At 45.6% G+C, this 142,059-nt stretch overlaps 5 protein-coding genes and 1 long non-coding RNA gene across 13 annotated transcripts; 3 read left to right on the top strand and 3 right to left on the bottom strand.

Moving 5' to 3' along the window:
• Positions 1–16,430: 16,430 nt before the first annotated feature.
• Positions 16,431–24,792, top strand: LOC309527319 (uncharacterized protein). The gene is made up of 5 exons (XM_082214061.1): positions 16,431–17,076; positions 18,207–18,312; positions 18,778–18,860; positions 19,658–19,784; positions 22,250–24,792. The coding sequence occupies exons 1-5, from the start codon at positions 16,687–16,689 to the stop codon at positions 23,515–23,517; spliced, it is 1,974 nt and encodes a 657-aa protein (XP_082070187.1). The 5' UTR covers positions 16,431–16,686; the 3' UTR covers positions 23,518–24,792.
• A 2,849-nt stretch (positions 24,793–27,641) lies between these two features.
• LOC309527284 (vomeronasal type-2 receptor 26-like) lies at positions 27,642–42,436 on the bottom strand. 4 transcript variants are annotated; one of them, XM_082213986.1, is made up of 5 exons: positions 41,137–42,436; positions 37,083–37,755; positions 33,727–33,954; positions 32,051–32,177; positions 27,642–29,956 (listed from the first exon to the last, which is right to left on the bottom strand). In XM_082213986.1, exons 1-5 carry the CDS (start codon positions 41,346–41,348, stop codon positions 29,055–29,057), a joined length of 2,142 nt encoding a protein of 713 aa, XP_082070112.1. In that variant the 5' UTR covers positions 41,349–42,436; the 3' UTR covers positions 27,642–29,054. The 4 variants fall into 4 exon arrangements, with proteins under 4 accessions (XP_082070112.1, XP_082070111.1, XP_082070113.1 ...); XM_082213985.1 differs by lacking the exon at positions 41,137–42,436 and adding an exon at positions 38,718–39,726 and having other exon boundaries at positions 37,083–37,877; XM_082213987.1 differs by lacking the exon at positions 41,137–42,436 and adding an exon at positions 38,818–38,898 and having other exon boundaries at positions 37,083–37,801.
• An 851-nt stretch (positions 42,437–43,287) lies between these two features.
• On the bottom strand, positions 43,288–49,251 carry LOC309527382 (uncharacterized protein). 5 transcript variants are annotated; one of them, XM_082214199.1, is made up of 3 exons: positions 48,975–49,251; positions 46,878–46,960; positions 43,288–45,582 (listed from the first exon to the last, which is right to left on the bottom strand). In XM_082214199.1, exons 2-3 carry the CDS (start codon positions 46,909–46,911, stop codon positions 44,126–44,128), a joined length of 1,491 nt encoding a protein of 496 aa, XP_082070325.1. In that variant the 5' UTR covers positions 46,912–46,960; positions 48,975–49,251; the 3' UTR covers positions 43,288–44,125. The 5 variants fall into 5 exon arrangements, with proteins under 5 accessions (XP_082070325.1, XP_082070323.1, XP_082070326.1 ...); XM_082214197.1 differs by having other exon boundaries at positions 46,878–46,999; positions 48,975–49,250; XM_082214200.1 differs by lacking the exon at positions 48,975–49,251 and adding an exon at positions 48,766–48,903.
• A 104-nt stretch (positions 49,252–49,355) lies between these two features.
• On the top strand, positions 49,356–54,091 carry LOC309527407 (uncharacterized protein). The gene is made up of 3 exons (XM_082214256.1): positions 49,356–49,397; positions 51,371–51,534; positions 52,846–54,091. The coding sequence occupies exons 2-3, from the start codon at positions 51,402–51,404 to the stop codon at positions 53,907–53,909; spliced, it is 1,197 nt and encodes a 398-aa protein (XP_082070382.1). The 5' UTR covers positions 49,356–49,397; positions 51,371–51,401; the 3' UTR covers positions 53,910–54,091.
• Positions 54,092–57,326: 3,235 nt separating this feature from the next.
• LOC309527450 lies at positions 57,327–73,117 on the top strand. The gene is made up of 4 exons (XR_014217229.1): positions 57,327–58,261; positions 58,592–60,909; positions 61,786–61,856; positions 73,005–73,117. It is a non-coding gene; the product is annotated as an uncharacterized lncRNA (long non-coding RNA).
• LOC309527258 (alpha-2-macroglobulin-like) lies at positions 65,687–121,931 on the bottom strand. Its single transcript, XM_082213911.1, has 36 exons — positions 121,773–121,931; positions 120,419–120,602; positions 118,940–119,105; positions 116,882–116,934; positions 115,294–115,314; positions 112,579–112,747; positions 111,954–112,038; positions 109,902–110,049; positions 108,810–108,924; positions 106,173–106,282; positions 105,673–105,834; positions 104,348–104,572; positions 101,827–101,890; positions 100,298–100,440; positions 99,595–99,744; positions 98,072–98,245; positions 96,876–96,945; positions 95,637–95,796; positions 93,137–93,422; positions 90,312–90,435; positions 88,076–88,185; positions 86,642–86,693; positions 85,759–85,845; positions 84,070–84,246; positions 82,417–82,501; positions 78,365–78,521; positions 77,273–77,347; positions 74,825–74,990; positions 74,185–74,417; positions 73,030–73,248; positions 71,344–71,471; positions 70,573–70,663; positions 67,799–67,867; positions 67,544–67,646; positions 66,392–66,433; positions 65,687–65,987 (listed from the first exon to the last, which is right to left on the bottom strand). Exons 1-36 carry the CDS (start codon positions 121,862–121,864, stop codon positions 65,962–65,964), a joined length of 4,521 nt encoding a protein of 1,506 aa, XP_082070037.1. The 5' UTR covers positions 121,865–121,931; the 3' UTR covers positions 65,687–65,961.
• Positions 121,932–142,059: the final 20,128 nt, after the last annotated feature.

Raw genomic sequence — 142,059 nt, 5'->3', positions numbered from 1 at the left:
TAACTTATATACATTTGAAGAGGGTTAGAACAGATATTTGAGCTCCCTTCCAACTCTTTGAAAAGTTTCCCAGCAAATGTTTTTTAAAAGGCTAAATCTGTCTTGGGACACCCTAGGTCAGGCATAGACAAACTCGGCCCTCCAGATGTTTTGGGACTACAACTCCCATCATCCCTAGCTAACAGGACCAGTGGTCAGGGATGATGGGAACTGTAGTCTCAAAACATCTGGAGGGCCGAGTTTGCCTATACCTGACCTAGGTTGTCTAGCTTTTGCTGGTGAGGGGCAGGTTCTACTTCTTTTCTCCAGGATTACTCTAAAAATAGTAAGAAGGGGATTCAGTTTTACTTTCCTAAAGCCCAGAGGATACGGAACAACAATACTTCATTGATTGCAAGGGACAATCCAGCACATGTTGGGGAGGATTCTGGGGAGAAATGCTAGAGAAATGCCTCTCTGAAAAGAATGAAGTCTATTGTAATTTTATGTAAAGGGAGTTTATTTAGTAAAGACTTTGAATTTCAGGGTAGGGGGTAGAGAAGGGCAGGACACAAGATCCAAGACTTTAATAAACATCAAAAAGTGGTTTAATTTTACATGCTTGAGCAGAGCCTTGGTTTTCAGCACATGTGCAGAGTCCATTACAGAAAAGATGGTTTCATGGAGCATTCGTCTGTTATGAAGCAAAGATTGCTCAGATGAAACATGGTGGTATCACAGCTCCATAAGGTGACAGTTTCTAGACACAGCAAAAAGTCCAGAACTGGACACAGGACTCCTGATGTGGTCTCGTTTTGTTCAGTCTTTTAAGGTAATTCATTTTTTTCTTTTTTAAAATTTTTTTAATTTAATTTTTTAAATTTTTATTAAGTACAAATTAGAAAACATACATATTTACAACAAAAGAAAATACAAAAGAAAAAGAAAATACATATAGCCAAGGGGGGAAAAATTAGAGAATATTTTGTCTCTTTTCATATTTACAATTATTTATACCTCTGTAAAATGCTATTCACAATAAAGGGGTGAAATGAAAGATAAGATATCAGAAAAAAGAAAAAAAGAACAAAGAAAAAATAAAGAAGTAAAAGAAAAAGATCATAGGTGAAAAAATTTTAAAGTAGATAAGTACTCACAATACATAGCCGTTTCCCATCTATATTTATATTCAATTGTATAATTTCATCTTGTCCTTATCTACCTTAAATAAAGTGTGTGGGTTTTTTTAAAAAAATACTTCCACCGTTTACCTCACACGTTTTTAATAATCTGTTCATCAGATCCTCTGTTCTTCATATTTTCCCTTTGGATTTCCTTAATGTCTCACTTTGCATTTTTTATATTACGCACAAGATTATTCTAAACACAACCAGATTTTTGTAGTCGAGCCCTGGTTTTGTAAATAAACATTTAAGAACTCCCATTGCTTCATAACCATAGTTTTGGATTTTCTCCTTATTATGGTAGGTAGTAAGGTAATTCAAACACATCTCTCATATAGGAAGATCTAGTAGAAATAAAAAAATTCCTTCCAGTAGCACCTTAAAGACCAACTAAGTTAGTTCTTGGTATGAGCTTTCGTGTCCATGCACACTTCTTCAGATACACACTGTTTTATTTTGACTATGGCAGACCAACACGGCTACCTATCTGTAACTAGTAGAAATACCTACTGTTGAGTGAATGCACATTTTAGCAGTGCCCAGTTAGCAGGCTGTTAAGATCATAGGCTGATCCACAGAAACTTGCTGTAAGCAAGACCACTTCACATAAACAAGCAAACTATGGGTCAATTTGGGGCTCAGTCCACTTCTGGAGATTTTCTCCACCCTCCCTCATATTGACAAGGATTTGACAAAGATCAATCTCTTCCAGCTTCTTCCTGGCACTTAATGCTTCTAGGTTAACCAAAGTGCCACAATTCCCCTGAAAACAAACTTTCACTTCCTTACCTAACCAGATAAGTCATGGCTTTGCTCTTCATGATCAAATCCAGTTCCCCTTTGTCTACCGGATGGTCCCAAAGGAAGTAACCCAGTACGTGGGGATTATCAATCTGCTCCTGCATTTTGGATGGACGTGGATCGGAATATTTGCTCCAGACAACGACGCTGGAGAAAGCTTCATGAATGCCTTCACACCTCCGATGATCCGCAATGGGATTTGTGTTGCCTTTGTGGAAAGAATACTACAAAAGACTCTAGTGGAAAAGTACTTATGGCATGAGCTACCTGCCATGTGGCAACAAGTCAGTGTGTTTGTTTATTGTGGGGGCTCTGATTATGAATTAGGCCCGATCATTGTGTTGCAACGGAAGCTAGCTAGGAGGAAAGTTTGGATCACTACAGTTTTTAGGAACACGAACATCATTTTCTCTTACGATACCGATTCCTTCATGCAAATCCATGGTTCTTTGTCCTTAGTAAGGAAGGCCAGAAAGGGGGCAAAGCATGACTTCTATGAGGTATGGTCCAGTGAAACAAACGAGTTTTGGGATAATTCTTTCCGTTGTTCATGTTCAGAGGATGTGCTGTCAACTGAAGTATGGACAAGATGCACAGAGAAGGAGAAACTGGAGGTTCTCTCCCAAGAGGAGATCGAAAGAGTTGTGTCTCAAGACAATTACATTACTTACAACAGTGTCCAGGCTGTGGCACTTGCCTTAAACTTGGCATATTCCTCCAGATCCAAACAGACGCTGATGGCGGGTAGGACAAACAGTTTGGGACTTCAAAAGCTGCAGCCATGGCAGGTATTCCCCTTTCCTTTTGCAACAGCACTGCAAATTGCAATCTGTTGTCCCATATGCAAAATGTAGGGTTGCCATGTTCCCAGAAGTGAAAATCTGGACAGATATAGTTGGGCTTTTTGAAGGAACATCTCCCCCTCCCCCCTAAAAAAAATCATTTTGGGGGTTTCCTTTGATTTTTTCAGAATTTTTTTATATACAGTGGTGCCCTGCAAGACGAATGCCTCGCAAGACGGAAAACTCGCTAGACGAAAGAGTTTTCCGTTTTGGAGGTGCTTCGCAAAACGAATCTCCTATGGGCTTGCTGCACAAGACGACAATGTCTTGCGAGTTCCTGCTGGTTTTTTTTCCTTCCCCCCCCTTTTTCTAAGCCGCTAAGCCCCTTATCAGCTGATCCGATCAGCAGATAAGCCGCTAAAAGCAGCTAAAAGCCTCTAATAACGCTAATAGCGCTAATCTGCTAGTCCTTCAATGGGCTTGCTTCGCAAGACAAAAAAACCTCTAGACGAAGAGAATCACAGAACGGATTCTTTTCGTCTTGCGAGGCACCACTGTATGTAAACTTGCCATATGTCCAGGTTTTCCCAGACATTTTGCTGATTCAGCAAAAATCCGCCTGAATGCCATTTTTCTGAGTCATTCCCGGATGTGTCAGGGAAAACCTGGAGATATGGCAGCCCTAGCAAAATGTTTGCTCGTTGCTGAGGCAAATTCAGTTTGTAAGTCTCCTGTTGCAGGTCAAGCATTTAGCTTGCACTGGTGACACCAGAAGACGCTCACCTCTCTGTTCAGTTGTCTTCCCTGGTGTCCTAAGAGATCCAAATTTCTTAAGTGAAATTAATGTTTACCCTCTGACTCTCCTGGGTCCCACGCCATAGGCTTTCCGCATTGACGGAAAGGTGCCTCTACACATAATTCTCACATTTCTTCTCTCTAACAAGATACTTATTAATTTACAAAATTTATATACTGCTTACTAACTAGAACAAAAAAGGAATACAGCAAACACACCCACCAAATATCAACAAGCAGGGAGTTCCAAAGGACAGGGGTTCCCACACGAAACCACAATGTGATAGTTCTGCAGATCTAAGCTCCTTTGAGTCCAGAAGTGCAGTGGCCCAATTCATAGGCGATTAGACAGCAAAATGAGCAGGGCTGAGATATTCAATAGGCTTCCAGTGTGGTGAGAGCCAGTGAGGTGTAGAGCCAGTGTGGTGTAGTGGTTAAGAGCGGTAGACACGTAATCTGGTGAACCGGGTTCGCTTCCCCGCTCCTCCACATGCAGCTGCTGGGTGACCTTGGGCCAGTCACACTTCTGTGAAGTCTCTCAGCCCCACTCACCTCACAGAGTGTTTGTTGTGGGAGAGGGAGGGAAAGGAGAATGTTAGCCACTTTGAGACTCCTTCGGGTAGTGATAAAGCAGGATATCAAATCCAAACTCTTCCTCCTCCTCCTCCTCTTCTTCTTCCTCCATATTTTTTTTTTCATTCCAGCTTCATCCCTACTTAAGAAAAGCCCAGTCGTTTAACACCACCAAGGGTGGACTGCATCTGGATGAGAATGGGGAGCTGGCAGCCGACTATGACATTGTGAACTGGGTGCTGTTTCCCAATGGGTCTCGCAGCAGAGTGAAAGTCGGGAGTGTAGAGACACAGGCATCCTCACATTTAAAGTTCACCATTAACCCGGAAGCCATTGTGTGGCCCTTGTGGTTTAATGAGGTAGAGCATATTATCATCTGTGTCATTATTATTATTATTATTATTATTATTATTATTATTATTATTATTATTAATTCCATTTGCTTTGGAAGGAGGGTCAAGTTCACACCAAACACCTGAAAGCTGAAGCTCAAACAGCATACAGGTGTGGGGTGGGGGACAATTATCTTCCTGGGGACCCAGTTCACTCCCAGACCCCTAACACTTTTTCTTGATGCACCTTCTCCGGATGGCTAGACCGTGCCTCGTTCCAGATGTTCCAACAGCTGTAGCCCTGGATACGTCAAGGTGGCTCAAGAAGGACGGCCGGTTTGCTGTTATTCTTGTGTTCGTTGTGCAGAAGGGACATTCTCCATTTTGGAAGGTGGGTGATCTCAGGAGAAAAGGAAATTCATTGGGAGAACATAAACAGGGCAAGCTTCACTCAGGCACATACTATGAAGACCCTAAAGACATTTTTCAGAATATGGACCCTTGCTTGGCTTCTGTAATGTTTTTTTTTAAAAAAAATTATACTTTGCAGGTATACAATTCACTAATTTAACAGTCATTTTGACATTTCATAACCTGACTTCCTTCCCCCTCTTTCTGCGGTTCCTTAAATTTATTTTTAATATCTTCTGCATATCCAAATTAACTTAATTTGCTCATTTATCCATCTTCTTTAAGTATATACTCTTATGAAACTGCAGACTGTTACAATAATCATACCAATGTTCTTATCTGTAAATATTCAGTAAACCATTTCCATTCTTTTATATAAAAAAAGTTTGTTATCTTGAATTCTTATTCTTCCAGTAAGTTTCTCCATTTCTGCATATTCCATACGTTTTTGTATTCCATTCTTCCTTTGCTGGGACTTCTGCTTCTTCCCATTTGGGGGCAAGTAGCATTCTCAGCTGCTGTTGTAGCATACATAAATAAGTTTCTTTACAGTTTCTCGCTTGGACTACTGCAATGCACTCTACGTGGGGCTACCTTTGAAGGTGATCCGGAAACTACAACTAATCCAGAATGCGGCAGCCAGACTGGTGACTGGGAGCGGCTGCCGAGACCACATAACACCGGTCTTGAAAGACCTACATTGGCTCCCAGTACATTTCTGAGCACAATTCAAAGTGCTGGTGCTGATCTTTAAAGCCCTAAAAGGCCTCGGTCCTGTATACCTGAAGGAGCGTCTCCACCCCCATTGTTCTGCCCGGACACTGAGGTCCAGCGCCGAGGGCCTTCTGGCGGTTCCCTCGCTGCGAGAAGCCAAGTTACAGGGAACCAGGCAGAGGGCCTTCTTGGTGGTGGCACCCGCCTTGTGGAACACCCTCCCACAGATGTCAAAGAGAAAAACAACCACCAAACCTTTAGAAGATATTGAAGGCAGCCCTGTTTAGGGAAGCTTTTAATGTTTAATAGGTTATTGTATTTTAGTGTTCTGTTGGAAGCCGCCCAGAGTGGCTGGGGAAACCCAGCCAGATGGGCAGGGTATAAATAAATTACTACTACTACTACTACTACTACTACTACTACTACTACAGTTAAGCGAGATGAGCACCGCAACCCCAGTCGCCTTTGACTAGACTTAACTGTCTAGGGGTCCTTTACCTTTTACCTTTACAGTTTAGGTAGTTCTGGCCCTATAATTCCCAAAAGAAAACCTTCTGGGTTTTTTTTTAACAAAGGTTGTTTTAAACATCCTTTTCATTTCATTATATATCATTTCCCGGTAGGCGTTAACCTTACTACAAGACCACCATTGGCTTCTGTAATGTTAAGCCCCATAACTCATCATCTCTCAAACGGTGGGCTTCACACTGCAGCCTTTCCTCTGGCTATGTTCCGTTTGCCTATCAGATGAACGAACACCAGGCACTAGAAGCTCCCTGTACTCACTCCCAAGGTATCCCAAGGTATCCTTGGGAAAGGAAGCTGGTTGTTGTGGTTAGAGTATTGGACTAGGAGCTGGGAGAGACTGGGGTTCAAATCCCCACTCTACAATGAAACTCATTGGGTGACCCTGGGATAACACTGCCTCTTAGCCTAACCCTCAAAGGGTTGTTGTGGAGTGACATGGAGATAAATGTGGGGTGTAAATTAAATAAATGGGAAAAAATAAATTAAGGAACGACACAGTGCAAACTCCCAAGGAATTCCAGGTATCTGCTATCAGCTCACTTATCCCAATGGCTTATGGTTGGTTCATAGAACACCAATGTTCTAAGTTAAGAATATAAGTTCTTAAATCATAAACTTGTCTTATAAATGACCTTCATTGGCTATCTGAAGTCTGATTCCTGCTTACAGGGGCTAATGACCAGATCTTCCTAGCAAATACAAGGATAAGAGTTTCTATAGCTGTTAGGTTCAGGATGTTACCTATTTCATCAGATCACATATGGGATGGGAGATGCACTGAGGTTAAACATAGCTCATGAGGGATGCAAAATTAAACTTTTGTCAGCTGTGCTGATCCATGAAGATAAAGCATATAAAAAATCCAGACTAGCACCCATAATTACAAGCTTCATGATAGCTAGAGATCTGCATTGGCTCCCAGTACGTTTCCGAGCACAATTCAAAGTGTTGGTGCTGACCTTTAAAGCCCTAAACGGCCTCGGTCCTGTATACCTGAAGGAGCGTCTCCACCCCCATCGTTCAGCCCGGACACTGAGATCCAGCGCCGAGGGCCTTCTGGCGGTTCCCTCATTGCAAGAAGTAAGGTTACAGGGAACCAAACAGAGGGCCTTCTTGGTAGTGGCGCCTGCCCTGTGGAACGCCCTCCCAGCAGATGTCAAGGCAATAAACAACTATTTTACTTTTAAAAGACAACTGAAGGCAGCCCTCTTTAGGGAAGTTTTTAATGTCTGATGTTATACTGTTTTTAATATTCAGTTGGAAGCCGCCCAGAGTGGCTGGGGAAACCCAGCCAGATGGGCGGGGTATAAATAAATTATTATTATTATTATTATTATTATTATTATTATTATTATTGCTACCAAAGCATCTCCTCTTCCCTTCAGATGCAGACCACTGCTCAAAATGCCCAGGAGATCATCATCCAAACAAGGACCAAGAAAAATGTATCCCCAAGGCTACCAGTTTCCTATCCTATGAAGACCATTTGGGGATCGTCTTGGCTTCTATTTCCCTCTTCTTGTCCTTCTCAACAGGCATCATCTTAGGAACCTTCATTAAATACAAAGAAACTCCTATTGTCAAAGCCAACAACCGGGACCTCTCCTTCATCCTCCTCATCTCCCTCCTGCTTTCCTTTTTATCCTCCTTCCTCTTCATTGGGCGGCCAAGAAGAGCAACCTGCCTTCTCCGACAAACAGCCTTCAGCATCATCTTCTCAGCTGCTGTCTCTTCTGTTTTGGCAAAAACCATCACTGTGGTGCTGGCCTTCCTGGCCACAAAGCCAGGGAACAAGGTGAGGAGATGGCTGGGGAAAAGTCTGGCCAACTCCATTGTCATTTCCTGTTCCAGTGTCCAAGTTCTCATCTGTACCATCTGGCTGGGCATGTCTCCCCCTTTCCCAGAGTCTGACATGCACTCCCAGCCCCGAGAGATCATCCTGCAGTGCAATGAAGGGTCTGTTGCCATGTTTTACAGTGCCCTGGGCTACATGGGCTTCCTGGCAGCCATCTGCTTCGTGGTGGCTTTTTTAGCCAGGAAGCTGCCTGGGGCCTTCAATGAGGCCAAGCTGATCACCTTCAGCATGCTGGTCTTCTGCAGTATTTGGGTGTCCTTTGTGCCCACCTACCTGAGCACCAAGGGGAAATACATGGTAGCCGTTCAGGTCTTCTCCATCTTGGCCTCCAGTGCTGGGCTTCTGGGCTGCATCTTCATCCCCAAGTGCTACATTATTGTACTGAGGCCTGATCTGAATAGAAAGGCACACCTCACAACAAAAACAAAAAATGGTACCTGAACGTCGAACTATTATTTTCAGTTTTGGCAAGAGATGCCCAGCACACCAGTAATGAAACCCATATATTTGCTTTCACAATGTAGCTTCTTAGATTTAAATCTCCTCCTTTCACATAAATCACGAATGACTTTGCTTTGATGTTTTTTACATATTGCTTTATCATAGCCTGATTCCCACAGTTCCACATTTCCTCTAATGTGTAGCTGCCTTCGAAAGCACAATTAAAAATACTAGTTTTTGCAGGCTTGGTGTACTGAACCATGCACAAAAAATGGAAATCAGAAGAAATACCAACATTGAAAGATTGGCAACATAATTTTTTTGAAATGATTGAATTAGCAAAAACGACGGCAACAATTAGAATGCAATCTAATCAAAATCTCAAACAGGAATGGAAATGTGTAGAAGAATATATGACCAAAAGATACTCCAACAATAATTTACTGAGATGCATACAGTGGTACCTCTAGATGTGAACGGGATCCATTCAGGAGCCCCATTTTCATCTAGAAGCAAACCTAACCAGCGATGGCATGTCTGCGCACACGCACGTCATTTTTTGCCGCTTCTGCACATGCGCGAGATGTCATTTTGAGCGCATGCACAAGCGGCGAAACCTGGAAGTAGTGCACTCCGTTATTTCCGGGTTGCCGCAGAGCGCAACTCGAACACGCTCATCCCGAAGCACATTCAACCTAAGGTATGACTGTAGACTGATTTCACAAAGTTAATCTAAGCAGATATATAAGACTGAATGTTTAATTATTAAGATACAAAAATACAATCTCAATAATAAAGTTATAAAATAATAACAAGGAAATCACGCACGGGTGGAGGGAAGACACAGGACAAGAAATAAGAAATGGATAAATGTTGGTACATAATGAAATGTGAAAATGTGAATTTACGAATATAATGTATATGTATCATTATGTAAAGATTTCATATATGTATTGCAACATTAATAATAATTTTTTTAAAAGCTTTGTATTAAAAAATAATAAGAATAAAAATAAAAATACTAGTTTTTGCATGCTTGGCGTACTGAACCATGTTATTGGATCAAGTCTCACTCGCTGGATCATCACCTTCAATAGGCTTGCACGTTCCAATGACCCTTGTGAGCAAAGGCGTCCGATATCTTGTACTCCCAGCAGAGTCACCCAAGTTAGTAAGGTCAAAGGGGAGGAGCTACACAAAGAATGATCCAAGAAGTCCTCAACGGCAGAACAGGTGGAAGACAACAAGTGGCATGTTACAAAGGCTGTGAAGGCGGATGAAGACTGCAGCAGATAAGAATCTACTGGCCGATCAGAACAGAGCCTTACTGCAAAGACTGTGCGTTGGTCAGCATGCACTGATCTACACACATAAAGTTAATTCACGCACAGGCGTCTTCCAAAAACCCATCCCAAACCCCAGAAGTTATTTGCATTTATTTGTTACATTTGTATCACAGTATCGCAGCATTGTAGAGTTCCAACTAGTGTAACCCCGTGCAATGCAGGAATATAGGAGAAGGCACTTCTATCTATTTTGTATTGTAATAAAAAAATTAAGGTCTTATATACAGTGGTACCTCGGGTTACATGCGCTTCAGGTTACATACGCTTCAGGTTACAGACTCCGCTAACCCAGAAATAGTACCTCAGGTTAAGAACTTTGCTTCAGGATGAGAACAGAAATTGTGCTCTGGCGGTGCGTCAGCAGCAGGAGGCCCCATTAGCTAAAGTGGTGCTTCAGGTTAAGAACAGTTTCAGGTTAAGTACGGACCTCCGGAACAAATTAAGTACTTAACCCGAGGTACCACTATAAAAGAAATGTTCATAAATGTACCAACCAAACACGTACATGTGGACCACATGTCTGGAGCAGCACAGGAAGACCGCCTTGAAACCATTTTGACTCCCAAACTGACCAAATGTTTTCTCTGCAGGGAGGGAGGGGGTCAGGGAACCTTCCCATTGTCTCAGGAATTGGGAAATCACCATCTCAAAGAAATGGCCAGACTACCAGGAAAGGCAATCAGATTTTATCATTATCAGATAACCTGGCAGACAGGAAAAACAACGTTCAAATTTCTGTTGTAGACCACCTTTTCTGTGATGTAGGTACGGTGTTTGTGGGGGGTGGTCTTGGGTTACACCCCTTCTGTGATGTATGTATGATGTTTCTGGGGGTGGTCTTGAGCTTCAGGGCAGGGAATTTAAAAATGTTTATATAAGGGCAGGCACACCTTGGTTCTGGGTCCTCCTCCGCTCTCCTGCGTGTGAGGGGAGCACCCTGTTGCAACAGTTCAATAAAGATCAAGCTTACTAGCTGCTTTGCTTCTCAATATTCTCTGGTTGGCCTCTGTTATTTTCTCCTACCAATAGGGAACCCACGTAAGGACTCTATACCGGTTCTTGGACACCCCATTAGGGGAAAAGGGCAGTTTTGTTTACAACAGTATCCCCTTTCCCACTTTTTTTTTTAAAAAAATGTGTGCCTCTCCCTTAAGAACCAGATCTCAGATCATTTGAACTCCACCCATGGTTCTATGGAAACCTTGCATCTGGTTATTGGGTGTGTGTGTGTGCAATTTGCAAAATATCTGACATGGAATCGGTGTGTGTGTGTGTGTGTGTGTGTGCCTGCCTCTTGGGGGACACCTGGCTTGAGAGCAGTACATGTGAAAAGGATCTAGGAGTCTTGGTTGACCACAAACTTGACATGAGCCAACAGTGTGACGCGGCAGCTAAAAAAGCCAATGCAATTCTGGGCCTCATCAATAGGAGTATAGCATCTAGATCAAGGGAAGTAATAGTGCCACTGTATTCTGCTCTGGTCAGACCTCACCTGGAGTACTGTGTCCAGTTCTGGGCACCACAATTCAAGGAGGACACTGACAAACTGGAACGTGTCCAGAGGAGGGCAACCAAAATGGTCAAAGGCCTGGAAACGATGCCTTATGAGGAACGGCTAAGGGAGCTGGGCATGTTTAGCCTGGAGAAGAGGAGGTTAAGGGGTGATATGATAGCCATGTTCAAATATATAAAAGGATGTCATATAGAGGAGGGAGAAAGGTTGTTTTCTGCTGCTCCAGAGAAGCGGACACGGAGCAATGGAGCCAAACTACAAGAAAGAAGATTCCACCTAAACATTAGGAAGCACTTCCTGACAGTAAGAGCTGTTTGACAGTGGAATTTGCTGCCAAGGAGTGTGGTGGAGTCTCCTACTTTGGAGGTCTTTAAGCAGAGGCTTGACAACCATATGTCAGGAGTGCTCTGATGAGGTTTCCTGCTTGGCAGGGGGTTGGACTCGATGGCCCTTGTGGTCTCTTCCAACTCTAGGATTCTATGATTCTTTACTCTTTTTTTACACCAAAACATAGCTGTCAGCTTTTCCCTTTTCTTGCAAGGAATCCTATTCGGAATAAGGGAATTTCCCTTTTTTAAAAAAGGGAAAAGTTGACAGCTATGCCCCAAAAGCAAACCCCTATCTCCTCCTTGCAATATTGCTCCTCCCCAATATTGCACCAGCCTCAACCGCCCACCCTTTTTGGCCAGGCGACCCCACGAGACCGAGAACTATGGTGCTGATAATGTCAAGGTTGCAGGTTCGATCCCCGTATGGGACAGCCGCATAGTCCTGCTTTGATCCTCAGGACACCCCAAAAATACTACAATTCTATGTTCTATTCTGTGATTTCCCCCTCAGCCCCCTTCCACAGCTTTTTGAATATCCTTCCTCTCTAGGAAACTGAGCTCAAGTCCACTGGAGGACCACCGAGTGCCCCCCTTTCCCTTGCAAAATTGCCTTCAATTAAGCCGCGCTCCTTATTTGCATTGCTGCAAAATGCAAACCACCTCCAACGACACTTCAGGTTCCCTTTCGACCGCGGCCATAGAGCTACGGCTGCAAATACAGCCGATCTCCCCCTACCCACCCACCCCCACACACACACTTGGGGGGGGGATGGCAGTGGAGGTCGGGCGTTTGAATGGGAACCGGAAGTGAACTCGGCACCTCGCTGCCCTTTCCTATCTCTACGACCCCGTAACGAATGCACGTGGGAATGCACGGCCTTCTCGTAAGTCCCCCGCCCAGGTGAGGAGCTGGAGAGAATTCGGGTTTGCAAAAATGGAATAGGGAACGGGGGTGGGGTGGGGGGGGGCGAGAATACTACGCCCGGGGTTGCATTCTTTGCATTGCACCACCCTTTGCAATTGCAAGCCAGGCCGGGTCTGAAGGGGGGAGGCATCTCAGTTTTTGCAAAAATTAGAAGCTGCGGGGATTCGGGTGGGTGCAAGGGGGAGACAGCGGTGCACCAGAATCCGGGGGGAGAGAGAGCGAATTTTGCTTTTAGGTACGTCAAGAGATGCCAGGGAGGGGCTCCTTTGGTTGCTAAAGACCCCGGATTCCTTCCCCCCCCCCCGGCTATCCTGCTGGGTTGAACTGCCTGCCTCCCAGCCACGTAAGACGAGGTTGCTGGATCGGGCCAATGGCCCACCTAAGTCCCGCATCCTGTTATCACAGCGGCTGGTCATTATGATGGGAAACCCGCAAGCAGGATGCAAGCACCAGAGAGCAGCCCGACTCCTGCAGTTTCCAGCAACTCAGAAGCATTTCTGCTTCCAGCTGTGCAGGCAGAGCATAGTCGTCATGGCTAGTACATACTGTTGGGTGCAGAATAATTTTGCCCAGCTTGAATCTTAAGCTAAACAGGCCAGTGGTTTGCTTTGAAAAATATGTTCCTATGTAATCTGAGAAGCCAGAGCATCTTGTTTTGCATGCACAAGGTCCCTGGTTCAATCCCCGACTTCTCCAGTTGTTGTTGTTTAGTCATTTAGTCGTGTCTGACTCTTCGTGACCCCCTGGACCAGAGCACGCCAGGCACTCCTGTCTTCCACTGCCTCCCGCAGTTTGGTCACACTCATGCTGGTAGCTTCAAGAACACTGTGCAACCATCTCGTCCTCTGCCGTCCCCTTCTCCTTGTGCCCTCCATCTTTCCCAACATCAGGGTCTTTTCCAGGGAGTCTTCTCTTCTCATGAGGTGGCCAAAGTATTGGAGTCTCAGCTTCAGGATCTGTCCTTCCAGTGAGCACTCAGGGCTGATTTCCTTAAGAATGGAGAGGTTTGATCTTCTTGCAGTCCATGGGACTCTCAAGAGTCTCCTCCAGCACCATAATTCAAAAGCATCAATTCTTCGGCGATCAGCCTTCTTATGGTCCAGCTCTCACTTCCATACATCACTACTGGGAGAACCCTAGCTTTAACTATACAGACCTTTGTTGGCAAGGTGATGTCTCTGCTTTTTAAGATGCTGTCTAGGTTTGTCATCACTTTTCTCCCAAGAAGCAGGTGTCTTTTAATTTCGGTAGGTCTGCAAATGCCCCCTACCTGTCTGGAACTCTGCAGAGCCACTGCAAGTCAGAGTAAGTCATATGGTGGACCAATGATCTGTCTTGGCATAAGGTCACTTCTGGTGTTCCAAGGTTTGCCGTCTTTATATTTCTGCCAAGGAGGAACCTGCGCCATAGAATCAGAGTTTGAAGGGACCCTGAGGATCGTATAGTTAAACACCCTGCGGTGCAGGAATAATAATAATAAGAATTTATTATTTATACCCCACTCACCTCGCTGGGTTTCCCCAGCCACTCTGGGAGGCTCCCAACAAAAGATTAAAAACACAATAAAAGATCAAACATTAAAAACTTCCCTAAACAGGGCTGCCTTCAGATGTCTTCTAAAAGTCAGATAGTTGTTTATCTCCTTGATATCTGATGGGACGGCGTTCCACAGGGCAGGCGCCACTACGAAGAAGACCCTCATCCTGGTTCTCTGTAACATCACTTCTCACAGAGAGGGAACCAGCAGAAGGCCCTCGGAGCTGGACCACAGTATCGGGGCTGAACGATGGGGTTGAGGGCCGAGGCCGTTTAGGGCTTTAAGGTAAGGTTACCAGATTCTTTTCAAAGAATCCGGGGACACTTTTCAACTTCAGTGGATTATGTATGGGGACTGATTTGTAAATCTGGTGACGTCTGGTAACCTTACTTTAAAGGTCAGCACCAAAACTTCGAATTGTGCTGCAAACGTACTGGGAGCCAATGTAGGTCTTTCAGGACTGATGTGATATGGTCTCGGCAACCATTCCCAATCACCAGTCTAGCTGCCGCATTCTGTATTAGTTGTAGCTATCCTATAGGGATCGTACCTGCAGCCTGGGCATTTCCACCACCGCGCTTTAACAAATTGAGCCCTCCAGGCTTAGGGCTTGGGATGGGCATCAGCCGGGGTTTATAGCTTTCCAATATCGGGAGAGGCCATTTCTTCTTTGCCCCAGAACCCCAGGTGTGCGACCCGATGCCTCTAGCACTTTGCGGAGGCTTCTTCAGCCTGTGCAACCTTCATCTGCATCTACACAGGGAACTGTAGTTTGTGCTGTGAATTGTAGTGCTGTGAGGAAGAAACTACAGTTGGCTCCCTCTTTAACATAGTTGTTTAATTAAGTTTAACTACTTATTGCATTTGGCCTTTGGGTAGGGTTCCAAGCTGCAGCGTACAGGCTTTGATGTTTATATAAATATCTGGATTTTACAAAGCAGTAACGATCTATCCTTGACCGAAGTGAACAGACATTTTAAGGGGGTCCTGCGGAAGTGTGCAGCAGCTGTGAAAATGGTGAATTAGGAAAGAAATTAAAAATAAAACTGCCAATATCATAATGCCCATTATACAAATCTATGGTGTGGCCATATTTGGAATACAGCGGTACCTCGGGTTACAGACGCTTCAGGTTACAGACTCTGCTAATGCAGAAATAGTACCTCGGGTTAAGAACTTTGCTTCAGGATGAGAACAGAAATCGTGTGGTGGCGGCGCGGCGGCAGCGGGAGGCCCCATTAGCTAAAGTGGTACCTCAGGTTAAGAACAGTTTCAGGTGGAAGAACAGACCTCCGGAACAAATTAAGTTCTTAACCCAAGGTACCACTGTACTGTGTATGTTCCTCACCGCAAAAAAAAAGGGTATTGAAGGGGTTCAGAAAAGGTCAACCAGAAGTATAGCATTTTCTACAGTAGAAGAAGAGTTTGGATTTGATATCCCACTTTATCACTACCCGAAGGAGTCTCAAAGCGGCTAACATTCTCCTTTCCCTTCCTCCCCCACAACAAACACTCTGTGAAGTGAGTAGGGCTGAGAGACTTCAAAGAAGTGTGACTGGCCCAAGGTCACCCAGCAGCTGCATGTGGAGGAGCGGAGACGCGAACCCGGTTCACCAGGTTACGAGACTACCGCTCTTAACCACTACACCACGCTGGCTCTCAAGTCCAGAGACATCTACAAAGACAAAAGTAGATTTTCCAGGGTTTTCCACTGTTCGGCTAGTCAAATCCTAGCTGCAGCTACCATCCATGTCAGAAAGTGTTTTAGAACGACAAGCTTTCATAGTAGGCCTGTTGAAGTCAATGGACACGACAGACTTTTGTTTACTGATTTCAGTAGGACTGATTTGAGTAGGACTTGGTTGAAACAACTCAGAATGGCCATCTTTTCTTGGCTGTCTCTGATTCTTAAGGTCTCATCTCATTTCACTTTTCCCCACAGGTGAAGCTCTGGTAGATTGCAGGGAACACCCAGTTTTTTGCTCCGAAAGCCTCTTCTTGAAACAAGAAAGACGTATTAGCCTTTGGGTGGCTAAGCCGGGCGGCCGCCACTCAATTCAATAGCACCTGCGGACCAAAGTGGCCTTAGACCAGGGGTCTGCAACCCGCGGCTCCGGAGCCGCATGTGGCTCTTTTACACCTTTGCCACGGCTCCGGGACGGATACTAGCCAGGGGAGGAGGCGCATTGTGCGCCCCGACACTCCCCACTGTGGTGGGCGCTGTACTGGCTGTGACGTCGCATGGGGGGCGGTGCATGCGTTAGTCACGCACCGTCCCGACGTCACCTTCCCGCCCGCCCGCTACATTGTAAGGGGCATGTACACTGGTCACTGCATTGAAAGGGGGCATGTACGCTGGTAACTGTTTTGAAGGGGAGTGAAGAACACACACACACACACAAAAGGTAACTTGTTAATTTAACGTTTATTTCTATGAGGAGGAGTAATTCTGAGGGGTCAAACAAATAAATAATAAAAAAGTGACAAAAAAGTTATTTTTATAATGACGAGTTTTGCGGCTCCCAGTTTTTTTTCCCCTTCGGAAACGGGTCCAAGTGGCTCTTTTTGTCTTAAAGGTTGCAGACCCCTGCCTTAGACCAACTCGGAGCAAAGAGACCCTTCCTTTGAGTACAAATTGGAGATGGAAGAGGATGATTCAGCTGGGACCAAAGTCCAAAGAGACCGCCTGGCCGGAGGCAGTGGAGCCTTCTGGGGGAAAACAGTGTGCAAGCTCCTGAGCGAGGCCTACAGCAGCTCAGATGAACAGCAATGGCACTTTCGCCAGTTCTGCTACCAGGAAGCCGAGGGGCCCCGGGAGGTTTGCAGCCGACTCCACCATCTCTGCCGTCAGTGGCTGAAGCCAGAGAGACGCACCAAGGCTCAGATCCTGGACCTGGTGGTCCTGGAGCAGTTCCTGGCTGTCCTCCCCCCGGAGATGGAGAACTGGGTGAGGGAGTGCGGAGCGGAGACCTGTTCCCAGGCGGTGGCCCTGGCCGAAGGTTTCCTCATGAGCCAGGAGGCGGAGCAACGGGTGAGCCACAGCAACAGTTTTATTATGCGCTGCCCATCGACTGGGTTGCCGCAGTCACTCTGGGCGGCTTCCGGCAAAATATAAAAACACAATAAAACACCAAACACAAAAAACAGGTCTGCCTTCAGTCTTCTAAAAGTCATATAGTTGTTTTATCTCCTTGACTTCTGATGGGAAGGGGCCACCACCTTATCTGGAATTGGTTTTCACTCTTAACATTGTTGGGGAATATGGTTAGGTAAAGGTAAAGGGACCCCTGACCATTAGGTCAAGTCGCGGACGACTTTGGGGTTGCGACGCTCATCTTGCTTTACTGGCCGAGGGAGCCAACGTACAGCTTCCGGGTCATGTGGCCAGCATGACTAAGCCGCTTCTGGCGAACCAGAGCAGCGCACGGAAACACCGTTTACCTTCCTGCTAGAGCGGTACCTATTTATCTACTTGCACTTGGACGTGCTTTCGAACTGCTAGGTTGGCAGGAGCAGGGACCGAGCAACGGGAGCTCACCCTGGCGCAGGGATTCAAACCGCCGACCTTCTGATCGGCAAGCCCTAGGCTCAGCGGTTTAGACCACCAGCACCACCCACCTCCCATAACATTGTTAGGTTCCTCTTAAACTAGTTCCTGCAAGCCTTGCAGTCAAGCTGTACCCTTACATACGTGAGACTCGCCTTACCGATAATGGGTCCAGCAGAATTTCTACCTCAGAAGGCACTACACAGGGGAATTTAGGTCTGGGGACATAAAGCACCCCTGACCAGATACTTCATTCAGCCTTCTCTGGAAGGACATCTCGGAAGACCAGTCCCAAGTAGAGAGAGTGCTGTTGCTCTTGGGTCATCTGTGCATTGTGAGACCAGGAGGCTGGACTAGACGGGCCATTGGCCTGACCCAGCAGCCGCTTGTATTTTTAGGAATCCACCCCTTTCCCCTCCTCCATTGTCCTCTACTTCCTTTGCTACTTCTTGTTGTTTCACCTGAAGGCAGCTGTTTAGGGAAGCTTTTAATGTTTGACGGACTATTGTATTTTAATATTTTGTTGGAAGCAGCCCAGAGTGGCTGCGGAATCCCAGCCAGATGGGTGGGGTATAAATAAATTATTATTATTATTATTATTATTTTGGATTCAGGAGCTGTTAGCGGGAGGAGCCACGGAGGGAGAGGGAGCTGCAACGGGCAGCAGACCTGGGCTGTTACCATTTAACTGCGCACCGCCAGTTGCTGAAACCTTATTGGGTAAGAACAAATGCAAAATATTATTTCCACTTGGTCGCTCTTTAGTCTCTCTGAAATTGTGAGTGGATTGATGTAATTCGTTTACCCAAAAAATTAAATATTGCATATAAAGCCTCATGCCACATAATTAAAAACAAAACCTTATTTGCTGATGAATAGCTTTTGTGCTATAATGTATCTGAAACAGAAAACTATCTTTGGAAGGATTTTTCCTCCAAAAGCATTCAAATTTTTTTAAAATCCTATTTACAGGATGTTATAGCCAATGTTCATCTCTTATTATTAATTCTTCTTTGCTTTGTTATTTTTATTTTCTTTATCTTTTCTCTTTTATATTTTTGTGCTTAATTTTGCTGTAACTGTTTGTAATGTATATGTAAGATGATATTTTAAATCAAATCAATTTTTAAAAAATCATTGATTTTTATCCACCCTGCCTCCCTGCTTCTTTTGTCTCCCTCGCAGGTGGCAGAACCACCATGGAGATGTCAATTAGGCCTTCTTATTGTGATGGAGTGGAAACAGTTCCTTCACAGTCACTTGATCAGGTAGGAGATGGAATCACCAGAGAACTGAGCCAGGCACAACTCAGGCGACTCCTCTGCAGCTCTCCGTGGTCCTGAAAGAACCTGCCTTCCCCCATCACTTGTGTTTAAGATGCCCCCCCCCCCCCATCTTGAAGGCTCTGAACACCACAAGGAAAGCTCTGGGTTTTGCAGCAGAGCCTCCAGTTTCTGCAGTCTTTTTTCTTCTCTTTTTTCGGATTGCTGCCTTAGCTGTGCATAGTAACTGTTTTTAAGGACCATGAATAATCACAGTTTAGAGGTCCCAGGCCCTAAGGAAGTCAGATTATTTTCCACCAGGGCCAGGGCCTTCTCAGTGATGGCTCCGACCTGGTGGAATGCTCTGTCCCATGAGACCAGGGCCCTGCAGGATTTAACTTCCTTCCACAGGGCCTGTAAGACGGAGGTTTTCTGTCTCGCTTTCAAATTGAACTTAGCCTAGTCTTTTATTCCCCTTCCTTCCCTCCCCCTTCCTTTTTTATAAAGATTACCCGCTCTAGGATCCCACAGCTAATTCTCTCCGGTCTCCTCGCTGGCCCAAATAGGACTAATTTAGCCAGCTAGCCCTGGTGATCATCTAATGTTTATTGGATGGATTTCTCCCTTAAATTGAATTCTGAATTCTGAATTTATTGTGATTCACATTTTATACTGTATTTTGTTGCATCAATTAAGTGTTTTAGATTTGTTGTTAGCCGCCCTGAGCCCAGTTTTCTGAACCAGGAAGGGCGGGGTATAAACAAAAATTTATTATTATTATTATTATTTATTTATTTTTCCAGGACCCAGTTCCCTTTGAGGCGGTGGCTGTGCATTTTACAGAGGAGGAGTGGGCTCTGTTGGATCCAGGCCAGAGAGCTCTGCACAGAGAAGTCATGGAGGAGAACTACTGGAACCTGGCTTCTCTGGGTAAGGTTCCCTCTTTGGCCTTGCATGATAGGTCCGGGATGCAGGAATTGCTGCAGCTCTTCATCTATATTTATGCCCATCTGTCCAGGAAAGCTCATAACTCAACAGTAGCCATTGCCAGTCAGTTTAGAGAGCACTGAGCGGGACTGACCAATGGTCAGGGAAAAAACAATGCTGTCCCGGCTTGTAAAGACTGCGGAGAAAATAGTTGGGTGCACTCTTCCCACCTTGGATCAAATCTATGCTGCCAGGTGCCATAAGAAAGCTGCAGAGATAGTGCAGGATAGTGCGCACCCCGGAAATGATCTCTTTCAGCTTCTGCCTTCTGGAAGAAGGTACAGGGTTATAAAGACTAGGACTAGCCGTCTGGGAAAGTTTCTATCCAAATGCGATTTTGGTTTTAAATGCAGTGTAAGGTGGTCTCTAGGGGAGTATATAGGGACGCGGGTGGCGCTGTAGGTTAAACCACAGAGCCTAGGACTTGCCGATCAGAAGGTTGGCGGTTCGAATCCCCGCAACGGGGTGAGCTCCCGTTGCTCGGTCCCTGCTCCTGCCAACCTAGCAGTTCGAAAGCACGTCAAAGTGCAAGTAGATAAATACTTCCGGCGGGAAGGTAAACGGCATTTCCGTGCACTGCTCTGGTTCGCCATAAGCAGCTTAGTCATGCTGACCACATGACCCGGAAGCTGTACGCCAGGTCCCTCGGCCAGTAAAGCGAGATGAGCGCCGCAACCCCAGAGTCGGCCACGACTGGACCTAATGGTCCCTTTACTTATGGGAGTATATTGTATTTAATTATGGGGTATCAGAGTTTTTAGGGGGCTAACCAGGCTGAGATAGCAGGCTTGTTGGTTTTTGAATGTCTGATGTAGATTTTTTCAATTTCGTTCTGTATGGGACAATGACAATAAAGATTATTGTATTGTATTGTATCGTCTGACCAGGTGTGCATAAATAAGGTAGCTTTCCTAGCTCAGTGGAAAAGTATCTGCTCTCAGGATCCCTGTTTAGATCCCCAGCATCAAGCCTGGATAGCTCAGTTGGTTAGAGCGTGGTGCTGATAACACCAAGGTTGGAGGTTTGATTCCCATATAGGGCAGCTGCATATTCCTGCGTTGGAGGGGGGGTTGGACTTCCAACTCTGATTCTATGACTATCTCAAAGTAGGTGTGAGAATACCCAGCAGTGTTCCTCATACTTTCTCTATGCACTTCAATTTCCGGTTAATGCTAGTCAACAGGGACTACTTAATAGTTCATTTCATATCACTTTTAATTTGTGCCCTGCTTTTCTGTACAGTGGTACCTTGGGTTACAGATGCTTCAGGTTACAGACTCCGCTAACCCAGAAATAATTACCTGGGGTTAAGAACTTTGCTTCAGGATGAGAACAGAAATTGTGGTCCAGAAATCGGGCTCTGGCGGCGTGGCGGCAGCAGGAGGCCCCATTAGCTAAAGTGGTGCTTCAGGTTAAGAACAGTTTCAGGTTAAGAATGGACCTCCGGAACAAATTAAGTTCTTAACCCGAGGTACCACCATATTACTATATCCAAGGTGGCTTACAAGCAGACAACAAAACAGACAGAGAACATCACACATGTAATAACAATCTGCTCTGATACCAAAAAAAGCCACAATAACTTTGAAATGAACAACTTATATCGAATAAAGCGATATTCAATCACCCATTAGACTGTAACAGTAAACAGCGAAGTTAAATATCAGCAAATAATAATTAAACAGTTTACACTTATCAATTACTATAAGATAAAAATTCCTTCCAGTAGGTGCTACTGGAAGGAATTTTTTTTAAAAAATTCCGACTACGGCAGACCAACATGGCTACCTACGTGTAACAACAATTACAATAAAGAATTGCTAAACTATAATCAATGAAAATAATGGCAAGTCAGTGCATAAAATACCTCAAAATATACAACACCGTGTAAAAGGATCAAATTGAGAAACAAGGACACACAACTTATGAAATTATTTTTTAATATCCCTGAACTCCTCTCTTGTCAGCTGCTTCTGCTGTGCTCAAAGTCATGGCCTAGGGCTAGAGGGTGGGGACAAGGCAGTGGGGGGGGGGGAACCATTGCCTGATGGACAGCAGAAAGCTTAATACACTCATACCTTGGTACTTGAACAGCTTAGCTCCCAAACAAATCGGCTACCGAACACCCCAAACCCGAAAGTAAGTGTTCTGGTTTGCAAACGTTTTTTGGAAGCTGAACTTCTGATGCAGTTTCCATTTGAGTGCAGGAAGCTCCTGCAGCCAATCGGAAGCCGTGCCTTGGTTTTAGAATGGTTTTGGGAGTCGACCGGACTCCCGGAACGGATTAAGTTCAAGAACCAAGGTACCACTCTATATGGTTCTTGTATTCACTTAATATATTGCTTCTTGTATTCTCTGATCTGAGAATCTGTTCCACCCTGATCAGGCCCCCTTCTTTGTTATTTCAGGTTATGGAAGTTGGAGCGAGAAGGAGCCTGAACAGCAGAGGAGGAAACCTGAGACAAGACAGAAGTTGAGGGAAAAATCTTTCATCTCTGAAGACGCAGACGTGTGTGAAATCCCAAAGCTAAAAGATGAATGCGACACAGCGAAAAACACAAGGAACACCTCCCCTCAACACGCAACGATTGCAAGCGAGATACTGAGTCTTAGCGCATCTCAAAGAGTGCAAATAGCGGAGCAGCCATACAAATGCTCAGTGTGCGGGAAGAGCTTCAGTCAGAGCAGCCGCCTTACTGATCATCAGAGAATCCACACAGGGGAGAAACCATTTAAATGTTTCTCCCCTGAAAAGGGTTTCTGCGACAGCGAGGACCTTCTTTATCATCAAACATTCCAAACCGACGAGAAGCCGTATAGATGTTTGGAGTGTGGAAAGAGCTTCAAACGGAAGACGCACGTCACAGACCATCAGAGGACCCACACGGGAGAAAAACCGTTTTCGTGCTCAGAGTGCGGGAAGAGCTTCAGTCATAGCACCGGCCTTACTTATCACCGAAGAACCCACACGGGCGAGAAACCATACAAATGCTCGGAGTGCGGGAAGAACTTCAATTGTAGCCAAACCCTTGCTTTGCACCACAGAATCCACACTGGGGAGAAACCGTACAAATGTCCCGAGTGCGGGAAGAGCTTCAGCCAGAAGATACACGTGATAAATCATCAAAGAACCCACACGGGCGAAAAACCATTTACATGCTCTGAGTGTGGAAAGAGCTTCACCTACAGCACCGGTCTTACCCACCATCAAAGAACCCACACAGGCGAGAGACCCTATAAATGCTCTGAGTGTGGGAAAAGCTTCAGTTGCAGCCAAACCCTCGCTATACATCTCAGAATCCACACCGGAGAGAAACCGTACAAATGCCCAGAGTGCGGGAAAAGCTTCAGCCAGAAGATTCACGTTACGAGCCACCAAAGAACCCACACGGGAGAGAAGCCATATGAATGTTCCAAGTGTGGCAAGAGTTTCAGTCAGTGGACAACCCTTACTAGACATGAAAGAATACACACAGGGGAGAAACCATACAAATGTTCAGAGTGTGAGAGGACCTTCAGTCACAGCAATAGCCTTACTTATCATCAGAGAACCCACAACGAAGTGAAACCGTCCGTTGCTCTGGTTGCTTTTGCCTCTGGCCCCATGACACCCCTGCCGGAAGGCTGCCCTGGAGGGGATATGACCCTCTGGCTGGAAAACATGTCCCACCCCTGACGCAAATGCTCAAAACATGTGGAAGGATCTCCACTCAAGAGCACCGGTTTCTTGTACCATAGAATCCACTGAAGTGTAGAAGCCATTTGAAAACCGGATGGGAATGGTTATTTCCCAAAGTAAAGAATTCGCTACAGAAGGATGCTTTGGATGCTAGAAGTGTTTGCAGTTGAGAAAGGACTTGAGAGGGGTGCCCAAATTTCATTTCAGATGATTCACATCCGAACAACATCCTATACATATATATATATATATAAATATGCCATCATCCTCTAGCATCTTCTTCCCTCTAGAAGAGTCCCAGGAGAGAGGGAGGGAGGAGAAGACCTCAGGACCAGCTTCTTCTGCGTTTGATGGACCCCAGGGAAGGATCCTGGTGACTTACAGTGGTACCTCGGGTTAAGAACTTAATTCGTTCTGGAGGTCCGTTCTTAACCTGAATCTGTTCTTAGCCTGAAGCACCACTTTAGCTAATGGGGCCTCCCACTGCCGCCTCGCTGCCGCCACACAATTTCTGCTCTCATCCTGAAGCTCTTAACCCAAGGTACTATTTCTGGGTTAGCGGAGTCTGTAACCTGAGGTACCACTGTATATTGTTTGCTGTGGGTTTTCTTTTTTTAAATGTAATTTGATGTTATTTGTAAACTGCCTTGCATACAGAGAGATATGGCGTATAAATAACTGTAGTAATAAGTGAATTAGACTAGAGCCTTTTCCTAACTAAACAGGCCCTGCTAAACGACAAAGAATCTACACATGCAAATTCCCTAAAATGTCGGAATATTTCGTCATAGCATCAAAGTTTATTGGTGGACGGAATGCATCTGGGTGGTAAGCGAAGGGCAGTTTACGCAGAGAAGAAGAGCAGGATTGAAACTGAATAAATAATTTGTGGACAGGCTCTCTCGAGGTTACCTCTGTTGAATAAACTTAATCACCTGTTGTGAATGGAGCCCTTCCACCACAAGGATAATCCGTCCTGGGCAAAGAAAAGAAACTTTGTCAATCTACGGACTGTCATTGAGTTGACTCCCACCCAACAGTGTTTGAACTTCTAACACATTGTTTTGCTCGGGGCACTCCTGGCATTTTTTGTATACCTGTTTGCAGATAAATACAGAGCATGGAGAAAGATCAGATGAGCATCTGGTCCAATGGACAATTGCGACAACACCAGACCCAGCAAAGCTGCTCCTCTTGTGAGAAACTGTGTTTTGTGTTCTAGTCTCCAGCTATGTTTTGGTTTGGCGAAGATTCTTTCAGCTGTCGAAAGCTTACTGACTGCAGGGACTGCAGCTGTTGTTGGTGAGCCCTCCAGTTGTATAGGGAGAAACAGGCCTCTTCAATATACACCCTTTGGAGAACATAATAGTAGGTTGTGGTTTGACTCATGTATGTATGCATTCTTGGAGATGGGGCCAAATGCTTAAAATTGGTATATGCTCATTCTGTGTATATAGGAAAGTTGAAGATTTTACTTAGAAGGTAACAGTGAGGCCAATACTTAAAATCCAGGGCCACGTAGCAAATTTTGGTGCTGCCTTCCATCATATATATATATATATATGTATTTATAAATCGAGGGCTCATCTCGTTCGCTGGAGAAATCCTTTGTATCCATCTGTATACCTAAAGATCCTCACTGTGGAAACAGAATAATGAAATAAGTTACTGAAACCTCTCATGTCAGTAAGCAGTGCTCTTCAGCCTTTGATGACAACTCCCATCATCTCTGACCATTGGCCAAGATAGCTGGGGATGGTGGGAGTCGTAGCATCTCGGGACCCAAGCTTGAAAAGGGATTGGGGCAATAGGGCTTGCAACATGGAAGGCAAACTCTAGAACCACTTCTGGGGATGAGGGAAGGTTTTGGTCTGAGCCCCAGGTCTCATCAACACCATATATTGGCACATGATATACGCTGGTGGTATATACACATGATATATACGTGGGTGGCGCTGTGGGTTAAACCACAGAGCCTAGGACTTGCCGATCAGAAGGTTGGCGGTTCGAATCCCCACGACGGGGTGAGCTCCCGTTGCTCGGTCCCTGCTCCTGCCAACCTAGCAGTTTGAAAGCACTTCAAAGTGCAAGTAGATTAATAGGTATCTCTCCAGAAGGAAGGTAAACGGCATTTCCGTGCGCTGCTCTGGTTCGCCAGAAGTGGCTTAGTCATGCTGGCCACATGACCCAGAAGCTGTACGCCGGCTCCCTTAGCCAGTAAAGCGAGATGAGCGCCGCAACCCCAGAGTCAGCCACGACTGGACCTTATGGTCAGGGGTCCCTTTACCTTTACCTGTACAGTGGTGGTTCCCAATTAGAGAAGTGCGGTGGACCCCCTGTTTTTCAAAAGCCAAGCCACAGACCTCCTGCTTTTAAAAATGTTGGTATTTTTGTGGTAGTTTTCGTTATGTGAATGGTGCCACCATACCCTCCAACATTTCCCCATGCAAAACTGGGGTGTACATCTTCCAACCAGGCACTTGATCTTGGATTGGGGACGGACAGACACGATTTTGGGTTGGTTACGCAGACCAGCAATTGGGAGCCACACATATACACTATACATGATCTCAATTATTCTTGAACGGTTTGAACTGTTGTTTTTAACTTGTTTTAAAATGGTATTATCGTGGTTTTATTATTTTTGTAAACCACATTGAGGGGTTCTTTTTAAATGTTAATGAAATAAAGACACATTTAAAGCACATTTATTCCACTTCAACAGCCATGTTCTCCCCCCAAGAATCTTGGCTACTGTCGTTGTCCCCTCCCAGAGCTACAATTCCCGGTACCCATAACAAACTAAACTTCCCAGGATTCTTTGGGGAAAGTTCTGTGCTTTAAATCTTCACTATGGATGTGACTGCAGTTTACCTTTGGGCTTCTAATAAATGAGGTTAGCCTGATTTGGGCAGCTATACTTTGCAACAGACTGTAGAAACTGGCCCAGGAGGGGGTGAAGGTTGTTGAGAAAAGAAGCCCAGAGGAACAAATAGAGCTGTCCCTGCCCCTACTCACAGGGCAAGTTCATGTCTTTTTGCTCTGTATGTGGATCTATGGGTTCCACTGCCTGATGTGTGCAGGTGTGGCTGTATGAAAATAAAGAAATAGTAGTTACCACTACTTGTGTGTATGACTCCCTGGTGCGCTTGCCAAGGAGGGCACTGGACTTCATTTCTTATTAACCGTAACAATAGGGAGGGCCTTGCTGTTGGCATACAACCAAGGAAGCGGGGGCAATTGGCAGGTCCCCAGCTGGCTGCATCCCACCGGCCAGTGTACTGGATGAACTCCAGTCCTTGGTGCCGCATGAATCAGCAACCCGAACTTCAAAAGCTAGGGCACGCTCTAATCAGCAGAGATAACGCTACGCAACAGAAGTGCCGGGAGAGTATGTGTGAGCATTTTACAAGCAGTTTATTCAGCATCAGGACAAAAGGAAAACATGTCTGACCCCTTTCATGTCCAAAGCAAGCCGGCATAAGCAATAGCTATACACAAACGGAAGTTCCCAGCAAGCTGTGCTGGAGTGTAAACAGACATGTGACACACAACAGTCTCATGCCTGCCCCTTAAGGTGGAACGGAATATCCCAACACCTGCCGCTTCCTTTTTGCTGCTTCCCTGACTCTGGAATTAATATCTTAGTCAAGCTTGGGGTGTCAGTGGTGCCCCTGTTGAAGAGCAAATATGGAAGGCCAAAGCTAAGATGTGTTGGGAAGGGGGGGGGATGAACAATTGATGGGGGGGGTTTATTATCCACTCAATGTACTGATCACCTGACACATTAAAAATATACAGTGGTGCCTCGCAAGACGAAAAGAATCCATTCTGTGATTCTCTTCGTGTAGCGGTTTTTTCGTCTTGCGAAGCAAGCCCATTGAAGGATTAGTGGCTTTTAGCAGCTTATCTGCTGATTGGGTCAGCTGATAAGCAGCTTAGCGGCTTAGAAAAAGGGGGGAAGGGAAAAAAACCAACAGGAACTCGCAAGACATTGTCGTCTTGCGAAGCAAGCCCATAGGAAATTCGTTTTGCGAAGCACCTCCAAAACGGAAAACTCTTTCGTCTAGTGAGTTTTCCGTCTTGCGAGGCATTCATCTTGCGGGGCACCACTGTATATCCAAGTGACTTACAGAATTTGAAAGCATAAGATCTGAAAAGCATTACAATAAAAAAGTAACGTGAAGCCCAGAAAGAGCAACAAAAATACCATAAGTAGACAAATCATCCTAATCCACCAAATACAGAAAAGTCTTGCCAGGCACTAAAATGGTGCCAGGTGGACTTTACTGGGAGCATTCTGCAAGTGGGGAGCCACAACCGAAAAGGCCCTGTGGCTTGTCGCAAACCTCCCTCAGCAGAAGCAACTGAAGGACAAACTCATGCAACTACTGAAAGGTCCTGGTAGGTGCAAGTAATCCAGACCATGAAGAGAGGATCGCGGCATCCGATGAGACTCACCCATGAAGGCCTCACAAATATTTGGGTGGAATGATTATTCACAATTCATTTAGGTAATTTGACTGATGGTCAACAGAATGCTGCAGTTTTCTGGGTTCTAGCCAGCCAGCCAGCCAGAAAACTGGATGGTTAAATAGTGCTGTAGGTTTATAGCATAGATAGGTCCTCAGTATGGTTTAATTTTCTTCAGTAGGCGTTTCACTGGCCACAACCTTGGACAACTTCTGTTTTGTAATTTTTATATATGTTTGCAAGCAGAGTTGTTCATGTCCCAATAATCACTTTCATTTGGTTGTCATGAGGGGTGTTGGGCTTTTTGTCTCCTGCATTTGGCCAACTCCAGCAGCATCCTGCACCTTACAAGGTTTCTGTGTTCTCTTGTGATCTGGGCATCAGCGCAACCTGATGCCTGCATCTGCCCCAGCTGCAACAAAACACGTCTCTCCTGTATTGGTCTCCACAGCCACAGCAGGCGCTGTAACTCTCCAATGGTTTGGCTTCACTCCCGTTGCCCATTGCCTTTACTCACAAGGCAAGTGGGTTGGGGGGGTTTTGCTACTGGGCTGGATATTAATCATCAAAATTTAAGAGGATAGCTACTTCTGGTTAAATTATTGCTGAAGATAAAAAGAAACAGGATACGGTTAATTTGGTATATCTGAAATTTCAGGTGTTTTAAGCTAATGTGCAACTCATTGAAATTAATGAGTGTGACTAAGTTACATCTGTTAATTTCAATGAGTAAACTCTGAGTAAAGCTTAATTTAATATCACCAGATTATCTCTCTTCTTTTTGCTATACAATAGATAGATAGATAGATAGATAGATAGATAGATAGATAGACAGACAGACAGACAGACAGACAGACAGACAGACAGTATGGCTTCAGAAGGAAATTAAGCAAATAGTCACTGCTAGTCATGATAACTATGTTCTACAGAAGCAGTATGTCTGACTATCCATGCTGGTTCTCAATGTGAATATCATTTTGGCATCTTTATCTGTTTATCTTTCTTGAAACAAAGATTCAATGACAGTTCATTTAAAGAAAAAAAATACAAAATCAGATGCCTTATTTCATTTTTGTGGTCAGATGCTCCTTCGTGTTCAGATCAGGTCTCAGTATAATAATATAGCACTTGGGAATGAAGATGCAGCCCAGAAGCCCAGCACTGGAGGCCAAGATAGAGAAGACCTGAACGGCTACCATGTATTTCCCCTTGGAGCTCAGGTAGGTGGGCACAAAGGACACCCAAATACTGCAGAAGACCAGCATGCTGAAGGTGATCAGCTTGGCCTCATTGAAGGCCCCTGGCAGCTTCCTGGCTAGGAAAGCCACCGTGAAGCAGATGGCAGCCAGGAAACCCATGTAGCCAAGGACAGTGTAGAACATGGCAACAGATCCTTCATTACACTGCAGGGTGATCTCTCGGGGCTGGGAGTGCATGTCAGACTCCGGGAAAGGGGGAGACATGCCCAGCCAGATGGTGCAGATGAGAACTTGGACACCGGAACAGGAAATGACAACAGCGTTGGCCAGACTCTTCCCCAGCCATCTCCTCACCTTGTTCCCTGGCTTTGTGGCCAGAAAGGCCAGCACCACAGTGATGGTTTTAGCCAACACAGAAGAGACGGCAACCGAGAAGATGATGCTGAAGGCTGTTTGTCGGAGAAGACAGGTTGCTCTTCTTGGCCGGCCGATGAAGAGGAAGGAGGACAAAAAGGAAAGCAGGAGGGAGATGAGGAGAATGTAGGAGAGGTCCCGGTTGTTGGCTTTGACAATAGGAGTTTCTTTGTACTTAATGAAGATTCCTAAAATAAATCCTGTGGTAAAGGTCAAGTGTATTGCAACAGAAGCCAAGAAAATCCCCAAATATTTGTTAAAGGATAGGAAGGTGATAATCTTGGGCACACATTGATCTTGATCCTTGTTTGGATACTGATCTTCTGAACATTCAGTGCAGTGGTTTGCATCTGAAAAGAGCAAGAGTGACTTCATTATCCCCAACACATACTTTATGTACACATCAGTTATCAATCTCTCTCTCTTTCAGAGCATGTCTAATAAAGATGTCTGTTGCTAAGGAAACTGTTGCTGGGGAAGACCTTTTCCTGGGACAAAGCTTGTTGCTAGGTGAAAAATTATACAAGGATCATTTCAAGTCTATTTTTAGACAACACTAACAGCACGTGCTGGTTCTTCTATTTGGGGAGGGAGCACTGGCTACCAATTATTTCCCAGGCTTAATTCAAAGTGCATGTTTTGACCTATAAAGCCTTAAACGGCTCAGGACCACAATACCTCAAGGACTGCCTCTTTCCATATGAACCTACCCTATCATCATCTGAGGCCCTCCTTCGTGTGCCTCCTCCTTGAGAGGTCCGTAGGTAGCAACACGAGAACAGGGCCTTCTCTGCAGTGGCTCCCCATCTGTGGAATGCTCTCCTCAGGGAGATTCGCCTGGTGCCTTCATGATACACCTTTAGGGGCCAGGCAAAAACATTCCTCTTTAACCAGGCCTTTGCCTGACCCGATCTACATGCCCACGTACCTACGGGACCGCCTCTCCTGGTATGCCCCACGGAGGACCTGAAGGTCCACAAATGACAACATTTTGGAGGTCCCAAGTCGCAAGGTGGTTAGATTGGTCTCAACTAGAGCCAGGGCCTTTTCAGTATTGGCCCTGACTTGGTGGAACGCTCTGTCACAAGAGACCAGGGCCCTGCGGGACTTGACATCTTTCCGCAGGACCTGCAAGACAGAGCTGTTCCGCCTGGCCTTTGGTTTGGACTCAGTCTGACCCTTATGTTTCCCCCCCCCCTTTTATGGTTTTGATGAGGCTGCATTTTAAATTGCATTTTAACCTGTATTTTAAATTGTTTTTTCCCCCTATTATGTTTTTACTGTAATTTTACTGTTGTTAGCCGCCCTGAGCCTGGCTCTGGCCGGGGAGGGCGGGGTATTTATTATTATTATTATTATTATTATTATTATTATTATTATTATTATCATCATCATTATCATTATTATCATTATTATCATTATCATACCCTTTTTTGAATGCTGCCTCTTTTGGGGCTGGGGGGGTTTGTTGGTTTGTTGTTTTGATTTGATGTGTGTGGTCTTTTGTGTGAACTGCCCTGAGACCTTCGGGTATAGGGCAGCATAGAAATTAAATAATAAAATAATAAAAACTACACAAGGATCATTTCAAGTCTGTTTTTAGACAACACTGGCAGTTAGCACATGCTGGTTCTGCTTATTTGGGGAGTGAGGGCCATAGTTCAGTGGCCTGGTATCCACTCTGCATGAAGAAAGGCCCCAATTCAGTCCTCAGCGTCTCCACACGTGGCTTGGAGAGCAGTTGTCAGTCAGTACGCAGCAAGATGGGCCAATGATCTGATATACTGGAAGGCAGCTTTTTACATACGTTTTCCTCTGCAATCCCCCCTTACCTTCCATATATATATATATATATATACACACACACACACACACACACACACAATTTCAACATAACAAATTATCAAAACATTATTTCCCCCCTTTCCCCCCCTCCCCAACAAACCCTTCCTCCTCCCCCCAAGACTTCCCTCAGCTCCTCTCTGATTTCTCAACTCATGTTGTTCTCTGCATATTGTAAAATTGTATGCATCCTTGTATTATCTATCTAATTTGTTGACCCTCACTAAATTTGTGAATGTTTATTCAAAACGTGCCAAGGAGTCCAGTTCATTTTGTTGTCTTTTTAAGTAATTTGTAAAAAGTTCTTGTCCTACAATCCCGAACAAAAATGCTTCTGGTTGTTGTTTTTTTACAAATGCCATTTAAAACATTTTCTTCAACTCATTATATATCATTTCCCAATTTTTTTAAAATTTTTTTTATTTCTATGCATTCCCACCACATATGGTAAAAGGTCCCTTCCTTTTCTTCACATTTCCAACATATATTTGATCCTGTTTCATACATTTTTGCTATCTGTACTGGTGTTACATACCATCTATACATCATTTTCATGTAGTTTTCTTTCAAAAGAGAACAATCTGTAAATAATCCCCTCTTACCTTCTTGAGCGGAGATGGTCCCTTCAGGACACAGAGCACACGCATAGCAGCAAAGTGGCTTCCCTTCTTGAATCACTTTGACGTACCCAGGAGGGCAGCTTCTGCTGCACCTTGAAGGGGGCAGCGGCTGACCATAAAGAGAAGGAACATCGAGGGGGAAATGTTTGGGGTGTGTTGGAAAGCTACAAAACTGAGTCGGAGACTTGGAAACCAAACAGTCACCCCTCTGCTTCCAGGCCTGCTTTCATGAGCAAATGGCGGTGACTCGTCCTTTCTTTAACCATGTCTATTTAGCACCATCCCCAGAATCGTTGATAGGTAACATTTAGCCCTATGGGTCCCCCTTCCTTAATCCTGTATTATTTTATTCACATAATATGCATTCTTTACAACAAACAACTCCAAAATAAACAGACAACTCCAAAATAAAAGCCTATGCAAAACAATACCGTAAGTCTCGTGTTTTCATTTACACTGATCTCCTCTCTGATACCTTTACTTGATATTTCTTCCTGCTTTCCTTATAGAATCTTTATAAAAAATTAAATCTCTTAAATCCTATACCTGTCTTTAACAATTTCAATTAATCCCTTCACCTCCCTCCCCCACAGCCCAGTACTTCCCTCCACCCCTGTGTGATCTTCTTTGCCTACTATTATTTTTGTTATTGTTGCGTTATTCACTTTATTTGTTATTCCATCCTTAATATATTATTATTCTATGTCCTTGCACCTTTTAGCTAAAACTAAGTTGTTTTTTTAATTGTTTAACCACATCAGTTAACAAACATGGATACATATGCTATAATGTTATTGTTTTAGTTAAATAAATTGTTTCAAGGAAATGATTATTTTTCCTCCTTCCAATAAATTACAGCAGAATGTTGTCCAAATACAAACAGTTAACTTATTAAACTTCACAATAATTTCATAACTGTCTATGTATTTCTAATAGTATAACCAAATCAGTAATTTTTTATATAACTGTATAAACTACTCTGAAAATTTATTATTCCAAAAATGAAACCTTCATCTGGTTGTAAATATTAAGATTATACCAACAAGAATGAGTTTTTCTGTAAAAAAAAAAAAAAAGATTTAAATCAAGTGTTACTGACTAGTGATTTAAATCATGATTTAGATCAATTTGATTTAAATCAAATCCACCCTGCAACAGGGCATAAAACCCAGTATTTTGTAGAACATTGGTGGAGGGTGTCAGTAGCATAATGTTGCCATCAATGTACCTATAATGTGTCTAAGGATGAGACAAGCCCTGATCTTTACTTCTGTAGAGTGAGAGTGTCACAAGGTGTCCTTGCAAATAAGAGACAGTGTTCTGATGGCATTTAGTACATGTGGTTAAGGGGCAAAGAAACCTTCCCAAACATATTTTATACAGTACAGTGGTACCTCAGGTTACATACGCTTCAGGTTACATAAGCTTCAGGTTACACGCTCCGCTAACCCAGAAATAGTGCTTCAGGTTAAGAACTTTGCTTCAGGATAAGAACAGAAATCGGGCTCCAGGATCGCGGCGGCAACAGGAGGCGCCATTAGCTAAAGTGGTGCTTCAGGTTAAGAACAGTTTCAGGTTAAGAACGGACCTCCAGAACAAATTAAGTAACCCGAGGTACCACTGTAATCTATATTTCTAAATTCTATGGCTTTCCTCACCCGGTTAAGCCCCCTCAACCACATGGCCGCATCTTCATCAACGCTGAAACTTTTGTCTGGGAATGCCTGTCGCTCTAGACTCCCAATTCTCTGTGAAGCTACTGAAGTATTGGGCCACACAACCCAGTTCAAAATATCGAAATTGACTGACAGTTCCCCTTCTCCATCCAAATACACTCCATCCACGGAAGTATTGTAAGATCCAAAGCTTCTCAAAAAATGGTGAAACTAGAATGACAGAGAGGAGTGAGTGTCCTATCCTTCTGGAATTGTACTCCATCTTTAGTTTTGCTTATAGGCATCTATTAAAACAACAACCCACGGTCCATTTTTGAATCCCTACATTCTGCATTGGCATTTTGGGAAAGGCTGACATTCAAATCAATGGCACCTATGGGTGTTTACTAATACTTCCTATGATGCCCATTAAATATCTCTGTAAATATCCCCACAAAAGTTTACACAAGACTCTTCCTGTTTGTACAGGCCAGGCCTCTCTTGTGCAGAACATTAATGCTTAAACTTGCCAACACTTCATTGGGTGCCAAGAGTGGACACTGTCAGGGACCGTGCTGAGGGCTGCACTGAAGAGGAATGGTGGGAGCCTCCCCCCCCCCCCGCTCCTGATCAGGATTCCAAATGTTCCCAGGAGCAGGAGGACAGTATAGATTTGAAACAGTGGTTTGCAGAGGGACATAGTTCAGAAGGCACAAGCTGGGAAGTACTGGATGGGGAATAGCTAGAAGGAGAAGCTGGTTGGACAGTGTTCTCGAAGCTACAAACATGAGCCTGACCAAACTGCGGAAGACAGGAGTGCCTGGCGTGCTCTGGTCCATGGGGTCACGAAGAGTCGGACACGACTAAACGACTAAACAACAACAAGGAGGAGAAGCACTGGGAGAGAGAGAGTTAACAGGATCACTTTCTCTAGAAAGCGTTCATTCACTCAGCCCAAGGTCAAGAAGAGCTGATAAGGTGGCAGCACAGTGGTTGAGGGATCAGGTTACAAGAAGTGGTAGTGACATGGGTGACTAGGGAGGAAGTGGGTGGAACCCTTAATTGGGAGCACCTTCATTCCTAGGAAAGGGATTCTTTGTTCTCTTGCTGTGATCATTACAGCTTCTAACTGGTAAGAAGACTCCTCTCCCTTTGTTCTGCTTATCTACTGCCAAAGTGGGGAGGAAGTCAATTCCCTGAAGCCTGACAGACACGCAGCTTCCCTTATATTATGAACAGAGGAAAGGTGTAAAGAGCCTTTGCCTATGAGTGAGCATGGTGGTGATGTGACATAGGTATCATTCTCCACAATGATGAGGTAATTGATAGGGCATACCCAAAGGGCAGGACTATAGTTACGCAGAGGGAGGTTTGGTTGAACATTAGGAGGTGAACATTAGGAGGAGCTTAAGAGAGAGGTCTGAAAGATTATTACTCTCTCATAGCAGAGTTAGCACATGGTGATAGCTGCAAGCATATTAAAACATGGTTAGATTTACATCTGCCCCCATCCACCTTTAAACAAATCCCCACACAAAAACCTAGAATAGAATAAATCACAGAGACTTGGCTTTGCAATTAGGTGGATATTTTACTCCTAGGGTTTCTTGAAGCTACAAGAAATGACTACTGGCAGTAAAATGAAGATGAGAAATGTTCCAAACAACTAAAAGGAAAGCACTTTGTTTCCTGCCAGATGGGTGGGGTATAAATAATAAATTTATTATTCATTATTATTCCTTACAAACGGATCATGCAATACTTGGGTTAGCAAAGATGCGGGCTATAAAATCTCATTTTAGAGAGATTCCATCCATTTACAGGTAGCCATGTCCACATGGCTCCTTCTTGACCCAGGAAGCACAAAGACAAAAGAGACTGAGAAAGGGGGAAGCAGAGTCTGCTGAGAGCCTGAAAAGCCACACTCACTCTGCTAACGGGCTGAGAGCCCAGGTTAGCTCTGTCATGCACACAAGTGTGAGCCAGTAAAGACTCTCCTCCCTGAAAGAGAGGGGAGTGGTTGTGGGCGGGAGCCCGAACACCGCTCCTAGCAGGGGGCGTTGCCCCCTGCCTCCAGCTCACCTGGCTGGCGCTCACGCCCCCCCGGTGGCCGCCCAACCAGGTGCCATGGGGGGGCGTGTCCAGCAGCCTTTATGCTGCAGTGCCAGCCTCTCCCCGGCCTCATTTCTCTTTGTCGTCCTGTGCGAGTCACCCACCCTCCACTCCCTTTGAGTTAGGGCTTAGGTCATTGGCCTTGCTATGGACCTTAGGTTGGTCGCCCCGGTTGCCCGGGGGGCCTGGTAGGAGTTTTTCCATTTGGCATTAGGCTTTTTGGTTTTTTCGCCTACCTCGTAGCAATCGTCACAACTTTCTGGTGGTATTGGTGGGTAGGTTAGGCATTGGAATAATGTGTTGTGGTGTGTCGAAGTGCTAGGTGTGGCCATCGCCTATGCCTTCAATTTCTAGGGGTATTCCGGTAAAGGAATCTGGCGGTCGTGTATTCCGTCCAAAGCCTGCTTGGCGGGAGGCCATGGCACGACCCGCGGTGACATCAGGGGTGAGCCTATAGTTGGATTAGCATCAACAGGTGATGAACCCCTGGTGAATAAACCCACTTGTTTCACGATCCAATGCCTAAGCCAATACCTTTTCATTGCTGTAATCAATAAAGCTGTGGCCTTTTCTAGCCCATTAACCTTATATCACGTGTCCCTGTGTCTTCATTTTACTTCGCGGGGGTCGGGTCCTCGAACCACAACTGTATATTACAACTGCTGGCTCTCCCTGTTACGATATGGATACAACGCAGCTGCAGACTGGCAGCTTGGTGAAAACATCACATGATGTAACTAGCTGTGGGAAAGAATCTTCCCGGAAGTTCACAGGCTACTCAAAGCTGTGTTCTGTGTGTAATATGAGACCTTCCTGTTGCGTATGTAAAGGAAGTCTTTGCCACTTGCTTGAAGGAGACTGAACTAAATGGATGTGTTTATTGTAGAGCTGTAATGTCAGAAATAAACAAGATGTAAAGGACTTTCTGACTATTCTTCTTTCCCCTGCGAAGGGGGAGAAGGGGGTGTGTATTTTCCACACTGGGAAATGTCGCTTATCAAGGTCTGCCTGGACTGTCTGGGATTGCAGCCAGAGTAGATCAACTGGTAAACAGTCCGGGAGTCTGGGAGAGTTGCCAGATTCTCCTGAGGTCTTCAAGGTGAGACTCAACTGTGGGGAATGCTCTCAATCTGAGTTTCCTCCAAAGTGCAAGAGGCATACAACCTCCTCCCAACACTATGATCCCAAACTCCATAGTTCCATATTGGAGCTATTTTATTGTTTTCAGTGGAGATAAAAGGGCATACCTGCCATGCTTGCAGCTTCTGAAGTCCCACCTTGCTTCCTTCAACCAACATCACCCACTTGAATCTGGATGAGTATGCAGCATTTAAGGCATGCGCCAGGGCATGGATACTCCTGTAAGCATTGTAGTTGTCTTGGGAGAGAGCTGGTGCGAGCATATCCAGGGGCAATTTCTGTTCACATCTTTCCCGTTCTTTCACAGACAACACATGCTTCTTAAAGAAACAATGGAACGCCTTCTTCAAGTAAGGAGTGACGTGACTCAGCTTGAAATTGTCATGTTTTGGAATATACTTTGTCTGGATTAAGAAGGAAAAAAACCAATGGCTGTGCTGGAAGAGAAACTTGCTGTCAGACAATGTGGAGGTGAGGTCCCACAAAGCTGTTGTGATCCAAACCTTCCCGTCAATAGGCTGTATAAACAGTTTGAGTATTATATTTATGAGGTATATCCCATTGTAGAAAGAGCGGATTTCTGCATAATAAACAAATACGTTGACTTCTTTCCATGGGAGAGCTGAATCAAGGGTCATTGACAAGTCAGGCATAATCAGTTCTGGGAATCTCTGTGAGACGGCAACACAAATATCATTTGAGGCAAGTATAGGTGTCAAGGCACTCAGGAACTTTTCTCCGTTGTCATTTTCTGGGGCAAAGAGACTGACCCACGTCCATCTGAAATGCAGCAGCAACTTGACAATCCCTGTGTATTGGTATTCATCTTTTGGGAGCATCCGGTAGAAAAAAGGGAACTGAGTTTTATCATTGCGGTCATGGGAGACAAAACTGTAACTAACCTGGTAAGGAACGTAAGAGATGAATGTTTCGCTTTGTTTTCAGGGCCAAGCTCAGAAACCTGTTGAGCTAAACTTACTAATAAACTGAAGAGTGCATGTGATCAGGGTGAATGAATACTTAATATTCATATACCTGAAGTATACCTGAAGGAGCGTCTCCACCTCCATCGTTCTGCCTGGACACTGAGGTCCAGCGCCGAGGGCCTTCTGGCGGTTTCCTCGCTACGAGAAGCCAAGTTACAGGGAACCAGGAAGGGGGCCTTCTCAGTAGTGGCGCCCACCCTGTGGAATGCCCTCCCACCAGATGTCAAAGAGAAAAATAACTACCAAACTTTTAGAAGACATCTGAAGGCAGCCCTGTTTAGGGAAGCTTTTAATATTTAATAGGTTATTGTATTTTAGTGTTCTGTTGGAAGCCGCCCAGAGTGGCTGGGGAAACCTAGCCAGATGGGCAGGGTATAAATATTATTATTATTATTGTTATTGTTATTGTTATTACACTGCAAGGATAAGAAGGCAAGATCATCACATCAGACAAAGTGTGGCTGTTTTCTCCCTTGTCCACATATTATCATTTTGGATTTACTCTCATTAGTCCACACTGGTGCATATTTGAGTTGATAAAGAAGAGTTAGCAACTCCTGTACCTCAATATTGTGAGGGGAGGGAAATTCAACACAACCTATAAACTGCTAAAATACTATAACACACACACACAGAGAGAGAGAGAGAGAGAGAGAGAGAGAGAGAGAGAGAGAGAAAGCGCTAGAGAGGTGAGCAGAAGTTTTATCTCCTTTACAGCCAAGGGCCTTTTAAAGCAAAATGTAACACAATTCACACCTGTGGAATTTTGTAGATGCCCAGCATGTTTGAAATATGGACAGATAGCTCAGAGTCAGCCCCTTCAAGGACAGCCAGCAGGTCATTCTGCCTTCCACACCTGTAGTTTGGAATATTTGCATTCCCAGTAGATAATAGGTCTGCCATGGCATCGTATGTGATTCTTGCATTGTAATAGTTCTCAAAGATGTTGTAACCCAGGGTGATGTTGGGCAAGATCCTGGGATCCTGGTTGATCTCATGAATGGCAAAAAGGAATGCCAGATTGTCGAGTAAATTTGTTTCCCGTCTTCTGCAAGGAAGAATACACGGCATCATAGTATCACCCTCTATTTAACGAAACTATTCCTTATTCTGCAACTTGAAGGGTATTTCCAGGTGATTGGAAACCTCTTTAGATTAATCTTAGAATGATGCTCACACTCCATCAGAGTCAGAAGCCCTATAGCTTTATATTGGTACGTAACGCCCTTCAATACTGCTTGTGACTGGTAACGTTTTGGGGGTACACATACTGTTTCCATTCCAGTCGCTGCGTGTCCTGTCACTTCCTGCTGAAACCCTGTAACGTCCTTGCCGCAAATCGTGCGTGTGTGTGTTGTGTTATTATTTAATCTCACATTTGATGTGCTATATAGTGCAAGGGTGCCCATCGAGATAATAATAATAAATATTAAAGATATGCAATCACTTGAAAGAATCAGTTAGGCCTAGGATTAAATTGGGATTAAATAAATAAATAAGAAAATGTACGATAAGAAAAGTTGGGAAATAGGACTATGACTGTGATATGCTTTTATGAAATAATGATATTGGAAACTGCTACATATAATTGATAAGAAACACAGATGGAAGAGATTTGAGTAAGTCAAGTAATATGTTTATGAAGATGGATTTTGATTAATTAATTAAGTTTTTGTTTATGTGGTGATTTGATGTATTTTATGTTATATGTTCTTTTTTCTTTTTCCGTTTCATTCTTTTTCCTTTATTATTGTTGGTTCTTTCTTCTGTTTGTGTATGGAAAATAATAAATATTATTGTAAAAAAGAGATAATAATAATATTGATGATGATGATGATTTATTTATTTATACCCCGCCCATCTGGCTGGGTTTCCCCAGCTGCTCTGGGCGGCTCCCAATAGAATATTAAAAACACGATAAATACATCAAACATTAAAAATTTCCCTAAACAGGGATGCCTTCAGATGTCTTCTAAAAGTCAGATAGTTGTTTACTTCCTTGATATCTGATGGGAGGGCGTTCCACAGGGCGGGCGCCACCACCGAGAAGGCCCTCTGCCTGGTTCCCTGTAACATCACCTCTTGCAATGAGGGAACTGCCAGAAGGCCCTCAGAGCTGGACCTCAGTGTCCAGGCAGAACGGTGAGGGTGGAGACGCTCCTTCAGGTATGATGACAATAACGCAACATCATTAAAGGTAAAGGGACCCCTGACCATTAGGTCCAGTCGTGACCAACTCTGGAGTCGTGGCGCTCATCTCGCTTTACTGGCCGAGGGAGCCGGCATACGGCTTCCGGGTCATGTGGTCAGCATGACTAAGCCACTTCTGGCGAACCAGAGCAGCGCACAGAAACACTGTTTACCTTCTCGCCGGACCAGTACTAATTTATCTACTTGCACTCTGATGTGCTTTCGAACTGCTAGGTTGGCAGGAGCAGGGACCGAGCAACGGGAGCTCACCACGTCACGGAGATTCGAACTGCTGACCTTCTGATCAACAAGCCCTTAGGCTCTGTGGTTTAATCCCACACAACATCATTAGAGAAGCACTAATACTGTATCAGTGACATGTTGCAGAATGCACCCATTTGGAGGGACCCTCAGTGGCAAGGCAAAAGTTTTTCCATGCAGGTGCCAGGCTGCGTCCACAGCACTTCCACTTAAAAAGAACTGGGTGGAAGGCGATGTAAAAGATTACAACTGTAGGAGACCCCAAACAGTTTCTGCCAGTGAGAGTAGACTGTCACAGGTGATATAGACCAAGGACTCTTACCTGGTAGAAGGCAGTCCCTACAGCTGCAATCAAGACAGACTCAGGAATATTTTACTGGGCAGTTACATGCAGTTTAACTAAAGACAAACCACTTTAGTCTGTCTTGGATTACATTGTTTGAAAGCCAGAAGCGTTGTTGTTGTTTTTTACTCCTTTATATTAAAATTATCCTGGGGGCGGGGAATAGTCTAATTCTTTTTTTAATCTGTTATCATAGTATACTGTTCAAATAAACCTTGCCAGCTGAAAAAAGCATGGTTGGAACTAGATGATGATGTCTGTGAGTGTTTAGAATCATACCTGGTTGGCAAATCAGGGGGAACATCGGGAGAAGCTTGGATTTATCAGGGACACCTGTCAGGAAATAGCCATGCTCCCTTCCATCACTGCATTGTTACTTACATTTTAATGTGGATCACAGGAGTCTGGGAGAAATTGCTTGGCTGGACAATAGGATTGACCGTAGATGTGATCCCGCCGATGAGGTGGTCACCTGCTCTGTGATAATTCAAAGGATCGTATTGATCTGTCACTAAATTCAATGGGCATTTTACCTGCAGCATCCCACAGGCTACACAGGGGAGCAGGAGCAGGAGCAATATTGGGGTGGGCATGTTTGCTACAATCACCCACCTCTCTTTGTCCTGTTCTCTACGAAGAAGTCAAAAGAGATTCAATTCAGATGGAGCCTAGCCGGTGCTTCTGATATTAAATCTGATATTAAACTGCAGTGGCAGCATCCCTGCCTGCCTCAAACCCCAGCCTAAGTTCTTGGAGGTACAGGATATATTTATGCACCATCCTCTGCCATTTTGGTGCAAGAAAATTGCTTCCAATTCTGATGCTTCTGTTACCAGCATCAAATGTGGCTTTGGCAGGAAGAGGAATAAATGACCATGATTTCCGTAATTACCAACTGGAAGAATTACCTGTGCCAAATCTCTGTGGCTCCATACACAGGTGCCTGACTGGAGGAAAACATGTTTGTGAAAACTCAGCAATGAGCTCTAAACTTTTCCACTGTACAATTATTGGGTGGGGGAGAGCATAGGGAAGTTTAGCAAGAGTTTACTGGAACTGAATGGGGGGGGGGATACGAAAAACTAGCCCACCTGTGAAAGATTTTTAAAGAATAAAAATAATAATATAATAAAAATGCTGGTTGACTGCAAAAGGCAGGGGGAGCTAGTCTCAGACAGACACAGAGAGGCAATGAGATGCAGGTTTCCAATATTAGAAGCGCTGGGAAAGGCCGCCGTATATATATTTTTTCATTGATAACTTGTGCATCCCTAATTTCAACAGTCTTGATGTGTTCTCATTGAGCGGGTATCCTTGTGGCAAGTCCAAAGTTCTGAAAACTTGTGGGGAGGGGCATTTCTGGCACCCTTTTCCCTAGGAAAAAGCGCTGATCGGACCCATAATAAAGCAAAGCTTAAAAGAGTCAGGTTTAGGGCTGCCACCCATCTTGTATAAAACAGGACAAGAAAGAAGATTCCACCTAAACATTAGGAAGAACTTCCTGACAGTAAGAGCTGTCCGACAGTGGAATTTGCTGCCAAGGAGTGTGGTGGAGTCTCCTTCTTTGGAGGTCTTTAAGCAGAGGCTTGACAACCATATGTCAGGAGTGCTCTGATGGTGTTTCCTGCTTGGCAGGGGGTTGGACTCGATGGCCCTTGTGGTCTCTTCCAACTCTATGATTCTAGGATTGTCCCTTAAAGGTAAAGGAGACCCTGACCATTAGGTCCAGTCGTGGCCAACTCTGGGGCTGCGGCACTCGCTTTATTGGCTGAGGGAGCCGGCGTACAGCTTCCGGGTCATGTGGCCAGCATGACTAAGCCGCTTCTGGCGAACCAGAGTAGCGCACAGAAACACTCTGTGAGGTGAGTGAGGCTGAGAGACTTCAGAGAAGTGTGACTGGCCCAAGGTCACCCAGCAGCTGCATGTGGAGGAGCAGAGACACGAACCTGGTTCCCCAGATTACGAGTCTCTCGCTCTTAACCACTACACCACACTGGCTCTCTAGATCCCTCTAGATCGCTCTAGTCTAGCACTAGACTAGATCCCAGGACTGCTGTGCTGGAGAAATTTAAAAGGGGTTCCTAGACTGAAGGTCTCCCGCCCAGAAACCAAGAAGAAAATAATGGAGGCTCCAAGTGAAGAGACAGGCCTTTATGGAAATACAAAGGCAGACAGGGACAGCCTCACAAATGAGGATGTGAAGAAGCACATCTAAAGCTATGTTCAATATACACTTCTAGATTACATTCGTGATTTCATTTCACCATCAAAGGATTCCAAGAATCGGTTTCAACCCATGGTCATCATCCTGAACCAAGCATCACATAGCTCTTCCGATCAGCCCTCATCATAATATCATGTCTTTGTGTGTTGAGACACTGATTTCCCATTATGAATGTTTTACAACACGTTTTGCTGAAACTTTTTTGATGTGTCTAGATGCAGCGTAGATCTCAAGATTGCTGGGCTGTATTAATTTAAAAGGGGTTCCTCAAATGAAGGTCTCCCACCCAGAAAATAAAGAGTGCAGGCTCCAAGTGAAAAGACAGGCCTTTATTGAAGTACAAATGCACAAAGGGACAGCCTCAAAAATGTTCAATGTGCACTTCTAGATTACATATGTGATTTCACCATCAAAGGATTGCAGCAATCTGAGTAGTCACCAACCCACTGTCACCATCCTGAACCAATCAAATATCACATAGCTCTTCTGATCAGCCGTCATCATAATATCATGTCTTTGTTTGTTGAGACACTGATTTTCCTATTCATTAAATGGCTCCCAATACCTTCTTTCAGCTACCTAAATAACAATTCAAGATGAATCACAACCATCATGCCTAGCAATGGGCCTTTTCAATGTGGCAGGGCAATGACTCAAAAGAAAATGGAATCATCAAAATGATAGTTTTATAAAATTATTATTTTCATCATTTGTACAGCTCTCGGGGGGAAAGCTCCATTAAACTCCATGGGATCTACATCTGAGTAACATACAAAGTGGGAATAGCAGTAACTTCTTTCAAGGTACCCCCACCCTGCAATGTGTGTTTGTAATGCATTAAAAAGAAAAGTTTGTGTGTCCCATGCTCATCAAGAAATAAAACTTGAGCCTCAAAAGAGTCTCTTGAGCTCTCTTACTGTATGCAAAGTTGCTTTATTATTAAAACTTTCCAGCAGTTTTCCATGGACAGACATTCTGGGAACCCACCTGTAATTTCCTGGATCCACCCTGTATCCCTTTGTTAAAAATGGTGTTATCAGTGAGAAAATTAACCCCCACCTTAATCCCTGGTACTTTCTAAAATTTACTGTTATGGGTGGTGGGGGAGAACACTGGACCTTATGCCAGATAGTATATGCCCCATTCTCAAGAGACGGTGTTCTCACATTTCTTTCCAGTGTGAATTATCTGGTGCTTTCTATAACTCGCACTGTAAGTAAAACATTTCCCACACACGGTGCATTTATATGGCTTCTTCTCCGTGTGTGCTCTCTGGTGGACGACCAAGGTAGACTTGTCAGGATAACATTTCCCACACTCAGGGCACTTATGATTTCTCTCCTCTGTATGGATTAGCCGATGTTTCATGAGGTGTGAGTCGTGTTGAAAACATTTTCCACACTCGGTGCATTTATAGGGTTTCTCCCCAGTGTGGGATCTCTGGTGGATCACCAATGTAGAGTTGGCAACAAAACACTTCCCACAGTCCATGCACTCGTAAGGTTTCTCTCCAGTGTGGAATTTCTGGTGTTGCCTGAGGGAAGATTGGTTGGCAAAGCATTTCCCACACGCTGTGCATTTATAGGGTTTCTCTCCAGTGTGGATTTTACTGTGTAACAAAGCGGCTGAGTGGAAAGCATAACTTTTCCCACATTCCATGCATTTGTATGGTTTCTCTCTTGTGTGGACTCTCTGGTGGTTCATCAAATCACCTTTTTCAGCAAAGCCCTTCCCACAGTCCATACATTTGTAAGGTTTCTCTCCCATGTGGACTCTCCGGTGGTGAGACACGAGGTTAGTGTTTTGAGAAAAACATTTGCCACACTCTATGCACTCGTAATGTTTCTCCCCAGTGTGGACTTTCTGGTGGCGCCTGAGAGGATATTGTTCGGCAAACCGTTTTCCACACACGGTGCACTCATAAGGTTTCTCTCCAGTGTGGGATCTTTGATGCCGCACAAGGTGAACTTTACGAGAAAAACATTTGCCACACTCTATGCACTCATAAGGTTTCTCTCCAGTGTGGTCTTTCTGGTGGCGCCTGAAAGTAGATAGTTCAGCAAACCATTTCCCACACTCGATGCACTCGTAAGGTTTCTCTCCAGTGTGGGATCTCTGATGGATCACAAGGAGAGCTTTTTGAGAAAAACATTTGCCACACTCCCCACATCCGTAAGGTTTCTCCCCAGTGTGGGATCTCTGGTGGATCACAAGGTAAGCTTTTTGAGAAAAACATTTGCCACACTCCCCACACCCATAAGGTTTCTCTCCATTGTGGGATCTCTGGTGGATCACAAGGTTATATTTTTGGGGAAAGTATTTGCCACACTCCCTGCATTCATAAGGTTTCTCCTCAGTGTGGACTCTCTGGTGGATCATAAGGTTTTCTGAGCAGGTAAACGTCTTCTTGCACTCAGGGCATTCGTATTCCTTCTCTTCCTTGTGGATCCTCTTGTGTCTCACTAGTTGACACCGTAGAGCAAACTGTTTCTCACATTGCAGGCATTTGTGCGGCTTGCGTCTCCGGTGTTTGACAAGATCAAGTTTCCCAGTAAAACACTTCCCAGAAGAACTACAAATGTTCTTCTCCCCAATGCCATTTCCTGGGACAAATGGTAAACAGGAAAATGAGAACGTGAACTTTGGAAACAATGAATATTTGTGTCGTTCATCTATGGAACTCAACGCTGCACAAAGATAAGAAAGGGTGTGTGTATGCAAGGGGCTGGAATCACCTGACTTGCCCAACCCCCAGTTCTCTGAACCTTTAAGAGGGGGCCTTTAAGAGCTACGGCCAAAAGAACTGAGAAGTATAATACATCTTATTTTAAGGAGGGGCGGAGCTCCCATGCACTAATGTATTGGCCTTTTTCCAGCCAGAATTCAGTTCCAGCACCTCACAGGTGGGTGCCATTGCCATTCTAAGAGAACAAGGGAGGTGTTCATGGTAAGCTCTAGAAAAACTGCACTTACCCGACCTTTTGGCCAGTTTCTTGCCGACTTAAAATCTGATATGTATGTTAAATGAACTGTTAATCATTAGATATTTAGCATTACACAGATACTGTATTTTTCAGTGCATAAGACGCCCCCGTGTATAAGAGAACCCCTATTTTTAGGGACCACAAATAAAGGAAGTGGGGGGGAGAGACTGCCCAGAGTTGTTAAGCTATTTTGGGGGAGGGGGATTCCCGACAATCACTCATCCGCCTGACCGCCAATCACACGCCTCTCCGAAGCCACCAATCCCAAGCACGCTCGCAGCCAGCAGCCACTAATTGCCCACCAAATTGTCGCACCAGCCAATTGCCAGCAGGCCTTGCTGCAGCCACCAATCACATGCCTAACTGCTGCTGACAATCTCCTGCTTGCGACTGCCACCAATCGTGTGTCCCCCCCTCTTCAATATCTGTGTATAAGAAAACCCCCTTTAAAAGCACCGTCTTTTTCACAGAAAAATATGGCAACTAAATTTTAATTGTATCACGACCACGTCAGTGCAGTACTTAATAATTTTTTTAAAAAAAAAATGTATGCTGCCTTAAGGACAAAATGAATTTGAGGAAAATACGATATATATCTTTGACTAGATCCAGGTGCTCTTGGACGAAACTGGTTTTCCTGCTTTTGACACCCTGTATGATGACCTGTGTCAGGGAAGAACAGGCACAGTGTGTCCTTGTTAATTTACTCCATTATGATGACCCTTGTGGTTGCCCCCATGTTAGATAGATACGGGAAGCAACGACTCATTCCATCCATTCTACTGAAAGACCCAAAATGTGTTATTGCTGTGGGCTGTTTTTATACCAGCTCGTGTAAGAACTGAGTATGCTTTTCCCTTTTCCCTGTTGTGCCATTTTTATTATATATGTGTGTGTGTGTGTGTGTGTATTACCTAGGCAGCTCATGTTCTCGTCGTTTTCCTCCATGACGCTCCCATGCAAGGCTCAGTTTTGCAGCAGCAATCCCTCCTCATCTCTGAAAAAGCCAATCAACATCTTGCAAGGTCATTGGACGCTACGAAAGAAGGAAACAGAGACAACTTGCTGAATCCCCATATTCCCCCGAATAAACAGCTCAAAGCCAGTAATCAGGAAGAAGGTGGAGTTTGGAGTACATTATCTTCAGATTTAAGGCCTGGAGGGGGGGTGCAGATTACCAGCGTGGGGTAGAATGGTGTCAGGGTAGTTGTAAGAGTGCTGTTAACGGGAAAATCCGAGGGCTCCCTTGGACAAAAACAAAGACACCAACCAGGATAACTTGGAGCAAAACAGCAGCCTGTAGGCTTGGCCTTTATTGATCTGTTGCAACAGGGTGCTCCCCTCACTTGCAGGAGAGAGGAAGGACCCAGAAAAATGGTGTGCAAGGCCTTATAAAGACTTTTGAAATTGCCACCCTGTAGATCAAGACCACCCCCAGAAACATACATCACAGAAAGGAGGGGTTGAGGGAGGGGTTGTGGTGGTAACCTGAGTGTCCTGTCACCTGGCTGGTTCCCCCTTCCCCCCCCATGAGTACTTTCCAGGAGACAAAGGGGAGTTTGCAGTTTCTTGCCCCCAGAGGGAAGAGCTGATTATTGTCCTTTGTTCCAGTCCCTGCTGAATCTACTCCAGTATGCAAGTTCTTTGTGATCTTGATGGTCTTCTGTCTAGGACCATCAGGGTTGGCATAGCAACTGGGCAGGGCTCCTGTGTATGTGCTGGGATGGTGAAGGGATTATGGCTGCCCTGTATCAAACCTTCCCCATTTTGTAGTCCTTCCTTCCTGGAGTAAAATAAAAGTGGAACAGTGCAAATCCGATGTATGGTTCATTTTCTATGAATTTATAACAGAAGCGTAGCGTATGTCGTGTGTGAGTGTGTGTGAAGGTTGTACAAACTGAATGAGGGGGGGGGGGGTTCCTGTGACAGTGCTAGACTAAATCCACTCTCTCTCAGCCTAAGGGTACCTCACAGGAACATTGTGAGGAAGAAATGGGGAGAGGGAGAATCATGTATCACACCTTGAGGTCCTTGGAGGGAAAAATAGGATCATAAATGCAATAAAGTACATAAATAATAATAATTTGTTGTTGTTATTATTCTTATTATTATACCCCACCCATCTGGCTGGATTTCCCCAGCCACTCTGGATACCTTACAATATATAAACAATGTTATAAACAATATAACAAAAACAGCAAACATTACAAACCTCCCGATACAGGGCTGCCTTCAGATGTCTTCTAAAAGCTACGCGCCGCGCTTTGCTTTCCGAATGTTTTGGAAGTCAAATGGACTTCCGGAATGGATTCCATTCGACTTCCAAGGTACAACCGTAGTTGCATTGAGTTATTTCAATTGCTTTTGTTTGATTTGCTCATTGCAAACAGCTGAAAGTCTGTAAACCTTGATAATAAACCTGATTTGCAATGGGGATTGAATAATTTCGATTGCAAGTGTATATAAAATTATTTGGAGAGACCCAAAGGATCTTTCTTAAACATATGGGAAACGCACAGTTCTGCAAAATCACACAATCAATAAAAAGAAAAGTGGGGCCCTTTTTTCTGTATAGTATTATTACTGTAATTCATGTCATTGTCATACTGATTTATATATTTTTAAAAGAAAAAAATCTCAGAGCGGTTTGCAACGCATTAAGTTCAGAATAAAACATTACTGGGTAAAGTAATACTGTATATAACATACACATTCAAAGCAACGTATATTATCTTTAAAATTTTCAAAAGAAAACATTACAAAGGAGGTCAAATACAGACTGCACTTAAACAAAACCATTACCTTAAACATTTCAAAAAGTTTGCTAGATCAGAAAAAGCAAAACGCCTTGCAGCTCGCCACCGTTCACTTCCTGTCTCTTCCACCTTAGCAAGAGGCGAATCTCCCTCTGTCGAGCCCCACCTCCCTACCCCACACCTTGATAATTTGTAAAGACCCTATCGCACACCCCCCCACAGAAATAAAGGGGTCCCTTCTGATCCCATCCTTACCAACTTATGCAAAGTGGACACCACAGGCTTTTGCGCGCCGACCACGCTGCAAATCTTCCAAATCCTTCCTGCCCATCCAACAGAGGCAGCCGACCACCCGCATTGCAGCTGCAAGGGAGCCTGGGAGATAAAGAGCTGCTGGGAATTGTAGTCTCTTGTTGCCTTATAAAAAAAAAAAAGAGGTTTCTGGGAAGTGTAGGCTGTTCCCTTCTTGCCAGATCTGCTGCGTCGTCTGCGCGCAAAAGCCTCCCGAAGCGCACTCTCTGCAAAAGCTAGTAAGTGGCGAGATCAGAAGGGGCGGCCACGTAAGGGTTAAGGAGAGCGAGAGAGCCCGGTTGCCTAGAGCGGCCTGCGAAAGGCCCCCTCTCTCCGTCCTTCCGCCTCGCCTCCTCTTTCCGCTTGTCTTCGGAGGCCTCTGGGGCGGTGAGTCCTTTGGGCGAAGGGGAGGCTGTGGGGCGACGCGGGGTGCAGAGGGGGCTGCTGGGGGGCTGAGAGATGAATGGGAGGATCCCCTGGGTGGGGGGGGGGTTAAGGGAAGCCATGGGACGCAAGGCCTCTGAGGTCCCAGCACACCCCACCCACCCATGACTGGGGGGGGGGAGTGGGTTGTTTGGGGGGCTAGGAAGCGGGCGCCCCTTGAGAAGGAGGGGCTCCAAGTGGGGAAAGAGGGTGGGCATCCACCTTTGGCAGACGCTTTCCTTGCGACCCCTGCATTGCGCGGGGGTGGTCTAGATGACCCTAGGGGTCCCTTCCAGCTCCACAGTTGGGGGGGGTGGAGCATAGGAGCCAAATCCATGAGGGCTTTGGCCACCACAATAAAACACTTGAGGGGGCTTGTGTCACGTGATCAGTTATGTGGGGCGGGGCTTGAGAGAAGGGGCTTCATCTTGGAGGAGGAAATCTCCGGAGGGGCTGCCTTGGCTTCTCCCTCCTGCCCAGAAGTCTCCTTAAAGTCACATCCATAAACGGGGCAAGGGGGGGGGGGTCATAGAATCATAGAATCATAGAGTTGGAAGAGACCACGGGTCCCAATTCCCTTTCTCCCCGTTCCTACGTGGAAACTGCATCTCCCTCTAGGACTGGGGCTCCCAAGGTCGGATGCTTCATGGCACCAAATTAGACCATTGGTCCACCTGGATCAGTGTTGCTGACTCTTGACTGGTATCCATGTTTCTTTGGGGTTTCACAGGCAGGGAGTTCCTCTCAGCCCTAGCTGCCTGGGGATTGATCCTGGGAGTTTTAGGCATGCAAAGAAGCTTCCCACCTAAATCTGGTTGGTCACCCTGAGGTCAGGAGGCTGGACTAGGTGGGCCATTTGGCCGGATCCAGGAGGACTTTGGTGATGTTCTTCAGAGTTGCATCCCCTTCCCCTAAACGGGTAGGGGGAGAAGGAGGGAGGGAGACTGCAGTGCCAGAGTTCCAAGATGGCAGAGAGAAAAGGTAGTCCGGAAATGAGTGTTTTTTTAATGGTGGAGTAAAGAAGATCCTCTTCCAGGCATGACTCTGCTGGGGTTCAGGAGGAAGCCACCCTTCTTTTCCTGTAGGAGGAGTTGCTGGGGTGCCACCTAGGGAAAGAAATCTCTGCAGGGGTTTGGGGCTGCCTTGGCTTTTCTCCCCCACTCCCAGAACATCACAACTTGTTTAAACTTTGGGCTCTGCGTGATGGTTTAAAAGAGGCTGCATCTGCAATCCAGAAATCATCATCACTATCGGAGGCTGGGAGAGGTGTGCTGATTTCCAAGGGACTGTGGGTGAAGAAGGAGAAATGGATGGGTGGGGGCTGGAAGGGAAAGCAGCCCCTCAAATAAGCGGAAAAGTCAGGAAAGCCCTGGCTGGAGGAAGGGAGTGGAGCAGTCTTCTCCAAAGTCTCTCACCTGGTGCATGTTTTGGGTGTCCGAAGAGGAGGAATATGCAGAGCAGCCCTGTGCAGATTTACTCACAAGCAAGCCCTGACAGGGAGAGCACAGATTGAATTGGTATCACCAAAGAAACTTTAAAAATGGGGCTCTTGTTGGGACAGTTCCCCATTTGGAGAGTCTGTGTGGTGCAGTGGTTAAGAGCGGTAGTCTCGTAATCTGGTGAACCGGGTTCACGTCCCCGCTCCTCCACATGCAGCTGCTAGGTGACCTTGGGCCAGTCACACTTCTCTGAAGTCTCTCAGCCCCACTCACCTCACAGAGTGTTTGTTGTGGGGGAGGAAGGGAAAGGAGTTTGTTAGCTGCTTTGAGACTCCTTAGGGTAGTGATAAAGCAGGATATCAAGTCCAAACTCTTCCTCCTCCTCTTCTTCTCTTTCTCCCCCTTCTCCTTCTCCTTCTCCAGAGGCTGCAGAATGTTTAGGGCAGGAGAATCCCTGCAGGGCCTCTGAGGCTCCCTTTGCTTCTTCCTTCCTCCCAGGAACCTGCAGTTTCTGAGCTCCTCAGGATGGATGAAAGCAGCTGAACCTGCCAACCTAGCAAGGATGGAAGGAGGAAGGTGGACAGATGACCTTGTCAGACTGCCTCCTGCATCCCTCCCTAAAACCTCTGGGCATTTTCTCCCAGGGCCCTCAGAGACATCTGGTGAGTTCCAGGGGAGTGGAGATGGGAACATAGATGGATCAATAAATGGTGAAGAGGAAAACCTTTTCCCAGGTATTTGAATTTTAGGTGCTATTTCCACTGCAGGGGATTGCACAAGAGGGTCTCTTCCAAGTTTACATAGAATTGCTCATATACTTCATCTAAGCATCACTGCACAGCTTGCAATATAAAAACAGAAAACCTGGCTTTGCCAGTAGTACATGTCTCAGGGCCTTAGTAGACTACAAGCTTAACATGGCCAAGGGTCAGGAAACCAAGCCTTATGAGGAATGGCTGAGGAAGCTGGGTATGCTTAGTCTGGATAAAAGGAGACTGAGAAGAGATATGCCATCTTCAGATATCTATCTTCACATATCTAAAGTGCTGTCATGTGAAGATGGAGCAAGCTTGTTGTCTTCATCTCTGGAGAGTAGGACCTGAAGCAATGGATTCAGATTACAAGAAACGTGAATCCAATTAAACGTCGGGAAGAATTTTCTGATGGTAAAAGTTGTTTGACAGTAGACACCCTCTGAAGGTGGTGGACTCTCCTTCCTTGGAGCCTGTTAAGCAGAGGTTGGATGCAGAGTTGAGATTGCTGCACTGCAGAAGATATTGGACAAGATGACCCTTGTGGTCTCTTCCAAGTGTACATATACCACCTTTCATCTAAGCATCACAGAAAATAGAAAAATACAAAACATTGTAACAACCGAAACGGAACCCCTCCCCCAATTTAAAGAGACAATTTAATTAGGCAAAGGCCTGGGAAAAGAGGAAAGTTTTTATTTGCTGCCTAAAAAGGAACACCTGGCATTATAATAATTTTACATTATTATAGCTGCATTCCTAAAAAAAATGGAAAAGGAAAAGGGAGAACGTAAGATATATTGAAATAAGAGGTGCTATTTTCACTAGATGTGTGCAGGCCTGTCTCTACCTGGTGGTGCAACTGGCGCGGCTCACCAGGGCACCATGGTCTCAAGGGCGCCAGCCTGAGTGTCCGGGGAGGAGAGTTGGAGTCCAGCTGGGAGAGTCCACAGTGTTTGGACGGGCTCTTCTGCTGTGGGCTTTGCCGAGCGAGGAAGAATGAGATAGAACGGGGAAGGAGGCGCTCGTGGAAAGAAGTTTTCATTTGCTTCCCATATTGGCCCACCTGGCATTACTATATTTTGGCATTATGTTAGGTGTATTCTTAAAAAATTGGAACATGAAAAGGGAGAAATAAGAGGTGCTATTTTTGCCAGATGTGTGTTATGCTACTTATTCCTCTTTGTTGGAAGCCTAACAGGATTTTCTTTCCTTCCCAAGCAGCTGATGTAAACAATAGTCAGAATTCCAAGAATTCACCTGGAATTTCATTGAAGAAACCATTTAAATGTATGGAGTGTGGAAAAACATTTGCTAATTCTGGAAGCCATAGAACACATCAACGGATTCACACAGGAGAAAAACCATTTAAATGTTTGGAGTGCGGAAAGTGCTTCATTAAGCATGCATCCCTTAGTTCGCATCAAAGAATTCACACAGGGGAGAAGCCATTCAAATGTATGGAGTGCGGAAAATGTTTCAGGTGGAAGCATTACCTTACTACACACCAGCGAACTCACACAGGGGAGAAACCATATGAATGTATGGAGTGTGGAAAGTGTTTCAGCAGGAAGCATTCCCATACTACACACCAGCAAACTCACACAGTGGAGAAACCATATGAATGTATGGAGTGTGGAAAGAGTTTCAGGTGGAAGTATTACCTTACTACACACCAGCAAATTCACACAGGGGAGAAACCATATGAATGTATGGAGTGTGGAAAGTGTTTCAGCAGGAAGCATTCCCTTACTACACACCAGCGAATTCACACAGGGGAGAAGCCATTTAAATGCATGGAGTGTGGGAAGACTTTCGCAGATAGTGGATCTTATGCCAAACATCTACGATTTCACACAGGGGAGAAGCCATTTAAATGTATGGAGTGTGGAAAGACTTCCTCAGATAGTGTATCCCATACACAACATCTACGAATTCACACAGGAGAAAAACCATTTAAATGTAATGAGTGTGGAAGGTGCTTCAGTCAGGGTGGAAACCTTAAAAAACACCTACAAATTCACACAAGGGATAAACCATTTAAATGTGTGGAGTGCGGGAAGACTTCCACAGATAAAGGATCCCACATAAAACATCTACGAATTCACACAGGAGAAAAACCATTTACATGTATGGAGTGCGGAAACTGCTTCAGTCACAGTGGAAACCTTAAAAACCATCTACGAATTCACACAGGGGAGAAATCATTTAAATGTATGGAGTGTGGGAAGATCTTCAGTCAAAGAGGAAGACTTAGAAAACATCAACAAACTCACACAGGATGAAAAAGCATTTAAACGTGTGCAGTGTGGAAAGTGGTTCAGCTGGTAATCACACCACTGCCATTGCTTTTTCCGCTGCCACCACCCCGTATCTTACGGGGACACACGGAGTCCAGTCAGTTGTTAACATAAACAAATATTCAAGTTGATTTTTAAATGCAGGAACAAGCTTATGGTTTCAGTTATTTTTTTCTCTTGTCAGTTTCTTATTCTTCATTCCTAACAACTCCAAACTGATTATTCCAACTATCTATCCGACTCCACCTAACAATTCCTCTCACTCTCTCACAATACAACTCTACCAACCCACACCTAAACCTCCCTCTTCCTTCTTCAACTCCCAAACCTCAACCCAACTGAACTCAACTCTCAACTCCCAAACCTCAACTGACTTTCAAAACCTCCCACTCTTTTACTCCCCCCTTGCATTCTCACTGGCCAATCACATCATACCCATTTTAACCCTTTCCTTATGACCTACCTAGGAGGCAAACGCCACAGGGGGGTGTCCATTAGAGAACCTATCCTCAAGCAAGGCTGTATTTTAACCGAGCCCCCAAATCTGGCACTTCTGTGCAGGATCGGGATCCTCTCGACACTTGTTCTGGTTTTTCCTTGGTAGGAATGCCAATCGGGATTCAGGCCTCGTCATGGGACAGAAACTGCCTTGGTCGCGCTGGTCGATGATCTCCAGTGTGCTAGGGACAAAGGTGAGAGCTGTTTCCTAGTTCTGCTGGATCTCTCGAGGACCTATCATAGAATCCTAGAGTTGGAAGAGACCACAAGGGCCATCGAGTCCAACCCCCTGCCAAGCAGGAAACACCATCGGAGCACTCCTGACATATGGTTGTCAAGCCTTTTATACCTCAGACTCCCATAACCTTTATCTGGCTTTTTTCCAGAAGAGGAAAAATTCTTTGCATGCATCCCAACCCCAAAGAAATGAAACCATTGAAAATTCAGTTTCTCACAGTTTATTATTAAGGAGTGATTTCTTTCCTTATTTATGTAGAAAAACAAGAAATGCATTACAATGCTAGTTTTAAGGAACAACATTCACGTCACAGATCTTTTTTCTTTTTCCTTTCTCCTGTGATGAGGCTGCATTTTAATGTTTCAATATTTTAATGTTGTATTTTAATTCTTGTTTTTAAGTTGTATTCATTCAACTTGTTTTTATTATTGCTTGTTAGCCGCCCTGAGCCCAGCCTTGGCTGGGGAGGGTGGGGTATAAATATTATTATTATTATTATTATTATTATTATTATCTGTTGAATTTATTGCTAGTACAAATGGTCAGCGGGATGGGGTGGTGGTGGTGCTAATCTAACCTCCAATCACAGGTAAAGAGGACAGGAACTCAGGCAAATGTACTCAGATCGGAGGCCAAGATAGAAAAGACTTGCACAGTTACCATGTACTTCCCCTTGGTGCTCAGGTAGGTGGGAACAAAGGACACCCAAACACTGCAGAAGACCAGCATGCTGAAGGTGATCATCTTGGCCTCATTGATGGGCACAGACTAGGAAAGGGCGCTGGCTAGGAAAACCACTGTTTAATCAGTTGGCTTCCAGGAAGCCCATGTAACCAAGAGCACAATAAAACATGGCAACAGACCCTTCATTGCACTGCAGGGTGATTAGTCCAGGCAAGGATTTTTGTCATTGAAATACACTGCAGACATCTGATCTCCCTGGAGACCAAGAGATGTGACGATAAACTGCTCTGACTCCTTTCTTTTAGCAAATGTGCCACTGGGGAAGTGGTAATTCTGTATTGATTTGTTTTGGATGTTGTATGTGATGCCAATAAAAGGGATGATGATGATGATGATGATGATATCAGACTCTGGGAATGAGGAAGAAATTGCCTGCCAGATGGTGCAGATCATAGAATCATAGAGTTGGAATAGACCACAAGGGCCATCGAGTCCAACCCCCTGCCAAGCAGGATACACCATCAGAGCACTCCTGACATATGATTGTCAAGCCTCTGCTTAAAGACCTCCAAAGAAGGAGACTCCACCACACTCCTTGGCAGCAAATTCCACGGTCGAACAGCTCTTACTGTCAGGAAGTTCTTCCTAATGTTTAGGTGGAATCTTCTTTCTTGTAGTTTGGATCCATTGCTCCGTGTCCGCTTCTCTGGAGCAGCAGAAAACAACCTTTCTCCCTCCTCTATATGACATCCTTTTATATATTTGAACATGATGACAACTTGGACACTGGAACAGGAAATGACAATGGAGTTGGCCAGACTCACAGCTCTCTGGAATATAAACTACAGTATCCAGGTTTATTTGAAGCCGTGACTCTTAGAGAGATTTAGATGTGCTTGCAATGTGTTCAGTGGATGGTATATTTTTCTCCTGCTATAGCCTTCTCAAGCAATGGAGGAGAATTAGGTAAGCATCACAGGACAAACTAATGCAGAATGCACCTTCCCCCTAATACTGTGTCAAGAACATGTTGCAGAATAGACCCTCAATAAAACAGCAGTCTGAAGGTGTTCATTAAATGAAGGTAGAGGTGGGCACGCTTGTTGTTTTTGCTCATCTAGAGCTGTGTTATCCAAGGCAGCTATGTAGGTCTAAGAGTGCAGTGCAAGGCAGACAGCAACATGTGGGAGAAGAGCTGCCTCTATACCAAACAAGAATTAAAATATAAATGAGAACTACCCCCCACCCGCAAACAAGGAACCAGTTCAACATTTCGTAGAACTGAAGAGCCATACTATAGTCAATGAAAGTTGGCTCTATAATATAATTGTTCAGACTTTAAGATGCCAAAAGACCTTTGGTTACTTTAAGACAGTGGTTCTCAACTTGTGGGTCCCCAGATGTTGTTGGACTACAACTCCCATCATTCCTGAGCTCTGGCCTTGCTAGCTAGGGGTGAAGGGAGTTGTAGTTCAACAACATCTGGGGGCCCACGGGTTGAGAAAGGCTGATTTAAGAGTTCTGTGTTCTTTCTCACTGAATGAAGAAGGCAGTTCATGACACACTCTTCTGTGGCCTTTATATCTTAAATTAAAAAGAAACATAATCATCTAACCAAGGCGAGATAGTTTTGGGCAGCCTTGGTGACGGTTGCCAAGGATTTGAATGCTGGGGAAGGGGCAATTGGGGCAGGGGGCAGTTTTTCAGGGCAGATGAAAATGGAATGGAGGGCTAGTGAAGAAGGGTGGGAGATGCCTTCTTAGGTTTGCCAACTAGTTGAAGCTGCGAGGCCACGTCAGAAGAAAAAGAGCATGAAAAAAGCTATGACTACTATGACCAAAATCCTGGGAATAGGAAGTTCGTTCATTGTCATTGTACATGGAAAAAAACAGACAAAAAGTGACATGAACTTTAGTGGCTTAGACCTCAGGTGCTCAAACAATATGGAAGTTATTGCACTGGGGAATGTAAAACATAGGCCCAGCGCAAGGAGAAGTTACATCACCTTGCGCTTTGAAATGCTGTTTAGTTGATTTTTTTCCACAGTCTATCTTTGGTTAAATCCCTGAGTAGAAGAAAAATTATAAGGGGGAGTAGCAGTGGCTAGGCAGTGGAGTCCTGGAGTCTCTGTGTGGTTTGAGGAGCAGGTGCAGTGCTGGAGGAAAACATGTTTACGAGAACTTGCAGAAGTATCTCTCTGATCTTGACATGGGTCAATGTGAGGGGAAAGGTGAACTTTGACTGGCCTTTACTGACAAAACAGCTTCATAATAGTCAAGAGGACCAATATACAGTGGTACCTTGGGTTACAAACACTTTGGGTTACAAACGCTTCAGGTTACAGACTCAGCTAACCCGGAAGTAGTACCTTGGGTTAAGAACTTTACTTAAGGATGAGACCAGAAATCGCACGGTGGCAGCGGGAGTCCCCATTAGCTAAAGTGGTACCTCAGGTTAAGAACAGTTTCAGGTTAAGAACGGACCTCCAGAATGAATTACGTTCTTAACCCAAGGTACCACTGTATTATTTTAGAGCATATATGAATATACATGCACAATATGGAGTGTTAGGGTTGTAACCAACCTTATTCCTACTCAGAGTAGACCCATTGATATTAATAGATATGAGTAACTTGGGTTCATTGGGTGGGATTCTACTAACTTGAGAACACGAGAACATAGCTTGTTGCATGCGTGAAGCAAAGTATACTCATGTGACAGGACCTTCTGCTTCTCCCCCATGAACACACATCCTAAATCTGTGAAAACTTGCTTTTACAAAATCTGGGCTGTATCTGAATATAAACACAACATGGGGTTGTTACTTCTGAACATCATGAGCACATGAAACTTCCTTTCATTTATTCACTTCCTTTCATTTGTGAACTCTTCCTATGAAACAATAATAAATACAGTGGTGCCTCGCAAGATGAAAAGAATCCGTTCTGTGATTCTCTTCGTCTAGCGGTTTTTTTGTCTTGCGAAGCAAGCCCATTGACGGATTAGCACTATTAGTGGCTTTTAGTGGCTTTTAGCGGCTTATCGGATCAGCTGATAAGCGGCTTAGCGGCTTAGAAAAAGGGGGGGGAGAAAAAAAACCCGCAGGAACTCGCAAGACATTATCATCTTGCGAAGCAAGCCCATAGGAGATTCGTTTTGCGAAGCACCTCCAAAACGGAAAACTCTTTCATCTAGCGAGTTTTCCGTCTTGCGAGGCATTCGTCTTGCGGGGCACCACTGTATATAGTAGGACCATTTCCTATATTAAAACAATTCCATATAGAAAAGCAATTTCACATTCAATACATAGGCAGACTGTTTGAAAGATCTCCACTCAAGGTCACCACAAAAATGAGGCAGCTGCCTAAGGTGGCAGATGCCATGGGGCAGAGACAGGACAGAGCTGTGAGAGCCAGCTGTCCTGCCCTGTACCCCCTACACTACCTGGCTGCCTGCAAGTGCAGTGGAAGATACACTATGTTCACCAGTATTGGGAATAAGATTCAATTGCCATTCTGATTGGCTTCTGCATGTGCCTTGTGAGAGGGCATCAACTTGTCCTTCAGCTCAGTCATCAAAATGTCTTGACCCAGCGCTGTCTCTACTTACAACCCATGTTCAGAAAGTAAGGTTTTAAATAGGCACCAAAGTGATAGCAGATATGGTTGCGTACATCAGCACCTTCTGTGTCAGAACATGGAGCCACCAAGACCAAGGTCTACAGATGCATCTAAAGCGGTGCAATTTGGACCCTTCGCATAAAAATGGGTGAAGGCATTCCAAATTGGTCCTCTTCAGATGGCGAACATTGCACAAAATGCCCAGAAGATCAGCATCCAAATAAGGACCAAGATCAATGTGTTCTCAAGATTATCAGCTTCCTGGCTTATGAAGAACACCTGGGGATCAGCTTAGCTTTCATTGCCCTATTCCTGTCTGTAATGCCAGACATGGTGTTAGGAATCTTCATTAAATACAAGGAAACTCCAATAGTCAAAGCCAACAACTGGGACCTCTCCTACATCCTCTTAGTCTTCCTCCTGCTTTCCTTTTTATCCTCTTGTCTCTTCATACGCTGGCCAAGGAAAGTGGCCTGCCTTCTCAGACAAACAGTCTTCAGCCTTATCTTCTCAGCTGCTGTTTCTTCTTTATTAGCAAAAAATATCACTGTGGTGCTGGCCTTCCTGGCTGCCAAGCCCAGAAGCAGGGTGAGGAGATGGTTGGGGTCTGGCCAACTCCATTGTCATTTCCTGATCCGGTGTCCAAGTTGTCATCTGCACCATCTGGCTGGGCATGCCTCCCCCTTTCCCGGAGTCTGACATGCACTCCCAGCCCCGAGAGATCATCCTGCAGTGTAATGAAGGATCTGTTGCCATGTTTTATGGTTCCCTCGGCTACATGGGCTTCCTGGTTGCCATATGCTTCACAGTGGCTTTCCTAGCCAGGAAGCTACCTGGGGCCTTCAATGAAGCCAAGCTGATCACCTTCAGCATGCTGGTCTTCTGCAGTGTTTGGGTGTCCTTTGTTCCCACCTACCTGAGCACCAAGGGGAAATACATGGTAGCTGTTCAGGTTTTCTCTATGTTGGCCTCCAGTGCTGGGCTTCTGGGCTGCATCTTCATTCCCAAATGCTGCATTATTTTTCTGAGGCCTGATCTCAATACAAAGGAGCACCTGACAACAAAAGATTAAGATGCCATTTATATTTTAAAATATTCAAAATTGATTATATCCAGTACTACAGAACTCAAACACACATAGTTGTGTCTAAAACATATTGCTTTATCACAGCTCAGGGCTCCTTTATGAGCATAGAGCAAAGCAAAATTATCCCCCAACCAGACACAGGACTTAGAAATTGGCCTTCCCAACCTTTTATCATATGTGGTGGAATTGTAAAATAATGAAAGAACTCTGGGAAATGATTTATAATGAATTGGAAAAAAAAATGTTTAAGATAATGTTTGTTAAAAAACCAGAAGCTTTCTTATTAGGAATTATAGGTGCAGAAATACTGAAGCAGCAGAAAAAGGCTGTTTATGTACCCAATGGCAGCTGCTAGAATGCTTGTGGCCCAGAGATGGAAAGACAACAAGGTCCCTACCATTAGAGGAATGGCAAATTAAATTGATGGACTAGGCTAAAATGTCAAAAAATGACTGGGGAAATCAGAAACCAGGAAGATCAAGACTTTAATAAAGAGTGGGGGAAATTTATAGTATATTTGGAAGACCACTCTAAACAACTGAACCCTTTAACAGGAATTATCTAGCACTTGAAGGTAACAAAGACTTGGCATATAATGAACAAATGGAATATCTGATTGATATAAATTACGCAGTAGAAAGGACAAATATGGAACTCAGGGAAAGGTGGAGGGAAGTCATCTAGTCAGAATAGTTTTAGGCATTCTTGACAATGGTTGCCAAGGAAATTGGAACTCTGGGAAGGTGACAGTTGGAGGCAGTTAGAAGGAGGAATGGAGGGCTGATGTGGAGGAATAATGGGAGATGCCTTCTTGGGTGCACGAACCAACTGAGGCTGTGAGGGCATGTCAGAAGAAAGGTAGCACTTAAATAGCTATGACTACTATAACTGAAATCCTAGGACTAGGAAAGACCTCAGGTGCTCAGACAATATCATGGAAGTTATGGCACTTGGGAATCTGGAAGACAGGCTCTCAAGAGCACATATGTTTAGGCAGGAAACCATTCAGGCCCAGTGCAAGAAGTTACCTCATATTGCTCTTGAGTCTGATGTTTAGTTGATTGTTTTCAAAGGCGATCTCTAGTTAAATCCCCGGAGCTTTGGCAGGAAGAAGAATAATTATAAGGGGGAGAAGCATCACCTTGGCAACATCCTGGAGTCTCTGTGTGGCTTAAGGTCCAAGAGCAAAGTTGGAGGAAAACATGTTTATGAGAACTTGCAGAAGGTGGCTCTCTGGTCTCAACATGGTCAGTTTGGGAGGGTGGGGAGGACATGTAAGCTTGGCCCGGCCTTTCCTGACAAAACACTTTCATTAGAGTGAGGTATTATTTTAGGGTGTTACCAATGTTTGTCCTACTCAGAGTAGACCCATTGAAATGAATATGCATGATTAACTTTGGTTCATTGGGTGGGATTCAAGGAACTTGTTGCATACATGGATGCAACAATCCCTCATGTGATGGGACTTCCCACCTCCTCATTTAATGTGCTCCCTAAATCTGTGAGAACTCACTGTCCAAAGGGTCATGATAACCAGCATGTACTTCAATTACACACTCAGCATGGTGTGGTCATTTCTGAAGAGTACGCACACATGAAACTTCCTCTTATTGGTTCATTTCACTTACGAATTTCTTCCTACAAAACAACAATAAGAAATAAATAAAAGTCTTTCATATCTGAAAACAAACAAAAACAATCCTATATATAAAAACAATTTCAAATCCAATACAGATACAGACTGTGAAAAAGTTCTCTGCTTAAGTGGCTGGTTCAGGAAGAAAGGTATTCAAAAGCACCAAAAGGTATGATATATAACTGATTGTTGTTGTTGTTTAGTCGTTTACTCGTGTCCGACTCTTCGTGACCCCATGGACCAGAGCACGTCAGGCACTCCTGTCTTCCACTGCCTCCCGCAGTTTGGTCAAACTCATGCTGGTAGCTTCGAGAACACTGTCCAACCATCTTGTCCTCTGTCGTCTCCTTCTTCTGCCCTCCATCTTTCCCAGCATCTGGGTCTTTTCCAGGGAGTCTCCAATTCTCATGAGGTGGCCAAAGTATTGGAGCAGCTTCACGATCTGGTCTTCCAGTGAGCACTCAGGGCTGATTTCCTTCAGAATGGATAGGTTTGATCTTCTTGCAGTCCATGGGACTCTCAAGAGTCTCCTCCAGCACCATAATTCAAAAGCATCAAGTTCCATATTGAAGGTGCCACCATGCTAAAGGCCCTGGGTTCATAAGGAACCCTCCCTGCAGAGTGCATTGGCTGGTTGGATGTATAATGGACACCAAAATGTACACATGACAAAATAATAATAATGATAGTAAATTATTATTTATACCCCAGCCACTCTGGGCAGCTTCAATACAATAACCTATTAAACATTCATACAAAGAATTATTGGAAGAAGAGAACAACCAACTTAAATTGAAAAAATATGACATACTTAAACAAATGGGCATAAGTTGGTTACCATAGCATCAGCTAAATGAAATTTTTAAGGAAGGGGAAAAAATAATAAATGGATTTGATACTAAATTATTAGATTTTGAAAGTGAATTGCTATTAAATAATACAAATATCTCAAAAATGTATGTTATTATAAGATTGGAATCTAAAAGATGAAGAAGTTAAAGAGGTGATGGATAAATGGGCCCAAGATTTTGGTTATCCACTAGAATTGGAGAAATGGGAAAACCTTTGGGGAAAAGATATGAAATTCACAGCATGCTAACTGATTAAAGAAAATATTATAAAGATGGCTTACAGGTGGTATTCGAGCCCATCAAAATTGGCAAAAAAAAAAAAATAGTATTAAGTGTTGGCGGTGTTATCATGAAAATGGAAACCTTTTCCACATGTGGTGAATGTGTCCCCAAAAAAATCTTTTTGCGTCACAATTTATGAAGAATTAAAGAAAATGATAAAATACACATTTCCTAAAAAACCAGAATTATTTTTATTAGGTATCTTTATAACAAATATCCCAGAAATTAATAAAAGAGTATTTCTTTATGCAATTACGGCTGCCAGGATTCTGATAGCAAAGTACTGGAAAAGTAATGTAATACTGAAGAATGGCACCTAAAGTTATGTGAGTATCTTGAGTTGGCAAAATCAACAGGAGTAATAAGAAATCAATCTGGAGACAATATCAGAAAAGAATGGGATGTTTTTAAAAATTATGGTTCCAACGATCACAAATAGTTGAGCACAGACTAAATTCCACAGAGATAACAGAACGGTTCTCCACCATGTTAAAAAGGATGCAGAAATTTTAAGATATGAAAAATTAAGAACCGCATGGAGGCAGAAGGAAGTCATCAAATAAATCACGGGAATGAAACCAGAGATTAGACATAGATAGGAAAGTGAGAGTCGCAAGGAGAAAAATATAAGGTGATGTGAAAAGAATCTCATATTGAAATATGTGTTCATAATTAATGACAATGACAGTTTGCATTCCTTAAATTATTGTATGTACTTGACAAGATGATTTGTTGAATGCTCTTTTTTATTCTTTTTTCTTTCTATTTTTCCTTCCTTTTTCGTTTTTTATTGTATAATCAATGTGTTTCAATGTGTTTTATTATGTGTAACTTTTAAAGTATAAAGCTTAAAAAAAGAAAAAAGGAAAAGAAAGAAATGAAATCTCTCCGTTACAAGAATGCACTTCAAAGCTTTACTGCAGAACAGTCTTCAATTCTAGTTACAATAAGTAATCCACACGTTTATGTCTTGCTAGTAGTTTAGTCATAATATCTGCAAGCATATCTACAGTTGGAGTATACTGAATTTTTTTACTACTCCTTGATCACGTCCGTCCTTTACATGATGAAATTTGATGTCTATATGTGTTGTCCTTTTGCTAATCTTTTCAGATTCTGCCATACTTATACGAGCTGGATAATCCTCAGATATTGTGACAGCTTTCTGCATGTCCAAATTCATTTCAAATAATATTTGCTTAAACCAGATTCTCTCATCACTGTGCCATTGAGAGCGTGCTCACTTATGGCTTATGTGTGTGGTACGGAAGCTGTACTGCCCAGGACAGGATGGGGTTGTGCAGGGTTGTTAAGGCAGCAGAGAGCATTGTTGGCTGCCCACTCTCCACCTTAGAGCAGATTTATGCCACAAGGTGCCATAGGAAGGCACTGGACATAGTAAAAGATCCATCGCATCCTGGTCACTGTCTCTTCGAGCTCTTGCCGTCAGGACGGAGATACAGGTCGATGAAGACAAGAACGAGTCGTCTTAAGAACAGCTTCTTCTCCAGAGCGATCTCGGCCCTGAATGGGAAGCCCGGACTTTGAAAGTCATCTAATCTCCCTTGCTGTATTATATTGTATTGTTTAATTAGTGTTTTTATGGAGCAGTCAAGTAATTTCGTTGTCCCCAAAGGGGGCAATGACAATAAAGATATTCTTATTCTTATTCTAAAAGCTGTAGGTAAACTAATATATTCAGCTTCAAAAGTTGAACAGACACAATATTCTGCTTACTGCAATATTGTTCAACTGTAGCTTTATAGTAAAGAAATAAAATAAAAAAATCCTTCCAGTAACACCTTAGAGACCAACTAAGTTTGTTATTGGTATGAGCTTTCGACTATGGCTACCTACCTGTAACTAGTAAAGAAATAGTGTGTCATAAGTGGATTTACAATCACTAAGATCTGGTGCCTAGTCTGCATTAGCATATACCTCCAGTTCACCTGAACCTTGTGCTGACAATTTCAGCTTGTAAGCAATAGTACCTTTAAGATACCTGATAATTCTCTTTATTGAATACCAGTCTTGTTCTGTGGGACTCTGTGCCAGAGGAACTGCTGGAGCTGATCCTGAGCTGGGTGTCTGCCCAGACCCTGGAGACTGTTCTCAGGCAATCCCTCTCGTGGAGAAGAGGAGTTGAAACCACTATCTTAAATATGGGATTGTGGATATGACTGGGGCGGGGGGGAGGGAGGAGTCAAACGGACTTGGGAATTTGGGATTCTGCCAACCTGAGACCCAAACTCTCTTGTGCTACACTCTGTACCCTGGACTTACAAATACCCAGTTTTGGGAACTAATGATCAGAACATCTAGGTCAGGAAGTCAAGGCACTGTGTCATGAGATTCTGCTGTGTATGGGACATTGGAGAAGCTGTACTTTGGGGTGGCAGGAGTTATCTGGACAGCTGGTTTCATTCAGCTGGAGGCAGTAAAGAAGTTGACTGGGACTCTGTGGGTCCTTCAAGGTGTGGGGAAATTTCAGCTGACCCCTCTCTCCTCAAGAGACAAGACCCCCTTCACCCCATAGGGATTGCATCCTGGAAAGTTGGTTTAGATGTATACCATCTTGACAGCTCATTAAAGAGCACCTCCTTATTTTCTTGGCATTCCAACACCTTCATGATGATTTGTTTATAAAAGAAAATTTGTGAATTGCTGCAGAAATTTGGAGAACCGGATTTAAGACTGAAAAAATGAGAACCTGAGAGAAACGAAATTGACAGATCCTTCTTACCCCCCCCCCCACTTTGCAGCCATTCAGCATCATTCTAAGACATGAGTTTACTGCTAAACATGTAGCTCAAAGCCCTAATTTTGTATTGGATTTGGGCCAGAAGAAAATATGAGGCCAGACAGGTTTAAAAAGAAATGAATGGATTCCTTTTATTTTCTTTTTCATCCAGTAGAGGGAAGTAGTAGCAGATGTAGAAAAGGATCTCAAAATGAGAAAAGGTGGATACAGGACTTATTCAAATGGTGGAATAAGCAAGCAAAGCAGAGAAGATTTTTGTTGGCTGTGTCGGGATAAATGCTTCCCTCTCTGTGTTGCTGTCCTGGTTGCTCTATCCACTTGTGTCTGATGGTGGAAGGAAGATGCCAACAGAGTCTACTGGGGGTGATGGGCTTCATTCCTCACGCATTCCCCTGTTTAATGTCATCTGCAGTAGAGGAAAAAACACAGGAATCTCCTTTGGCCAAGCATTCAACCAGAAATGGCCCAAGATGTTTTAGGGGTCAGAGACAGAACATCCATATGGTGACCAGCCACCCCATAAGCCAGAGAATTTACAGTTTGTCCCCCTTTCATGTCCTTCTCCCAATTCTATCAGCCCAGGTTGGGGACCCCTCATCCTGCAGAGTGGGAGTCCAGTCCTCCATTCCACCAGCTGTTTCATTTGATGTAGCTGCCAGTGTTAGAGACTTTGGTGCAGGACCCTAAATCATGTCCTGATTATGGGTTGGACACAGAAGAAATATGGGTGCTGGCCTAGAGAGGCCTTTTGTGGTTTCGATCTGCTTCACATGTAGGGTTGGTGAGAGGCAATCTCTGTTCATACTTTACCTGTACTGCAGGGGGTGCTGTACTTTGCAATGGCACTGTCACCTGGAAATACAATGAAAGATGGTCAGGAAAGACTCTGGCTCCTCCAACTTCCTGCCACCAGATTTCTGGTCTGGTGGATTTTTTGGGTGGGTTGGCTTTAGAACATTTAGAACTATTACTTTTGTATGGCCATGGGGTCATGAAGAGTTGGACACGACTAAATGACTAAACAACAACAACAACATGGCGGATTTACAGGTTTTTTTGGGGAAGGCAGTTTGAGAGCTAACTAAGAAGCATGAGATGAACCTTAATGACAATACTGTTGTGGGTTCGGAAGGTCAGCCTGAGTCCTGTACCCAGTGGGAGTTAGACTCTAATAGAGGATTCTATTGCTGAACTAGTCAGACAAGTCTGTAAAACAATGACTTAGCTGGCCACTTAAGTGTCCTCCTCAGAATCCCAAAAGAATGAGGCAGGCTGTGAGAGATACAACTAACTGATCATGCCCTCCAGGGTAGTGGGTGGACTTCACCTAGGTAAGAGGACAATAGCCAGTGTGGTGTTTGTGAACTGGCCTGGAAGCTGGCTGGAAGATGGAGACACAAGAGACATGCTTGCTCTGTGATGGATCCCAAGCTATGAGTGATGGAGAAGTAATATTTTTGGGGGGTGGGGGGATTAATGTTGTGAGCCCCTCCAGCTTAGGCTTAGGTTGTATATATGTGTGTAGGGAAAACAACATATCCTAAAGAAACCACAGCCTGTGTTGGCCTTCATTGCAAGGTAACTGAACCCTGGAGAAGGGGTTGGAACCGCTGTAATCTCTCAATGCTCAGAGTTTGGGTGGCTTGTAATGCTACTATATACTGAGCAGTTCTGTAGTACCAAGAGAGAGAGAAGAGTTTTGGATTTGATATCCCGCTTTATCACTACCCGAAGGAGTCTCAAAGCGGCTAACATTCTCCTTTCCCTTCCTCCCCCACAAGAAACACTCTGTGAGGTGAGTGGGGCTGAGAGACTTCAGAGAAGTGTGACTGGCCCAAGATCACCCAGCAGCTGCATGTGGAGGAGCGGAGACGCGAACCCGGTTCCCCAGATTATGAGACTACCGCTCTTAACCACTACACCACACTGGCTCTCGAGTGTGGTACCAGAGCCCATGCTTACCTGTTTCATAGTAATCGTAGACTTTCACCAGGGCAGGTTTCAGGTGCTGGACAGGGACATCCTGCTCCACCGTGAAGGATAGGCTCTGGGTCACATTGTCCACCTGTGGGCAAGCCAGTTGGGTAAGCTGTTATAAGCCATCACACACCCAGCAAAGCAAGACCTCGCAAGGGTGTGCCATCAGGCAGGCAGAGGGTTCTAGCTGTTGGCATTCCCCAAAGGATGCATTTCTTGCTCTCCCATCCCCTCACTCACCTTCTCCAAATACAAAAGGACGTGGCTGGTGCTCACTTCCGTCCGCTTGACCTGTGCTTTACCGATTAGCTGGAGGTGAGGATTGGGGGGTGGGTGGGAGAAGAGAGAGATTTATTATTCCTGAGCAATTGTGACAAGCCAAAATCCCTGCTGCTGCCTGAAGCCCCAAGGAGTGTAAATATTGTATTCAACATAGTGCTAAATCAAGCTCCAGCTCCTTGAAAGATTCCATCAACAGTGTCTCCAGACAATTTTACACATCACCTGGGAAGACAGGTCAACTAATGCCAACATCACCAACAAAATGCAGCACTCAAATCCAAAAAATACAAAGAAATACATAAGTAAAAACAGAGAGGCCATCAATAAAACATTTGATAAATATCAATAAATAACGAAACAGAGCAATGTGATGAATCTTGTGAGCATGTGAATGCCTGCCTAAATACAGTGGTACCTCGCAAGACGGAAAACTCGCAAGACAAAAGGGTTTTTGGTTTTTTGAGTTGCTTTGCAAGGCGATTTTCCCTATGGGCTTGCTTCGCAAGACGGAAACGTCTTGCAAGTTTGTTTCCTTTTTCTTAAAACCGTGAATACAGTTGCGACTTGACTTCGAGGAGCAACTCATAGCACGCGGTGTGGCAGCTTTTTTTGAGGTTTTTGAAGACTTTGGTGATTTTTTAAGCTTTTCCAAAACTTTTCCGACGCCGTGCTTCGCAAGACGAAAAAACCGCAAGACGAAAAAACTCGCGGAACGAATTAATTTCGTCTTGCGAGGCACCACTGTAGATAGGTCTTTAAGGAGGTGTTTACATCACTTGGGAAGACAGGTGAACTAATGCCAGTGTACTGGAAGAAGCAAAGATCACCAGTCTTGAAGCAATGATTCTTCAACATCAACTTCGTTGGACTGGTCATGTTGTGCAGATGCCTGATTATCGTCTTCCAAAGCAAATACTCTGAACTTTAAAATGGAAAGTGTAATGCTGGTGGTCAACAAAAGAGGTTCAAAGACTCAAGGCAAATCTTTAAAAAAGTCATATAAACACCGACAACTGGGAAAGACTGGCTTGCAAGCGCTCCAGTTGGAGAACAGCCTTTACCAAAGGTGTCATAGGTTTTGAAGACACTCAAAGTCAGGATGAAGGAGAGAAATGTGCTAAGAGGAAAGCATGTTTAGCAAAGCCTCACTGTGATCAATTCCTGTCCGGAAACCTATGTCCCCACTATGGAAGGACGTGCGGATCCAGAATTGGCCTCCACAGTCACTTATGGACTCACTTTTAAAACCATGTTTATGGAAGACAATCTTACTCGGCTACGAGTGATCACCAAAGAAGAAAGAAATCAGGTTCCTGTCAGTGCAAGGATTACTGTTAGTGCTTCCGGCCAGGACGGCTATGCTTTGTGTCCATGGCTTTGGGAAATAATGCTTCTGAATACCAGTTGCTGGAAGCTACATCAGAGGAGGGCGCTCTTGTGCATGGATCCTGCTTGCAGGTTTCACACAGACATCTGGCTGGCCACTGCGAGGACGGACAGTGAACAGTACACCTCCTTCAGGCAACTCAAGTCAAGTACCCTTTACTGACATCACATAAGAACATTCAAATACATTCAGAATAGATAGGCCAGTGCAATCTCTTCACCACCCCAACGGCACAGTCACCCACCAAAGGGCAGAAGGGCCGAGCAATCTGCCTCATCTCTGAGGGTTTCCAGCAAGGGCAGGATCCTGTAGCATACTTTGGCGACAAAAAAATCAAATAGAGGAACTTATCTACTGTCTTGGTGAGCTCCTGGTCTCTTCCCTGTAATAAGAAGCGCATAACCTCCATCTCTGGTTTCCATGTTGGAATACATAGATGGTCTAGAAATTGTTTGCAGAGATCATCAGACATTTTACATTTAAGAGCCACGTGAGCTAGAGTTTCCACCAGGTGGGCAACGCATGGGCAGATCCTATCTCCTTCTGCCAAACCCACAAACCAACCCCAAAGGAGGTTAGAAGGATTAGAATTGAACCTAGCTAGCGAAAAGGCCCTTCTTTCTTGTGGATTAAACAAAAATTGTAAATAATTAAGATTAAATTCCCTTCAGGCAACTCCAAGCTGGTGCCAAATGTATTGCTCTGCTTTCCATTGAACAACATCAGCGAGGCCAAGAGGGGCTTTTGTCTTCTGGGCAGCCCAGGATCTCTATACACACTGACCAGGCTTGCGCCTCAGGAAGATCACTTTGGTGCTGCTAATGCAGGGATCAGCAAACTTACCGCGCCTCGAGCTGGGGTCTCCAGCCGCTGATAGCGCGGTGGGCCAGAGGGCGGGGGAGCGCGTGCCCATACGCGTGCACACACACTATTTCCGGCGCACTTCTGGGTCGGAGGAGCACCAGAAATAGCATGTGTGCATGTGCATGGGCCTCCTCCGACCCGGATGTGCACCAGAAATAATGTTTGTGCATACACAAATAACGCTTGTGCATGTGCACAAGCTATTTCCGGTGCTCCTCCAACCCGGAAATGAGCAGCAGCGCAGCACCGGTAAGAGCGGGTGGTGGCAGCGGGCAGCGGGGGTCACCGCGGGCTGGATAAACGAGTCCCTCGGGCCTTATCCGGCCCGTGGGTCTTAGTTTGGGGACCCCTGTGCTAATGCAACTGTTTGACTTCATCCCCAGAGGAGCACTGCATTATCTCTCAAGTCAGACGGGTGCCAACAACAACATAGCCAAGGGAGTTTTGGGGGTGGGGGCACTGCCACTCAAACAGCCATTACCTGTCTTACAGACGATTTTACTGGGATGAATCCTGAGAGCATCTTCACATCAAGGATCACCATGTTAGAGGTCGGCCGCTTGCCAATGTAACTGAGAGATCAAAGAGGGAAAGAAAAAAATTCTCACACCAGAACTCCAATGCTTGTCATCCCTGACCACCAGACCTCCCACAGCCACCCAATCTGGCTTCTAATACCTTCATACCTCATGTTACGTTTGCTTCAGGTTGCGTGTTTTCAGGTTGCGTCCCATGGTTTCGCCGCTTGCGCATGTGCAAACACGCAAAATGACATCACGTGCATGCACAGAAGCGACGAATCCCGACCCGCGCATGTGCAGACTCACAGATGCAGGTTGCATTCTTTTCCTCTAATTGATAATTTTATCATTTTTGTAAATGGCTTTAAGGTTTCATATTGTGGGTTTTTTTTCTACGATCGAACAGTATATATACTGTACAGATCTAGATATATAAATATATAGATTTCCACCATGGTTTGCCCCACAGTGTTTGTAGGGGCTTAGATGGGGCCTATTCCAAATGCCTGGTTTATTATTAAGGATATTTTTTTACGCTTCATCCTTATGAATAACTGGCCTTGTGTAATGGCTAGGACTCCACTAGCTATCCCAGAACATAGTACAACAACACAACTCGATTATCAAACAATTTGTAAGACAGTTCAAGAAACAGAGCAAAATATCAACCGAACCAAGGACCAGAGATGCTGTGCTCCTGCAGCTAGCTAGCCAGCCTGTGAAGGGATTACCTGACATTTACAGCAACGTCAAATGTTTTGTGAGCTTTGGGTCCAACACAAGACTCAGGGACTGTGTACACATCCAGCTTGAAAGGCGAGTCCTCTGGGCGCGGATGCACGTTGTACTTCAAGGTGGTCTGGAAGGGAAACAGCACTCAGGTATGTGAGATGTTTCTGGCAGCAGGACACCCTGGAGGTTTTTAAACAGTTGGGTGGTCATCTGTCATGGATCATAGAATTGTAGAGTGGGAAGGGACCGCAAGGGTCATCTATTTCAACCCCCTGCAACGCAGGGAACTCGGCTAAATGCTGAAGATGCTTTAGTTGAGATTCCTGAATTGCAGAGGGTTGGACCAGAGAACCCTCGGGATCTCTTGCAACTCTACAATTCTATGATCTGGTGGCAGAAAGTTCTTAAAAGTAGAAGGGTGAGCAAATGATTGGGAGTTGCTGCGCCATTAAACTTCAGCTAACAGATTTGGACAACATCACGGATTGGAATGGAGCCAGAGGAAGCTGCGCTGATAAAAAGACAGTTGGAAAAATATATACTAATAAAGCTGTATTCGAGGGATGAAAGTATATGATGTTTGACATGATCGAGAATCCTGGACTCAGGGACAGAGAATTATAAAGCGTCAAAATTGAGATGTGGAAAATATGGAAACAACGAGGAGAGGTAGGACGGAGATTTGGAGATATGCTTCAGAGATCCAGACCATGGGGCGCTCCAAAAAATTAATAATTATAATCTGGACTATAATTTGGTCTTTTTAAAATTTTAATTGGAGTATTATGATTGGATATATTAATTGGATGTTTTTTATCGGAAAATCAATAAAAATGATTTTGTTGAAGAAGAAAAAAAGTAGAAGGGTGAATTAAGCAGAGAGGTACGCTCTGCTTTAGCCAGGAGCTCTCTTCCCTCATATGACTTGGGACTACAAGTCATAGGAGTGCCAAGGAGTGTGGTGCAGTCTCCTTCTTTGGAGGTCTTTAAGCAGAGGCTTGACAACCATATGTCAGGAGTGCTCTGATGGTGTTTCCTGCTTGGCAGGGGGTTGGACTTGATGGCCCTTGTGGTCTCTTCCAACTCTATGATTCTATGATTCTATACATGGTGGCTTGGAAACCATCTGTCAGTGACCATGCTGTGGTGGGCTGCATTGAGGAGGAATGGTGGGAGCCACCCCCTCCCCCTGATCCTGAATCTTCCCAGGAATAGGAGGACAACGTAGATTTGGAACATTGGTTTGCAGAGGGGCACAATTCAGAAGGCAGAAGCTGAGAAATACTGAATGGGGAACAGCTAGAAGAAGAAGAAACACCGGGGGGGGGAGAGGGTCAACAGATTCACAGTTGTTGGACAGCATTCCTCCACCGCGCTCCCCAAGGTCGAGAACAGCTCAGTCTCAGAACAGAAAGCACAGAGGGTATAAGCTCAGATTACAAGACGTAGGAGTGACATAGATTAACTGGGACGGAGGGGGGAGTGAGCTTTAATTGGGAGCACCACCATTCTATCGAGACACAATCTTTGTCTCTCACTGTGATTATTAAAGAATCTAACTGGTAAGACGATCCTTTCGTTTGATCTTCTTATTTACTGCCACAGGGAAGGAAGCTGATTCCTCGAAGCCTGACACCATCACACGTTCTTTCTCTCCCAGGTACCCTGCCTGGGCACTTACCCACCTGGATATAGACACAGCGATCTCCTGTCGCTTCAACATTGTAGTCTCCTGGCACTTGGGGCAGAGATCGGCACTGGAGAAGCAGGCGGTTTGTGTTGTCCACATGGAAAGTTCCCAGGGCATTCGCTCCAGAGTGCACAGACAAGTCTGTCCCTGTGCTACTTCTGGAATAGGTTAAAGCCCCATACAGAGAGAGCGCCTGGAGCGCCACCACAGTGTCCTGCAACAGAGACCATGGGGAGGGGCGTGTGAGCCATATGTCTTTCAATGGAAGAGGACAACCCTCCCTTTGAAGGGCTTCCTGGTCCAAGATATTGGCCCAGATCCAACAGTCTCCAGCTGTACTTATATAAACAGTACAGCATGGTTAAACTCCCTTTCCTTAAAAAAAACATCCAAGGACTTGCTCACCAATTTATTGACAGCTACACGCATTATGATAGCTAGGAAGTGGAAGGGGCAAGCAGAATATAAAATGGAAGAATGGTATAAAGAGGTGTGGGAAATAGCTAAAGGTAAAGGGTAAAGGGACCCCTCACCATTAGGTCCAGTTGTGGCTGACTCTGGGGTTGCGGCGCTCATCTCGCTTTATTGGCTGAGGGAGCCGGCGTACAGCTTCCGGTTCATGTGGCCAGCATGACTAAGCCACTCCTGGTGAACCAGAGCAGCACATGGAAACGCCGTTTACCTTCCCACCAGAGTGGTACCTATTTATCTACTTGCACTCTGACGTGCTTTCGAACTGCTAGGTTGGCAGGAGCAGGGACCGAGCAACGGAAGCTCACCCCGTCGCAGGGATTCAAACCGCTGACCTTCTGATCGGCAAGTCCTAGGCTCTGTGGTTTAACCCACAGCGCCACCCACATCCCTCATGGGATATAGCTATTAATGATAAATTAACATATGACTAAGATAAATTAACATGTGACTAAGGGAATTATGGTGAGAATATGGAGTCTGAGTAGCTTGTATCTAGAGCCAAGGAACCTAAACTTCAGCAACTTTCTCTGACCTTTATTTTTCTCTCGGCCTATGTCTTTCCGAGGAGTTTTTGCCCTGATGGGACTCCTTGTATCTAATGAACCAAAACAGCCTGATTGTGTCCCTCCCAACATCCTCTACTCCTGGGTCCCCGGAAAGGAGGAAGGAACTTTACCTGAGTAGAAGAGAATCCGCCAGTGGGGTTCTGTTGCTTGACGAGCCACTTGACAATGCGGGCACATTTCGCCTGCTCTTCCTGCGATGGCGCCGGCTGCTTGGTCAGGTACGCCAGGAGGACGTAGGCTGTCATCTCCACCTCTGCAGAAGGCGCACGGGGCAAGCGATGGAATGGAAGGTCAGCGTCCGCCTCTTGCTTTCCAGGCCGCTGCCAGTGAAGAGAGCCATCAGCTTCAAAAAGGGAGAGGTGAATTAGCATGCGAGTCAAACGATCCTAGCGCCACTACAGGCATTTTAATAAACGAGGCTTACCAGTGGCTCCAAAAGCATTTTCTAAAACAGGTATCAAACTTATATAAGGCTGCACTCCTTCAGATAACCAGGCAGAGGGTCTTCTCAGTGGTGGCGCCCTCCCTGTGGAATGCCCTCCCACCAGATATCAAAGAGAAGAACAACTACCAGACTTTTAGAAGACATCTGAAGGCAGTCCTGTTTAGGGAAGCTTTTAATGTTTGATGTATTACAGTATTTTAATATTTTTTTGGAAGCCACCCAGAGTGGCTGGAGAAGCCCAGCCAGATGGGTGGGGTATAAATAAGTTGTTGTTGTTGTTGTTAGGCAAATATGTTGCCTCTCACCTTCTGCCACAGCTTCCCCATCAAGCAAACGCAGCATTTCCTGCTTCTTGTCCTCTTTCCCCGCCAAGGCAAAGGCGAAAGCCAGCAGGGCTTTGGTGTAAGTGTTGATCTCCTTCGCCTGCGTCGCCGTCTCCAAACAGAACAGGGCGTTGCGCACCACGGAGTGCTGGGGAGAGAAGAAAGGAGAAGCTTGTCTCAAGCCACTGCAGCCATTTCCAGAGACCTGACAGGAGGCTACCGGAGGTGGCTTGAGTGGCAGGATCAGGCCTTCTGGCCACATATTGCTGGGAAAAGCAAAGTCTCAGCACAACCACTGGAAGTTTGGGTGCAACTCAGTTCATTGAGATGGGTTTGTGTGGGGTAAAAGCGGAGAAAGAGACCTCCAGATTCCCAGACTATCCCTATAACTTCAGCCTCTCTGCTGACTTCCCTGACGCTTTGATGTTTATACTGAAATGTCTTAAGTTGCATCCTGTTTACAGCTTCCTCCTGCTCATCTCACCTCTCTTTGGGCCTAAAGGTGAGAGGGATCTATCTTCCCAGTTAGAAAGCATGGCGGTCTTTGTCTTCTCTGCATTAGTTAGGTTAGAACTGGAAACCTCATCATCATCATCAAACCATCATCATCATTTATTATTTATACCCCACCCATCTGGCCGGCTCTCCCCAGCCACCCTGTGCAGCTCCCAGCAGAATATTAAAAACACGATAAAACATCAAGCATTAAAAACTTCCCTAAACAGTGCTGTCTTCTGATGCCTTCTAAAAGTCAGAGAGTTGTTTATCTCCTTGACATCTGATGGGAGGGCGTTCCACAGGGCGGGTGCCACTACCAAGAAGGCCCTCTGCCTGGTTGCCTGTAGCTTTGCTTCTCACAGGGAGGGAACCACCAGAAGGCCCTCGGAGCTGGACCTCAGTGGCCGGGCAGAACGATGGGGGTGGAGATGCTCCTCTAGAAGCATCTCTCTGTGTGTGACTGGAACAGGGGAAAATCTGCTTTTCTGGCCAAATTCACAAGCCATATATACTGTACTCTCAGCACACCAAGGAGCTTGAATAGGGAATTGGGCTCAGCTTCAGTAACATCCCTCTCAAAAGGGCTCGTAAGAGCATGCTGGACCAGCCCATCTTCCCCAGCACCCTGTTTGTTTTTAAATTTACCTATAGTTGTACCTTGGTTGTCAAACGGAATCCATTCTGGAACTCCATTTGACTTCTGAAAATGTTGGACAACCAAGGTGCAGATTCTGATTGGCTGCAGGAGCTTCCTGCACACAACCAGAAGCCTTGGAACCACATCGGACACAAACCGGAAAACTAACAAAACGCTCAAGTCACACGGCATTCAGGATCCAAGGTATTACAATATATTGTTTTTAAAGAACCCAAATAGGTTAATAGCAACATCTACATCTATCTATTAGGACGCGGGTGGCGCTGTGGGTTAAACCAAAGAGCCTAGGACTTGCCGATCAGAAGGTCGGCAGTTCGAATCCCCACGATGGGGTGAGCTCCCGTTGTTCGGTCCCTGCTCCTGCCAACCTAGCAGTTCGAAAGCACGTCCAAGTGCAAGTAGATAAATAGGTACCACTCTGGCAGGAAGGTAAACGGTGTTTCCGTGCGCTGCTCTGGTTCGCCAGAAGCAGCTTAGTCCTGCTGGCCACATGTACGCCAGCTCCCTTGGCCAATAAAGCGAGATGAGCGCCGCAACCCCAGAGTTGGTCACAACTGGATCTTTACCTTTTCCTTTATCTATATTTTTTTAAAAAACAGGTAACATTTAAAAGCAGAGTCCATCAACTAATTATTTTGGAAAAATCTTTTCTGAATTAGGCTAAATAGATTCAAGACTTTGGCCCAAAAAGAGCTTGATTGGTTATTGGTTCTTTGCTGGAGTGTTTAGCTTCATGTGAAGTTATCTCAGGCTATAATTGTCGGAAATCAAGCCTTTATCAGGAGAAACTGGCAACTCTCCCAGGCTCCCGGCTTGGTCTCCTGTTGACCTCCCTGTCTGCTTTCCTGGCATGATCCAGGCAGAGGTCGTGATAGGCGATCCTTCTCAGCGTGAGAAGAACACACCCCTCTTTCCTGCCCCCCCCCCTGGGCAGGGCTAAGAGATAGACAGAAACGTATTTACATGCCTTTATTTCTGTCTTTGCAGCGTTACAGAAAACATGACTGCTCTCTTCAAACTCCAGTAGTCGAGAGAGAACAAACACTTCCTGTTCAGCTCATATTACGCTCCGAGCTAGTTCCGGTGCCCTCTGCACTGTGAATTGATTGTCCCTCTGTTTCCCACGGAACAGTCCCAACATTCCCATTATGTTTTGCTTTCAAGCTACCAGCAGCTCGCGGCTGCATTGCTTCATTATCGTAAAAATAATACCCTCTACCCATCCTGAATGGTTATCCCTGATGAATTGCAGAAGGGAAAAGATGGCTACTTACAGTGACAGGCAGAGGAATCTCCAGGAAGGCGATGGTGATATAAGCAGACAGAGTGATCTCATCATCAACCCCGCCCTGTGAGAAAGAAGATGGGAATTGCTCAGCCCCCATGTGGTACAGGAAAGCCCTTTGCCATCTCCAGGGAACTCCCCCCACCCCAAGATCAATCTACCACTCTCCAAATATTATTCATGATTGATTACTGAATTTTTTATCCCACCCTTCCTCCTAAAGGAGCCCAGTATGGCGAAAACATCCACAGGAAGGAAGGAAGGAAGGAAGGAAGGAAGGAAGGAAGGAAGGAAGGGAGGGAGGGAGGGAGGGAGGGAGGGAGGGAGTTGCCAGGAACAGTGTCATTCAGCCATCAAACGCAAGAATAAACAGGGACATTTTCCAACCGCTCATGAAACTCAGTAAAGAGGAAGGAAGGCACAAACCATTCTTTTTGTAAACCACTTTGAAGTGTTTTTCTTTCTTTCTTACAATCCAGCAGTTTGACAACACCCCAAAGTCGCATTCTTCCATTGTCTCCCAAGACAAGATGGTTCCCAGCAACAGCAAGCAGTATATACATTTTATGAAACAAATAAATTCCACAAACAGGGTACCACCCCTGAACAGGCCCTGCCATGGGTCAACACCCTCTAAACACCTCCTGGTGGTGGAATCACCACCAAGAAGGCCTCACCTGCAAATCTCAGGGCTACAGGTGGTTGATACTGAGAAAGGCTTTTTTAAAAGATACACTTGAGAGAGGAAGCGGGGAAAGGAGAAAGAACCCACTTTCCTCAGAAGGCACAGTGTCTTGCACTGAGCACTGATTTATTTTTTTTATTATTATTTGCTGTGGCAGCAGCTAAGCTGCACCAGAACTGTTGGAATGCTAAGTTGCAAGATTGTCGCTCCAGCAATATCTGGAGCAATCCCCACCCTGAAGGCTCAGGACCAAAAATGGGAGTAAAACTCAGCAAAACAGAACAAGTTTCTCCAACTTAACCCCAAGTCCCATAGGCTAACCCAAACAAGCTGAGAAGTTTTGCCCTATGATTGTGCTGATGTTTCACCATAGAGTCTCCCTCCAACCCTCTGTACCTTCAGGGCGTTGTTGAGGAGGGTCCCGGTGCTATGGAAGCAGCCGTTCTCTTTCTGCCTGGAAGCCAGAAAGGCCTGAGCGTCCCTGATGTGCTTCTCTTCCACAAAGATGATGGACTTAGTCCGGGCAAAGGATACAAGTGTAAACGCTGTCAGCCTGAAAGTGAGCCCAGAGCAGAGTCGATCAAAGCAAGCAAACAAAACCTGTTGCACAAACTGCAGTATGCTTTTTTGTTCTTAATAACAATAATAATAATAATTTATTTATATCCCGCCCATCTGGCTAGGTTTCCCCAGCCACTCTGGGCAGCTTCCAACCAAGTATTAAAATACAGTCATACGTCGGATTACAAATGCTTCAGGTTGTGGTTTTTCAGGTTATGGACCGCCGAAACCAGGAAGTACCAGAACAGGTTACTTCTGGGTTTCAGCAGTCATGCATGCACACAAGCGCTGAATCACAACCCACGTGTGCGCAGACGTGCAGTGTTACGAACGCTGCGGGTTGCGAACGTGCATCCCGTACAGATCACGTTTGCAACCCGAGCATCCACTGTACAGTGGTCTGTTAAACATTAAAAGCTTCCCTAAACAGGGCTGCCTTCAGATGTCTTCTAAAAGTCTGGTAGTTGTTCTTCTCTTTGATATCTGGTGGGAGGGAGTTCCACAGGGCGTGCGCCACCACCGAGAAGGCCCTCTGCCTGGTTCCCTGTAACCTCACTTCTCACAGGGAGGAAACCGCCAGAAGGCCCTCGGAGCTAGACCTCAGAGTCCGGGCTGAACGATGGGGTGGAGACGCTCCTTCAGGTATACTGGGCTGAGGCCGTTTAGGGCTTTAAAGGTCAGCACCAACACTTTGAATCATGCTCAGAAACATACTGGGAGCCAGTGTAGATGCATACCGCTTTCAAGAAGCATAGAGTTGGAAGGGACCCCTGAGGTCCTCTATTCCAACCCCTTGCAATGCAGCAATCTCAATTAAAGCATCCCTGGCAGGTAGCCATCTAACCTCTGCTTTAAAACCGCCTATGAAAGAGCGCCCACCACATTTAGAGGGAGTCTATTCCACTGCCCAACAGCTCTTACCGAAGTTTCACCTAGTGTTTAGTCAGTGTTTCCTGGGACTTGAAGCCCTTGGTTTGAGTCCTACCCTCCAGAGCACAATAAAACGAGCTTGCTCCATCTTCCATGTGACAGCCCTTGAGATATTTGAAGATGGCTATCCTATCTTCTCTCAGTCTCTTTTTTCCAGGCTAAACATACGAAACTCCCTCAAGCGTTCCTCATAAGGGTTGGTTTCTGGATTGCTTTATCCTCTTGGTCACCCTTCTCGGGAGCTCTGCCTGACCAAACTAAGCCTCCTGATATACTGTATTTTTCACTCCATAAGACATACTTTCTTCTTCCTAAAAAGTGTTGGAAAAATGCCCAGGAAGGCCCCCACCTTCCCAAGACACTGGGGCATCTCTCTGGTGGTTACCCTCTGGCTGTAAATCTTCCTCAGACCAGAGAGACCGGTGATAAGTGACCCTTCCCTCCTGAGAGGAGCACACTCGTCTTCTGGCATCTCATTTCAGAAGAAAGAGACAATCAGTAGTCAAAAAAAAAAAAAAAAAATCCAATTCAGCAGCTTCTCTTTCCAGTCTATTTCTGAAATTCCTTTGTAGTAAAACAGCTACTTTGAGATCTTGTATAGAATGTCCTGGGAGATTGAAGCGTTCTCCTACTGGAGAAGCTGCAACTCATTACCAAACTTAAAACCATGGAGAGACCTGGTCTGAACAAAGACATTGGATTCTTATCTCTTTATACATGACTAAGCCATCTTTCACCTTCTCACCCCTTGCCTTTTCCTGTAGACCTATTGCAGTCGTTAAGAGTCGTCAACAGGCTCATCTCAGCTATCTGCTAATCTCCCATTCCCACCACCCTTCTGAGTAATACCCCTCCCCACCTTCTCACTATATAGAAGGATCTGGCAACTTCCGTTTCAGTGTATCTGAAGAAGTGTGCATGCACACGAAAGCTCATACCAAGAACTAACTTAGTTGGTCTTTAAGGTGCTACTGGAAGGAATTTTTTTTAAAAAAATTTGACTATGGCAGACCAACACGGCTACCTATCTGTAACTACAATCAGTAGTGTCAGGGAACTGCCATCGGCTCAGGGACGAGAGGGGAAAGGGTAGATGGATTACAGAGAGCCCCCAAAGATCGCGGGAAGCAGCACTTCATCAGCGGAGGAAGAAAGCCACGCCTCTAGTGAGGAGGAGATGCAGGGCTCGGAGGATGCAAGGCGGTGCCAGGACACCTTGCCTGAGCAAAGCGGGGAGGAGGGAGGTTCCCCGTTACCCAAGCCTTCCTTGCACAGTAGGCTTGTGCGCAGAGGGGAGACGTAGACTGGGGGTCAAGAGACTGCTCTGCTGGGGAAGATTTAAGGACCGCCCACTCTCAGATTCTGCCAGTGAATGAGCAAGACATGGAATAGAGGCGCTCTGCATTGTAAAGGTTTTTAGCACCAATAATAAAGCTTTAGAACAAACCAGTGAGGCATCTTGCCTGATTGCTCTCGAGCAACCACCCGATACCCTTAACAAGTAGCTATAAACTACTTTATTTCCAGTCCATATATACAGAGAATCCACCAGCATGTCTGCTCTCTCTCAGCAGCAGTACAGAACAGACATCACAATCAGAAGTGAAACTAACTTCCAACAATCCTCCAACAGCACTGAGACTTCCTGTCTCACATGATATAAACAACCATAGTGCTACTTGCTGAGCAGCTGGTGAGATAAAAATCCCAACAAAAAGTAAGGGGAAATGTCTATGCGTCTTATGGAGTGAATGTGTGGTCCCTGGAGCTGAATTGCCCAGGGACGAAAAGCAGATAATGTTGTTTTTTGTGGGGGGTTTTTTGAAAGAGGAAAGTGGGTGTTGAAACAAAGCCGCTGATCAGCAAGCAATCAGGGAGAGAGATAAGAGTCGCTAGCAATAAAGGAGGCTGCCTGGGAGGGGGGAGGTAAAGACAGCGAACTGGCAAGGAGAGGAGACAGGAAGACTAAAGCAATGAGGAGAGAAATTAGAAGAAAAGGAGGAGCAAAAAACTGCTCCAGCTAAGGAAAAGATCCTAAGGCAAACAAGAGGGAAGGGGGTGTTGAAAGGAAGGAGCTGATCGGTAAGGGATTGAGAGAGAGATAAGGGAGGATAGCGATAAAGGCTGCTGCCTAGGAGGGGTGAGGTAAAAGCCCATGGATCCACAGGATTTTTGCATTGGGTGACCCCAAATTCACCATCAGATTGCACAGCATGTCCATGGCTACAGCCTGCACCAAAAAAATCACTCACCCACTGTTGCGTGGGGCCTCAATGGCGCAAAAATGTGGTTACAAAGCACAGATCCACATGGATGCTCAGGATTTTTGCATTGGGTCATCCCAAATTCACCATCAAATCACATGTCTGTGGCCACAGCATTGAACCACAAAAATCATATACCCACTGTTTCGTTCAGAATATTTTTTTCTTGTTTTCCTCCTCTAAAAACTAGGTGCGTCTTATGGACAGGTGTGTCTTATGGAGCGAAAAATATGGTATATTGCGCTCTTTGATCAGAATTGAATGCACACTTCCAGAGTTAACTCAAAATACATTACAGTGGTACCTCTAGTTGCAAACTCGATCTGTTCTGGGGTGCTGTTTACAACTAGAGCGCCGCTTCTGCGCGTGAGCACACAGCAAACCCGGAAGTAAACAGTTCTGGGTTTGACACATTCGTAACCCGAAAAGATGCAACATGAAGCGGATGCAACACAAGTTATGACTGTACCTCTGGTAAATGAACCACTAGAGGGCCATGAATATTTGTGTCCAGGGCTTTTTACACTTGTCTACCCATGTACTATCTGAAACCCAAGGTTGCCGGATGAGATTCCCCCTTCCACAGCTTTCCTACCTCACTACTGCAACTTTTCAGACATCCTGCCAAATCTCACCATACACACACACACACACACACCGCTGAAATTATGACTCTGGCACTGTCAATCTCACCAGGTGTTTCCTGGCTCCCAGTTATTTTGTCCAAAGGTGCTGAAGGAGCCATCAGAGTGCTTGTAGTTCAGCTGCTGCTGGTAGCCTAAAATGGAAGGCGAAATTTTAATTTCATCTGTCGGAATACCTTTGCATCTCACCCTAACTTCAACGGAGGTGTCTCGTTGGGAAGGAAGTGGCAAGGCAACATATTGCTTAATAAAGGTCTTGCGCACTGTTTGAAAGGTCAGGTTTCATGGTTTTCTTTTTCACTCCCCTTTACGCTTATTTGACTTCAAATGATGCCCTGAATTCACAGCCCCCGTGATGAATCTAGCCCCTAGAAATGAAACAACTAATGCTGTAGTTGAAAATGGATGGGTGCTGTTAGTTTTGGGTTTTTTCTTTTTTCTTCTTCCAGTCTTATTATCTTCAGTACTCTACATTTTCACAACGGATTGCATTTTCTTTAAGTCACATGCCTCGCAAGGTTATTGTGAGGGTGAAGAAGGAAAGAGGAAGTACACCACCTTGAGCTCCTTTGAGGAAAGGTGGGATATAAAAATAAATGAGTAACTGTCAGGGACCGTGCTGAGGAGGGCTGTATAGATTTGGAACAGTGGTTTGCAGAGGGACATACTTCAGAAGGCAGAAGCTGGGAAGTACTGGATGGGGAACAGCTAGGAGGAGAAGAATCGGGAGGGAGAGAATTAACAGACTCACTGTCACTGGAAAGCATTCATCTGCTCAGCCCAAGGTCAAGAAGAGCAGATAAGGTGGCAGCACAGAAAGCACAGTGGTTACAAGGCACGGTAGTGACATGGGTGACTAGGGAGGAAGTGGGTGGAACCCTTAATTGGGAGCACCTTCATTCCTAGGAAATGGATTCTTTGTTCTCTTGTTGTGATCATGAAAGTTCTAACTGGTAAGAAGACTCCTTTCCCTTTGTTCTGCTTATCTGCTGCCAAAGCTGGGAGGAAGCCTGTTCCCTGAACCTGACAATAACCCTTCAAATAAATGAATGCATAACCCTTCAAAGTTAGCACGTATCTGAATTTTGGAATGCAGTTCACCAATCAATGTTTGCAGAAATGCATTATATTTTAAGTATAGAATTACTATATAATTGTTAATTATATAATTAATCATAAAAATGCTGCCTTGAGTCCTGCCAGGGAAAGACAGACAGAGAGAGAGAGAGAGAGAGAGAGAGAGAGCGAGAGAGCATAAAAATAAGCTATTAGTGAAAGCATCATACAAAAAATGCATTGTATTCAGGGAAATTGATTGCAAAAAAACTGCATATAGGTATATTATTTAGAGCAGCGGTTCTCAACCTGTGGGTCCCCAGATGTTGTTGGACTACAACTCCCATCATCCCTGAGCTCTGGCCTTGCTAGCTAGGGGTGATGGGAGTTGTAGTTCAACAACATCTGGGGAGCCACAGGTTGAGAAAGGCTGATTTAGAGACATTCACATGAAAACGCTGACACATTTTTAAGGATGAGCGAGAGCGAGAGAGTGCAAATTGTTGCAAAACATACAGAACTGAATTTTAGATTGGGAAAATGAGGAAGTGACAGAAGCTGCCAGATACTTCATTCCCTGCCCACCCCAAAGCTTCAAGGAAAACAAGAGTAGAATTTCCCCCGCAGAACTACGAGTCTTCCTCACCAGCCACTAAATATCCGATGGCCTTGGACTTGACCTCTTCCGTCAGCTGCCCAGTGTTATTCAGGTACTGCAGGATGTAGATGTTGGGGACAAAGCGAGCCATGTTCTGTTCCCCACAGCCGTAGGGCAGCTGGAGAAGCTGGTGGAGGTTCTCTATGGCTGTTCCCATGATGTCTCCTGGGATGTGGTACGAGAAGGGGAGGTGAGGGAGAGAAATAGAAGGGGGAGAGGTGAAAAAAAGATCAGGCCACATTTTGGAGCTTTGGTGAGCATTTGCTTGAGTGGGGGTTTAGGCATTGCGTAGGCATTGTCTTGGTCAGATTGGAGGTTGTAGCTTCTGCCTGCCCCTCTGAAAAAGCGGTTATCCCATTAAAGGGATCTAGGAGAGATGCTTCTTTATTGACGCCCAGAAGGGGACTAGGGCCACAGCACTCCCCAGGTGCAACCCAGGGGGGTGGGGTTATTCCTCGATGTAGGTCAGGAACTCCCTCACTTATGGTTGATCCCAAATTTAAGTCCTTCCGGCAGGCTGGTCAGAAGCGGGTGGCTATACCAAACCTCTTACACCTGTAGTTGATAAAATCGTGCCCTGATCTAACTGTCGTGTCTCGTTATTCATTGTACTCAGGCAGTCCATAGGGCAGGGGGGTGCTTGGGTATGCAAGGAGAGGAGACGGAAGAGCCAGGCACTGTTTGGAATTGGGAAGAAAGCTACGTTTCCGAGGACAATTCAAAGTGTTGGTGTTGACCTTTAAAGCCCTAAACGGCCTCGGCCCAGTCTACCTGAAGGAGTGTCTCCACCCCCATCGTTCTGCCCGGACGCTGATGTCCAGCGCCGAGGGCCTTCTGGCAGTTCCCTCGCTGCGAGAAGCCAAGTTACAGGGAACCAGGCAAAGGGCCTTCTCAGTAGTGGCACCCGCCCTGTGGAACGCCCTCCCACCAGATGTCAAAGAGATAAACAACTACCTGACATTTAGAAGACACCTGAAGGCAACCCTGTTCAGGGAAGCTTTTAAAGTGTGACATTTTAATGTATTTTTAATCTTTGTTGGAAGCCGCCCAGAGTGGCTGGGGAAATCCAGCCAGATGGGCGGGGTACAAATAATAAATTGTTGTTTGTTGTTGTTGTTGTTGTTGTTGTTGTTGACTAGCAAGTGGAATTGTGCAGAGAGCTCCCATCCAGGCTTCCAGCAAGCCCCTTTTCAAGACACTCCACTCCATTTGCCATCCACCACTCCCCCCCCCACCCTAACAGACACTCAGGGTGCCTCCAGTCTGTCTCTTCATTGAACATGTTGATGTTGATTTGATTTCAGGGAGGTTAGGTGATCTTGGCCATTTAACGAGCATTTGTTCTGATTTGTTTTCGGGGAGGTTAGATTATGCTGCATCAAAGCAGTTGTCATCCCGTGCTTTCCAGTGATTCACTTTTATTTATCACAAATAAGTCTGATCTTTTGGGGAACTAGGTTTGCTGCACAAGAGAAACTACCAATCACCTATAATTGCACAGCAACCTGAATTTGAAGGTAAGTGTTTGAATCCCATCAGAAACTAGTATAGAGGCGCCCTCAGTGTAACACAACCTTTGAGCATCCTCAGTCCTCCTTGGGCCTTTTTTTTTTGGGGGGGGGTTTACAAGAGTAACCGGAGCCCTAGCATGGGCCCCTCCAAGGTTGCCCCACTTACCCAGTGCACAGACTGAAGCCCTGGCTGAGCCCTCCACCACATTGGCTGGCAGCGCTAAAGCTATAGGTGCTGATGATTGTGACTTTTCTGCAAGCAGGAGAGAAAGAGAGAGTTTTGATCATGCCTTTGCCCATCAATCTCATGGGCAGCTTCTGAAAGACCAGGAAATGCCCCTTACAGATGCTCCAACTCCTTCCTCTTCAATGAAGTATCCAGCTGATCGGGATAGGAGGCCGTGTGAAGTATAACTGGTTTAATTGACACAGAAATGAAAAATGGCTACATGTATATTGCTGAAGGTTTAACATGGAGATTTTCCATAGGGCTCTATTAAAGCCAAGGAGAGCACTCTGAGCTCTTGCGGAGTAGATAATTAGCTAACTGATTGTTGTTCTCTAGTAGGTAACTTGTGTGTGTTGTAACCTTAGATCATGTGAAGAAGGTATTGGATTGCAAACCTCCATTTTGAAGGGAGTTGCCTTTGTGTCTTTTCTCTCAAGGCTTTGTGAAGTAAGGATGTGTAAAAATCCCTCTCTGACTGAGAGAAAAACAGCTCCAGGCAAAAAATGGATGCTGTGGGAAGAGAAAGACTTCTGCTTCTAGGTCTGTTTGAATTATTGTATATTTTGTAAGATGCAGAACCTGTGCTGGACAGCACAAGACATTGTATGGATATTTGGGTTGTATTTTTGATGCTTATGTTCTGTTTCTGAAGATTTCGGAAAGTAAAAAAATTTAAAATGTTCTTATGGGCCTGGACAATGATTTCTTCCAAAAGGAGTCACAGTATTAATATCTGCAACAGGCTGTAGATCAGCTTTGGTATTGTCATCTCACCAAGAGTGTGAGCTTTCTGCAGAAGGCCCTACCACCAGGCACTTACCAGCTGGACACAAGAGGCTGCTGAAGACCACATCTTTCTCAATCCCTTCAGGCTTTGTGGAGACAGAATGGGAAAGGGGAAAGTTTAGAACGAGAGACTCTGATGAGATAACGGAAATAGTTAATGCCTACCTTGAGAAGGAAATAAGATCTAAATTTGAAGAATAAATGAATGCACTGTGTGAGGGGGGGGGTAGGGGACAGGCCCCATCTACACCACACATTTGAAATAGGATCACACACACCTTTAAAGAGTCATGGCTTCACCCAAAGGATACCAGAAATTGTAGGTTGTTAGGGACTCTGCTGAGAGTTGCGAGGAGTTCTACTCCCCTTACAAAGCTACAATTCCCAGAAGAGGAATTAATTATTAAACCACAATGGGAATTGTAGCTCTGCAAGGGGAATAGGGGTCACCTAGCAACTCTCAGCATCCTCTCAGCCTAACCAACTACAGCTCTTCAAATTATTTGGAGCTGTTTAAAGTGGCATCGTAGCACTTTAAATGTATGGCATGAATGTGGCCAGGGCCCATTGAAGTTAATGGACATGACCAAACCTGTGTTCATTAACTGTAATAGGTCTTCTCTAATTAGGAGTTAGTTGGGTATAATCCGTTCAACTTAAGGGTTATTTTCAATGACCCATCTGCACAAGGATTTCTCTTTGTGCGATATAATATTCTTCCCCTCTCCTCTCCCAGTGTGCTGCTAAATCCCCCCGAGCAGATTTGGGGATGGAGGAGAAGAGGGGGGAGGGAGAATCTCATTCCCATTGCACCTGTGCAACTCTTTAGTTGAACACTGTACTGCCTTAAGCATCAAAAGGAGGTTGCAACCATCATTGCTCAAGAAGAAGAAGAAGAAGAGGAGGAGGAGGAGGAGTTTGGATTTGATATCCCGCTTTATCAGTACCCGAAGGAGTCTCAAAGCGGCTAACATTCTCCTTTCCCTTCCTCCCCCACAACAAACACTCTGTGAGGTGAGTGGGGCTGAGAGACTTCAGAGAGAAGTGTGACTGGCCCAAGGTCACCCAGCAGCTGCATGTGGAGGAGCGGAGACGCGAACCCGGTTCACCAGATTACGAGTCCACCACTCTTAACCACTACACCACGCTGGCTGTATGATCATACAATCACAGAGCTCTAGCGTTGGAAGGGACTCTGAGGCCCATCTAGTCCAAACCACCAGCAAGCCAGAATCTCAGCTAAAGCATCCATGGCAGATGGCCATCATCCAGCCTCTGCTTAAAAACCTCCAGGGAAAGAAAGTCCACCATCTCCCGAGGCAGCCCACATGTGCTCTTGGAAGACATGGAGGGTAACCTCCTGAGGCAGGACTTTGCCATCTTTAAGGTGTCGTTTCCCCTGCATAAATATGTGTAATTACATGCATGCAAGCCCCCACCATCACCGAGATCAAAGCAACTCTCCTACCTCCACTAAAACAGATTTGATCACAGTGTCCTGCTGTTCTTGGATATTCGCCACCTCTATTGCATTCCCACAGGGCTGGGCCTTGGCGCTGACTGTGAAGTTCACTTCCCCTAGAACAAAAATGTCCATCTTGTCATCTTGCCCATTTCTCTCTCTCTCTTTCTGTAGCCTTTTCTTCTCCTCAAGCCATTTATGGAGCCATTTAGCATCAGCTGTCTTAAAATATTCCTAGGCAACTATTGAAGACTTCCTGATACCAACACTGTTTTAAACGAAAGGGCTGCAGTTTTTTTATTGTTATTATCCATATGTTTTATGAATGTTTTATATATGTAATGAGGGACGCGGGTGGCGCTGTGAGTTAAACCACAGAGCCTAGGACTTGCCGATCGGGAGGTTGGCGGTTCAAATCTCCGCGACGGGATGAGCTCCCATTGCTCGGTCCCAGCTCCTGCCCACCTAGCAGTTCGAAAGCACATCAAAGTGCAAGTAGATAAATAGGTACCACTCCGGTGGGAAGGTAAACGGCCTTTCCGTGAGCTGCTCTGGTTCGCCAGAAGCTGCTTAGTCATGCTGGCCACATGACCCAGAAGCTGTATGCTGGCTCCCTCGGCCAGTAAAGCGAGATGAGCGCCGCAACCCCAGAGTCGGTCACGACTGGGCCTAATGGTCAGGGGTACCTTTACCTTTTATATATGTAATATTGTTTTAATTCCATTAATGTTTAATTGTTTTATAATTATTGTGTTTTTTTCTCCTATATTTTTAGCTGTTTCTGTTTTATCTGTATGTCTCATTGAGTCCCTGTCAGGGAAAAAGGCAGAATTATTATTATTATTATTATTATTATTATTATTATTATTATTATTACAATCCTAAAAACAGCTTACAACAGTATTCTTCAGCCATCAAATGCTTGGGTAAACATGAATGTTTTCAAATGTCTCCTGAAAGTTAATAATGATGGCGACAGGAGACCAGTTGTGGAGGGCATTCCAGAACTGGGGAGCAACCCCTGAAAAGACCCTGTTATGGGTCACCACCAACCAGGCAGCCAGCCTCCAGGATGTCCCTAAGCCCTGCCCTCTTGCATAAGAGTGGCCTGAGAACACTGTGTGGCTTGTGGATTATACCTCAAGGATGGATGGCAGCTAACAGATTGAGGTTGAATCCTGACAAGACAGAAGTACTGTTTTGGGGGGACAGGAGGCGGGCAGGTGCGGAGGATTCCCTGGTCCTGAATGGGGCAACTGTGTCCCTGAAGGACCAGGTGCGCAGCCTGGGAGTCATTTTGGACTCGCAGCTGTCCATGGAAGCACAGGTGAATTCTGCGTCCAGGGCAGCTGTCTACCAGCTCCATCTGGTACGCAGGCTGAGACCCTACCTTCCGTCGCCACAGTGGTGCATGCTCTGTTTATCTCCTGCTTGGACTACTGCAATGCACTCTATGTGGGGCTACCTTTGAAGGTGGCTCGGAAACTATAACTAATCCAGAATGCGGCAGCAAGACTGGTGACTAGGAATGCCACCGAGACCGTATAACACCCGTCCTGAAAGACCTACATTGGCTCCCAGTACGTTTCCAAGCACAATTCCAAGTGATGGTGCCGGAAGGCCCTCGGAGCTGGACCTCAGTGTCTGGGCTGAACGATGGGGGTGGAGACGCTCCTTCAGGTATACTGGGCTGAGGCCATTGAGGGCTTTAAAGGGCTTTCCACAGGGAAGGTGCCACCACCGAGAAGGCCCTCTTCCTGGTTCCCTGTAACCTCACTTCTCGCAGCAAGGGAACCACCAGAAGGCCCTCAGCACTGGACCTCAGTGTTAAGAACCGTTAAGAATGGACCTCTGGAACGAATTAAGTTCTTAACCCGAGGTAACACTGTATTCTGCTTTAGGCATAATGTCCCCTCCATCCAGTGGCGTAGCGTGGGTTGTCAGCACCCGGGGCAAGGCAAGTAATTTGCGCCCCCTAACCCGTGGATTTGCGCCCCCTAACCCGTGGATTTGCGCCCCCTAACCCTAACCCCCAGATGTTGCGCCCGGTGCGGCCGGCCCCCCTGCACCCCCCACGCTACGCCACTGCCTCCATCCACCTATATCCCTGATCCAAGGTGAAGGAAGATAGTCTTCCTACCACATGAGGATGGGACAGGCTTGCTCCTCTTCCTCTCACCCTCACCACCACCACCCCATCACCCCGTCCACCAAATCCAAGATGTGAAGCGTTGCTGCTTACCCAGAGACTTGGGCGTCACCAACCAGGAGACGGTTTTCCTCCCATTTTCAGGCAGACAAGAAGGTGCCTCTTCCTCCACAGGGATGGCCTCAAAGTCAGGGGACGGAGCCAGAGACATGGTGACCTGTCCATGGACGGAAAGAAGTTACGGTGGGAAGGAAGCAGAACACCACAAACAGAATTCAAAGGAGGAGCAGGAAGAGATCAAGGTGACGCTCAGAAAGCCATGAGAGGTGTCAGATGACCCATAAGGTCGAATTATAGCATTAAAAATGATATTAGAAAACAATCTGAAACCACTTAGAGCCATAAAAACAAGGTGGGTCCGAAAAGCTGCCTAGAAGCCTGGGCAAAGGGCTGCATCTTCACTGTATTTCAAAAGCTGTACAATGAAGGAGGCAGACACAACTCTGTGTTTTAGATCTTGAAGGTCATTGTAGTGATCACAAAGGGTCCCTGGACGTTTAATGGTCTATTGATCCCTGTGCCACCACTGTGCTCGCTTCCCCGCTGCCACCAACCAGTTACTCTCTGGTAAAACACTGAGTCTAGTCAGTTGTTAAAAGTGAACCAAAAAACAAGTTTATTTTACAAATATTAACAAGTTTATGGTTTCTCAGATAATATTCCTGTCAGTATCTTAACTTTTGTTTCTTTACTGGCCTATACCTTCCTAATACCTTCTGACTGATGATCTCAACTGTTTGACTGACTCCTCTTAACAAATTCTCTCACTCTCTCACACCAGACTAGACCAAGATAACAGTTTTGGCTGGCATGCGTATCTGTGGTACGAGAAGGTTAAAGTACATAGAGCTTTTCCTAAACCATGTAGTAAGGAAAGTGGTTTATGAAGTATTGGGGGGGGGGATATTAGAACAAAAAACACCACGGTGCCTTTCCCCACTGGAGGCGATATCTCTGGGTGGAAAATAAACATGAGAAATGACTGGGCATCTTTTAATGAACTATTAATGGAAGCAGATCATGAGTTGAAACTAAAGAGGTTTGAAGATATAAGAGGATTGCTACCTGATTGGTTACAATACCTTGAGATTAATGATATATTTAAGATGGACAAAAAGAAAGGTTTCTTTAGTGAAACCTCTAAATTTAAAAAGGAGCTGATAAAAAATAAGACTAAATTACTTTCAAAAATGTATAAATTATTATTAGAATGGCATACAAAAGGTCAAATCAGTAATGATACACTGGGTGAAGGATTTCGAATATAATATACAATTAGGGACGCGGTTGGCGCTGTGGTCTAAACCACAGAGCCTGGGGCTTGCCGATCAGAAGGTCGGCTGTTCAAATCCCAGTGACGGGGTGAGCTCCCGTTGCTTGGTCCCAGCTCCTGCCAACCTAACAGTTCGAAAGCACGTCAAAGTGCAAGTAGATAAATAGGTACTGCTCTGGCGGGAAGGTAAAGGCGTTTCTGTGCGCTGCTCTGGTTCGCCAGAAGCGGCTTAGTCATGCTGGCCACATGACCTGGAAGCTGTCTGCGGACAAACACCTCAGCCTATAGAGTAAGATAAGTGCGCAACCCCAGAGTCGTCCGCAACTGGACCTAACGGTCAGGGGTACCTTTACCTGTACCTTTACCTATTCAATTAGCCACATGGAAGAGGTTATGGAATTGGGATTTAAAATTTACAGCATGCTATTCTTTGAAAGAAAGTTATATGAAAATGATGTACTGATGGTATTTAATTCCTATGTGTTGGAAATGTAAGGAAAAAGAAAGCACCTTCTATCATATGTGGTGGATTTGTAAAGTAGTAAAAGAATTTTGGGAGATGATATACAATGGATTTTTTTTAAAAAAATATGTTTAAAATAACATTTTCTAAAAAAAACAGAAGCTTTTCTTTTAGGAATCATAGGTGCTGATATTCCAAGTGACTGGAAGAGACTTTTCATGCATAGGACTACTGCTGCCTGGACACTTTTAGCACAGAGATGGAAAGAAGGCACAGTCCCTAATAGAGAAGAATGGCAGATTAAACTGATGGACTATGCAGAAATGGCAAAACTGACTGGAAGAATTAGGAATCAGGAAGACGAAAATTTCAAAAAGGAATGGGGAAAATACGTAATTTACCTAAAAAATAATTATAAACAATCAAAATTATTAGCGGGACTGGAATAACGCTTGCACTCAAATGTTGAACTGTGGTTTTATCAGAGATTTAATAGAACTGGATTAACAGGGAATATGCAAGAGAAAAAGTTAACATAAGGACCCACAAAGGGGAGAGGGGAGTCCAAGGGAACTTATGGAAATTGTTTTATTAGTTTGTTTGTTGATTGTTTGTAAAGGAGCGTCTCCACCCCCATCATTCTGCCTGGACACTGAGGTCCAGCGCCAAGGGCCTTCTGGTGGTTCCCTCACTGTGAGAAGCCAAGTTACAGGGAACCAGGCAGAGGGCCTTCTCAGTGGTGGCACCCACCCTGTGGAACGCCCTCCCACCAGATGTCAAAGAGAACAACAACTACCAGACTTTTAGAAGACATCTGAAGGCAGCCCTGTTTAGGGAAGCTTTTAATGTTTAACAGACTACTGTATTTTAATATTTTGTTGGAAGCCGCCCAGAGTGGCTGGGGAAGCCCAGCTAGATGGGTGGGGTATACATAAATTGTTGTTGTTGTTGTTGTTTATACAAATTAAATAAATGTATATTTTTTACAAATAACCCTCCAGGTTACAACAACCACAATTATTATTATATATTCTATGCCCACAAAATCCCAATCCTATGCCAAGGAAAGAGGAAAGATGGTCCCCCCCCCGAAATCGGGAGACAAGTTTGGGGATTCCTCACCTTCATCATGTTTTTCTGGTAGGAGAAGGCAGTGGCCTTCATCACGAATGCTTCACCCCTCACCACAGAGTAGGGCAGAGTGACCTCAGTGAAGAACAACTGGAAGGCGTTGACGGTGGCGACCGGGGCAATGCCAATGCCGTGGTCCGACGACAAGCAGAAAGCCCCCACTTGCCATTCCGTGATGGTGTCCGGTATGGTCACGGGCATAATCACTTCTCCTGGAACGATGGCACCCTCTTTCTCTGAGTGGCCAAAGAGGTCCCCTGTACCTGAGTAATCGCCGCTGAAGGACGCAGGTGAACAAAAGAGAGGGGGGAGTTAGTGTGGATCACCACAGCACCTTTCAGCAAGCGGTTGGGGTGGGTGGGAGGCCTCAGTAGCCTCCCTGGAGGGGTTTACCCCCGAAAGAGACCCAGGGTGCTGTTGGGGGTACCGTGTCAGACTAATGTAGTGGGAATTATAGTACAGTCATACCTCGGGTTAAAGTAGCTTCAGGTTGAGCATTTTCAGGTTGCGTTCCGTGGCGACCCGGAAGTAATGGAACGGGTTACTTCCGGGTTTCGCCGCTCGCGCATGCGCAGACGCTCAAAATGACGTCACGCGCATGCGCAGAAGTGGCAAATCACGACCCATAGACGCGGATTGCGTTCTGCTCAGGATGCGAACGGGGCTCCGGAATGGATCCCGTCCGCATCCAGAGGTACCACTGTATATGCTTTGATGGAGAACCTGTATGAAGTGGGGGGTTTTCTGGTGGAATGCGCCGGAACACAGTTCCTCCACCTTTTCTTTGGGAAGGAGGTGGGAGGGCTCTCAGACCCCTTCAGAGCATCACTCCTCCTTCCCTAAGCTGGGCAAACGCTTCCCGGGCTTGGGGAAGGAAGCGCGAGCCTGAGTATGTTGGGCAGAATGACCCTGCAGTGAAAATAGGTGTGCCCTAGGGTGGCAACATGGGAATGGGCCTGTTCTGCAGTGGCCCCCTGTCTGCAGAATGCTCTCCCCAGGGAGGTTCGGCTGGCACCTTCATTATACACCTTCAAGAGCCAGGCAAAAGCATTCCTCTTTGGCTGATTGACATCTGATGGTGTCTTAGTAGCTAAAGAGCTACCGTATTTTTCGCCCTATAGGACGCACTTTTCCCCCTCCAAAAATGAAGGGGAAATGTGTGTGCGTCCTATGGGGCGAATGCAGGCTTTCGCTGAAGCCTGGAGAGCGAGAGGGGTCGGTGCGCACCGACCCCTCTCACTCTCCAGGCTTCAGTAAGCTCTGCGCAACCCTCGGGAGACCGGCTCCGAGGGTTGCGCAGAGCTGCCTGCAGTCCCCGGCTCAGCGCAGCTCTGCGCGGCCACCGGGAGCCGGGTGCGAAGTCCCGCCCCGCTCTGGATGGCGGCGCAGAGCTGCCTGCTGTCCCGGGATCAGCGCACTTCTCCCCATCACCAACCCCACAAGCTCGGGGCACAGCGGGGAGGCGGAGCGTGCCTTCCCGCTGTTCCCCAACCTGGTTCTTCCAGCCCCACACCTGGGGGGGAAAGAAAAATGTTTTTCTTTATTTCCCCCCCAAAAAACTAGGTGCGTCCTATGGGCCGGAGCGTCCTATGGGGCGCAAAATACGGTAGTCTAATAGATGATTGAAATCCAATGCCCTTTTAAAAGGTGTTGGGGAGGGGGTTTCTGTATTTTGATTTTTATGCTGTGAACCTCCCTGAGACCTACGGGTACAGGGCCTGAAAACCTCTTTCCTACGCCCTCTGCCACATCATTTGTCCCCATCTCTCCCCAAGGCTCAAAGAGGGGTTGCTAATGGAGGGCGAGGCTCCACCTACATCTTCCTCACAAACTTCCTCACATGGAGCCGAGCTGAGCCATTTCTGTGGGTCTGCCTGGCTCTCCAGAGACTCGGACCACCGCCGTGCCTGACTGTCCGCTGAGTCCGCTTGCGGCGGTTCCTTCGACAGTAGCGGAGCCAGTGAACTCGGGCTCAACGCCACATTTGGTCACACCACAGTCGCAGCCAGAATGGGGCGGCCACCCGGACTCTGGTACTGGCCCTCGGCGGTCCGGCAGGGTTTCCAAGCACCCAGCTTATTTAAAAGACTATGTTCACTGGACAAACTGCACATGTAAAGCTGTATGGTGAATAGGGTCAATTAATATGTTTATGTGCCTTACTGAAACCAATAAGGGTATTGCTGTATATAACGGAACCACTATGATTGTAACTAATGCCTTATCTCGGTGGGGAGGGGTGTTATGTATTGAAGCGCTCACCCTGGCCACCAGGGGTGTTGTGTATATAGTTTTCACTCAGGTCCACGTCAGTTAATTTAAGCGGGAAACCCTGGGCTGTTGTTGTTACAATGTTGACAGCCGGCTGCCTATAAAAGCAGGCCGGCTGAGCTGTTTGCTGTTCAGTTCAGTTCCAGCTTACTAATAAAGAACTACTTGGAGGAATCTCTGTGTCGTCTGCTTTGTCAACCCACTACTTAATACCACTTACTCCAATACGACCAGTTGCCACAGCCACGTCTCAGGGAAGAAACTCCTGACAGGCTTCGTAGCTTCAGGGGAATCGTGGAAGACACCACCACCAACACCACTAAGATATGCCATCGGCTGGGCATATCTTGACTCATAGCCAGCTTGAGGTTCATAGGAACCTAAGAGGAGAGGATATTATTTACATTATTAATTGGTGTCAAAACACATTGCCAGCCTTTCAGGGGGAAATTGCCCACAGCTATCCACTCAAGCTCTGTCCCGACTTCTGAACTGCGCAGTGACTTGCGCACGCTTATCGTCGCTAAAAAGCACGGGAGGCATTCTCCCTACTCAGTCATGTTGGCCATCCCTTCATTTTTCTGTCAGATGGAACATGAATGTGTGATTCAGCTCTGTGCCACTACTTAGCGCCTACCCCCCAGTGTTAAAATAAAAATTAAGAAATAATAATAACTAACAAAACAATCAGTACAATGGTACCTTGATTTTCGAGCATCTCGGAAGCTGAACGTTTCGGTTTTCGAATGCTGAGAACCAAGAAGTAAACGCGTCCATTTTTGAACGTGCCTTGGAAGTCGAATGGATTCCGCTGAGTGCTTTTCCCTCAATTTCCTCAATTGAAATTGCAGACCACCCTTTGCGTCTCAGTTTTCGAACAGTCTTCCAGAATGGATTACATTGGAAAACTGAGGTACCACTGTACCACTACTGATAATGATCAGTTATTTAATTTATAATTCATACTGCTTAATGATTGCGATGAATGTTGTTATTTTGATTTAATTTATTGCCTACCCTTCACCCTAAGGTCCCAGGAAGGTTATGAAAACATGTTAAGTTTATGCGTAAAGCACTTTAAACAGCCATGGTGCCTCCACCCCCACCCCACAGCCTCCTGGGAAGTGTAGTTTGTTAAGCATTCTGAGACTTGTTAGGACATCCTTATTCCCCTCGCAGAGCTTCCTAGTGTTCCCTGCGAAGAGGGGTTTACTGTTACATCCCCCTCCCTGTGAACTGTACGTCCGCGTGGGGAATAGGGGCCACCTCTCAGCACCCTTAACAAGCTACAGTTAAAATATACACAACGGAAACTTTAAATCTGGAAAACAGTGATAGAAACGGCAAGGTGATCGTTCAGAGATCCTGGTCTCAAGCTGTGCAGGGCTTTACATAGCAAGACCAGTGTGTTTTCATCATCACTGCAGTTCGGCCCCCACATCCCAGTGCCAGTTCTTACTCTGTCTTTGGGCTTGACATATCTGAGGCTTGTGTATCTTGGTGCTCGTGAAAACTTTCAAGCCAAAGTCCTGTAAAAAAATAGCCAAGGAGCCATTATGAAACATTTTATAGCGCATAGACATCAAAAGGTGTGATATATGTAAAGTCAAGGTGAAAAGGTAAAGGGACCCCTAATCATTAGGTCCAGTCGTGGCCGACTCTGGGGTTGCAGCGCTCATCTCACTTTATTGGCCGAGGGAGCAGGCATACAGCTTCCAGGTCATGTGGCCAGCATGACTAACCCGATTCTGGCGAACCAGAGCTGCGCACGGAAACACTGCTTACCTTTCCGCCAGAGCGGTACCTATTTATCTACTTGCACGTGCTTTCGAACTGCTAGGTAGGCAGGAGCAGGGACCGAGCAATGGGAGCTCACCCCATTGCGGGGATTCGAACCACTGACCTTCTGATCGGCAAGCCCTAGGCTCTGTGGTTCAACCCACAGCGCCACCCACGTCCATCAGAGGCATGGTAGTGAGGTGGAATTCTGACTCGCTCTTTCTCTCTTTCTAGCTAGCTAGAAAGTCCAGTGCTTTGCCACAGTCATTGAAATGTTTTGAGTAGAAAAAAACCCAACCCCAGAAGTGGCAATACATTGTGTTGTTGTTTAGTCGTGTCCGACTCTTCGTGACCCCATGGACCAGAGCACACCAGGCACTCCTGTCTTCCACTGCCTCCCGCAGTTTGGTCAAACTCATGCTGGTAGCTTCGAGAACACTGTCCAACCATCTCGTCCTCTGTCGTCCACTTCTCCTTGTGCCCTCCATCTTTCCCAACATCAGGGTCTTTTCCAGGGAGTCTTCTGTTCTCATGAGGTGGCCAGAGTATTCGAGCCTCAGCTTCAGGCTCTGTCCTTCCAGTGAGCACTCAGGGCTGATTTCCTTAAGAATGGAGAGGTTTGATCTTCTTGCAGTCCATGGGACTCTCAAGAGTCTCCTCCACCACCATAATTCAAAAGTATCCATTCTTTGGCGATCAGCCTTCTTTATGGTCCAGCTCTCACTTCCATACATCACTACTGGGAAAACCATTGTTTTAACTATACGGACCTTTGTTGGCAAGGTGATGTTTCGGCGTTCAAATTCCGAAACGTTTGTCAACGGAGACTATCAGAAACCGAGGTACCACTGTATTTCAGTGACCTTTAGTGCTCACCTTGAGAATTTCATAGGCGTCCCCTTCACCGTAAGTATAAGAATCAGGGTTGTAGCGGATGCCACCCACAATAATTGTTTTCCTTGTCACACAGGGACGAGTGGTCATTTCGTTCAAATGAGGGTTATCATGTGGATAGCCTTTGAGGTTCTTCACAGGAAGCAAGTCATAAATCTGAAAATGAAGTAGTCACAATTCAGCACGACCCAAAATGCTTCGATACTTCCGATACTGGTGGTCATCCCCCAGTCCTTTATACCCAGCACTTGTCCTATCTAGGGAGGGGAGGGGAAAATTCTACACTAATTGCCAAATTGTGTAGATACATAATTCTACACTATTGCCAAATTGATTCCAGGTGCCACCATCTATTGCTGACTTTTGGCACAGGGAAATAGGTCTGCTCCATGTTTTCCCACACATTTTCAAAAGTGGAAATGCTCTTCGGTTCTACTCATCCCTCATCCTCAGCTCATCTTATAATCAGAATAATGCTTTGCCTTTTTATATGGAACCTACAGTGCAATCTTGGACACGTCTATTCAGATTTTAGTCACATTGGGACTTACTCCCAGGTAAGGTATGTACAAGAGCACCTTAGGGTGTTCAAACTGCCTGACTTATATTGGCCTGGTTTGAGCTGAAGCCATGGTGTGTTTAACAAACTACAAGTTAACTACAGGCTGTTCCACATTTGACCAAACCAACCATTGCTTGTTTCTCCAAAGTTTGTTTGGCTTTCCAGATGTTTCTGCCTCTGCTACCTTATTTTCTTTTGTAATTTTAAGTTGTTTTAAACTTTTAAAAATATTGTGCAATACGGTGGCGCCTTGGTTTTTGAACGTAATCTGTTCGAGAAGACCGTTCGACTTCCGAAATGTTTGAAATATGGAAGCCTCAAAACGTATGGAAAACTCAAACAGGAAGCCACCTCAGAGGTTCGACTTCTGAGGTGCGTTCGAAAACGGAAGCATTTACTTCTGGGTTTACAGCTTTTGAGTTCCAAAACGTTTGTCAGCGGAGACGTTCGAAAAACCGAGGCACCACTGTATATTGTTTTAATATCAAATATGTGTTTTAATTGTTGTAGCCCTCCCTGGGACCTTAAGAAGAAGGATGAGTAATGAATTGAAATAATTATTATTATTATAAGAAGAAGAAGAGTTTGGATTTGATATCCCGCTTTATCACTACCCTAAGGAGTCTCAAAGCGGCTAACATTCTCCTTTCCCTTCCTCCCCCACAACAAACACTCTGTGAGGTGAGTGGGGCTGAGAGACTTCAGAGAAGTGTGACTGGCCCAAGGTCACCCAGCAGCTGCAGGTGGAGGAGCGGAGACGCGAACCCGGTTCACCAGATTATGAGTCTACCGCTCTTAACCACTACACCAACTGGCTCTCAATAGTAATGATAGTAGTAAGAATGGCACCAAAGAGGCAGTATGGGTGATGGTGGAGCAGGGGAGAAAACAGCTCTGGAAATGTTCTACCTGAAGACAGTTTTAAAGGCAGCTCGAGACTCACAGTCCGAGGGGAGAGCTCAGCTTCGGGTTTCAAGAGATAGACACTCTTATCAACAGCATGGATGCCACAGAGGGAGTCTTTGGCGGATGCAAGAACGAGTCGAGTTGGGCTGCCAGGGAGCCCTTTGGGCTCAGTGAACCACAATTCCACCTGGACACATAAAAAAAGCCTTTGTTGAATTTGTTCCTGTACATAACAGCATGAAATAATCCCTCTTTGTTTTTGTTTTGCTTCATTGGGTTGCCCTCTGCCATTGCCAACGAGCTGATATTTACTGTAAAGGCGATGCTCTATTCGGTGAACAAAATGACATCTTCGGTGATGTCCTGGAGAATGAACTAGCTATTGGCCTCCGAGCTGATACGGCTCATCTTGGCTTGAACCCAGCAGAGTATAAACACCCAGAGTCCGCAACGAAAGGATGAGGCAGGTATGGCTACATTGCTAAGCTTTATTACTACTCTATGCAGAGAGCATACAAATATACATCTTGTCTCTGTGAGAAGCAGAGAGCAACTCCAACAAAGAAACGACAGTACGAAGGAAACAGGAAACCAGTAAATGTCACATCCCGTCTCCCTTTCCTGTGGGAATCCAACAGTATCTGGACTGTGGAAGGATAAACATAGTCCTGTGACTTGCAGCAGCTGCTCAGTGAGGGAAACAGAAACCAACAGGCCTCAGAGAGTCCCCACAGCCTTACCTTGTTTCTGAAGCAGTTCTCAACAGGGAAGTCTGCCGAGTGAGCTACAAGTTCTCCGCTGGGCAAGACTGTGTACAGAAGCAAGCGGGCCAAGGGAGCAATGTCTGCGTCCACAGGGAGGTCCAGAGAGAATATTCCTTTGGCTGGTAAGCAGAGAATCACAAAAGCAGGCAGAGGAGAGAGAGGTTACGAGAATTAATTCCAATGTGGTCTCTTTGCCCGAGCTTCAGCTCTCAAGACAACCAACGAGGATAAAACTGAGGAAACATTGAAGGAGTCGGCATGAGAACCAGAAGTCAAAAGCCCTCAGTTCCATGTGGCACTCATAACTCTAGCAACACTCCCTGCTCCTGCCAACCTAGCAATTCGAAAGCACGTCAAAGTGCAAGTAGATAAACAGGTACCGCTCCAGCAGGAAGGTAAATGGCATTTCCGTGTGCTGCTCTGGTTCGCCAGAAGCGGCTTTGTCATGCTGGCCAAATGACCCAGAAGCTGTACGCCGGCTCCCTCGGCCAATAAAGCGAGATAAGCGCCGCAACCTCAGAGTCGGCCATGACTGGACCTAATGGCAGCGGCGTTGCGTGGGTTGTCAGCACCCGGGGCAAGGCAAGTAATTTGCGCCCCCTAACCCCTAACCTGCCGCCACTGCCAGCTGCCTGGTCTGGTCTGGTGTGGTTCTCTCCCGCGCTCAGCGCTGCGCTGGGCGGCCGCTGCACTGTCCCTCCCCCAGATAGTCCCTCGCTCTCTCTCCGCACCGCATGCCTGGCACCCACCCCCTTCACAGTGGGCGGTGACCCAGCGGCTCGGATTCGCACAGCCAGCACTACAGTGAGAGAGAGTGAGTGAGCCAGGTAGGGACAGAGAGCTGCGAGTGCGAGCGCCCCCCCCCCCGATGTTGCGCCCGGTGCGGCCGGCCCCCCCTGCACCCCCCACGCTACGCCACTGCCTAATGGTCAGGGGTCCCTTTACCTTTACCTTTACTGTCTTGCATGCCAGATTAAACAGCAATAACCAGTATTAGTACAATAATGCATATATAGCAAAACAAACAAATGGCAGTAATATTTGAATGTAATATTGATGCTAAGTTGGTTCCATGGAATAAATTAAAACCTTTAAACTTCTGGTGATGGGGGTAAGAAACCACGCCCTCCCCGGCCAAGACCGGGCTCAGGGCGGCTAACATCAGGTATAAAAACAACAATTGATTAAAATACAACTTAAAAACAGGATTAAAGTACAACTTAAAATGCAGCCTCATTTCAGCGGAAGCCCAGATCAAAAACTGTTTGCGGGGGAGAGAAAACGTCAAATCTTCACCATTTATTGATTTGTAAGATTTCTTAACTGGCCTTCCTCATGAGGCCCGAGAGGGGTTACAACAACACAATGCACATTTTTAAAAATGGACAGATGAAGAAGAAGCAAAACCATTCCAGGTGGGACAGCAATTGGAACGGAAATGGCATGTGGCTGACTCCCACCAGGTTGGCATTCAAGTAGAGAAATGGAAAGGAAGTGGCATTTACCTTCCCTATGTTCCACAGGCTGAACATGGATCCCCGAATGTACGACGCCCCCTTTAGCCATCACCTGCAAGGAAGGAGGAAGACCCCTGATGAGGGCGGAAGAGGCGAATGTCTAGTGGCACTGATACGTTAGCGACTCCTGCACCAGCGGCAATGGTGGCTGGTGGCCCTTGCAACTGGCAGGGTGGAACGTGGGGAGCCCAACAGTAGGGGGCGACAGAGGCAATGGCAGATGGAACCTGCTGGTTATAAATCTGCCCTGTACTTTGCCATGCTGTGACTAAGGGCAACACTTAAACTAAGTAGAAGGAAGGCGACAAGCAGTGACAAGCCCTGGACTGGTTCTAAGGAAGAAAGTAGGTAGTGTCAGGATTCTAGATGGGGTCTGGCTGAGGTTGGTGGGGTGGTGCCCTTTTTGCTCTAATGGATCAGCCTCCCTTGATTAACAGGATTAACTGCAATTAAGAAGAAGAAGAAGAAGAAGAAGAAGAAGAAGAAGAAGAAGAAGAAGAAGAAGCAGCAGCAGCAGCAGCAGCAGCCACTTCCGCCCTACAAAGGAGGTGGGGTCGCGGGCTTCACAGCCCCGCACGATTGGGGGGATTCCTGGCTGCGTCATACTCTGGCCAGCCAATCGGCTGGCTCTGGGGACGCGGCCGGGAATCTCCCTCTTTCCCCGCCTGCCAGCTGTTCCTGCTGTAACCAATAAAGTTGTGGCCTTATTTAGCACATTAACCTTAATAATTGTGCTATGTGTCTTTATATCCACTGGGGGGGGGGTCAGGAACTCGCCACGCAAATAATAATTTATGATGACTTATACCCTGCCCATCTGGCCGGGTCTCCCCAGCCGCTCTGGGCGGCTCCCAACAGAATATTAAAAACACGACAAAACATCAAACATTAAAAACTTCCCTAAACAGGGCTGCCTTCAGATGTCTTCTAAAAGTCAGATACTTGTTTTATTTCCTTGACATCTGATGGAAGGGCATTCCACAGGGCGGGCGCCACTACCGAGAAGGCCCTCTGTCTAGTGGAAGGCCCTTGGAGGTGGACCTCAGTGTCCGGGCTGGACGATGGAGGTGGACACGCTCCTTCAGGTATACTGGGCCAAGGCCATTTAGGGCTTTCAAGGTCAACACCAACACTTTGAATTGTGCTTGGAAATGTACTGGGAGCCAATGTAGGTCTTTCAGGACCGGTGTTAAATGGTCTCGGCAGCCACTCCCAGTCACCAGTCTAGCTGCTGCATTCTGGATTCGTTGTAATTCTGGGTCACCTTCAAAGGTAGCCCCACATAGAGCACATTGCAGTAGTCCAAGCGGGAGATAACTAGAGCATGCCCCACTAGGAGCCTGCCCTCCTCCAGGATCTCTCTGCTGTGTTTTACAAGAGACCCCATCTGCACTTTACCTTTAAAGCAGTTTTCATACCACTTTAAACAGCCGTGGCTTCCCCTGAAGAATTCTGGAAACTGGTTTGTTAAGGGTGCTGAAATCCATGAGCGTAGCATAGCCAATGGCGGGGCAGGGAGGGGCAACTGCCCCCCCAAATCAATAAAAGTCAATATAAAATAACTAGCTGAGGTTCTGCTGCCCCCCAACGAAAGGCCTGCCCCCTAACTAAACTCGTGGTTCTACACATGCTGCAAGCTATTAAGATAAAGCCCCATTCTCATCACAGAGATACAATCCTCGGAGTTCTCTGGGAAGAGGGCTTGATTGCTAAAAACACTGTGGGAATATGTATTTTCCATAGGGAATATAGTAAGGTGAGGTACAACACAAGGAACACAGTAGTAGTACGATAAGAACAGTAAAAGCTTTGACAGAAGCTAACTGGTAGAAGGAGAAAAACCTCATGTTCTAAGGGCTTGCTTGAACAATGCAGTTTTTTAAAGGATGTCTGAAAGAAAGCAGAACCTCTGTGGGCAAGGACTTTGCCAGGACATAGTTCAAAAAGTGAAAATCCAGGCATGTCGCCAAGCTTTTCTGGCCAAAAAAATAGTTTTGAGCTATTTTGAAGGAAATTCGCCACAATCTACACTTCCGACATGAGTTGTCATGTGTCTGGATTTTCCTGGACATTTCAGCAATTTCCCACCCAGCCACTGTTTACGGGGCCTAAATCCCAGCTGGGTCTGGGAAATTTTGGAAGTATGGCAGCCCTAGTCTCTGCCGCCCTAAGGTTCAGCCCCTGGCAGAGGCGAACCAAATCTCAGAAGTTGCCCATAGTGCCCACCTGACAATGTCAGGGACTTCATATGTATAAGGCAAATATGGCTGCTATAATATCGATCGTTTCAGCTCCAAGCCACCTAACCCCGTCTTATCAACAGTTATCAGACCAATGCCCAGCTTCCTCTCTGACCTATTTGCACGTGCAGCAACCCACACACAGCGATGGCACTGGTCAATGGCAGAGGTCCTTCCCTGCTGTACGACCTAAGAGTCAGCCCCCCTGGGTGGTCCCTCACTGTTCCAGCCCAAGGCACTGAAACAAAGATCTCTCCATTTGGGCTTACCAGGTAATGAAAGTGAATCTTCTTATCTTCCACCAGCTCAGGCTTCAGGCTGTAATGCACTCGGACTGGCTGAGTATGACCGCAGCTTAAAGTCCCAGGAACAGGCTCAATGTGGAGGTAGCTTTCGCTTGGTGAATAAAAGCGTGAGGCTGAATGAGAGGCGCCCTGGTGATGGGGATTGAGCCAGCCCCATTCGTGGCACACCAAGCCCGAATTATAAATTGCCTGGTTTAAAAACAAAAACAAAAAGAGGGGAGTGGAAAGGCACGGATGCCTCAATGACGTTAGCGTACAACAAAATGCAATGCAGTCGTAGTTGGATCCCAAACGTCTTGTGAGTCGAACGTTTTGGCTCCCGAACACCGCAAACCCGGAAGCGAGTGTTCCGGGTTGTGAATGTTCTTTGGAAGCCAAATGTCCAATGTGGCTTCCGATTGGCTGCAGGAAGCTCCTGCAGCCAATCAGAAGCCGCGTCTTGGTTGTCAAATGTTTTCGGAAGTCGGATGGATTCCGTTCGACAACCGAGGTACGACAGTAATCATTTTCTTTATTTCATAAAATTCACATACCGCTTGACTGTAAAAAACAAAAAACAAAACCCACACTCAAAACAGTTTAGCAAAAGAATGAAATAATGAAATCAACAGTAAAAATAAAATAAAATCAAAACCACCTATTTAAAAACATTGGAAGAAAACAATTAAAATCAACAAAGAAGCAGATTAAAAGATAAATCATGCCCGAAGATTCTAAAGAGATCAGCAGAGGTGACCATCCGATCTCTGCTTAAAAACCTCCAAGGAAGGGAAGTCCACCACATTCCAGGGTCCTCTCTTCCACTGCCAAACAGCTCTTATCCTTCTTCCTAATAAAAAAATTCCTTCCAGTAGCACCTTAAAGACCAACTAAGTTAGTTCTTGGTATGAGCTTTCGTGTGCATGCAGTGTATCTGAAGAAGTGTGCATGCACACAAAAGCTCATACCAAGAACTAACTTAGTTGGTCTTTAAGGTGCTACTGGAAGGAATTTTTTTATTTTGACTATGGCAGACCAACACGGCTACCTATCTGTAACTGGAACCTTCTTCCTAATGTTTAGCCAGAATCTCCTTTCTAACTACCCTCTGGAGGAGCAGCAGCAAACAAACTGGCTCCATCTTCCATGTGCCGATGGTCCTTCAGATATTTGAAGATGGCTATTTCATCTCCTCTTGGTCTCCTCTTCTCCAGGCTAAACATGCCAGACTCCCTCAGTTGTTCCTCATCAGGCTTGGCTTAATGTGAAAGCTCTCCCTTGTTTCCCCTCCAGTCCCCAGGAACACTCACCTGGATCCTGATAGAACTATCCGTGAGGCTGGTCGTGTTAACGGAAAACTGGAAAATCCCCTGGTGGTCAGTTGTGTAGTTGATTCTGTGTCCTGATTGATCAACACGGATCTCAACGGTTTTGTTGGCCATCGGAACACTGGCACCGTCCACGAGCTTCGCCTGGATGGGCAGAAGCCAATACACAGCAAAGACTTTTATTTCAGACAGGGAACTACATTGGCAAATAAATTGGGAGCACTGCGGTGTCTTATTTCAGAATAGCTTAAGTTGCATTTTCCATTAAATTCCATTGTACAGGGGGATTATTGGGTTGTCTTTAGTTTTATTATGTATTTTGTGGTTTTTATATTGCTATTTTATCTTGTGAGTCACCCTGAGATCTATGGGTATAGGGTAGTATACCAATTTATTGATAGTAATGATGATGATGATGATGATGATGATGATGATGATGATAATAATAATAATAATAATAATAATAATAATAATAATAATACCTGCCCAAAAAGTGGGATACCAGGCTTGTAGTAAGTGTCCACCTTTTCAAAGGTAACTGTGCTGAGAGTTGCAGTAATTGTGGAGAAAGCGTTTCCGATCAGTTCCACCCCTGCAAAAAATGAAACAACAAATTTAGTGGGAGAGGTGGGGAGGGGCCTTACAATAAGTCAGATTCATTTACAAAAAAGCCAGAAGCTTTTCTTTCAGGTGCTGAGATTCCAAGGGAACAGAAAAGACTGTTTATGTATGTGATGACAGCTGTGTGGATGCTATTTGCCCAGAGATAGAAAGAAGACAAAATCCTTACCAGAAAGCCACTTCTGCCCTTCGAAGGAGGTGGAGTTGCGGGCCCAGCCTTGTGCAATTGGGGGATTCCCGGCAGTGTCATCCCCTGGCCAGCCAATCAGCAGGCTCTGAGGGCATAGCCTGCCCTATTTAAGGCAGGACGCGGCTGAAGATCTCCCTCTTTGCTGCCTGCCAGCTGTTCTAGGTTTTCCCACCCTCCCGCCCTATAAGGTTTTCGTTCCTTGACCTTGCTATGGGCTTCAGTTAGTCACCGTTGTGGGGCCTGGTAGGAATTTTTCCACTTGGAAATTTGGCACTAGCCACTTGGTTTTCGCCTACCTCGTAGCAAACCACAACTTTCTTGGTATTGGCGGTTAGGCATTGGGATTGTTCTGTAGTTGGAAGAGGGGAGGAAGTGCCATCACCTGCCCCGCATATTGAAGGGTAGCCCGATAAAGGATTCCGGGGGGCGTGGCCCTGTCCGAAGCCTATGGAGGCGAGGGCCTAAGGCACGCCCCCGAGCGGTGACCCCGGGGGAGTTCCTAGTTGATGTGCATCAGCAAGACTCCCCCTACTGGTGGTTAACCCTTCCTGGACTTCAAGCGGACGGGCTGAAGTCGGATACAGTTGGTTAGGACCAATGCCTAAGCCAATACCACTCATCACCTGTAACCAATAAAGTTGTGGCCTTATTTAGACCATTAACCTTAATATTTGTGTCATATGTCTTTATTTCCACTGGGGGGGGGCAGGAACTCGCCACGCAAGAGAATGGCAGATCAAGTTGATGAACTAGGCTGAAATGGAAAAATCAGAAATCAGGAAGACCAAAAATTTAATAAGGAATGGGGGGAATTTATAATTTATCTTAAAAACCATTGCAAACAGTTAAAACCATTAACAGGATTGCAATAACACTTGTAATGTAACGACAACAATGGATATAATGGAGATATAAAAATCTGGACTGTTATAAAAGATGCAGTAGGAAAAGTTTAACAATGAGATCCACAAAGGGGAGGAGGGAAGTCCGGGAGATTCTTGGGAATCTTGCTTTTTATATAATCGGTTGTGGTGTGAATGTAAATTTTAATATGGAAAATCAAATAAATAAATTTCTGTTCCGAAAAATAAAAAAATACAAGAAGTCAGATTCATGGTCCATCAAGCCCAGTTTTGTCAACACTGGCTGGCAGCAGTGCTTCTGGACAGGGACATTTCCCAGCTCTGCCTGGAGATGTTGAGCTGGCGATCTTTTCGCATGCGAGGCGAATGCTCTAACCCTGAGCTATGGCCCTCTATTTAAACAGGAATGTAGGAAAGCCACTTCCGAGCTGGAGAGGAGCCCACGCCCTCCCCACGCATGCAGGGGCTGACTCACAGGCCCCGCGAGAATGAGGGAATCCTCGGGCGCGTCATCTCCCTGTCCAGCCAATCGGCTGGCTAGGGAGGCGTGGCCCGGGCCATTTAGGGCTGGCGCGGCCGAGGATTTCCCTCTCTTCTTCGTTCCAGCTGCTCCGGTTTCCCACCCCGCCCGCCCTTAGGTTTGGCTCTCTGACATTGCTATGGACTTCGGTTGGTCGCCGTCAAGGGGCCTGATAGGAATTTTTTCCACTTGGCAAATTGGCACCAGCCATTTGGTTTTTCATCTACCTCGTAGCAAATCGTCACAACTTTCTTGGCATTGGTGGTTAGGCACTGGTAGGGGTATTGTTATGCAAAGGAGAGGGGGGGAGGAAGCGCAATCACCTTCCCTCAAAGCGAAGGGTAGTCCGGTAAAGGATTCCGGGGGGTTTTGCCCTGTCCGAAGCCTATGGAGGTGTGGGCCTAAAGCATGCCCCCGAGCAGTGACCCCGGGGGAGCTCCTAGTTGATGTACATCAGCAGGACTCCCCCTAATGGTGGTTAACCCTTGCCGGCCTTCATGCAATCAGGATGAAGCCGGTTAGTCGATAGGACCAATGCCTAAGCCAATACTGCTCAATTCCTGCAATCAATAAAGTTGTGGCCTTTTCTGTGTCCTGTGTCTTTATTTTCCAAGGGGGGAGGCGGGACTCGCCACGCAAGCTGCCGTGCGCTGAGTCAGACTCTACACTGACTGGAAGAGGCTCTCCAGAGTTCCAGAAAGGATTCTCTAACCAGCCCTCAGGATTGGAAAAAAGCTGTCCGAGGCTGGCTGCTGAACCCGGGTCCTTCTGAATGGAAAGTGAATGTTCAGCCACTGGTCAGCACAACCTGCTGTTGTGTTGAATGGGCGCTCTGCACATGCCCCAACATGGACTTTCTGTGGCCACGCTGCCCCCAACCTGGTTCTGATCAGCACACCCAGCCCTTCTGTTCCACAAAACCCACCGGTGCCTTCCTCAACGATCTTGCCCTCCACTTCAAGTTTCATCTCAGACGAATCCCTCTTCATCTGAAAAACTTTCGTTTTCACCACCTGAGAGAAGCAGCCGTTTGCATCTGCCTATTTGGGAAGCCAGAGATTTGCAAGGTTGTTAACAATGACAACGACAATTTCTTTCTTTTTTTCCTGTCCTAGTGTTATTATCGCTATACTACTATTAAACAAAATTATAAACCATAGCTAGAAGCCGCTGAAGCTGTTTACGAGATAAAAGTAGGATAAAACACAAGAACGTAAGCTCTGCAAACCATGGCCGTGTTTCAAACTCTGGAAACAACTGAACAATAAAACTATCTTTACAAATTCTAAAAACAACAAAGCTGACTCTGAATTCCAGCCCTGCCCATGACAGAAACACATTCTGAGTCTACTTCTGCAACCCAGACCTACCCAAGTCAACTGGTTCTCTCCACAACACCACAGTGTGGAAGTGCTGCTGCAAGCCTTTAAAGCCTTTAATGACCCAGAACCAGATTTTTTAAAGGACCACCTTGAGCAAGCCACTTCTGAGGTTTTTGTGGGGCGAAAGCAAGCTGTAAAAATCATTTAAATAAATAAACAACATCATCCAAAATTAAAAAACAACAACAACAACAAAGCCATTTATAGAATTCAAAGAACATGGAATCATAGAAGTGAAGAGCTGGAATGGACCCCAAAGGTCATCTATATGGTATATGTAGAATGGCGGACTCTCACTCCAGGAGAAGACTTGTTGTTGCTGTTGTTTGGGGAGGGGGGGTGAAATAGCTGCCCGAATGGCATGATGATGGGTAGCTGTCTAATTTCAACTGATAACTTAGTCCAGATGGCTGGAGCTGCAGGACTAAAAGTCCAGCACATTGTCACCACTGAGAAGGCTTTGGCTGTCCAAGTCTTCCTTTAGCTTCCTTTAACTCCCAGCCCTAACTGGGGATGCTGAGAATCAGACCTGAGACCTCCTGCATACAAAGGAGATGTTCTTCTACTGAGCTGCAACCCTTCCCAGCTAAGACTGTAAATCTGTATTGAGCCTAAGTTTTATTTTGGAGACTCACCTCTCCACTGAACTCTTCACATACACCCCCCAGCTCTGCCCAGGAACATGAGCTTGTGTAACCGCTGTACCGTCGGTTTGCGGCATCGTTGTATTTCCGGCAAACGCGTATCTTCACCTGTCCAGGAACGGGCATCCCATAGGTGTACCTGGAGACAGAAACAATCATAGATAGCATTGATCAAGGGCTCATTTACACTTACTTTTCCTCTGTGCTTTGCAGGCAGGATCTATGCTTTAAATCTCTGAGTGCTCATTTTGGGGGTTATTTTTTCTCCAGAGCTTTCCCCATGAAAACCCACTCTCTACCACTGAATCAGAGCAAATGGCAAACCACAGAAAATCCAGATTTGTTGCATTTCAGCTTTAAAGAGCAGGTTTTTCTGGGGGAAACTCTGGGGTGTAAGAAAAACTGCTCCGACACAGAGTTGTGTGCCAGGTCAGCTTACCCATAGGCACTAGGGGTGTGGGGCAGCCGGGTGCTGGGCATTTTTTTGCACCCCGGTGCCACATATGCTAAAGACGGCCCTGGTTGTGTGAAAGTTAGTGTGGTGAAGCCCTCAGAAGGGATACAGAGATATAGGGAACATTGACAAGACTGCCTTTAAAAAAAATAAAAATCTTTATACGTATATTTTTCGTGGGTGCTTATTGTCCGGAGTTTGGTGAAGAAGTTTTCACAGGAACACAGGAGAATATGTACTAGATAGGACTTTCCATCCCTCTAGACCAATATTATCTACTCTGACTTGTAGCAGCTTCTCTCCAGGGTCTGTGGTAGAGAAAGGGTCTTAGATACTGTTAGAATTCCTGCTCCATGATTGCAGTCATGGGATTGTTGTCTTTCACATGACGGTATATGTTGGGAAGTGACGGAGACAGGATGTTTGTGTTACTGTCTTCCGTGAAGTGGGACTATTGTCCTTTGTCCTTTTTCTCTTTGCTGTCTGATGCTAGAGAGAGAGGGAGCCATGTTGCAGTGCTCCGTGTGTGTTTATATGTAAATAAAGTAGATTAGCCAAAATGCTGAGTTGCTGAGGTCTGTCACGCAAGGTGTGCAAACTCTGCGGATCCCTAAGTGTGCCGGTGTCGGTTGGCATTGGTCGCTGTGATGTTCGGGCAGAAGAAAGCTTTTGAAGCTCCTGAACGATCAACCAGGAGGGAGGGAACATGCCTGTCGGGCATGTGTCTCTGCCAGGGTCCTCCTCGAGTGCAGACTGAACTCCTGACAGATACCACATTTAGTAACCACAATGAAGTAAATTCTGAATGTGATGGATGGACTTGAAGTGATGCCAGTTTCCCAACTTCTGGTTTAAAGTCACTTAGCAGGAGTCCTGACCCACCAACACCATCACCACCCCGTTGCCTCCAAGGATCTCCGTAATCCCACCACCCTCCAGGGGGCTGTACTGCTCACTTTGGGAACCACCACCCTCATCACTGCAGATGGTGACAGCAGTCACGAAATTAAAAGACGCCTGCTCCTTGGGAGAAAGGCGATGGCAAACCTAGACACCATCTTAAAAAGCAGAGATATAACCTTGCCAGCAAAGGTCCGTATAGTTAAAGCCATGGTTTTCCCAGTAGTGATGTATGGAAGTGAGAGTTGGACCATAAAGAAGGCTGATCGCCGAAGAATTGATGCTTTTGAATTATGGTGCTGGAGGAGACTATTGAGAGTCCCATGGACTGCAAGAAGATCAAACCTATCCATTCTGAAGGAAATCAGCCCTGAGCGCTCACTGGAAGGACAGATCCTGAAGCTGAGGCTCCAATACTTTGGCCACCTCATGAGAAGAGAAGACTCCCTGGAAAAGACCCTGATGTTGGGAAAGATTGAGGGCACAAGGAGAAGGGGGCGACAGAGGACAAGATGGTTGGACAGTGTTCTCGAAGCTACAAACATGAGTCTGACCAAACTGCGGGAGGCAGTGGAAGACAGGAGTGCCTGGCGTGTTCGGGTCCATGGGGTCAGGAAGAATCGGACACGACTAAACGACTAAACAACAACAACAACAACACCCTCGTCCCACCGAGAAGTCCCACTTACACTCCACAAACAGTCACTTCCAGTTCCTCGGCCAGAATCGTGATGACCTCAGGTGCCTTCACCACAACTTTGTATTTGGGCAATACTACAGAAGAGGAAAGAAGAGGGGAGGTGAAGGAAAGCTTTGGCAGGACTTGCAAACCTCACCTCTCTAAGATTCCAAAACAGTCTGTCGCCTGTTCCTCCACTGAATTATTATTATTATTATTATTATTATTATTATTACTACTACTACTACTACCCTGCCCATCTGGCTGAGTTTCCCCAGCCACTCTGGGCGGCTCCCAACAGAATATTAAAAACACGACAAAACATCAAACATAAAAAACTTCCCTAAACAGGGATGGCTTCAGATGTCTTCAAAAAGTCAGATAGTTGCTTATTTCCTTGACATCTGATGGAAGGGTGTTCCACAGGGCGGGCGCCACTACCGAGAAGGCCCTCTGCCTGGTTCCCTGTGACCTCACTTCTCATTATTATTTGACCCTGTTGGGTGCGAACTCCACAAGGCAGCAGGAAAAATAAATGAAGGGATAGATAGATCACGAACCCCAACCCCCTTCTGCTCAGCGTCCTGGGTGCCCAGTTCCCTGCAGCCCAATTGGGACCTTTCCATCCTCCTCACCATATTCCGACACTTCAAAGGCTCTCTCCTCCCATGCGTTGCTGACTTTCTGCACCTTCAGTCTGTAGGTGCCTTGGGGGGGCTCAGAGCCGAGAGGGAAGGAGAGCTGAACCAAGCCCCCTTTCAGCTCCACTTCGGTCCACTGCATCAAGCGGTTGTTCTTGGGATCCTGGAAGTCACAAGAAAGTTAAGGGTGGAGGGAATCACACAGGTTAAAAGGAGGGACTGCTGTTTCTGGCTCCAGAAGAGGACAAGGCTGGGGCATATCCAGTGGTGTAATGGTCTGGGGTAGGTGAGTTGGAAAGCAATTGCTATTTCTGCAGCGGGGACCACGCAAGCTCCCTGTCTCCAGAGCCCTAGAACCACGCAATAGGCATGAAAGGGGAGTATTGGGGTCAACAGTTCAGTACATAAACTATGAGATGCCACCAGCATTCAGGATCGCAGGTGGTCAAACACCTGCTACATACCCTCCAACATTTCTCCGGTGAAAATAGGGATGTCCCATTCCATAATGATAATTTTTACTATTTATACCCCACAAATCTTACTGGGTTGCCCCAGCCACTCTGGGCAACTTCCAACATATATAAAAAATAATAAAAAAAACATTAAACATTTAAGAAACTACCCTTTCTTAAGAAATACAGGATTGCCTTTATATAGCTCGGGGGTAGGATAACTCCATACCCTCCAATATTTCTCCAATGAAAACAGGGACATCCTAAGGAAAAGCAGGACATTCCAGGATGAAATCAGAAACCGGGATGGCTTCTCTAAATTAGGGCTGGAAAACAGGGACATTTGGAGGGTCTGCTGCTACTGTATTTGCAGTAGGGATTCTGCAGCAGCTCAGAAAGGGGTGCCAATACATAAATATTGGGGAGGCCCAGGTAAGCTCTGCCCCACATAACTGAGCAGAAGACATGCCACACGCACACCATTTGAATGCCTATCAACTTTGGGGAGCCCAGCCCCCTCAAATATTTTATTGGGCGTGGAGTTGGCTCCTAGGATCCCGGAGCTGCTCTGTCAGCCCAGCAGGGGAGTTTTCTAGCCACAGGGAGCATTGGCCTGATCCAGGGGCTGCAAATTGGGGGAAGATCAACAGGCTTGCACACAGCCCTACTTCAAACCCTCCAAAGAGGGGCTTCGTTGACAATTAACCAGCAATTTCAACAGACAGAGGGTTTGTTTGAGGAACCATGCAAACAAATTCACTCCTGAGGGGCTGGGAGAAGGGGAGGCAGGCAGGCAAAGAGAACCTCACAGCCTGCTGAAGCTAGACTCCTCCTCATCACCCCATCATTTCTTACCTGCCCTTTGCCAGGACAAGTTACAACAAGACCACCTACCAAGCCTGGAAGCTGGATGTGTTATAGGATATACCAGGCATGGGCAAACTCGGCCCTCCAGATGTTTTGGGACTACAACTCCCATCATCCCTGACCACTTGTTCTGTTGGCTAGGGATGATGGGAATTGTAGTTCCAAAACATCTGGAGGGCCGAGCTCGCCTACGACTAGGATATACTGATTTAAAGAAATTGCAGATAATGTGTGCAGTTCTCTCCTCTCCTCTCCTTCCAGCGGATCTCGAACCCAAAGCAATGGGGCTAAGCTAGTTTTCAGCTGAGTTGATTCTATCCAGGACCTGACTTTTCTTTATTTTAAAACGAGCTGATTAATAGATTTTTATTTTTGCAAGGGGGCCAGGGAGAAGATAAACCCTTCCTCATGTCCTTTTTCATTCGGCACAACCTCCTAAGCATCTGTACTCTAAACCAGTGTTTCCCAACCTTGGGCCTCCAGCTGTTTTTGAACTACAATTCCCATCATCCCTGACCACTGGTCTTGCTAGCTAGGGATGATGGGAGTTGTAGTCCAAAAACAGCTGGAGGCCCAAGGTTGGGAAACACTGCTCTAAACAACAACAGCAACAGTTCTTGAACCCCACCCATCTGACGGGTTTACCCTAGCCACTCTGGGCAGCTTCTGACAAAATACAGAGGGGGGGGCTGGGGGGAATGCCTCAAACATTAAAAGCTGCCTTCAGGTGTTGACAGGGGTGGCGCTGTGCGTTAAACCACAGAGCCTAGGACTTGCTGATCAGGTTGGCGGTTCAAATCCCCGTGACAGGGTGAGCTCCCGTTGCTCAGTCCCTGCTCCTGCCAACTTAGCAGTTCGAAAGCACGTCAAAGCGCAAGCAGATAAATAGGTACCACTCTGGCAGGAAGGTAAATGGTGTTTCCGTGCGCTGCTCTGGTTCGCCAGAAGCAGCTTAGTCATGCTGGCCACATGGCTCGGAAGCTGTACGCCGGCTCCCTTGGCCAATAAAGCAAGATGAGCGCCGCAACCCCAGAGTCGGTCACGACTGGACCTAATGGTCAGGGGTGCCTTTACCTTTACTCAGGTGTTGACAAAAAGACACATAGATGTTTAACTCTAAAGCAAGCCCTGTTGAGTTAAACAGAACTTGCTGACAGGTAGTTGGATGATTGTAGCCACAGTTAATAGCTAAACCCCCTTTTTTCTGTTTGTAGCAAATATTTGCCTGAGATTATCCAAGGTAACATCGGCTGGAGAACTGCATCGCAAAATTCAGATAAATGCAAACGTCAAAGGATAGCTGCATTCTGCTTTGCACGTTGTTTCCCTGCCCCCAAACTAGCTATAGGTTATTATGATGAGAGGTGAAAATGAACTGGCCACTTACCTGGAGGTAAATCAATGGGACCTGTGGAAGCAAAAGATAGAAGGGAGCAGGGAGAGAAATCGAAGATGACAATGAATGAGAAACTACCTCAAAGGCAAATCCCACCCCACAGTAATTTATGCTTATTTATTCCTTTTAAAGCTTTTCTAAACAGCTTAATACAGGGGGGAGGACCCTAGTGGTGTATACTATGGACAACATGGAAGCAATATCCATTAAAGAAAAAGAAGAAAACGCCGTCAACTATTAATTTGATATCTGCTGGTCCCCACTCACCTAATGCTCTCTCAAGGGTAGAAGCACTCATCTTTTTCACTCGTGGAATTTATGGCTTGAAAAAATTGAGTTTATTCCCATCTCTGAAAAATTGACCCATAGAATAAGGTGCTGGCAGCGACTTTGCACCTGTTTTGAGGCTGTTTGCGATTCATATGACCAAACAATCTTGTGTTTGGCATGTTCCTACTCAATACAATTTTATCTAGCAACACTTATGAATGAATACCTGATATATTTTGTATAAATATGAATGTTGTATCCCAACATTCATTCATCACACTATTCATTCTTTTTGAAGCTTGATGATGATGATAATGACGCCTTTTTACTCCTCTTGCTGTTATGGTTGCTTTTATGATGTATTTTAGTTCAATGTTTTGTTTTTTTGCGTTTGCAAATCTTATTTTGAAACTTTTTTTTTTAAATGAAACCGAAATCCAGTAAAACAACTATATAAAAGCAAATGAAGCAGCAATTCTAACAAGTAAAAGAGGGCCCATTCTTGTCCACCTCCTCAGGCCTCTTTGACTGAAACCAATTCTGCAGGATTGGCAAGGTAGCATGTCAAATACTTCACCTGCTGCTGCAATAATGACAGCATTCCACTCAATGTGAAGTTGAGGGAGCTTTTCCTCAAATTGCCTGACAAACGTGTCACGGCAGGTGCCTGATCGTTCCAACAGCCTGTTTTCAGGGACAGGTGTCAGCAGTCCCCTCAGCACAGAGAAAAGCTCTGCTGGCCAGCTATTCAGTGATATTAAGGAGGCAGCAAAGTTGGTTTTCGACTTTAATTGTTTTCCCACTTATATTCTCACTTTGCTAAGCTGGATCAGTTTTTTAAGCTGTTTTTCAACTGAACTGAAAGTTGAAACTTTCAGCTGAGTCATTTTTCACCATAAAAAACCACCACCTAACCTTTTTAACCTAGGAAGACTGAAATTCCAAATGAACTTTTTGAAAAAAGAGGAAGCCTATCTTTTTTAAAAAATAAAAAATAAAATCTAAGCTGACTTTTCCATTAACCAGATCTGTACTGTGTGGAACTAAAATATAGTGGGCTTTTCTTTTTACTCCTTCCACAGAGCTGAAAACTGGTTTGGTTTGGTTTTTAAAAAACAGAGTTTCTACCTTTAGAATTTAGCTTCCAGAGTTATGTTAGTACAGGATTTAGCTCCTAGCATCAAGTGTCCTAGTGGTGCTCTTTTTGGTCTGAACTGATGCTTTAATTAACATTAAATAATTAAATAAATGGGTATTACCCTCTAATCACCCATCTGCATATCATACTTTGGCACTGAGAAAAACTCACTTTTTCAGTAACAGGTCGGAAACTTTCATCCAGGGTGGCAACACGAAATTGAACTGGAAAGGAAATAAGATTTTTTTTTTTAAAAAAAAAAAGCATGTTCGATTGCAGTTCTGTCCTGATGGCTTGTGGCTGATTTGTAGCATGGGTGCTCTACGTGCAGATAAATATGTATATAAAAGGAATCCCCAAATAGCAGGCATCACTCAACACAAATACAAAAGGGGCCCATTCTTCATGGGTTCCCATACAACCTGCTTAATGTGCATTCGTTCTGATTGGTTTGTAGGGAGAACAGATGACATCAAAGTGAGACCTTTTGAGGAAGCAGGTTTCTTATGCAAGACTTCCCAATCAACTATCATTACATAACTTGAACTTGCTGGTGTGCAATTCAAACCCCAATGTAGTGATAATCTGGAACGTGCCCTTTGAAGCCCCATTCTGTTGCCCCTAGCAAGCACAGAGTATTCAATGGAAGAGGACATGCTCAATCTCTGGTGTGTCCACGTAGAGCTGCTACAAGAACTGAAAATCATGCTGATTTATTTCGCATCTGGCAACCAATGCACCCCTTGGGTTTCAGATAGAAGAAGAAGAGTTTGGATTTGATATCCTGCTTTATCACTACCTGAAGGAGTCTCAAAGCGGCTAACATTCTCCTTTCCCTTCCTCCCCCACAACAAACACTCTGTGAGGTGAGTGGGGCTGAGAGACTTCAGAGAAGTGTGACTGGCCCAAGGTCACCCAGCAGCTGCATGTGGAGGAGCGGAGACGCGAACCCGGTTCACCAGATTACAAGTCTACCGCTCTTAACCACTACACCACACTAGCTCTGTGCATGGGCAGACAAATCTAAAGAGTCCAGGGCTAGTTAAGTCCAGTCAAAGGTGACTATGGGGTTGTGATGTTCATCTCGCTTTCAGGCCAAGGGAGCCAGCGTTTGTCTACAGACAGCTTTCCAGGTCATGTGTCCAGCATGACTAAACTGCTTCTGGCACAACGGAATACCGTGGTGGAAACCAGAGTGCATGGAAACGCCATTTACCTCCTCGCCAGAGTGGTACTTATTTATCTACTTGCACTGGCATGCTTTTGAACTGCTAGGTTGGCAGGAGCTGGGATAGAGCAACGGGAGCTCACACCACCATGAGCATTCGAACCGCCGACCTTCTGATTGGCAAGCCCAAGAGGCTCTGTGGTTTAGACCACAGCGCCACCCGCTCCCTATATGGTAATGGCTCATTTCAGCAGCGGAGCATATGTCCGTGCTGTCCGGGGTGGGCATGCAGGGCACACACCCCAAGGGGCATGGAGGGCACCCCTCCCTTGCGCTACAGTCCAGGGGAGAAGAGGAGCAGGGAAACTGCTGCCCACATTCCTCCTGTTCTCCACTACCAGGTCAGGCCTGACCCTGCGACTGAGCTGCTGCAGTCGGGCACAAGGCAGCTGAGGAAGGTGAGCGGCAGCGTTGTCACCCACCCTCTTGCTCTCTGCCGCCGGATCTGGCCTGACCCCAGAGGCAGAGCTGCAGCCCGGCATAAGCGCCACAACCTAGGAGCAGCTCCTTCTTGCACGGATCCAGGCCCCAAAGGAGAAGCCTGTTGTGGGGGCGCCTGCTTGCACCACCCTCACAAAATTGCACCCGGAGCCACAGCCCCCACGCTACACCACTGGGCTCATTTCCCAGATGTAATGTATACTCAGTTCTGTCCAAACTATGAAAGGCTTCTTGTCCTCCACCTTCTGAGAGAGTCCATTCCACTGTCAAGCGTTTCTTGCCGACAGAAAGTTGTCCCTCACTTTTCCCCAGAATCTCCTTCCTTGCATTTTGAACCCGTTGGTTCACATCCTACCCCTCTGAAATAGCAGCAGAAAGCAAGATTGCTCCCTCTTCCATGTGACGACAGCCCTTCAGGTATTTGAAGATGGCTATCATGTCACCTCTCTCCATCTTCTTGTTCGAAGGCTGAATATTGTCTGTAGAGAGCCTTGTTTACAAAGGGGATGTGGTATTTATCTAGTGGTTCTCCCTTCCCGTAACCCCAGCCTCTCCCTTACCAGTCTCCCCTGGCTTGTAGATGGGCTTGTCTGTCTGGATGAAGAGCAGGGTGTCCAGGTCTTTGACCAGCACAGCTTTCCAGCTCTTGAAGCGCAGCGTATCCCCTTTTACCTCCACTGTGAGGAACGCCTCTGTGGAGCTAGACGAACCGCTCAGTTTGGGAACCTGGAGGAGGAAGGAAAAGGAATAGAGGAGCAGGCTTGGTCTGTGTATAGACTCTCATTTACCTGGAATCTAGGGGGCTCCCACTGCTGGTTTGGAAAGCCGTGTGTACACGTGACATTCTTAATCCACACCTATCCTTTTCTTAATATAGGAAATACTGCATTTTGATGTGTTTTGTGCATCTTTTTCGAAGAGAGGAGAGGAGGTGCTAGAGGGGCCATGGCTTCAGGTGTGAATTTTTGAGGGGGTTTGAAGCAGGCACCCCTATTATGTATTCAGTGGTCTGTAAAAAAAAAAATTCCTTCCAGTAGCACCTTAAAGACCAACTAAGTTAGTTCTTGGTATGAGCTTTCGTGTGCATGCACACTTCTTCAGATACACTGGAACAGAAGTTGCCAGATCCTTCTATATAGTGAGAAGGTGGGGAGGGGTATTACTCAGAAGGGTGGTGGGAATGGGAGATTGGCAGATAGCTGAGATGAGCCTGTTGACGACTCTTAACGACTGTAATAGGTCTTACAGGAAAAGGCAAGGGGTGAGAAGGTGAGAAATGGCTTAGTCATGTATAATGGGATAAGAATCCAATGTCTTTGTTCAAACCAGGTCTCTCCGTGGTTTTAAGTTTGGTAATGAGTTGCAATTCAGCAGCTTCTCTTTCCAGTCTATTTCTGAAATTCCTTTGTAGTAAAACAGCTAGGATCTGGCAACTTCTGTTTCAGTGTATCTGAAGAAGTGTGCATGCACACGAAAGCTCATACCAAGAACTAACTTAGTTGGTCTTTAAGGTGCTACTGGAAGGAATTTTTTTTATTTTGACTATGGCAGACCAACACGGCTACCTATCTGTCAGTGGTCTGTGTTTGCCTGAGCTTGAGTCTGGATGAAGGATTATGAGCCCCTGCGTTCTGATTCGATACATGATATTCAGTCACAGAACATTTCAGGATTTGGGCCTCCGCCATTGGCCCTTAAACTCTGAGTCACGATTCACAGCTTGGAGCTTTAGACAGTCAATCACGTTGAGAGTAGGAGTGACCCAGGCCTTCGGAAATGTATATAGGCAGTTGCTTTGCCCCTGTTGTCCAGTTCTGTTAGTTCTTGCTGTTATCACTGTGTCTTGCCTCGTGGGAACCCACCTACACTTCAACCCCCAGCGCAGCATGGCCCAGTGCTCCTCTCGTGGCAGCAGAGGAACCAGCAGTCGTGAATATGAGCACCATAGGGGCTGGCATGAGGGTGCCTGCTGCAATGTGAAGAGCATGGCAGCCTCAATTTAGGAGCATAGAGCAAAATGGCAAGCAATAAATTCTCACCTGGAATGGGAAGCACCCGAACATATCCTTCTTGGTCACCAAGTCAGTGAGCAGGGTCCTGTTCTGCCCTCCGTGCTCCAGAGTGATGCTCAACGTCACCGACTCATTCAGGTGGTTCAGCTGGATGCAGATCTTCTCGGGCGTCTCTGTGTGGATCAAGTAGGGCACCAGAACCAAGTATTGCCTGGGAGGAGGTGGGCAGGAAAGGTCAGGGGGACCGGGAAGTGAGGACAACACCGGGGCTCGTTGTTTTTGGTTCCTCATTATAGCCAGGGCTATTTTTTCTAGAAAAATAGGTGCTGGAAGTCACCATAAACGCCGCCCTTGTTCTCTTAGAATGGCAATGGCGCCAACTTGAGAGGTTGCCGGAACTGAGTTCCAGCAAGTTCTGGCTGAAAAAAAGCCCCAACTATAGTTATGGCCCATCAAAGGCCTTGGTGGAATTCTCCCAACTGTTGTTTCCCCCCGTGACTATCTAGCTATCGGCAAGTCCTAGGCTCTGTGGTTTAACCCACAGCGCCACCCGCGTCACACTATGACTATCTAGCTGTTGGTGCTATTGGTGAAACCACAGAGCCTAGGACTTGCCGATCAGAAGGTCGGTGGTTCTAATCCCTGCGACGGAGTGAGCTCCCGTTGCTCTGTCCCTGCTCCTGCCAACCTAGCAGTTTGAAAGCATGTCAAAGTGCAAGTAGATAAATAGGTACCACTCTGGTGGGAAGGTAAACGGCGTTTCCATGCACTGCTCTGGTTCACCAGAAGCGGCTTAGTCATGCTGGCCACATGACCCGGAAGCTGTACGCCGGCTCCCTCGGCCAGTAAAGCAAGATGAGCGCTGCAACCCCAGGGTCGGCCACGACTGGACCTAATGTTCAGGGGTCCCTTTACCTTTCTATCTAGCTATAGGAAGAGCCAGTGCTATTTTTATAGGTGCCTGTATTACTGCCACTTACGCAGAGGGACGCGTGATGCAGTGGGGAGGTTGGCAGAGAGCATACACACCCATGGAGCTTCTGCAGGTGTGTCCACACTGCGCTGACCTCCTTGATGCTACTCCACTGCTCCTGCCGGGGCGCCCACACTGTGCTGACCTCCCCATTGCCTTGCCCCTTCCCCTCTCTGTAAGTTGCAGCAAAACCAGCATTCGGCCATCTGGTAAGTGCTGGCTCTAGCACCCCCTGCTGTTGGCCTCCCTACTTTCTGCCTTCACAAAGCTGTGCATGGGGATTTAAGAGAGTTGCTCTCTGGGGGATAGAGGCAGAGGTGGACTTTGCAGAAAGCAAGGAAGTGTGTGTGTGTGTGTGTGTGTGTGTGTGTGTGTGTGGTGGGATAACCCCTCCAGCAAGCAGCTTACGGTTCTGTGGCGGATGCCGAGGTGTCCCCAGGAAGGAGGAACAGCAGCAGGAGAAAGAAGCTGGGTCCCACAAGGGTCCGGCCCTTCCCCATGGTGGTCAGGATACAGGCGATGGGCAGGCGAGGTGGAGGTGGAGGCTGTTCCTTTGCACCCTGTGCTGCTCCTGCCTTCGCCAGTCCAGCCCGTCTCTTTATAACTGACTCTCGTCCTCTACAAACAGGCCCCAGGGAGGAGGTGCTGGAAGTGTGGGCAGCTCTTGAGTCACAAAGAGCACACAGAATGTCCCCTGGCAAGCAAACAGGGGAGAGAGACAGAGAGAGAGAAAAGAGGTCACTGGCAGTGTTTGTTATGCAAGGCACTGTCCTGTGTTTCACCCAGAGGGAAGGGAAGGAGGAAGCTACCCTGGGTGCTGGGAAGAAGATTTATTTCAGGCCCAGGCATTCCATAATGCTATTGCTGTCCACTTGGCACAAACTGGCTGGCAGAGCATCACACATTTTATTCAGTCGTTGGCCGTTGCTCCAAACATCTGGCCCGCTTCAATGAGAAAAACCTGCCTCCCTTCCATCACAGTCCTGCCTTGAAATTCCCTGCAGGACACTCAGGTACGGAATCCAATCCCCCCTCTTTCCCAGCTTGTCTCAAGGCTATCCGGAGGGACAGGACTTGCCCCCCACAGCAGACATCTTTAACTTATTGTGCACTCATGACGATTTGTGCTTGTGGTGGTGTCAGAGCAGTTAGACGTGATCCGGTTTCTGTTGTCATCATTGCTAACTATTTATAAACTATTATTATTTATTAAATTTATTAGTGGCTTTTTCTTGCTCAACTCACGGTGACGTACAAGCAAGGAAGCAAGCAAACCAACAAACGAACAAAAACCCCACATAGATAGAGTAAAACAATCAGATCAAATCACACCTACTCTACAAGGCCACAGTTAAAGAGAAAAGTTTTTGCCTGGTGCCTAAAGATATATGATGATGGCACTGTGGGTGTTTTCATGGTAATTTGGTTTAAAATAGTAAAATAAGGATTCCCTGGATGCCTAGATCCAGGTCTGGGGCTCTCTCACCGAGAGAGTATTATTTTCTAAACAAATGAAACTCATAGTGGCATTTTTTTATGGGCCGATCTTGGAAGAGATCTATACGAAACAGCCCTAAGGTTTCATCAAACCAAAGGAAGTATGCAAGCTTTGTTGTTTAGTCGTTTAGTCGTGTCTGACTCTTCGTGACCCCATGGACCAGAGCACGCCAGGCACTTCTGTCTTCCACTGCCTCCCGCAGTTTGGTCAAACTTTGGTCAAACTATGCAAGCTAGGATGCCCCTAATTTCATCAGAGAAATGTTGGAGGTTATGACTTCAAGAAGGGGCTTTCTGGATTAATACAAGCAATTAGAGCATGGAGTGGGAAGCTACACAACTTGCTCACACAGCTGAGGTACACACAAAATCATGCAGACAAGTCCTTGCACACCAAGTGCAAAACCGAACAAGTTTCTTATGTTTTGGCATTTGCAGATGATTTGATTATTGCACCCCAGTCCTTCTCAGCAAGAAAGCTAACTTTCCTGCTTAGTCGAAATAAATAAAACAAATTAAAAATTGTCCAGTAGCACCTTAGAGGCCAACTAAGTTTGTTCTGGGTATAAGCTTTCGTGTGCATGCATCTGAAGAAGTATCTGAAGAAGTTTGCATGCACACGAAAGCTTATACCCAGAACAAACTTACCGTATTTTTCGCTCTATAAGACGCACCAGACCATAAGACGTACCTAGTTTTTGGAGGAGGAAAATAAGAAAAAAAAATATTCTGAATCCCAGAAGCCAGAACAGCAAGAGGGATCACTATACAGCGAAAGCAGTGATCCCTCTTGCTGTTCCTGCTTCTGGGATAGCTGTGCAGCCTGCATTCGCTCCATAAGACGCACACACATTTCCCCTTACTTTTTAGAAGAGAAAAAGTGAGTCTTATAGAGCAAAAAATACGGTAGTTGGTCTCTAAGGCGCTACTGGACAATTTCCTGCTTAGGATTCACATGGTGGAAGAGAGGGAATAAAAAGCTTTGACAGCCCTTCCTCTCAAGGTGAGGGGCTATGACCAAGTTAAACCTGCAAAACTGTGGTCTTAACTCCTTCATGCATTAACTAGAGCTAAGCATTCTGGATACAGGAGGTCAATATTTATCCTGTAGGCACCAGGTGAGCCTTCCTGAAGAGAGCATTTCACAACAAGGGAGCCCCTACTGAAAAGGCTTGTTCCCATGCTGCCCCCCCTCTGGACCCCCCGTGCATATTATGCACCTCTCAGTATGTAGAACCCCAAAGCAGTTTGCCTAAATTGCAGCAACCTACTTGGGGAAACAAAAACAAAATGCCACACTCAAATCCAAAAAATTGCAAAGGAATACATTAGTAAAAACAGAGAGGCCATCAATAAAACATTTGATCAATACATAACAGAACAATGTAATGAATCTTGTGAGCCTGGGAACACCTGCCTAAATAGATAGGTCTTTAAGGAGATGTTTATATCACTTGGGGAGACACGTGAACTAATGCCAGTGTACTGGAAGAAGAAAAGATCACCAGTGTTGAAGTGATGATTCTTCAACACCAACTTCATTGGACTGGTCATGTTGTGCAGATGGCTGATGATCGTCTTCCGAAGCAACTACTCTATTCCAAACTTAAAAATGGAAAGCGTAATGCTGGCGGTCAACAAAAGAGGTTTAAAGACTTTCTCAAGGCAAATCTAAAAAAATGTAGTTACAGATAGGTAGCTGTGTTGGTCTGCCATAGTCAAAATAAAAAATTCCTTCCAGTAGCACCTTAAAGACCGACTAAGTTAGTTCTTGGTATGAGCTTTCGTGTGCATGCAACAGGCTCATCTCAGCTATCTGCCAATCACCCATTCCCACCACCCTTCTGAGTAATACCCCTCCCCACCTTCTCACTATATAGAAGGATCTGGCAACTTCTGTTTCAGTTTATCTGAAGAAGTGTGCATGCACACGAAAGCTCATACCAAGAACTAACTTAGTTGGTCTTTAAGGTGCTACTGGAAGGAATTTTTTATTTTAAAAAAATGTAGTATAAACACTGACAACTGGGAAACACTGGCCTTTGAGTGCTCCAGTTGGAGAACAGTCTTTACCAAAGGTGTCCTGGGCTTTGAAGACGCTCGAACTCAGGACGAAAGGGAGAAACGTGCTAAGAAGAAAGCACACTTGGCAAACCCTCACTGTGATCAACTCCTGCTCGGAAACCTATGTCCCCACTGTGGAAGACATGTGGATCCAGAATTGGCCTCCACAGTCACTTACAGGCCCACTGTTAAAACCGTGTTTATGGAAGACAATCTTACTCAGCTACAAGTGATCACCAAAGAAGAAGAAGATAGCTTGTCACTGTTTCTGCCTCATGAGCAGCTCACAGAAGGCAGTTGGACCATTGGCCATGTTGCCTGGGGCATGGGAGAGTCCAATAATAGCTGGAATGCCATAGCGACCAGTTTTGGGATGGAAGGGGACTCTCAAATAAGGCATCCTCTGCACACACCCTCAGCCTAGATGAGGTGGGCATGTGATTCTCTCCCACTGTCTGAGTTCTCTATCCAAAGTGATAAGTTTTCCTAAGGTTAGACATTTTTATGGAGGGATCATTGAACCTGCTAACAGTTTCAGGGCTGAGCTAACAGTTTCATTTCCAATTAGTGAGCATCCCATAACTTTCTGCTGAAATCCTGCAGCTTTTTATACAACAAACGTTCTGGGATGATGATGATTCATAGAATCAAAGAAGAAACAATGAAAGTAGAGGAAGAGGGGGAAAGTGAAGGAGAAAAAAGAACATCAACAGCTCACATGAAGGATAAAGTAATAATCAACACACCCATATAACTCAATATAAACCATCCAGATGTCTCAACAGGTGTATCTACGGTGGGCAGCCAAATTTGGCCAAATGGAGGTTTAAGATGTTTTTGAATGAGTTGTTAAATGAATGAAACATGATATCAAAGAAATCTGCCATCTGTCTTTCCTGGTGCAGCTGAGAGAAGAATGCAAACAGCTGAACATGTCCATCAAAAGAGAACATTTCCTCATTCCCACAAAGGATGGACTGGGGGAAATGGCAAGTGCCAGGTATTTCTCCAATTTGGATGCCTCTGCGGGGTTTGGTCAGGTGCTGTTTGCCAAACAAAGCATGAGGCTGTGTGGCTTTAACATGCCCTTTGGAGCACGCAGCTTAAGGGACTTTCATTTGCATTGTGCTCCATTTGTGAAGTACCGTATTTTTTGCACCATAACACTCACTTTTTTCCTCCTAGAAAGTAAGGGGAAATGTCTGTGCGTGTTAAGGAGCGAATGCCTACGGATGGCGGGGTATCTGCTGTAGTCGTGAGCAGAGGATCCATGGTTCCCCTTCCTTCCCTCCTCTGTGGCTCGCTTTGAAACAGCAAAGCGGGAGAAGAGCCCCTGCAGAGGTGCAAAAACATGCTTACAATGCATGGATCCACATGGATCCTCAGGATTTTTGCATTGGGCTACCCCAAGCTCACCGTCAGATCACATGTCTGTGCCCACAGCATGAACCACAAAAATCATACATCCATTGTTTTGTTCAGAATATTTTTTTTCTTGTTTTCCTCCTCTAAAAACTATGTGCGTGTTATGGTCGGGTGCGTGTTATAGAGCGAAAAATACGGTACATCTCGTGAAGGTTTGGCAAACATCTCAGCACCCGAAGGGACATTGGTGTGTGCACAGTGAGGTGGCCAGGTTTGCGGATGAGGGTCATTAAAAGAAAACGAGATTGTGAAGGACCTCTCCAAGCTGCAGTAAAATGGCCAATGCAATTGGGTATAAGCAAGTGTAAAGAGATGCATGCCAGTGCAAAAATAATAATTTAATTTCACATATACATTCATGGGGCTTGAACTGGCTGCGACTGACCAGGAACAAGAGCTTGGAGTCATAGCGGATAGATCAATGAAGATGTCGACCCAGTGTGTGGCCACTGTGAAAAAGGCAAATTCCATGCTAGGGATAGGGATGCGGGTGGCGCTGTGGGTTAAACCACAAAGCCTAGGACTTGCTGATCAGAAGGTCGGCGGTTCGAATCTCCGCGACGGGGTGAGCTCCCATTGCTCGGTCCCTGCTCCTGCCTATCTAGCAGTTTGAAAGCACATCAAAGTGCAAGTAGATAAATAGGTACCACTCTGGCGGGAAGGTAAATGGCATTTCCATGTGCTGCTCTGCTTCGCCAGAAGCGGCTTAGTCATGCTGGCCACATGACCCGGAAGCTGCATGCCAGCTCCCTCAGCCAATAAAGCGAGATGAGTGCAACAACCCCAGAGTCGGTCACGACTGGACCTAATGGTCAGGGGTCCCTTTACCTTTACCTTTATGCTAGGGATCTTTAATGAATTAAAACTGCTATCATAATGCTGCTATGCAAATCTATGGCACATTCTGACAGCCACCAGCATCCATGTCAAGAGAATGGCCAAAATCTGGGCTGTGCGTCTTCCATGATGCGGTCCCAGGCGAGTCAAGTGACCCACATGAGAGTGCAGAGCCCTAAAACGGGATATCCTGATTTAATTGGGACAGTAGAGAAGAAGAAGAAGAAGAGTTTGGATTTGATATCCCGCCTCCTTCAGGAGTCTCAAAGCGGCTAACATTCTCCTTTCCCTTCCTCCCCCACAACAAACACTCTGTGAGGTGAGTGGGGCTGAGAGACTTCAAAGAAGTGTGAATGGCCCAAGGTCACCCAGCAGCTGCATGTGGAGGAGCGGAGACGCAACCCAGTTCCCCAGATTACGAGACTACCGCTCTTAACCACTACACCACACTGGCTCCTATGGGGATATGTAACAGGATATTTTCGGTTTTGGGTCACTTCTTGCCAAACTGCTGTCCAGAATTTAAACACCTATGGGCAGTCCCACCATATGTGGGGAAAGGAGCAATTTTCATCTGACAAATCCTGGGAGGGGGGTGGAATGAATGAGGCAATAAAAAATCGCTGAACGTGCTGCAAAGCCCTCCCTTGCAACAGAGCCAAATCCAAAATGACTGGACTTTGTGACCATCTTGTGCTTCCAAAACTGTGTAAGTTGCGAAATTGTCTTAGCAAACTTGTGTGGGCTGTATTTACTGTACATCCATTGGACTTTCTGCAGCCTTGAGCCCTGGCAGTCCTTGAGAGTGATAAAGGGACTTGGAGCGCTTGTCTGTCCCTCTGAATTTCTTTCTCTTTCTCTCCCCCCCCACCCTCGTAACCTCTCACTCACACACCTGTGTTTTTTCTGGGCCTGCATCAAACTTTATCATGGCCTCTCAACCCGTATCAGCCAGATAGTTCCCAAGCCAACCCTCCGTTCAAGGTGAAGAGCTTGGTGGCAGGACAAGGTCCCAGGTTCATTCCTGAGAGGGACCTGGGAATAGAGCACAGCCACGTCTTACATGGGGATTTGGTTCCATGGGTTTTGTGTATCATGTACTGTATACATGGAAATTCCATATGCCCAAACTTTTGGAATTGCCCCATGGCTAAGCGGGAAGGGGTTGGGAGCATAACATCCCCAGAGTCTGCACAAGGCAGAGAATAATAATAGAATAATAATAATTAATAAATAAACAATAAGTTTTATTTGTGCCTCGTCCTTCCCAGTTCAGAAAACTGGGCTCATGGTGGCTAACAACAAATTTAAAACATTTAATTGATGCAACAAAAAACAGCATAAAATACAGTATAAAACATGCACAACAATAAATTCAGAATTCAAAAATCAGTTTAGGGGGGGAATCCATCCAATAAACATTGGATGATCACCAGGGCTAGCTGGCTAAATCAGTCCTATTTGGGCCAGCGAGGAGACTAGGGGAGAATTAGCTGTGGGATCCCAGAGCGGGTAATCTTCATAAAAAGGGGAAGGGGAGGGAAGGAAGGAAGGGGAATAAAAGATCAGGCTAAGTTCAAATTGAAAGCCAGGTGGAATAGCTCTGTCTTACAGGCCCTGCGGAAGAAAGTTTAGTTCTGCAGTGCCCTGGTCTCATGGGACAGAACATTCCACCAGGTCGGAGCCATCACTGAGAAGGCCCTGGCCCTGGTGGAGGATAATCTGACTTCCTTAGGGCCCGGGACCTCTAAACTATGGTTATTCATGGACCTTAAGGTCCTCTGCGGAGCATACCAGGAGAGGCGGTCCCATAAATACGATGGCCCTAAGCCAAAAAGGGAGGAGGAGGAGGAGGAGGAGGAGGAGGAGGAGGAGGAGGAGGAGAAGAAGAAGAAGAAGAAGAAGAAGAAGAAGAAGAAGAAGAAGAAGAAGAAGAAGAAGAAATTGTCGCTGGTTCGATTCCGGCTTGAAGGAGATGTGTTTTTGTTTCCTGCTTGGCAGGGGGTTGGACTCGATGGCCCTTGTGGTCTCTTCCAACTCTATGATTCTATGATTCTAAGAAGAAGAAGAAGAAATTGTTATTTATATGCCACAACAAATTAAAACATCAAACACAGTAAAACATTAAACAGTAATAATTTCCCTGTACTGGGCTGCCTTCAGATGTCTTCTAAAAGTCAGATAGCTGTTTGTTTCCTTGACATCTGACAGGAGGGTGTTCCACTGGGCAGGTGCCTGGTTCCCTGTAACCTGGCTTCGAGGGAACCAGCAGAAGACACTCGGAGCTGGATCTCAGTGTCTGGGCTGAACAATGAGAGTAAAGATGCTTCTTCAGGTAAACAGGGCCAGGGCCATTCGGGGCTTTAAAGGTCAGTACCAACACTTCAAATTGTGCTTGGAAATGTACAAGGAACCACAGTAGCTCTTTTGGGACCTGTGTAAATAGTCGTGCCTATTTCCATCCAAGAAATGTTGAAGGGTATGAGATTGTGCCACGATGTCTCATGAGAGCACCCCAGAGTTAGTGTGCTGTGTGGGCCTTGCCCACCTAGGAAAGTGGAGAGCTTAAAAGCTCTTTACGTACCTGGTGGATCTGGTCAGAAAGTGCTTTTTAGCTCTCCGTCTTGCTTGCATTTAACTCATGCAATTTCACCTAGCCCGTCTACAGTTGCACATAGCTGAAATCAGGCAAGTTAAATGTGCATGTTCATCTCCACGTTATTTGCCAATGGGTTTTTTCTGCCATGGAAACAAAGAACATGCCTTTGAGCGCTGAACTTGTGCTATATTCCCCTATATTTCCAGAAGTGGTTTTTTATGTCGTGAGGAAGTTCAAATATAGTATGGAAATTAACTGTGAGCCAAACGTTGAGAAAACAGAATTACCGTATTCTTCGCTCTGTAAGACGCACCAGACCACAAGACGCACCTAGTTTTTGGAGGAGGAAAACAAGAAACAAAATATTCTGAATCGCAGAAGCCAGAACAGCAAGAAGGATCGCGGCGCAGCGAAAGCAGCAATCCCTCTTGCTGTTCTGGCTTCTGGGATAGCTGCGCAGCCTGCATTCGCTCCATAAGACGCACACACATTTCCCCTTACTTTTTAGGAGGGACAAAGTGAGTCTTATAGAGCAAAAAATATGGTAGCTGCTGTGTGAATGCAAGCCTAAGTGCTGAAACCAACGAGCTTGAGATTGTGGGACTTGACTTTGCCAGAGAAATGTCCCATCCTTTGACCACAAGGTTTTGCAAATGCTCTGAATGGACTTCCCTATCAGTATTTCCTGGCAATGGCCACCTCTGGTTGAGGATGCTTGTGTGACCAATAGACTAAATTTGACGAGGCTAAATAATTTCCGCAGCATTAATTCAATAGAAGTAGCCATTGTGTATGCCCCTGCTTTCTTCAATTAATTACCTAACTAATTAATTAAATCTATATCCTGCCCTTCCTCCCAAAGGAGCCCAAAGCAGTAAACAAATATATTCATCATCATCATATGTAACACATTTTACATTTTATAAAAACAGTCAAGCAACAAAAATGAAATTTAAGAGCAGGTGTTGTTGGAGAAATTAAAAGGGGGTTCCTAGACTGGGGGTATCCTTCCCAAAAACCCAAAAGGTGTATAGAGACAGCCTCAAAAATAAGGAGGAGGCTGTAAAGAATCCCATTCAAAGCAATGTTTTTATACACACGTGATTACTATTCACCAATCAAAGGATTCTTAACAGATGCAACACAGCATTCTTAACAGATGCAACCCACTGTCATCACCTTGAACCAACCAAATCACCTGGCTCTTTAGATCAGCCCTTACCATAATATCATGCGATGACATATAACCATTTATTCTTTCTTTCTTTAAACTTTGACTAATTTTCCTATTCATTAAATGCCTCCCAATATCGTCTTTCATGTGTCTACAAAACAATTCAAGATGAATCACAATTGCCATGCCTAGCCGATTCTCCTTCCATGCAAACAGCGGTCACCATAGATCCCAACAGATTGTTCTTTTCAGTGTTCTGGAACGGACATTCGCTATGTGCAGTACCTAAAAGCAGCTAGTTCTGAAAGCAGGCAGGAATGCGCCAGGCTTTTCGGTTTAGCTAGGCCATAGGCTCAAAAGAAAATGGAATAATCAAAATGGTTGTTGTTGTTCAGTCATTTAGTCATGTCCGACTCTTTGTGACCTCATGAACCAGAGCACGCCGAAGAATTGATGCTTTTGAATTCTGGTGCTGGAGGAGACTCTTGAGAGTCCCATGGACTGCAAGAAGATCAAACCTCTCCATTCTGAAGGAAATCAGCCCTGAGTGCTCACTGGAAGGACAGATCCTGAAGCTGAGGCTCCAATACTTTGGCCACCTCATGAGAAGAGAAGACTCCCTAGAAAAGACCCTGATGTTGGGAAAGATGGAGGGCACAAGGAGAAGGGGACGAAAGAGGACGAGATGGTTGGATAGTGTTCTCGAAGCTACCAACATGAGTTTGATCAAAATGGTACAGTTTGTGAAATTCTTATTTTCTCCATCAGGGTAACCAAATCATGTGTCTGGACAGACCTGCCAAAGGAGAAACGCTTTCAGGAGCGTTTCTTTCACCCTTGATTTCTGTTTGAACTCTGAAGCACAACCCAAATCCTGCAAGGAAATAGCTGTAGTTCGATGATACAACGTGTGTCTTGCTTTGAGGTTTTTCTATAATCAAGTGCTAAGTATTTTTGTGTGTGAAATAAGAAGGATAAATTATTAGCATTAGTAAATCTATTACGCACCCTCTGCCAAGCAGGTCCTGGGGTGGTTCACAACAATCTAAAATTTGTAATTTTAAAAAGTACAGTCTGCCTCTGGTGCCCACCAGTTGAATTAAGGAGGGCACGGGAGTCTGGCCACACAGAAATAAAAATGTCTGCCAGGTGTCTGCATAGCTTGCTAGGCCAAAAATGCAGGGAGTCCCATGTCAATTAAGCACCTACGCTTTCAGGAGGTGTCTAAAACAGTACAATGATTCTAGTCCAACCCCCTTCAATCACAGAATGGAGACAAGGCAGGCAATTATAGAGGTGCAAGTTCTGCAGAATGAAGTGATCAAGTTGGTACAAAAGGGGTAAGGCGATCTCTTAAGTAAATAAACTCCAGCCTGATTCTAGCCTGATGAAGAAATTTGGTGCAACCAAAAGCTTGCATACTCTTTAATAACATTTTGGTTGTTCTGAAAAAGTGTGTGTGTGTGTGTGTGTGTGTGTGTGTGTGTGGCCGAAAGCACCAGCCTGAAGATGACGAGTGAGACCTCGTCGAAACGTCGCACAGACACCCCGACTCTTACACGGGAAGACACCCGAAGACACCAAAACCTGCATATATATATATATATATATATATATATATATATATATATATATAAAAGTATTCATTTAAACAACCTTAAATCAATGACTTCCCTTCTTCTCTTTCCATGGTTCATTTTGCATACCATACATCCCTGCATATTTTACATGAACTAAACCATTCCGTAATCCATTGTTACATCCATCAAAACTTATTTACACTGTTGAATTTATCTTAATGCTACCAGCATTTTTAAATAAAAACAATTTTCATCCATATATTCAGTAAATATTTTCCAGTCTTTTTTTTTTTTTTTTTTTTTGTTACGAGTCCTTTTTGTTAGGGATAATTCAGAGGGAAATTCCCATGTGTCAAAAAAGACTACTACTGTGGCCCATGTTTTGTTAGCCCCAAAATGGAAAACGAGCAAGGTCCCAGCTAAAGAAGAATGGCAACTTAAACTGATGGAATACGGGCAGCTCACAGATTTAACTTACAGAATAAGAGAACAAGAAGAATATACGTTTAAAGAAGACTGGTCGTTTTGAAAAAGTTGATGCCCTGATAATTATGGATTTTGGAAACTTACGTTTTCTGTAATGCGTGGATGCTGATGCTTTTCCGCTAAACAAACTCTGGAATTCTTCAAGTGCAATCCTATGCAGAATACTTGATTAGGTTGTGTTGAATTTGAAGGGTACGTAGGTCTTGCAAAACAATTTTAAAATGTATATATTAGACTTATTACAAAAGCTCCTTACCATCCTCAGGGGGAAGGGAAGGGCAAGAAATGCTTTAAACATAAACTGCTTAATGCCTTAGTGACAGATGCAAGGGAGTTAACTGGCTCTGACTTTAGCCTTCCTGGCATTTGTGGGGAAAGGTCACTGAGTCAGCCAGGTATGTGCCTTTTCTTGGGCATCACCTGAGGATGAAGATGCAGCTTTCGCTAAGAGGTGGGTTGTGAAAGAGAGAGGGGCAAGGAAGGAGAAAGGAAAAAGGGTAGCAGAACTGAAAGCAAATGAAAGATGGGGATACAAGAATTAAAAACTAAAACCCTGCCAAACAGCAACAGCTGCATGTCTGAAATGGGCCCAGCACTGGAGATATAATTCATTGCACTCTAAAGGGATGGTGGAATAAGGAATGGCAAGTGTAAAGGTAAAGGTAAAGGACCCCTGACTGTTAGGTCCAGTCGCGGACGACTCTGGGGTTGTGTGCTCATCTCGCTCTTAGAATCATAGAATCATAGAATCATAGAGTTGGAAGAGACCACAAGGGCCATCGAGTCCAACCCCCTGCCAAGCAGGAAACACCATCAGAGCACTCCTGACATATGGTTGTCAAGCCTCTGCTTAAAGACCTCCAAAGTAGGAGACTCCACCACACTCCTTGGCAGCAAATTCCACTGTCGAACAGCTCTTACTGTCAGGAAGTTCTTCCTAATGTTTAGGTGGAATCTTCTTTCTTGTAGTTTGGATCCATTGCTCCGTGTCCGCTTCTCTGGAGCAGCAGAAAACAACCTTTCTCCCTCCTCTATGTGACATCCTTTTATATATTTGAACATGCCTATCATATCACCCCTTAACCTCCTCTTCTCCAGGCTAAACATGCCCAGCTCCCTTAGCCGTTCCTCATAAGGCATCGTTTCCAGGCCTTTGAACATTTTGGTTGCCCTCCTCTGGACACGTTCCAGTTTGTCAGTGTCCTTCTTGAATTGTGGTGCCCAGAACTGGACACAGTACTCCAGGTGTGGTCTGACCAGAGCAGAATACAGTGGCACTATTACTTCCCTTGATCTAGATGCTATACTCCTATTGATGCAGCCCAGAATTGCATTGGCTTTTTTAGCTGCCGCGTCACACTGTTGGCTCATGTCAAGTTTGTGGTCAACCAAGAATCCTAGATCCTTTTCACATGTACTGCTCTCAAGCCAGGTGTCACCCATCTTGTATTTGTGTCTCTCATTTTTTTTGCCCAAGTGCAATACTTTACATTTCTCCCTGTTAAAATTCATCTTGTTTGTTTTTGCCCAGTTCTCTAATCTGTCAAGGTCGTTTTGAAGTGTGATCCTGTCCTCAGGGGTGTTAGCCACCCCTCCCAGTTTGGTGTCATCTGCAAATTTGATCAGGATGCCCTTGAGTCCATCATCCAAGTCGTTGATAAAGATGTTGAATAAGATCGGGCCCAGGACAGAACCCTGTGGCACCCCACTAGTCACGCTTCTCCAGGATGAAGAGGAACCATTGATGAGCACCCTTTGGGTTCGGTCAGTCAGCCGAGGGAGTTTAGGCCGAGGGAGCCGGCGTTTGTTCACAGACAGCTTCCGGGTCCTGTGGCTAGCATGATAATAATAATAATAATAATAATAATAATAATAATAATAATAATAATAATAATAAAATCTTTATTGTCATTGCCCCCTTCGGGGACAACGAAATTACTTGACTGCTCCATAAAAACACTAATTAAACAATACAGTATAATACAGCAAGGGAGATTAGATGACTTTCAAAGTCCGGGCTTCCCATTCAGGGCCGAGATCGCTCTGGAGAAGAAGCTGTTCTTAAGACGGCTTGTTCTTGTCTTCATCGTCCTATATCTCCGTCCCGACGGCAAGAGCTCGAAGAGACAGTGACCAGGATGCGATGGATCTTTTACTATGTCCAGTGCCTTCCTATGGCACCTTGTGGCATAAATCTGCTCTAAGGTGGAGAGTGGGCAGCCAACAATGCTCTCTGCTGCCTTAACAACCCTGCACAACCCCACCCTGTCCTGGGCAGTACAGCTTCCGTACCACACACATAAGCCATAAGTGAGCACGCTCTCAATGGCACAGTGATAGAAGGCAAGCAGCAGTTTCTGCGGAAGATGGTTTTTCCTTAGTATTCTCAAAAAGTACAGTCTCTGCTGCGCCTTCTTTACAAGCCCCCTTGTGTTGACACTCCAGGACAGATCCTCTTGTAATTCAATGCCCAAAAATCTGAACGTTGTTACCCTCTCCACACAGGGAGAAGTCTCTTCTGGCGAACCAGAGCAGCGCATGGAAATGCCGTTTACCTTCCTGCTGGAGTGGTACCTATTTATCTACTTGCACTTTGACGTGCTTTCGAACTGCTAGGTGGGCAGGAGCTGGGACAGAACAATGGGAGTTCGCTTCGTTGCAGGGATTCGAACCACCAACCTTCTGACTGGCAAGCCCTAGGCTCAGTGGTTTAGACCAGTCGCAGTAAAAGTCATGGAGTATAACAGACAATTTAGATCTAAAGTGTCATTTTCAGTTATTTGGTTTTCATTTGTTGCATTTGTTTTGTGACAACAGGGAGCTGTCCTGTCTTGTCCCACCCTGAATCTCCACCCTCCATTATGAACTGATATCATGCCTAATCATTTTTGGCATTTAGCGTGAAAAGGTATAAATTATCTGGAGACAAATGGTTATAAGAAATTGTAACCATAGTCACAGGTCTGTAAATCTACCCACATGTGTATTGTAATGGTTAACTAAACACATCTATTAGGTTTGTTATTGCATAAGAATTTTAAAAATCTCTTGGTTTAGCCTTGGTTTTCCTGCATATTGTGATTTACTGGTTCTAAAAGTATACATTGCTGTCAGGGGTTCAGGAGCAGAGGCGAGGGCAAGGGAGGAAACAGAGAGTGAAGGGGAGGAGTCCGAAGGAAAGATGAGCGATGACGACGACCCGAGATCTCCGAGTCTTTCCAGTGAATCGGAAGATTCACAGAAAGGAGCGCCAGTGGTCAGAGCAAGGGGGGAGCTTAGGGGGACACCCCAGGAAGAAGGGACAAAGGGGGGTTCAGAGAGCAGCAGTTGGAAATCGGGGCCAACATTCCCAACAGAGCGCAGTGGGGAGGAAGGGCGCCAGGCATCGGGACCAGGCAGCTCGCCGCAGGGGGGAGGACATGAGTCAGGAGTGGCCACACCTCCATCGGAGAGAGAAGAAACGGTCAAACGGAAAGTGGGAGGTTGGGCGCGCGCGCCAAGTTCAAATGCACAGGAAGGCGGCACAGTAAGCAGCCCAGAAAGGGAGCCAGGTCCTAAAGCCCGCCGCAAGGAGACAGAAGGGTCCGGGGGGTCAGCGTCAGAAGAGTCCCGGAAGGAAGAGACCACGGGGGGCAGAGGGACCCAGAGGAGAACAGTCAGGCGGAAAAGGTGGAGCAGGGCTAGGGTATTAAGTTGGTGTACAGGAGGCGGGGACTCAGACGGAGCTTCGCCGGTCTAGCTTATAAGACGTAGAGTTGCACGCTGCAGCTTGGAAATGGAAACTGTAAATCAATAAAGACTTTTATACAGTGAACGCTGGCTAGCGTGATCCTCTGTGAGCTCGGATCTGGAAGCACCTCTGACAATTGCTGTCCTCTTTATTCCTAGGCTTTGTTCTTAAGATTTAACTCTCAGCATTTAAAGTTATTGCTAAATTAGTTCTGTCTGACAAAGTTTGAAAACTTTTAGCAGACGTAAAATGATTTAGTGGGTATTTTTAGCTATTGCATGTAAAAACTATGGTGAAGGTTGCACAAAGAGTCCTTGCAATTTAATTTTCTGCAAGGTATCTCGGATGCAAAAAGAAGTATTTGTATTATTATTTACATCTTAAACTGGTTTATGCATTCTTAAAAAGAAATATATATATAAATTATATTTATTGGCCTTTCCTATTGGTGTTTCTACATCTTCTCCATTATTATTTGTGCCCCCACCCTTCTTTCTGTGTGTTTACAGTTGGCACTGGGATTACGTTCATGGTCAGGTTTCGTTATCTGTGTCTCGTCTGTTTTTATGTATGCTTTCGTTTATCCGAAAATTTCAATTAAATTAAAAAAATAAATAAAGTGGAAACACTAGACCACTATTCCTCAATGCTGAGGTTTTAGGACTTTGGATAGATACTGTATTTTTTGCTCTATAAGACGCACCAGACCACAAGACGCACCTAGTTTTAGGAGGAGGAAAACAAGAAAAAAAATATTCTGAATCTCAGAAGCCAGAACAGCAAGAGGGGTCACTGCGCAGTGAAAGCAGCGATCCCTCTTGCTGTTCCGTCCCTTCTGTGATAGCTGCGCAGCCTGCATTTGCTCCATAAAACGCACACACATTTCCCCTTACTTTTTAGGAGGTAAAAAGTGAGTCTCATAGAGCAAAAAATACGGTAATTCCAGTCTGCTGTGGCGGGACTGGACCCAGCAGTCAGTCACATCAGGCACCCCACCCTGTTATGCTGTTTCTCTGCAACTTCCCAGAGTTCAGGTAGGCAGGACTACATGGAGAAAGGGGTAGGAAAACGACAAAAGTGCAGTTGTGTGAGCAAAATTAGCCTACAGACAGCAGCTTGGGTGATTTCTGCCCTTCAGCTGCCATTGGGGTTATCTTTATACCATTCTACCTGGAGGCATTCCAAATTTCAGAGAGCTAACATAACATTGCTGGGAACAACCAAAGTCCTCTTACCATCGCCAGTGTTGTGATGCTCAAAATGTCCATGCCTGTGTGCACTTTGCTACAACTCTGCTCTATGAGCCAGAGAAGCAAATTGGCTAAAGGCACCGGATGTGTACAGGACATACGAACTCTACTTCTCTCTATGATCCATGGTGAGAAAATGCAAATTACTTCTGGAGCCTCTCCAGCTTCCTGAAGTCTCCACTGACGGCTTACACTGCATTTACTCCTGGCAACCGCCCAAGACAGATCAGGAGTGGCTGAAAGGAGAAATAATTCAGCCAATAGGAAAATGTGCTCTGGTCCATACTGCCTGTTGTTGTTGGGTAGGTCCAGAGCTTTTTTCCCGGGGGAAACCCACCAGAACTAAGTTCCGGCGCCTCTCAGGTAGGTTCTGGAACCTCTCAGGTGAGTTCCAGCACCTCTTATGTGGGTGCCATTGCCATTCTAAGACAAAAAGGGAGGCTTCATTGTGAGTTCCGGCACCAGTGTGGTGTAGTGGTTAAGAGCAGTAGACCCATAATCTGGTGAACCGGGTTTGCGTCTCCGCTCCTCCACCTGCAGCTGCTGGGTGACCTTGGGCCAGTCACACTTCTCTGAAGTCTCTCAGCCCCACTCACCTCACAGAGTGTTTGTTGTGGGGGAGGAAGGGAAAGGAGAACGTCAGCCGCTTTGAGACTCCTTCGGGTAGTGATAAAGCGGGATATCAAATCCAAACTCTTCTTCTTCTTCTACCTCTTTTTCTGGAAAAATAGCACTGGGTAGGTCTCTGATCCGATCTGGGAAGTCAAATCTTTGCTCAGTCTTCTGAGCAGTTTTGACTGGGAGTGGCCACCCTCCCTGTGGAATGCCCTCCCATCAGATGTCAATGAAGTAAACAACTATCTGTCTTTTAGAAGACATCTGAAAGCAGGTGTGTTTAGGGAAGTTTTTAATGTTTGATGTTTTATTGTGCTTTTAATATTCTGTTAGGAGCCAGCCAGAGTGGCTAGGGAAACCCAGCTAGATGGGCGGGGTATAAATAAATTATTATTATTATTATTATTATTATTATTATTATTATTATTATTATTATTATTATTAATTTTAGCAGCAGTTTCAGCTGATGGGTGGTGGGAGAAATCCAACCATCAGGGACTCAATGTAAGCTCTTGGTTGTTTCTTTGAAGCCCTGCCCTGCCCACATCAGATGTTTTGTGACTTGCCCAAAATGGACTTGTGGCCCACAGGCCACCAAGTCTGGCTCACCAGCCAGAGGCTTCCAACCCCTGGTCTATGCAGAAGTGGGGACCAAGCCAAACCAGATGTCCAGGCACTGAGCTTTGGCCCTCTGCTTTAATAGGAACATAGCAAAGTGCCTTATACTATCCATCTGTCCAGCTCAGTATTTTCTGGACTGACTGGCAGTGGCTGTCTAGAGCTGGAACTACACTCACCTTTTAAAAGTTATTAGAACGACATTAGAAATATCATTGTAAAACGTCAAGGCAGCAAAAGTCCCCTTTGCTTTCGTTTCCCTCCCTGGTTTCTGGTTGCTCTGCAGCGCCCTCTGGTGTCACATTTTAATAACACATTATGAATAAAAAATTCCTTTCAGTAGCACCTTAAAGACCAACTAAGTTAGTTCTTGGTATGAGCTTTCGTGTGCATGCACACTTCTTCAGATACATTGTGAATGTTTTATTTAAAAAAGTTGCATATTGTTATCAGAATAATTCCTTAACTCCTTTTTAGCATTAAAAACCATAAGTGTAGATCTACACCAGGATTTCAGGCCAGGAACACCCATGGCCCTACCTATTTCCTATGATTGTAAGTTGATTCGAACTTTTCTTAACATTATCTTTATCTTGTATCGTTACCAGAAAAGAAATAGAGATCGGATTTGCTTTTGAGAAACCTATTCTGGGTCTTAGTAATCACAGTGTCCTATTCCAAGTGCTCGCAGACTAACTGTTGAAAAACAGTATGCTATTGAGGTGCTTCATTCCAGAGCTTTTACCCAAACAGGTGAAGTGGCACAAATATTTTGGGCGTTTCTGTGTTTGAAAGCACTGGACGCAATGTTTCATTCTGGGAGTAGGTGAGATGGAATTATTACAAAGGCAGCAGTTGATTTTCCTACTGTTTGAGATCAGAATCTCCGGGCCTTGAGTTCTAGCCAAAAAGACGATCTTCCTTGTCTTGTCTCTGCACAGTTGGGTGCCTTTGGGCTGCTGGCCCTGCTAACTTTGAGCCAAGCTGCCAGCAACCCATTTACAAACCTGTTGCAATTGCAAACACACCCTCTGTTTGGCTAATATCCCTGAGCATAAGGGCACTCCCATACAGAGTGCATCGCAGTAGCCCAGTCTTGCAAAACCTGACAATTGTCACATACATTTCCAGTGCCTTTCTACTGCTAGCTGTGTTTGCAAACATACACTCACCAGCAGAAGTGTATTTAGGAGTGGAGCAATGGGGTCATGGTCCAAGGTGGCAAATTAGAGGGGGAGCAGTATTTGCAGCACTAGCAGGGGAAAGAGACTCTTAGCTTTCATTTTTAAACTACCATCTTAAGTACCTTCACAGAAGCTTATGAAAAGCTTGGCCTATCGCTCAACATCCAAAAAACCAAAGTGCTGCACCAACAAGCACAAAACAACTCAATAGTGTTACATTGGAAAGTGTCAATCACTTCTCCTCCCTGGGCAGTTATCTTTCCACAAGGGCCAACATTGATGCCAAAATCCAGCACTGCTTGAGCTCTGCGAGTGCGGCTTTCTCCTGATTGAAGTGCAGTGTTTGAGGACTGGGACATTCGCAGGGAAACCAAAATGCTTGTTTACAAAGCTATTGTACCATCAACATTACTGTATGCCTGTGAAACATGGATCACTTATAAACGCTATCTCCAACTCCTTGAAAGGTTCCACCAATGGTGACCCCAATAATTTTTACACATGACTTGGGAAGACAGGCGAATTAATGCCAGTGTACTGGAAGAAGCAAAGGTCACCATTGTCAAAGCAATGATTCTTCAAAATCAACTTCGTTGGACTGGTCATGTTGTGCCTATCATCTTCCAAAACAACTACTCTATTCTGAACTTTAAAAATGGAAAGCGTAATGCCGGTGGTCAACAAAAGAGATGTAAAGACTCTCTCAAGGCAAATCTTTAAAAAAATGTAGCATAAACACCAACAATTGTGAAATACTGGCCTTCGAGCACACCAATTGGAGAACAGCCTTTACCAAAGGTACCTGGACTTTGAAGATGCTCGAACTCAGGACGAAAGGGAGAAACGTGCTAAGAGGAAGGCACGCTTGGCAAACATTCACCATGATCAACTCCCGCCCGGAAACCTATGTCCCCACTGTGGAAGGACGTGTGGATCCAGAACTGGCCTCCACAGTCACTTACAGACCCACTGTTAGAACCGTGTTTATGGAAGACAATCTTACTCGACTATGAGTGATCACCAAAGCAGCAGCAGCAGCAGCTTTCACTTTTAAAGAAGTACAGTGGTACCTCAGGTTACACACGCTTCAGGTTACATACGCTTCAGGTTGCAGACTCCGCTAACCCAGAAATATTACCTCGGGTTAAGAACTTTGCCCCAGGATGAGGCAAAGAAATGGTAGAAATGGTAGCGCAGCGGCAGCAGGAGGCCCCATTAGCGAAAGTGGTGCTTCAAGTTAAGAACAGTTTCAGGTTAAGAATGGACCTCCGGAACGAATTAAGTACTGAACCTGAGGTACCACTGTAGTAAGGTCCTATGTCCTCCAGGAGAAACCATATAAGCCTACATCGATTCCTGCACATTTGTTTAAAGCAATGTGAAGTAAAGGAGTCTGAACTAAAGAGTTCTGTCATGGATGCTTTAGCTGAGATTCCCTGGGTTCCCTTCCAACTTTGTAATAGTGCTTTAAAGGTATGGTGTGAATGGGAGCTATCCCTTTAATGGGAAGCCCATTGCAGGACCTGAATGCAAGAACAACCCTCCCCAACCGTGAATCCAAGAAACTGTGATTCAGAACTACAGCTGCCTCAAGCTGCTGTGCTTTTCAAAGGCTTTAAGTTGTGGAGTTTCAATC

This window comes from Podarcis vaucheri, assembly GCF_965113315.1.
Source record: "Podarcis vaucheri genome assembly, chromosome: 2".
In the NCBI taxonomy this organism is placed as follows: Eukaryota; Metazoa; Chordata; class Lepidosauria; order Squamata; family Lacertidae; genus Podarcis; species Podarcis vaucheri.
Note: the sequence above shows the minus strand (reverse complement) of the source record. Positions and strands in the feature narration are given on the sequence as shown.

Excerpts from the sequence above, each read along its gene's own strand:
- LOC309527319 (XM_082214061.1), top strand. The coding sequence starts at position 16,687 with ATGGAAGAGGATGATTCAGCTGGGACCAAAGTCCAAAGAGACCGCCTG. Across the intron at positions 18,313-18,777 it reads AGTTGCTGAAACCTTATTGG|GTGGCAGAACCACCATGGAG; the intron begins GTAAGAACAAAT and ends TCTCCCTCGCAG. Across the intron at positions 19,785-22,249 it reads CTGGAACCTGGCTTCTCTGG|GTTATGGAAGTTGGAGCGAG; the intron begins GTAAGGTTCCCT and ends TTGTTATTTCAG.
- LOC309527284 (XM_082213985.1), bottom strand. The coding sequence starts at position 39,035 with ATGATGCCGTGTATTCTTCCTTGCAGAAGACGGGAAACAAATTTACTC. Across the intron at positions 37,878-38,717 it reads GCATCTACAAAATTCCACAG|GTTAGTTACAGTTTTGTCTC; the intron begins GTGTGAATTGTG and ends GTTCCTTACCAG. Across the intron at positions 33,955-37,082 it reads AGAAGCTGCAAGCATGGCAG|TTTCACCATTTTTTGAGAAG; the intron begins GTATGCCCTTTT and ends CTGTCATTCTAG.
- LOC309527382 (XM_082214199.1), bottom strand. The coding sequence starts at position 46,911 with ATGGAGGAAAACGACGAGAACATGAGCTGCCTAG. Across the intron at positions 45,583-46,877 it reads CGAGAACATGAGCTGCCTAG|GAAATGGCATTGGGGAGAAG; the intron begins GTAATACACACA and ends CATTTGTCCCAG.
- LOC309527407 (XM_082214256.1), top strand. The coding sequence starts at position 51,402 with ATGAAAGCAGCTGAACCTGCCAACCTAGCAAGGATGGAAGGAGGAAGG. Across the intron at positions 51,535-52,845 it reads AGGGCCCTCAGAGACATCTG|CAGCTGATGTAAACAATAGT; the intron begins GTGAGTTCCAGG and ends TTCCTTCCCAAG.
- LOC309527258 (XM_082213911.1), bottom strand. The coding sequence starts at position 121,864 with ATGGGGAAGGGCCGGACCCTTGTGGGACCCAGCTTCTTTCTCCTGCTG. Across the intron at positions 120,603-121,772 it reads TCGGCATCCGCCACAGAACC|GCAATACTTGGTTCTGGTGC; the intron begins GTAAGCTGCTTG and ends ACCTCCTCCCAG. Across the intron at positions 112,748-115,293 it reads TCCCATTGATTTACCTCCAG|GATCCCAAGAACAACCGCTT; the intron begins GTAAGTGGCCAG and ends TGTGACTTCCAG.